The 144,179-nt window shown below is 39.8% G+C and overlaps 1 protein-coding gene, 1 non-coding gene and 1 pseudogene across 2 annotated transcripts; 1 reads left to right on the top strand and 2 right to left on the bottom strand.

Moving 5' to 3' along the window:
- Positions 1-5,483: 5,483 nt before the first annotated feature.
- On the top strand, positions 5,484-95,522 carry PRRX1 (paired related homeobox 1). Its single transcript, XM_043999814.1, has 4 exons — positions 5,484-5,762; positions 81,292-81,467; positions 90,420-90,601; positions 95,440-95,522. The coding sequence occupies exons 1-4, from the start codon at positions 5,522-5,524 to the stop codon at positions 95,492-95,494; spliced, it is 654 nt and encodes a 217-aa protein (XP_043855749.1). The 5' UTR covers positions 5,484-5,521; the 3' UTR covers positions 95,495-95,522.
- LOC122727180 lies at positions 69,332-69,428 on the bottom strand (annotated as a pseudogene).
- A 36,962-nt stretch (positions 95,523-132,484) lies between the features above and the next one.
- Positions 132,485-132,588, bottom strand: LOC122727037. The gene has a single exon (XR_006353013.1). It is a non-coding gene; the product is annotated as a U6 spliceosomal RNA (small nuclear RNA).
- Positions 132,589-144,179: the final 11,591 nt, after the last annotated feature.

The raw sequence follows: 144,179 nt of genomic DNA on the forward strand, positions 1-144,179 counted from the left end.
TTTCTCCACCTCTCTTCTTTAACCTGGGCAGAGCAAAGTTGGTTCTCCAGTCCCTCCCTCTTCTACCCCCATTCCCTCGCGGCAGCCGGTCCTGGCGCCTGGATGGCGAAGCTGTTCAGGAGGACCGCCGAGAACAGCTCTTCCCAGGCCCGCCCGATTGGGTTTCCCAGGGAAGCTTTCCTGCGCGCCCAGAGCTGGCCGGGGTTGGCGCGCCTCTGGCCAGCGGCCCAGGCGGGGCTGTGCTGCACTGCGCTGGGCCGAGCTGAGCTGAGCAACAGCTGGACATGCCTTGCACCCTTATAGAGTCACCGTCTTTTTGTTAATAAAACCATATCATAAGGTGCTGGTTTTGGTTTTTTAAGGAAATCACCATTCTTTTATCAATGAAACCGTACCATGAGATTTTTCTTTAAAAAGGAAACTATCCTCGTCGTCCTAATTTCAAGGACCTCCCAGCCAAATTATACATCTGTGGTGTGTGGGTATATGTGTTTGTGTGTGTGTGTGCATCTGTGTATATGTGTATGTATACACATATGCGTACATATGTGTATACATACATAAATACATATACATTGTAATCTTTAAGACAAAGTATTTATGAAGAGCAAGGGAATGAGAAAAAGAAGAAAGGCAGCTAGCTGCAAAGTACCAAGCTGAGGCCGTCCTTGAGGTATCTTGCAGAATAAAAGGGGGAGAGGTTTCGTTCATTGTTCCCCTTCCTAGTCCCCTAGTGTGCTCTATCTTCCTCTTAACTCTCCAAAATACAGGCACCAGAGAGGGTCCGAGAGTTTAGGGCCCCAGAACGAGGTTTAGTTCAGAACCTGTAGGGTGGAGCCCACTGGAGGTAGAGGAAGGAGACAGCACCGTAGGCAGGTCCCAGATTCTTAGATCCTTCTCCCACCCACCCACTATAGTGGAATCTAACTAAGCCCCCAACCCTCTCACCCCCAACCCCTTGGAAGAGACCTCTCCAAAGAAGCACAGGAAAGTGTGGTTCTCCCGGATTGTTGACGCCAACCCTTCCCTCCCTTCCGCTTCGGGGTGGGTACTCAGGGTCTTTTCTTGAAGAAAGGGACTGCACAGGTCATGAAGGTCAACCCGTATGTGAACAAGAATCCTCTTTACATAGCAGACGAGGAGTCGCCCAGCTTCTGCTTGAAGATCTCCCTAGAGGGCTTTTGGAGTTCACAGGGCTTCTAGCAGCCAGCTTCTAGTTCACAGGACTACAGAGTGGGGTCGATCTACCAACACCCCGTTTGCTTCTGTAGAAGGAAAAGCAGGGGGAGACTGCATCCACGTGTTTCTCTTGTCTGATGGTTAGGGAGGAATAGGGCGTGACCTCTCTGCAGGGAGCAGAGAAGGGAGAGGAAGGACAGGACAGGGACCAAGCTCACTTCCCCTTCTCTTCTGCTTGCTTCAGAATGAAGCCTTAGGGAAGAGACTTATTTGGGTTCTTGATGCCAAGTGCCAAATCAGTAAAGTGAGATTCCTCTTGATTTAATTTAGGGACTTTTCCTACAGGAGGGGACATATTTTTAAGAGGACCTTTCCCACACCTCAAGGGGGAGGCCACACATCCAGGTATCTTAACTGTCCTCATTCCTGTTTTCTTCTGCTTTTCCACCAGCAGAATTATTTTTTGTTGTTCCCTTTCTCCTCCCTCATACCTCCTACATTTCTTTTTTTCTTAATGGGTTATCTTTTCTGCAAAAGCTGACTTTTTTGTAAACTTTACAGCACCAGCTAAAGCTTTTTTGTTGTTGTTGTTCCCCAAAATAAGAGTGGAGTGCTGGAACACATTTTCACCTCCTTTCAGCCAAATATCATCTGACCTAGAAAAGCCTCTCATCAAAGTTGGTTATCCAGGCCTAGAGGCAGACATGGCTTCTGGGCCCAAGCCACATCTTCATGTAAAGTGGGACTATAGAGGTTAGAACATGAGCCACTCTCCTAGGACATTGTGGTCTCATTCATTTCCATTCCTCAAGACTTTCTAGGCATTATTAAACCAAATTGTTCTTTAGAGTGGCTCTTAGAATTTTGCCTTTCACTGCCCTCCTATGCTTTCTCTTCCTCACAGTCATCACTCTATATTTATTGAGATTCACGAGATACTTTAAACTTGTGTTTACCGCCCCCCCCCCTCCTTCTATGATCCTCAGATCTTCAGTAGGCAAATATCATGTCAAAGAAATGTTTTAGCTAGGATAAAGGAGTTCCTCCTTTCTCTCCTACTCCTCTCTCCCTGTGCCAAATCCCCCCCCCACCCATTTTACTAATCCACCAAACATTTAGCCAGACCTCTTAGATCAACCACAGAAAAGTAAAGCAAAAATGTTTAAAAGAGGTTAGGTAGAGTGGGAGCGAGGAAGAGAGACAATAAAAGTTGTTATAACTGTGAAGATCTAGATTTGGATCTTGGGGGCTCAAACCGATTCTCCAATGCCTTGTGAAAGAAACTATGGTCTTTTGCAAAAAGGACATTAAAAAAAAAGCACATCCAAAGAGACTGATCAATGGAAATCGACCATTTTCAAACACATATAGACACTGATGTGTCCAGGCAGACCATAGGGCAGATAGAGTTACACATTTGCAAAGTGGTTATCTGTGAATCTTCAAAGTGATATAAACTAAGCAGTGTCACATAAAAATTCCTACCTACCCTCATCCCAATTTGCATCTGACTGGGTATATGCGCAGCCAGCCAGAGTCAAACAACTGGAGTCTGCACACACATGTGGACAGATGTTTGACTTGTCAAAGACCCTCAGATGAAAAGGACAGAGGGAGCCTCGCACTGGCACCGATCTGGGCTCAGTCTGCCGTGGAGGGGAAAAGAAAGAGGAGGAGGGGGTTGGTGGACTAATGATGAAAAAGTCTCCTCCAACCCAGCTCCTTAATTAAATGCATGGAAAGAACCGAAGCAAGAACATCTGGTTTCAATCTGAAGCCCTTTGATGGCATCAAATGTTCTTTTCCCAGATCAGGGGGCTGGAAGTTCTGGGCTGACTATGGCAGTTTGGAGCCCAGACTCCTGCCATTTACACACACGAACCCTTCTCTCCTGTTGAGCCTCTTACTTAAAAAAAAAAAAAATCTAGCAAGCCAAAGGGGTGGGGGGTAGGGTGGGGGAGGTGGCATGTGTTTTTTTAGACTGTTATACAAAACACCACAAATAAATACGTAATATTTTACCTGCCCGTCATATAGTAATTCATTTCTAATGAGACTATTAAAGCTCTTACTGAATTCCAACAGGTCATGAAAAATTTGTTCAGCACTTCTTCCTCCTCCTTATTTAGGCTTTGCTGCTCTGAGGACAAAAGTGTATATGTATATTTAGACAGAAATTCTGTGTGTGGGGTGGGGTGGGGGGTTCTCTCTCTGTCTTCCTCTCTATGTGTCTCTGTCTCTGTCTCTCTGTTTCTCTCTGTCTCTGTCTCTGTCTCTCTGTCTCTGTCTCTCTGTGTCTCTGTGTCTCTGTGTCTCTGTGTCTCTGTCTGTCTGTCTCTCTCCCCTCATTCCTCCTAAGCCGAAGGAAAGAAGGAGCAGGACTCTGAATGCACCAACCCATCTTATCCCAGTTCCAAGCTCTTCGAAATAACTTTTATATCCATTATTATCCCAGCTACCCCCGGTACCCCACTAGATTGGTATTTCTATTTACTTGACTTGGGAGGCATTGTAGCTGAATGAAATGAAGTAACAAAATTGGATGGGATGGTGAACATTTTATTTTAATTGGTTCCCCCGGGAATATGAATAACATAGTTATCAGGCCAGAGAGGTACAGATATCTAAAGCTTTAGATACAAAGTATAGTTCTCCAGAGAAGGCGTGGGAGATTCTTACATTATTTATTATTGTTATTTTATTACATTATTTAATAGGCTGTCAATACACAACCACATCCAGTTTCCACACACACACCACCACCACTCTATATCTTTCTCCACTCACGCACTCCCCCCGCCTAAAGCAAAACTGTTGGAACAGCAGGAAACGTTAAAAAGAGAGAGAAGAAGAAAATTTGATTGCAGTGGATGTGGACTTTTTCCAAAAAGTTTCCCCGCAGCTGTTATCAAAACATGCAAATGAGATTTTCCAACAGGATCTTAAACAAATCAGGAGGAGTTAATGCCGAAGCAAAATAATCAGCCCGTTTGAAGTGACTGTGGGTTTCAGTTTGTCTTCTCTCCTTGTGATACTATTGCAGGGGAATGATAATTAGACCTTTACTTACGAAATCCGAAGGGGCTCGCTCGCGCCCCCTCCCTCCCTCCACTGCTCCCTCCCTCCACTGCTCCCTCCCTTCCCCCCCCCCTCTCAGATGTTGGCAAAGAGGGTTTTCTTAATCAGAATGTTTTTTTGGTCCCGGGGAAGGAGGAAGAGGGAGATTGTGATGGAGAAAGGGGTCTGTAAAACGTCAGGAACAGCACAAAGACTTTGCCACGTAATTACAGGCTCCTATTAAGCCGAGATCTGCCCTCCCAGGGGTCTCCAATTTTCATGTATTCCCTACAAAGCCTCCTCTGCATGCCAGTTTGTGCCTTTTGAAGTGCCAGAGAGCTTCTTGATCCAACTGAGAAGGAAAAAGGAGCTCAAAAAGAAGAGGGGGAGAGAGAGAGAAGGGAAAGGGAAAAAATCACCACCCTCCCTTGGACTCTTGAAACCCTCGTGTTTTTTTTTTTTTTAATTCCTTTACGAAGAGTAAAGTGAGCGTCCTGCTCTCCAATACATCTGCAAGACATCACCCTCTCCTCCTGAAACCTTAGTCACTCCTGAGAATCAACAGGAGTGCAGAGAGGGGGGAACACGTTTTCTTGAAGATGTTTTAAAGCTGGAACAAGCCTTCTTCTGTTGGTGCTTGAACTCTTGCCTGGGAATAACTTCTTAATGTAAAAAAAAAAATCAAAACCACTTTGATTTTTCTCTTCCCCCCCCCCCAACTTTTCGCTCTTCTTCTGTTTGGGGAACTCCCTCCCCATCCCTGCTGACTTTCCTTTCCCTCGCTTCCCCTTATTAATAATAATAACAACATTATTATTATTATTATTTTAGTGCTTGTGGAAACTTTGGGGGAAGTGGAAGCGATTTTTTTCTCCCCGAATGTAGGGTGATTTAATTAAAAAAAAATTTTTTTTTAATTGTGTGGAATATCTTTTTGGAATCTTCCGGGTTTCTTGGCTGCAGAAAACCAGCGAAGGCTGCAGGAGGTAGCAACTGGAGAAGGTTCTGCTCTTCAGAAAGGGGTCCCGGACTTCTTTACTCTCTCTCTCTCTCTCTCTCTCTCTCTCTCTCTCTCTCTCTCTCTCTCTCTCTCTCTCTCTCTCTCTCTCTCTCTCTCTCTCTCTCTCTCTCTCTCTCTCTCTCTCTCTCCCCTCTCTCTCCCCCTTTCCCTCTCTCCTCCCCCCATCTCTTTTTCCCATTCTGTCTCTCTCCCCCTTGCGCCCACAACGTTTGGTGCTGATCCGAGCGGGAAGAGGGGGGTGGGTGGGATTGGAGGGGGAAGACCATGACCTCCAGCTATGGGCACGTTCTGGAGCGGCAGCCGGCCCTGGGTGGCCGCTTGGACAGTCCGGGGAACCTCGACAACCTTCAAGCGAAAAAGAACTTCTCGGTGAGTCACCTGCTCGATCTGGAGGAAGCCGGTGACATGGTGGCCGCCCAGGCGGATGAAAGCGTCGGTGAGGCGGGACGGAGTCTGCTGGAGTCCCCCGGGCTGACCAGCGGCAGCGACACTCCGCAGCAAGACAGTAAGTGCGGGTTCCCCCGCCTCCGGGGGAGGTTAGAACGTGAATGGGCTTTGGTGAGCTCTGGGGGGCCGTGGACGGAGATAGACAACAGGCAGGCAGGGGAAGGAAAGAGGAGAGCGGCAGGGGAGACCTGTACATTGGGGACGATCAAGAAAGCTGGCCGGTGGGTCAGCAGTCAGGCAGGGCCAGGAGCGAAGAGGCGAGAAGGGGATTTTGTGCCAGGGAGCAGTGTTACTATTTCCAGAGCGTCCTTGGCTAACGGGGGATCAGGCTTGGGTTAGAAGCTCTTGTTAGTCTTCCGCCTGGCTAGGGGAGAACTGGGGACCGGCATTTGGGCTCTCTTGCTTTCTCGAGCTAATGGGATTTAATAGGTTGTCTCCTCCTACTTTTCTTATCAGGACATAGAACCCCATAAACGGGAGGGAGGAGGGAGTTGGGTGATAGTGTAGGCGTCTGGGCTGCTTCGATAGGAGTGGGTTGGAATCTCTAGGAGACTGGGGGTGGTGGTGGTAGGAAAACCAAGTCCGAGAGGGAAGCCGGCAGGCGGAGGAGTGAGGGGCTAAGAGAAGAGCAAGGTCCCCCGAGGTAGTGTCTCATTTGCCCTCCTACAGTCGCTGGAAGAGAGACAGCAAGAGGCCCGGGAGATCCTGTGAGCGCAGCGCAGCTCAGGGAACGCAGAGTGGAGGACGCTTGGGGCAGGGATTGGTCAGTGGCTCGCGGGTCCCGGCGCAGCCTCGGAGTTCCGAGACCGCCTGATTCCGCCGTTCTGAGATACTGAGGTTCGGAGGGAGCATCTTCCCATCCCCAAACCTTGCCTAATGACTTCCGCTGGCCTACCGCTACAGAACCAAGCCCGACCCAACCAAAGTCTGAGCTCTCTAGAGAACATTTAGAGCTGCGAAAGTAGCTCTTGTACAGAAGGGAAAACTGAGGGCTTCCACACAGTTTCCTTCCCAGCACGGTCACAGTCACTCAGGGTGTATTCACACTCTTGTTTATCGTGTCCGGGAGTGGGAGGTTCAAGGCAGTATCCCGAAAACATTCTGTGAAAACTTCGGGTTTCTCTCCTTGCCAGCCAGCCACGCAAGGCACTTTCCTCTTCTTTACAGCCACAGATTTCTTTACCCATATCTCTTGCTCTCGATCAATCAAAAAAAAAATTGTAAGCACCACTCAAGCCCAAATGTCCAGTATAACGTTGTCTAATCAATCACATCCTGACACGCGTTTGTTTGCCTATTGGGCCTTGAGTTATCTTAACAAATCTACCCCAGACAGGTATGGTCATACTACAGCTTCACACTGGGAGAGAACTGAGGGGATTTCTGCATCGTCTCTTTAGTTGGAGGAAATGGCTGGCCTCTAGGAAATTGTATGTTTTTGAACTTGGTTGGTAGTCCCTTTTCGCGGGGAGGGAGAGAAGACTTTCTTAAGAGAGATTTTATTGTTTTCTTCCGTAACTAGATAGATTTTTGCTGTGGAATTAGAAAATGTTACTTTAAAGTGTGTGTGTGTGTGTGTGTGTGTGTGTGTAGGGAAACATCTCCCTCACGCTTCTCCAAAAGAAATTACTGCAAATGGATGTGCTTTGAAACAAGAAATGAGACAAGATGAGAAATCGAGACGTTTACCTATATTATTTATTGCTCTGGAAGATACGTTCCTAAGACAGCCTGAACACGTTTCCTTTGGTATGCAGAGCAGCTTTCTCATCCTACTCCCACCCCCCACTCCCGGTAGCCCAAAGATAGTGCTGGGGGCCCATCCAACTCTGGATTCTCTTGCCTTTCTGAGCACTTGATCGGGTGCGGTGGGAGAATTTCGCAACTAAAGACGATCCCTCCCTTGCTCAGTAAAACTGCCTGGTAACTAAGAACGCTAATTATTCACGGCCCAATTGTCAAGTTATGAGATGGTACCTGGGGAGTGAGGTGTTGGGTGGAGGAAGTGGAACTCTTCAGTGCCTCGCGATTCCTCTTTAGAAAACTCTTGACTTTCTTATGCAGAAAGGAGTCTTATCATAAATCACCTATAATTTATTATTTGCGCAAACATTTGGTATTTCTTCGGGAGGATTCGGGGTTCCTGCCCATAATATAAAATCACGCCCCAAGGAAGTTACTGCATAGGACATTCACACAGCTGGAACGGACTGAATCCCAGGGTCTCTTTCCTCTCCCAAGAACAAGATAACCAGAAAGGAGAAACAGGCCGAAAGCTTTATGACCCCTATCAGGCCAATTAATTTTCTGCAGTGCCTAAAAATCTTCCTAAGCACGGAATACAAGGTTATAGGACCCCGGCAGTCCTGGCCATTTGTTTATAAAAGCACTTTATATGCTCTGAAAGGAAAGCCGGAAAATACATGATTTCCTCGTGCTGTATAGGTAGGAAGTGGAAAGGTGTTTCCCTGGGGGAGGAAAAAACCAGCACCTCTGCTAGGTCGGGAGATAGTCGGTCGGGCCTGGAAAATGACTGGATTGGAAAAGGGCTGTTCAGAGGCAGGGGGCGGGAAGGAGATGAAGCAAGAGGAAAGGACCATCGGATTTAAGATCTGACAATCATTTAAAAACAGAACAGAACAGAATGGCCTCTAGGTTCGTCTGTAAATTCGTTTTTTGGTGTGTGCTAGGTTGTGCATCTAACTGCACCGACAGCGGATAAAGGGCAAGGTATATAAACAATCCAAATGCTAAGTGCACAAGCCATGTCCCAAGGGAAAGAGGTATTAGGGTTCGGATTCTCCAGTTGCCTGTCTCAGGAGGTAATAAGTGATCCCAGAAAGCAGCAAGATCCAGGAGGGCAGGAGAGGGAGATTCCCTGCACTAGAGGTGAGGTGACAAGTCCAGCATACTGAAAGCCTTCAAGCTGATCATGGAGAGAGAAGAGATTGATGAAGGATGCTTGACAGCTCCCCTTCTCCAGACAGAAGAATAATTTTTAGTATTGCTAGAATCATTTAGTTGTAACTATGAAACGCAGAACAGAATGAAGGGAGTTGGGGTAGGGAGCGAGAAGGGGGTTGGTTGTTGGGGGACGTCAACAAGACAGACACATCTTGTTGAGAAATCTTAAGGGCAGGAGCAGGAGCGTGCTTGCAAGCACACACAAATTAGATGCTAACGAGAGATATGGATGGGATATTTTGACAAGTAGAATTGTTGCTTTTAGAATTCGTCTGTTTTCTCAACCCCGCTTCCCTCCCAGCGTCTCCAGTGATCAAAACATTCCTATTAGCGTATCAGATAGCTTTCAAGGTACCAAAAGCAGAAGGGTAAGGGCTCATTCAAGCTCTCTCCACCCTCAGATCAGAAGCTACTAATGAAGATTTCCAAGGCGAACTGTTGTGATTTTCTTATGGAGCCAGGACTCCTGGTGCGGTGACAGGCTTCAAGAGTCGGGGCGAGGTGATAAATTACCCTAAATGAGGGGGGAAGAAAGACAAAGAGTGAATACCCACAGGGCTCCCGCCCATTGGGATTTAGTGAAGCTAATTCTAACTTCTTCCCTTCGAGGAAGTCTATTACAATTCGGAAGAAGGATCCTTGCCTGTTAAAGACGTCCAAAAAAATGTTTAGAGGTCCAGCTGTTTCTATAGGTTTCCTCATTATCTTCACCCTAATTTCTTGTTGGCGTGAAATTTGTAAAACATTGTTCCTTTATGCGGATGGTCAAATCATGATCATCAGGCAACATGAACACACACACACACACACACACACACACACACACACACACACTTTCTCTATTTCAGTCCCCAAGTCCTCAGCCTTCATTGCATAGGTCTTTAAACGACTGCTTCTGAAGACCTAAGCCTTGTGGGAGCTTCTAAACTCTTTATATAAATTCGAAGGCCACTAAAAAGGAGGGTAATTCCCCCCCACACCCCCGCTTGTCCTTGGAGAAATTCGATTTTCCTTGTTTAGTCGTAGTTAGTATTTCTTCCCTGAAGAGTTTTCTCCTTTCCTGACTTGGTCGCCGTTCTGTCCGGCTCTTGCCTCCCCATAAAGTATTCAAGATTATGCTTCTTAGAGAGTCTTGGGTGCCCCACAAGACTCCCAGTTAGAAACAGGAGGGGTGACCTAATAGGGGACTGCGTGTGTGTTTAGGTGCAGAGAAGATTTTTTTTTTTTTTGGAGGGGAGATGGGACTCATAAAAATGTGAAGACCCACTTCTGGGAGGTGGTGCATCCTGCTGTCATTTCTTAATCTGAACTTCTGCAAACTCTAAAAGAAAAAAAAAGCGCCTGCCTGCCTTCCACGTTTCCGACCTCTAAATTAGTGAAACCAGATTGTCCTAATAAGACCTTTTGTTGGAAACACATGTAGCTATAAAAAGGTAGACGGAAAGTCAATTAGACACACGCGAGCGCCTGTACGCACGAGCGCAAAACGATGCAAAGCGTAGACCGAACCCGAATGGGCGAAGCACGAATTCAGCGAAGCATTGGGAGTAATCCATTAGTCACAAAGAACCGGGGAGCTCGGTATGAAGCGAGGTGTTGGGAGTGGGAGCCAGTACCCTAATACACTATTCCAGCCGGGACAGCTAAGGCCGCAGCATCCTGAATGAAAGGAAATCTCTCCTGTAACCAGCGCCTGGAGAGTTTGTACCAAACAGCGCTGGGGCAGATATTCTTTATGCTGGGCTTCTTTTTAAAAAATCTAATCAGATTGAGCACTTCTTAACTAAAGCCAATCTCACTCCGCAGCGGGCTGGGAACGGGAACTTTATTCCCCGATTTATTGGGAGCATGTATTGGCATGAGAGACAGTGTTGTTAAAGAATCAAAATCTGGGATCCAGCTGTCAGGATTCAAATTGTGGGGAAGGGGAGCCAAATGATCACTGAAACATTGTTTAAGAATTTTAAAAAGAAAGGATGTACTTAGAAAGAGGAAAGCACTAAAGAAATTGCAAATAGCAAAATAAACTGATAGTGGATAATCAGAATCATCATTACCAACATTATTCCAATTATCTTTCCCCTAAATTGAGTTACCAAGGATTCCAATTACTGACTGGGAAGGTGGATGACAGGCTTAGCGAAATAGTGCCCACCACTCTCTCCAAAAGCACCCAGTCCTATTCTTTGAATGCATCGTAGGATGCTCTGTCATTCTTATTTCTCCTCCTTTTTTTGAGAGTGGGGGATAGTTTGATTTGTCAGTTATCTTAACTCACTTTCTTGCAAGTATGAACCAATTCTTTCTTTACTAGCCACCTAAGGAAACCTGGAAATGCCGGTTAGTGGCTCACTCTTCCTCTAAGAAATATGAAGGAGAGATTTCTTCACACCTTAGTATATACCAGAACTTTAAGATGCCTTAGAAATCATCTAGGCCCACCTCTTCATTTCACACACACACACACACACACACACACACACACAGAGAGAGAGAGAGAGAGAGAGAGAGAGAGAGAGAGAGAGAGAGAGAGAGAGAGAGAGAGAGAAACAACCCCATAACACTTCACACAAGCCTGTCCCTCTCCCAAAGGCCCTGTCTAACCTGTGCTAATTGTGGCCCTCTTAGAATGACAATATTCGGTCCAGAAAAGTGAGAAAAAACATCACAATGGTCATCAATTCATGATTAGTGCCAGGTGTGGGCACAAGGTTAGACTTTAAAGGCAGGTTTTCACTAGGAGTGCCTATAGTCACTGGTCTTTCCAGGGGTGCTATTCATATTTTATTTTATGAGTAAATGAACAGGAAAGAAACACATTTCTCAAAAACACAGAACAACCCAGCTGCATCAGAACCGTCTCTCCAGACAGGATCCAGGGTTTTCCAGAGCCAGTCTAGCCCACACAAGGAAGTCTGAAAATACATTTCACCAGCATCCTCCGTTTCTGCAAGTAAAGATCCTGAACTTCCCTTTCAGAGGGCGAGGAGCACAACGGGGAACTGACAGGAGAAGGGAAGTGATTGAGGGGTTTTAGTTAGTTTGTTTGTTTTTTTCCCAGTTGAGGATTAGCACTAACAATAATCTGTGAGATTATTTCAATGTTTAAAGGTGCGTTTCCTTTGTAATTCCTCTCCCTCCCCTTCCATGACTGGGGACACCAGCAAGGCACCGGGTTTAGCGCCTAGAAAATTGTACACCTTCGACGGAGGGCTAAGAGAACTTTCCACCAATCTAGAAAGATGGATATATTGATATTTGGATAATGTGGTGGCTTTTGCAGCAGGGACTCCACCTTCCCACGCAAACTAGAAACTAATCGAAAGGTTATTTATTGAGGGATGGAGAAAATAAAATGATAGCTAATGGCTAACATTTATTTAGTGTTTTAGGACTTGCAAAGCAAATTAACTATCTTTGTGAACTAGAGCTTTTATAAATTGGGAGTTCGTGGCTGAGTGTACCTTTGAAGGGTGTGGGTATGTTTTCACTCACCTCAGGTCTTCTGCTGCCTTTGCAGTTATGTGTAGAGGGTTGGGTTTGGGAACCGTTGTTTTTGATAAATCTTATGAATAAGCACTCCCAGCCCAAAGGATGGATATTATCAGGTCCGCAGTATGCTTTCCACTTTAATGCCGCCCCCCCATGTCGTAATTAGGGAGTTTATGTCTGCTTCTCGGCATCCAAACATTTATAAAACAACATAGGTGCTGATAAGTCGATTGGGAAATCATTGTCAGGGCCCAAGTGTTTTACTTTTGCTCTCCATTATTAGAAAACTGAGACCCCTGAGAGAAGGACTGTCTTCTGCCTTTCTTTGGATTCCTAGTGATTAACAGAGTTTCTGACATAGCAGGCGCTAAATAAATGCTGATTGATTCCTGTAGCCACTCTATTGCTCTTACCTTTCTTGCCCTCCAACACCTTTGCAATGATATAAAGAGATAAATACGTTTTTTCAATTATGTATCCACATATATGTGACTGTATATCCTTGTAAAATAAAATTATGTTATTATATTCTGGGTGATAAGAAGCCTACAGTAATGTTAACATCAACAAAACCAGGAGTAGCAGTGTAGTAAATGATTCCTGTCCACAGCAGGACAATAAAGACAACAGCTAGCTGCCGGAATTAGTTTTAAACTGACTGGTATAGGGTCCTTTTTTAAATTGCTAGATCAACAGGTGGGAGACTGAGGAAGGATAGGTTTAAAAATTTAAGCTTGTTGTGGGAAGTATTTTCCATAATATCCACCGTAGGAGAAGAGTTTTGCCTTAAAAACAAAACGAAAATGCCTTCCTGCTAAATTCTACACTGTATTATATTATATTAAGGAAAAGAAAAATAATATACATTTCTATATTTCTATATTCTGATCCTTCCCCAGGACGTTTTTTGATGATATTGTTACCTGGGAAAGCTGGTGATGCTCATTTTGGGGGTTGGGGGAGTGTGTGTGTGTGAGTGTGTAACATTGTATTTATAGTCTCAGGACCTGGTTTGAATCCCAGGTCCTGAGACAAAGTCACTTAAACTTTGGTCTCAGTTTTCTCATCTGTAAAATCAAAGAGTTAGACTAGATGTCTTCTTGGCTCCCTTCCAGCTCCAGCTCTGTGATCCTATAAAAACAGAGACAGAGACATATATGAAGAGATTAAAAACAAAACTTAACCAACCATTAATCTATAAATTAGTTTACCCCAAGTAGCAGGAATAAATTGAATTACCTGGGATTAGCTTTTCCTCTTTTCCTAGAATTGAGGAATATGTATTTGAGGCATGCACTGGAACAGAGTATTTTTTAAAGCTTCTTGGCTTCAGAGATCTAGTTACAACCCAGATGTATGAGTTAGATATGTATGGAATATGAACTATATAATGGATATACAGTAGCCTAGTATGGTCTATTCAATACAGTAGGTATTTAATAAAAGTTAGTGGAATGGCACGGGATATCGCCAGTCCTTCAAAAAGAAAGACTTCAGAGTTTATTTTATGTATTGTCTACCACCCCCATTTATGCCACAAACAACGAATGAATGTTTTTAAAAGGCAAATGAAACAATTTTAAAAGCAAGTTCCTTAGACAAAAGTTTAGAAAAAATATCTATTCCAACTCTCTTCTATTTTGTGGGCTTATTTGCCACAAGTTGAACGTTTGGGGCAGCTAGGTAGTACAGTGGATAAAGCACCAGCCCTGGATTCAGGAGGACCTGAGTTCAAATTTGACCTTAGACACTTGACACTTATTAGCTGTGTGACCCTGGGCAAGTCACTTAACCCTCATTGCCCCACAAAAAACAAAAAACAAACAAAAGTTGACCATTGTATTCACTTTTAACAAGTAGGCAGACACTAGAGTTGAATTTCCCCTTAAGAGTGACTATGTAGAAATATTCTCTCACACCAGGGCTTAGGTTGACCAGAACTATTCAGATCAGATTTTGTGTTCCCTTTGATATTACTACTGAAGAGGGGCTTTAAAAACTATGAGTATACCTTCAAGAAATTTACACTTCCTTTATTTGCCCTAACCCCTTCTAGAGTGTGACTTATAACCAAACAATCCTTCTATACACTTGCTGGAATTGGATCTGGTTTACCCTGAACACATTCCTAGTCTTGAAACTCTGAACTTTCTTTCTCTTTTTTTTTTTTTCTGGGCAATGGGGGTTAAGTGACTTGCCCAGGGTCAAACAGGTAGTAAGTCAAGTGTCTGAGGCCGGATTTGAACTCAGGTACTCCTGAATCCAGGGCCGGTGCTTTATCCACTGCGCCACCTAGCCGCCCCCTGAACTTTCTTTCTCAACCCAAAAGGGGGGGGGGAATCCCACTTCCCTCCTTTCTCAGGTTAGGATCCATTGTCCATAAATCACAGCACTGCTCACCACTTGGAGGGTGGGGTTGGCCATGGAGCCTCAGTAGTAGAAGCTTAAAAATATAAAGAGTAGGGAAACACTGTAGAGAAAATATATATGTCACATAGGGGAGAAGGAGGTAGGGAGGGAAGAGGGGGAGAGAGACAGAGACAGAGACAGAGACAGAGACAGAGACAGAGAGAGGATTATTAAAGTAGGCTAATTGGATCTCCGTGGTCCCAAACAGACCCAAAGATGTTTAAAGAGTGAGAAAAGGAATGGAGACCAGAGGAAGAGTAATAGGAAAGAATGTATTCTAGGTGGAATTTAGGGCTGCTGACTTGTGACCTTTCTGTGTCTGTGCTCTAGTTATAGGAACTCTGTCACTGTGGAAATCTCAATGCCCCATGTCCCCTGGTCTTTGTGTTTAAGGACAGGTGTGACTCATTTGGGGAAATATTCTTCAGTTTTTGCTAGGTATCGCATTCAAAACAAACAATATGAGGTGAGTACTTCGTGTAAAATACTGCTGGGAGCCGGTGTCAGTGAAACTCTCCCAAACCATCAAATTTAGAGAAGAAACCATTCTTAAAAACTTTTAGAAGTGGAGGATGACTCTAGATTATAAAAAAAGCAAACAGGCTTTCTTCTGCTTACTTTGAGGGGTGGTGCTAGTGGTAGAATATAAGACATAAACTGACCTAATCAGGCCAGCCTCTGCATGTACACCTGGTGAGTAAATTCCTTCCACCATACAAAATGCAACCCATCTAGGACTAAGATATGCCCTAGTAGCGCTCTCTCTCTTTCTCTCTCTCTTTCTCTCTCTCTCTCTCTCTCTCTCTCTCTCTCTCTCTCTCTCTTTCTCTCTCTCTCCTTCTGCAGGGCAATGAGGATTAAGTGACTTGCCCAGGGTCACACAGCTAGTGTCAAGTGTCTGAGGCCATATTTGAACTCAGGTCCTCCTGAATCCAGGGCTGGTGCTTTATCCACTGAGCCACCTAGCTGCCCCTAGTAGGTTTCTCAAGGCCCAGACTTACCTAAGGTCTGGGGAATTATGAAGTTTGTATGTATAAAAGATAAGGTTTTAACTTAGGTCTTTCTGTCTTCCAGCAGAGTACTCTATTCACTTGGCCATGTTGCCTCCATCAAGGCATTATTACCTCATTTTACATAAGGGGAAATTCAAGCTTAGGAATATGAAGGACCTACTCTGTCATTCAGCTGCCAAGACTATATCAGGAGGAAGGGGGAAAGCAGTTATTAAGCACCAACTGAATGCAGGTTCTGTGCTAAGTTATTTACATATATCTCAGTTAATCCTCACAACAAACACGTGAGGTGGATACTATTATTATCCTTATTTTACAGATAAGGAAACTGAGACAGATGGAAGTTAAGTGACTTGCCCAGGATCATACAGCTAGGAAATATCTGAGGCTGTATTTGAACTCAGGTCTTTCTGACTCCAGGAAGACTTTTTGACTCCTTTCTGAATTCTCTTTGTCCCATAACTATACTACATTCTTAAAGAACTCTGCATTTGGATTTCCTAATTTTTTCTTATGATGAAGTTAGTTGAGATGAACCCCACTTCTGCTTTTGTGAAAGTTTCTTCAGAATTTCTACGGTGTCCCTGATGTGAGAAACTTTACTTACCCAGCTGATGTCTCCCCTATCTTTAGTAAGTGTAAGGTGGCTTCATGAGTTGTGATAACCAAAGAATTTGTCAAATTGTAGCCTCCGGCAATAAGCCTTGCTGAACCTAACTACACTAGTCCTTAGAGGGCAGAAAAAAAAAGTCTCTTGCTGGACCCTTATCTGGAGCTCTTCCAACATGGAAGGATATTCCTGTTCAAGTTTGCTGGGTCTAGCTTCAGGAACACAGAATCACTTATACATACATAATAGTGAGTTGTGAACTGTAGCTAAAAATCAAATAAATAAATAAATAAATAGACAACAAATTAACTAACTGAATGAATGAATACATGAATAAATGAATGGATAGGTAGATGATAGATAGATAAATGAAAGAAGAGTGTTTAAAGTATTGGACTTTGAGCACAGAAGACAGACCTAGGTTTGAACTCTCAGACTCTTAGCCCAGTGACACTGGGCATGTCAACCACTACCACCTTCTCTCTATAAAATCAGGATGATGATAGCATCTAACTCCCAGGATTGTGTTTTAAGGATCAAATTAGATCATGAATGTTAAATATTTGCAAACATGAATGTACTATGTAAATGACAGTCATTATTATTACTATGCAACACCAGGGAAATTAACAAAAAGGACTGGAATTCAGAGTAAAACGGTAATCTGTCTCCTAAGCAGAAAATAGGGAATTATGGGGAGAGTTAGAGAGGGTGGTAACTCATTTAGATGATCTACTTATAAACAGATACATTGTTAATTACTTTATACTGGGTGTTTTTAACCTTGTTAGTGTAAGGAAATTATTTTTCTTTGTTAAAGGAATATAGAAAATTTCATCCTTTAAATCAGTATATTTAGTAGCTTTTCTCAGGCATTTGACCCATCAAGAAATTGATTAGTTTGGGTTTTAAGGTGGCAAATCAGGAAAGGGATTTTAATAAGAATAAAAAGCTAAGTAAGGTGAAAAAGTATCAAGTAGCTATAATTTTGATTGCTCTATCACTTCTTTTTTTCCAGTTAAAAAAATTAAAATAAAAAAGGTGATGGGCATATTTTTATCTTAACAACAACAAAAAACTCACTAGAGAAAAAAAAAGTTGCAAAGTTCTCCATATTGCTTGTTTCTAAGGAGGGGGAAATAGAACCACCCAGTGAGATCTTTGTCTATAACCAGATATGTTGTGCAGTGATTCTAATCCTCAAGATGGGGGGACAACCATGGCATGAATCCTCAACCCATTTAAGAAATAAATTGTCATTTACTTCATTAATTAATTAAAACTGAAACCTGCAGTTTTGCTGGGCATATTTCAGGGACTGAATCCCTTCTGACAAGAGAATCAAAAAGCCATGCCCATTCCTGTTCTTTCCTTCTTCTGCGTGAGTGTGTAATATGTATTCCTAAGGACTTAACAGGTCATTGTTTAAATTCTGTACCTCTTGTGAAAGGCAGTATGACACAAAGGAAAGAACTTTGGATTTAGAGTCAGAGAATGTGGGTCCAAATTCTAGTTCTGCTACTTGGTGCCTGTGAACCCCTCCAGGCCTTTGTTTTCTAATCTGTAAAATGAGAGCATTGGGCTAGAAGCTCTGTAATATCCCCTTTCAAGCCATGCTTTCTCCTTTCTCCTTTCTCCTTCACATTATCCTATGCTTAGGGTGCTATCAATGTCTATTGAGTTTCTGGCACTTTTTCTCTTCTAGAAAATTCAGATAGCAGAGTGAATCTCAAGCAAACTCAGGCTATGACCTAAAGAGGCTACCCAGTGTTCATTAGTTGATTAATGCAAATGAATGATTTGACTTTTTTTTTCAGGTCAATCATCTCCTACCCCAGTCATCTGATTGAATTGATAGATTATTTTCTCACCACTCAAAGCCTAAGAATGAGAACTTATTATAGGAAATTTTAAATTTAAATTTAATTTTTATCATAAACATAAAACTACCACCAAAACAATATTTAAATAAAAATATAATCTTACACAAACCCTTAGTATTTAACAAAGTAGAACCAAACAAATGAATAAATGAGAAAAAATTCAATATGTCCATTTCTAAGTCTCTGAAATAGGATTGTAGGCAAATGGATTTAGAATTAGAAGAGACCATAGTGATCACTGAGTCTAACTCTCTTGTTTTACACGTGAGACAATCAAGGTACTGAGAAATTAGTTGGCAGAGGGTCACACAGCTGCTATTAAGTATTTGTTTCAGGTAGGTTTCAAACTCAGATCTTCCTGACTTCAAGCCCAGTATTCTATTCTAGGTGCTACTATAGCACTACCATTGAAATGTTTGCATGTCTGCTATAGACATGTATACACATACACACATATACATATGTATGTATATCTCTATCTCTATCTCTATCTCTATCTCTATCTCTATCTCTATCTCTATCTCTATCTCTATCTCCATCTCCATCTCCATCTCCATCTCCATCTCCATCTCCATCTCCATTTCCATCTCCATCTATATCTGAGAGAGAGAACCAAAGGGGGGTGTGTCTGATAGCTTGCTTTAAAGCCAGAAAGATGGGGATCAAGTCCCTCTTCTGCCACAGGGCCTGGATAGTGCCCTAGAAAACAATGTCTATAAGTTGCCAAGAAAGTGTTGATAATATCGGTAAAGGAAATCCTTCCACAGTCATTTCCTTTACTGATGAAATGACAGTCTGGGTAATTAAAGGAAAGATATACATAATGTGAATGGTGTGTGTGTGTGTGTGTGTGTGTGTGTGTGTGTGTGCGCGCGCGCGCGCCCCGTTTTGGCCAATGTGTTGTTATATAGATCTCACTTCATGTCTTTGATATTTCCTCGTACTTTTCATATTTACCTTTTTATAGTACCATAACATTTCATTACATTAATATGCTATAATTTATTTGCATTCATTTATTGAATTTAATTTATGGTTAAATTTCAGACATACACATTATTTTTATTTTTGGCAATTACATTTCAGGCAGTTAGGAATTTATTTTTATTGTCCTGATAGGTCCTTATTTTCCTATTTGATATGTTTCCAGGATAATGTCCTAGAAAAGTTTTCATTAGTTTTGTGACCAGAGTGTCTCCTTTAAAAGCATAATGGTTTAATAGAGAATATGTGGAAGTAAGCACGAGGAGGCTCACTTGCACTTTGCATGGTGTGATCCTCATGCAATTCAATTCAAATAAGTACTTCTCTGTACCTATGAACTGCTGTAAGTACCTACTAATTAAGTATCTACTATGTGCAAGGCACAATGCTGGGTACGGGGGATGAAAAGGTTAAAAAAAAGGACCACTCCTTTCACTAAGGTGTTTCTGTTCTATTGGGATGGCATAGGAGGTATGCATAGATAAGTATAATACAAGGTAGTGTGTGATGGGGGCAAAGGAGAGGACTAAAGTATTTTAGAAAAAATTGAGAAGGGTAAGAAACTCCCTTTTGCTTGATAACCATGAAATACTGTAAGAAAAAAATGATAATGTTAGAGAAATAAAAGTATTCTATAAATGTAGCATAAGGCATATGTTTGCTGTATATACAGTGTCTCAAAAAGAGTCTTAGACTTTTTTGGGTATATATATATACATACATACATATATGTATTTATTTATGTATGTGCATGTGTATGCATTTATGTAAATATACAATCAAATATATGTGTGTATACACATGCACGAACACACACGTTGGTGTGTATGCATGTATACACACATGATTGTATATTTACATAAATGCACACATGTGCATACATAAATACATGTTATATAATATATTCACATACATATGTGGGATGATCTATCTATATTTTAAGGGGAAGGTAGGTAGTTTCTGAACCGATTGGTTTTCTCCATGTGTGAAAACTTTCCCCACTAATGTAGACTAGCAACTCCTCTGTTATTTATAATCTTAGAGAGTTGCCTGGAAAACTGAAAGGTTAAATTATTTGCCAATGGTCAACATAGCTTGTATATGTCAGAGACAGGCAGGTCTTCTTGAATCCAAGGCTATCCTAACATAGGTGGCCTCTAAAATCACTTCCAGCTCTAAATATGTGATCTTCACTACAATCCGCTATTTCTCATTTTCATTATTATTATCCTCTTGTTCAATGAAGATCAGATAGAAAGTGTTGTTAGGTTTTTTTCCCCCCAGCAGATACAAAGGCAAGGGTTCCTTACTTCAGTCCAAAATAGCAGTGTGCTGCTTTAACATTGTAAATGGTACCATAATATTTTCATTTTTTCATTGGACTGTGAACTCCTCTATCATGCTTAAGCCTTTTTGAGAGTAGACGCCATCTTTAATTTTTTTTTGGCCTTTATTTCTCCAATACTTAGCACAGTGCTCCGCACATAATAGGTACTTAATTGCCTGATCAATTAACTGATTTTTCCTTGTGCCAGTTTTAAGCATACACAGTGCTCTGGTAGAGATGGAAGAAATCTTATGCTGATGAGTGCAAATCTCCATATTGCTTCTTTGTTGTCTACTTCCATCTCCAAAAATGAGCTCAGGTTGTGCTGCCTTAATTTAGAGGGTATTGTGGAAACAGCAATCTGCTGCAAATTACGGCATAATTCCATTTAGGAGCCTTGATGGCTATTTTTGGTTTCTGTATATATGTTTTATTTTACTCAGGACTCAGTGAGCAAAGTTATGGCCTAACATATAGGGAAAAATTTGACACTATCTATGTGTGTGCATGTGTTTGTGTATTTGTTCAACTCCAATAGACTTAAATATTTGGATGTCAAAAAGTGACCTTCCATGATTGGGGTGGCTAGGTTGCACAGTGGATAGACCCCTGGAGTCAGGAGTACCTGAGTTCAAATCCGGCCTCAGACACTTAACACTTACTAGCTTTGTGACCCTGGGCAAGTCACTTAACCCCAATTGCCTCAATTTAAAAAAAATGAACTTACATGAGAGACAGCATGAAGTATTGGAGAGAGAGAGCTGGCCCCTAAGTCAGGAAGATTCAGGTTAAATTCATGCTTTTTGCATATACTGGCTGTGTAACCCTAGTCATATCACTTAAAATTTTAGTGCCACTGGTAATTCTCTTGTACAAGGATTCTGAACTGAACACACACACTCTCTCTCTCTCTCTCTCTCTCTCTCTCTCTCTCTCTCTCCCTCCCTCCCTCTGTTGTGGGTCACTTTCATAAATACATAAAATTTAAAAATGGTTAATTATGAAGGAAACCAATTATATTGAAATACAATTATCAAAACATTTAAAAACTCAAGTTAATGAATCCTAGGTTAAGCACATCTGATCTGACATCATGACCCATAGAACTTTGCTGATCTGTATGAGTAGAGGGAATTTTTTTAAAAGTGTAGAAATGTAGTATAGAAATTTAGAAATTTCCATCCATCCATCCATCCATCCATCCATCCATCCATCCATCCATCCATCCATCCATCCATCCATCCATCCATCCATCCATACATCCATCCATCCTTCCTTCCTTCTGTCTGTCCGTCCATCCATCCATCTATTTGTTTATATATTCATTCATTTATTCATCTATCTATCTATTTATTTATTTTGGTGTTGAAGTTCATTACACAGAAGAAATCACAGATACAGATGAAAAAAAAACATTTTAGGTGACTATGTTAGCCTTTCTATCTCATAGACATGAACTTTAGACTCAGCAAACTGATTTTCATTTATGGTCTTAAAGTGACTGTGGGAAGCAGGTCCATACAAATTTAGTGGTTGTAATTTGGTGAGAAAAGATGCCTACCGACCTGAAAACAAGCATTAGGATTACTTGTTCCAATTTCTGGCTGAGGTAATAATTTTCCAAATAAGATTACACTCAGCCATGTTCAATTGTTTCCAGAATTCAATGCCAGTAATGTAGTGATATTTTACTACTCCATTTTTTAATTGGTGAATAGTGCTTATCACATTGACTGCTATTGTGTTTAAAAGCTGTCAGTCCTCTTACAATCCTTTTGTCCCTAATCAGTTTAATATGACAAGTTTTCATCCCCCAGTTTGATATGTGATTTGTTTGTAGGCATTTTCATCAGGGTGCGTTAAGTCTAGAAAATATACAAATTATATTATTATCATTTCATGCAGTATTCCCAAGATTCTTTCTCCCCTTTTCCTTTCCCTCCTTCTCTCTCTCTCTCTCTCTCTCTCTCTCTCTCTCTCTCTCTCTCTCTCTCTCTCTCTCTCTCTCTCTCTCTCTCTCTCATATTAACCAAGCGAACCTCAATGGATAATTCATAAACTGTCTCTAATTTCCTATGTGGTTGATAAGCAGAACTAATGGCTTTGTGACATTTGGAGGAGCTGGACCATCAAGAGATGAAAAGCTTTGTCCAAGCTATACTGCCTGGTCAGGGGAGTGACAGAGCCTGGGGCTACAGAACTTTAGTACTTAATCCAGATTTCCCTTCCTTATGATAAATGGGAATTTACTCTAAGTAAGAAGCAAGGATCGGGCAGCTAGGTGGCGCAGTGGATAGAGCACGGCCCTGGAGTCAGGAGTACCTGAGTTCAAATCCAGCCTCAGACACTTAACACTTACTAGCTGTGTGACCCTGGGGAAGTCACTTAACCCCCATTGCTTCACTTAAAAAAAAAAAAAGAAAAAAAAAAGAAGCAAGGATCTGCCAGGAGCTCCATTTTTCACCTGTGGAAAGACTTACTCATTTATGTCTGTAATCTTCTGTGGAAGAGTCATTAAAGCAATTGGCTGTCCTTAATTGGTGCTGCCAGTGTCACTCCACAAATTGACTAATTCCAAGGTGTAGCTTGGTTGCCATTATTGGTCTGGGAAAGTTTCCCATGATTCTTGCTTTCCCATGTAGCCTTCTGTCTGTGTCTTTCCCTCCACATTGTTCATTTCTAGTGCCCTGGTATAAAGGAATACAGAAAAATCAAATGATAAAGACTGTGAGAGTAGCAAGAATAGCATTTAAAAAGAAAACTGGCCTAAGAATAGATGCTGTTATGTGTGGATCCTTTGGGGAGGAAAAATCCACACAACTCTTCCAATTTCATTAACTAACTAATCAATTAATTCCATGTGCTCTGCCTTGGGTGGGGGAATAAAATCAATATAAAACATGGTCCTCACCCTCAAAGAGCTTATTATCTTCTTTCCTCAAGCTCTCAATGTTCTTTCCCAGACCTTGGAACTTTATCCTATCACTTTTAAACAATGTAATTTTTCATTTTTAAAAATTATGGAGCAGCTAGGTGGCATAGTGCATAAAGCACCGGCCCTGGATTCAGGAGGACATGAGTTCAAATCCTGCCTCAGACACTTGACCCTTATTGCCCTGCAAAACCAAAAATACACGCACACACACATATGAACTCTCTGAGCACTTTTTATATATCCCCTTCATTCTTTGGTTCTTATCAATGAAATGTCTTATGTATGTGTAGTAGGTATGTTATGATATTTCATGGGAACACAGAAGTAGAGTTGAAAGGAGCCTTAAAATTACAAGGACCTAGATCATCCCTTTTTCATTTTTACAAATGAAGAAACTGAGGCCCAGAGAGGCCGAGTGACTTGGCAAAGGTCACCGCCTAAAAATAAAAATTGCTGATGTTTATTTAGTTCTTTCAGCTTTGCAAAGTGCTTTTTCAATTCATCAATGAATCAATAAGCATTACATACCACAACCTCTTCTCAGCATGGGAGTGATTTGAAGTCTAGTTTATCCCTGGATCAAAGGAGGGACTGATGGATCCTGAGAGGGGGAAACTGGAGAACTTTTAAGCCCCATGGAGTGAAACGTGGTGAAGCTATCCCCAAAATAAATATCATCACATGCAGTCAGAGGCTTGTCTGGTTAGCTGACTCACTTATGAAGTGATATGGCTGGATGGAATTTTGTAGTTTCTCTGACTGTTGCCACTGCTGGGAAACTGGTGACTTTATCCTGGCTCTACTTTTTGCCCTTCTCATGCCCCATTGATGACTGGAAAACTGCCATCTTAACCTCAGGCGTTTCCTGCTCTCTTTAGATTTCATTTATTTGCTATACAAATTTTTATAATGGGGTTTTATCTCCATTTAAAAATAAGCTGAATTTCATTGTACTCTGAATATTTGGTATAAATAAGCAGAATGTACAATGGGGAAGGATGAAAGGGACCATGGACCAATAGGCCTAGACTTAACCAGAGCCTATATTGAAGTCTTCTCACTCCCTCTTCAGAGACACAGAGAGGGGCTTCAACAAAGCATTTTATTTTGGGGCATGTAGGTGGTGCATTGGATAGACTACTGGCCCTGGAGTCAAGAAGATGAGTTCAAATCTTGCCTTAGACATTTACTAGCTGTGTGACCCTGGGCAAATCATTAAACTCCAATTGACTCTTTTTTTTAACAGTGCAGTGAGGGTTAAGTGACTTGGCCAGGGTCACACAGCTAGTAAGTGTCAAGTGTCTGAGACCAGACTTGAACTCAGGTCCTCCTGAATTCAGGGCTGGTGCTTTATCCACTGAGCCACCTAGCTGCCCCTAGTGTAGTATTTTTTTAAAGAGTCAATGGGGGGAGCAGCTAGGTGGCTCAGTGGATAAAGCACCAGCCCTGAATTCAGGAGGACCTGAGTTCAAGTCTGGTCTCAGACACTTGACACTTACTAGCTGTGTGACCCTGGCCAAGTCACTTAACCCTCACTGCACTGTTAAAAAAAAACCCACAAAAAACAAAACAAAAACACCCCAAACCCTGCACTACTTCATGTGTGTGTAGTACAATATAGCATAATATAATTCCTCAAAATTCAAAGAGATAAGAGCTATTTTACAAAGATACTGAGGCTGAAAAAGATTAAGTGACTTGCCCAGGGTCACATGTCTAGAAAGTATCTGAATCAGGATTTGAATCCAGGTCTTCCTGACTCCAATCCGGCATCTACTCTGTGACACTAGAGAGCTAAAATTTGAACTCAGTAAAGCTTAATTAATAGAAGTGAAGCTTCATTCCCAACAGTTGGTTTCTTTTTAAAAGCTTAATCATTTGCAGAACACATGGCAAGAAACATTTAACAATAGCTAACCTTATATATAGTTTTAAAGTTTGCAAAGAAATGTGCAAATATTCTTTTATTTTATCTATGCAACAACCCTGGGAGGTAGGTGATATGATAATCTCTCCTTTATAGATGAGGAACTTGAGGCAGAGGTTAACTTGCCCAGGATGACACAGGAGCAGCTATGTGGGGCAATGGATCGAACTCTAGGCCTGGAGCTTTAGGCCTCAGACATTTGCTAACTATTTGACCCTGGGCGAGTCATTTAAGCCTATTTGCCTCAGTTTTTTCAACTGTAAAATGATCTGGAGCAGAAAATGGCAAACTAGTCCAGTATCTTTGCCAAGAAAACCCCAAATAGGTTCATAAAGAGTTCAACATGACTGACAACGACAACAACCAAGATCACACAGCTAGTAAATACCTGAGGCTTGATTTGAACTCCAGGTTCAACATTCTATCTACTGTGCCATCTATGATTGAGTGAACTGGTGATATGACTAGATATGTGCGTTAAATTATGAGAGGACAATTCAAAGCAATGATGATGAATATGGAACGGGGAAAATCTAAATGGGAGATGAGGAGGGAAGATTTTTTTTTAAATGTTATTTAATTGGGGAATGGCATCTTGCCTTGTGATATGGGGGACTATTCACATAGTTTGGAAAGTACCCGAAGATGTGACTTTCTAACATCCTTGTAGTTTCATTTTCTTTTTACACTAGACACAGGCTAGACCAACAATTTCACTTTACCCATTTTCAGTCACTAACCCTAAGGGGATATTGCTTTTATGGTTCCAAACCAGGCCTTTTTTATAAAGTTTACCAAGTTTCAAGAGAATGAAAATTGTTGCATTAGTGCTTGGAGCTGGTCTTGGCAACCCCCCTCCCCCCCCCAAAGCTTAGCTTTCAATATCCCATTTAAGGTCAGCACCACCCTCTTATCCTAAATGGATTTTCCATTAGCAGCTGGCTTTGTTTCTTTCTAATGAAGTACATGCAATTCATGCCATAGGGGGAAAAATAACCTTCTAATTGACCATTTATTTACCTCTCCATGAAGCCACATGCCTTTAGAGAAGTGTGGCTAGGGTGGTTTTGGAAGGCTTGGAGGGAAAGAAAAGAGAATTATAGAGGAAGATTCTCTTCCTTTATAGGAAGGGATAAATTCTTTTCTTTTTTTTTTTTTTTTCCAGAGAACTAAATTTTACAGGGACAACTGGTGAGTTACAGGCCTCTAATCCCATCTGGGATTTTTCTGCGACTTGAGCTTTGCTCTCATGGTTTATGACATCACCACGGTCCCCTTGATGGAATTATAGCTTCATAATTCACAGTTGACTGTTGTTTATTTTATGTTTAATCATTTGTGGAACGCAGAACAAGCGCATTCAAGGGGGTGATGTGGTTATGCTCCAGCAAAGCTTTCCATCCCATAATTAAGCACATCACAAGTAATTCAATGAATGTCACAATATTCCATGTTTTAGTCCTTGCAGAAGCAGCCCTCAATTGTGATTGGCCCTGGAAACAAGCAATGCTGACTCGCATTTGCACTGAGTTTTCCTATCAAGCCTGCCTAGTGTGGCTCAGTGGAAACCAAACACTGGTTCTGGAATCAGGACATTTGGGTTTGAGGCTAGTTCTGACATATTCTAGCTGTGGGACTCCAGGCAAGTTATTTTATCTCCTTTGGCTTCAATTTCCTCATCTGTAGAATGGGCATAATAATACCTGCATCCCCTACCTCATAAGATTGCTGAGAGGAACACAATTTTAGTAAATCTTCAAGTGGTCTATAACTGAGTTATTATTCCTCCAACTGAGTCTCAGTTTTCTCAGCTGTCAAATGTATTTAATAAAAGATATACCACCTACCTCATAGAGGTATAGAGAAGATCAAATGAGTGAATGAATATAGCATACAGCGTAACTGCGCAATGCTTTTTAAATTTTGTATATGAGATAACATGTGAAGTACTTCGTACCACATACATGCTAATTATTATCATTAGTATAATTAGTATGGAAAGAAACTCAATCATTTATATAACATCACTTACCGTAATACTGTATAAATCACTAAATCATAGTCTAGATGCTTCTACTTGACAAATCAGTATATACTGCGTACAGACCATGCACAGGGCATTGATGGGAATAAGGAAAACTAAGTTTCCTTCAAGAACTTACAAATTCTTTGGGTTGATAAAACACGTGATCTCCATGAATGAACACGGAAAGTTTTTCATAAAGTGAGGAGCATTTTGCTAGGCCCTCAGAGATATTTCTTTACTTACACTAGGGCAGTTAGGTGGCGCAGTGGATAGAGCACCAGCCCTGGATTCAGGAGGACCTGAGTTCAAATCTGGCCTCAGACATTTGACACTTACTAGCTGTGTGACCCTGGGCAAGTCACTTAATCCTTATTGCCCTTCCAAAAAAAAGAAAGAAAGAAAAGGAAAAAAAAGAATTGGTTGAGATGTCCCAGTTACTTCTGGTTAGGGTTAATATACCACTGATCTTTCTGTACACCATCCATCCCTGAAAGTTACTAGAATCTCTGTAGGTCTCAAATATATTGCCTTTTTTGCTGCTGAAAATAAAGTGTTATATCATATAAGAAATTTTTATCATTTCCATAAAAATCAAAATATTATATTCCTTTTGTAGATTTTAAACAGCAAAAACAGAACAAAATGAAAGAGAAAAGCTATGCTAAAATGTGTCTAGCTAGAGCTTTAGCATTTGTAACAGTTTTTAGAATGAAAACAAAATAAATCTTGTCAAGTTCACTTGCTAAATTATACCTTTGCATAAAAAATGTGCCTGCTTGTATTGAATATCAAGTTGAAGGCTATGGGTAAGGAGATTTGGGAATCTCTAAAAGAAATGGGGAGTGAGCTGATGAGTTTTGATGAGACCGAAGGTTTAATTTTTCTCTTTGCCTCTGAATATGAATGTCTTTCTTCCTCCAGTAGGGATATTCCAGAATTGTCTTGTCTGAGGTCCATGACAACTTCTCTCTTGGCATGTCTTTTTTGTAACAGATCCTAGGCTTCTTGTCATCTAATTTTCCATCTTTTCTGGGTCAGTCAATAAACATTTATTAAATGCCTAGTACGTGCCAACCACTATATTAAGCCCTTAGATCTAAGTAGCTATATGTCAGAGGGAGGAAAAAAGGGGTATGCCTCAAAGATGTATTTTAGAAGGAGTACATTACTCCTGAAGCACATCTGACCCAACATCTGTATTGTAAAACCTTCATAGAAAAGGCTTTGGACAGCAGTCGAATCAAACTTTCTGCTTCTGTTCTTATCATCTCTCTGAGTGTGGGATGGATTAATAATTAAAATTGTCTGTCATTTGGATAAATTTGGAGCTGAGACGAGAGGATTTTAATTAGAGGATAGCAGCCAGCGCTCTCCTCGCAAATATTTTGCAAATCGGTTGTTTGGAACTCAGAATTCATTTTATTTCCATTAACAAAAAATGTTTAGAACCACATATTTCAAGTTGGAAGGAATCTGAGTGACCAGTTAGTCTAGTCCATTCCTTTTTCACATGAGGAAACTGAGGGTTAAAGAAATGAGGTGACCTGCAAGGTCACATACTAGTGAGGGGCAGAGCCAGAAACCAAACCCAGATCCCCTGACTTCAGATCCATTGCTCTCCTCCCTGTCAGGTCTCTATAAGCCTAGTTAATGGAAATGGATTAGAGTGCTATCTGTACCAGTCTGAATTCTGGGTGCTGGGAATAAAGTACCATATATTACAGGAGGGAGAAGGAAAATAAGAACTTCCTACCCCTTTCCTGGTATAGGTCCAATCCAGAGCAAAATTTCAAAATAGACAAACTTCATCTTTGGAACCCACTCATTCCTTTTGAGCCCCTTACTCCCTCCTCCTGGTAACCCCACCCCCACCCCACCAGCCACCCCAAACTCCCTACTACAGCTCTTATACTTTGGGGAATGGGCAGATATCTTCTGCTCTACTACTACTACTACTACAACACTAGTAGTTAATATTTATAAAGCACCTACTATGTGCTAGGCACTGTGCTAAACACTACTAATAGTACTACTAGTAGTAGTGCTAGGCACTGTGCTAAACACCACTACTACTAGTAGTAGTTAACTAGTAGTTAATTAACTAGCAGTTAATATTTATAAAGCACCTACTATGTGCTAGGCACTGTTCTAAACACTTTATAAATATTATCTATTTGATCTTCACAATAACTTTGGGAGGTAGGTGCTACTATTATCCCCATTTTATAATTGAAGAAACTCAGGTAAATAGAGGTTAAATGATTTACCTAGGGTTAGAGAGCTAATCAGTATCTGAAGCTGGATTTGAACTCAGGACGTCCTGACCCCAGCTCCAGTTCCCTAGAACATAGAGATACCCTTGTTTAAAAACAAAGATGTAGGGGGGAAGCTAGGTGGCGCAGTGGATAAAGCACTGGCCCTGGATTCAGGAGTACCTGAGTTCAAATCCAGCCTCAGACACTTAACACTTATTAGCTGTGTGACCTTGGGCAAGTCACTTAACCACCATTGCCCAACAAAACAAACAAGTAAACAAAAAACAAAGATGTATATTAATCCCAAAACAGATGAAGTTAAGGCATTTTAATAAACTAAAGAGACAGATAAATCATAGTGGATAGAGAACCAGCCTTAGATTCAGCCAGACTTTGGTTCAAGCCAGGCTCAGATGGATTCTGGCTGTGCCATCTTGGACAAGTCACTTAACCTCATAGTGATCTGGGCCAGGCTTCTTAAACTTTTTCCATTCATGACCCCTTTTTTCTGGAGAAATTTTTATGTCACCCCAGTTATATAGGTGTATAAGGTAGGTATACATAACCTTTTACTGTTGCCAAATTTTTCATGAAACCCACATTCAGTTATGCATTGTGGGTCATGACCCACATTTTAAGAAGCTAGGATCTGGGCAACTCTTTAAGACAATCAGTTGCTAAGCAGTTGACTGTTTGGATCAGTGGAGGGAATTTCCTCACCAGGAGTTCCCTATGTGGGTGAAATAACAGATCTGTAATTTTAGGCAGTGAGGGATGTATATTTTGGGTGTACATATCAATCTAAATTGAAAATGAATTCCCAAGGTCAGCCCTCCTAAACTGTCCTTGCTTTTTACACATTCTTCCTTCCACCGAAGAAATCACAATTTTGTAAATGTTCTATGTTTTTCTCACAATGACTTTCCTAGCAGCAGCTTTAACAGTCAAAAAGGAACACTAGTGACTGTTTTTAAGTCAGATATTTTAAAATCACAGACTGCTTCTAAGTTCTTTGAGAAGAATGGTTTTGTTCTAAGGATAGGAAAAACAGACTCCAAGTAATTCAGCCAAACAACAGACCTAAACTCCTCTGGAGATGGCTATTGAAATGTTTGGCATCTTGTTAGTTGCTCTTTTGCCTCTATTCTAGTACACAATTAGAGAGGGAAATCCAGAATCTAGGACATGCAGATTTATGCAAATCTCTTTCTCTAAATACTCAAATGTTAATCATGTTAAGTAAAGTTGAAATTGGAGGAAGACCAATTATGAAAACAATATTTGCTGAGCATGTGCTGAATCAGTCATTTAATAAGCATTTATTAAACACTAAGTGGTGTCAGACACTAAGCTGAATGCTGAGGATGCAAAAAAAAAAAAGGTAATTAACCAGTCAACATGTATTTATTCAGCACCTATTATATTCCACTGACTTGGGCACTGAAGAAGAAAATACAAAGAATGAACTGTGCTTGACACTTCCAGTAATACTATGATTACTTACTATACTATGATGCCTTTAAAGAGTTTATAATATAATAGGGGACACAAAAAACTCATCATAAAGTAGCACATAGAATAGTCTATAACCCAGTGCTAAACTGCATGGAAAAGAATAAGAATTCAAAGAAGGGTTAATGAAATCAGGGACAATTGGGAAAAGTTTCATGGAGGATGTGGGGCTTAGCTTGGTTCTTAAAGGATACTGGTTGAAGAAGAGGGGCAAGCATTCCAAGGTAGAGAATGATGAGTAAAGGCTATCAGTTGCTAGCCCATGGGTTGATATTTTGGAGAGTTTGTGGAACTCTTTCTACTGACTAAATTGTATAGTGAATAGTGGTTGTTGTTGCTGAGTCGTTTTCAGTCATATCTTACTCTTCATGACCCCATTTTGGGTTCTTAACAAAGATAGTGGTATGGTGCTTTGCCATTTCCTTCTCCATCTCATTTTTATAGAGGGGGAAACTGAGGCAAGCAGGGTTAAGTGATTTGCCCAGGGTAACTCAGTTAATAAGTGTCTGGGGCTGATTTGAACTCAGGAAGTGTGTCTTCGTACCTCCAGGACCAGCACTCTTTCCAACCATGAGGCTTAGCTGCCCCTGAGGGAAAGATATCTTTCTTTTAAATGTCAAAGTTACATTTTATCCTTAGAAGACAGAAGAGATCATCCCCTGAGATTTCTTCCATTTTTCCAGAAAAATGGATAAAACTGGTCTGTGAATTTCATATCCTCCACAGGCTATATCACTGGCACTTGGAGCACTTTTAGACAAAAGAGACCTGGATTTGAATTCCAGTTCTGGTAACTGTAGTGTGGCCTGATGAGTCACTTATCCTCTCTGGGTCTTGTTTATATCTCTTCTGTAAAATGAGAAGATTGAATTAGATAACCTCTAAGGTCCCTCCCAGCTCTAAATCTATGATCACATGTAGCATCATGGAAATTAGGTGGCAGCTAGTCAAATGTATTGTGGGGATCTGTCTTCATGCCAGTTGTTCTCTTCTTTCTCACTGCTTTAAGCATTTCACCCCCACCCTACCCCCAAACCTCCTCTTAATTAGCTTCCCAAACACTAACTGTGACAAATTTTACACACGAATTATTCAAAATGAAAACATCCGATGGAGAACAATTGGCCCCAGTTAGCATTAAGTGCTAGGTATGCTAGTGGCTTCAAAAAATTGATGTGAAGAATATGATGTTTTAGAAGGAAAACTGAATTTAGTTTAAATGTAACTTTGACATGTACTATGTACTTTTCTTCTGATACAGACCAGATTATCAATGTCCTTTACTGAGTCTGGGAAGCTGGATGTAGGCCAGGACTTTTCATCAAGTCTCATTGTACCCTTTGATGAGACTTCTTTAACATTTTCATTAGAAAATTTTTCAGAGAGAGTTTGGTTGGAAAGTGCTAGTTAACTCAGTGATCGTCTTTATTTGTGTCTGGAACACCAAGCGAATGTATTAGCCGTGGACTTGGGAGAAAACAGTTAGAAAGTGGGGAAAACCCTCTGTGTTTGTGTGTCTGTGTGTTTGTGTGTCTGTGTGTGTGGAGAGAGAGAGAGAGAGAGAGAGAGAGAGAGAGAGAGAGAGAGAGAGAGAGAGAGAGAGAGAGAGAATCTCTAAATATACATATATACTTTTGTCCTCAGAGTAGCAAAGCATAAATGAGGAGGAAGAAGTGCTGAGCAAATTTTTCATAACCTGTTGGAATTCAGTAATTTCAAAATATAATAATGACAACAATATTTTAAGATATTTACAAGAAGTCTAATGTGACATGAAACTAGATAAATTTGTGGAGTTTGTTTTTGTTGTTTGTGATAATAATATAGACTAGAGAGTGATGATGAGGAAAATGATGGATCTTAATTAGAACTAAAAACAGACTACTTAGTCTCTTTGTACTCATGATCATTTTGTTTTTGTGCTGATTACTACTGGCATTTCCAACCCAAAAAAAATTTGCAGTTGATCAGCAGTGTTACCTTTAATATTACAGATGGATTTGTAACATTCAGAATGGGGATTAGAACTGATTGTTCTGAGATTTTCATTTTCTCTTCCAATACTGAATAGTGAGATCTCTCTGGGTGTAAATCAGTTGATCAGCAGCTTAAGGAGGAGGGAACCTTTCCAAGCTGAAGAGGGAGGGGACAGTGGTACTCGAATTGCCTTTGGCAGCAGGATTTAGCCTGGATTGGTTCAAGCAGACCTTCAGTCTCCAGGGCTGTCGATCTGGGACCTTCCACCAACATTAGACTCATTTGAAAAGTAATGAAAATATTAAAAAAAAAAGTTCCCCAAACAAATCCAGATTTATTTTTAGTTGAGTGTAAAAAGACAAGTTGCTGTTTGTGTGCCAGATTGTTCTCCTCTCCTTTCCTCTCCTCTCCATTCTCTCCCTTCTTCATTTCCTTCCCCATCTCTTTCCTTCCTCTCCCCACCTCACATATACTTGGGTGACTGAAAAATGACTATCCAAGAAACAGTAAACAGTGTGAGCACCAACGGAAAACCTGACCTGTGCCATCAGCTCCTGTCCTACTGTTCCCTTAGAGGAGCCAAGGTGGTATTAATGGGATGGGACAAATAAAATGGAAGCTAGAGCCTGGGAATTTCATAGTTTTCAGCAAAGTGAAAAGTCTGTGAGCTCAGGGATGCCAAACAGAGTGGGGTTGAGGAAAATGTGACTTGCCAAGGCCAGCTGCTTCACACCTTGCTTCACACCTTGCTTCACACTCTAGCCTTGGAGGCACTCGCCCATGTGGTGAGAACGGAGGGAGAAGTAACAGTTCTGTAGAACACTCTAACAAGCCTAGAAGAGGGCAGGGAAGTGGGCAGTGCTAGCAGCCAGTTCAGTTCCTACTGGAATATAAAATCTCAGTCATTTAATGACCATATTTTAATTTAGTGTATGAGATTTCTCACTTCACATATGTCCTTTTTAAAGGTATAGGTTGCTTTCCCTCCATTACCCAGCATGCTCATGAACAGCTTCATCTCACTTCTGGATAGCATATGCTTTGAGATTGAATGGAACTCTAAGGGAACCCAGCTGAGGAGGTACACCTGTGGGGAAGACCATATCACATGATAGGTCACAAAGAGTTTCTGGATCATTTGTTCTTATGCATTTTCCATTTCTCCATTCTCCCCTGCCCCTACTAGGATGGAGAATCCACAGTTGACAAGACTTCTTTGCTAAAGTATCTTAGTTACATCTGCTTTTTTCTATAATTTTACCTAATTTTCATAATGTCCCATAGTTGTTGTTTCTAATCAAACATGCAATTTCATCAAAATATGGTGCCCCTGGTCAGGAGTTCATTGTACTAATGCAGTTAAGTATCTTCTCTGTATCTTATAGACTCAGACAGTGGATTTAAGTACTGAGCAAATTACTTGGCCAGGGTAACACACCCATTATGTGCCAGAGGGTAAGACTTGAACTCAGGTCACCCTTTCTCTGTTGCCAGCTCTCTATGATGCATGGCCTTTCTTGCATAGTTTTTGAAATATGATTTCCAGAGTGGTATGAAAATAACTTATTTAATTTTTAGTGTTTTATTCATGTTGAACTTAACTGCAAAAAGACCAAAAAAATTCTCATGTACACAGTACAAGATAAAGACAAGATTCAATATAAAACTATGAATTTCCATTTGTTTGCTTTAAAAAACCACATAATAAATACTACACACTGATATCAGAATTACCCTGCTTTTCTGTGCTTCCTTCTAAATTTTATTCTTTTCTCTCCTTCATTTAAATCCAATTGACTGCACATCATGACATCACCCTAATGTCATGATCCTCTTTAAGAATGAAAGACAAACACCAATAATAATAATAAGTCTTTTCTCTGCTGTGTATTTTCTTAAAAAAATTTTGCCCTCTCTCCCCACCTTGCCCTAGAGAAGGTTACACACACACACACACACATGTCACATGCACATATATGTCACCTATGACATATACATATATGTCGAACCATACTATACATCTATTTCTCAGTTCTTTCTCTGGAGGTAGATAGCATCTTCCTTCCCTTGTAATTGATTTGAGTATTTATAATACTCACCATGAATTAGCCGTTCAGAGTTGTTCTTAGGACAATATTTCTGTTACTATGTACAGCATTCTCTTGGGACTGCTCATTTCACTTTTCATGATCTCATGAAAAAACAACCACCTTATTTTTAAAGGTTATCTTGAGCAAAAGGTCAGCATATTGAGGTTTAGGACAATATAAATTTTTTAAAAGCAGATTCACAAACTTCCTATTATATATAGGAATGTTTTTAAAGCAGTGAGGAAAGAACATTTGGCAATGCATATTGTCGGTGTGTGGAAAAGCCAGTCTGAGAGCTGGTGAATTTGTAAGATTCCGGGCTTATCTGCTCTGTCCTCTAGCTTCAGAAGAGAAATCTTAACTGCTGTCCAGAGACTACTTTCAGAAGGCCTATAAATACCGTGGGCCCTGTCTGGATTTGAACACCTCCTGCTGTGTTTTCAGGCATGCAGTTTTCATCAAAAGGAGTGGGAGATTTGCCCTGAAGGAACGAATATTACACACTTCAGCAAATACTAAGTTCTTTCTCCATCATATCACCACTCAGTGGGTGAATTTTCTCTTGACATTTTGGCAAGCATCTGGAAGCTATTTGGTTTGGTGGTTCTTTAGGTAACTTTATAGAATCACCCCTAAAATGAATGTCTAGCCTTTGGAGATTTGTAGGGTCAGAGAGCAAAATGACCATGTTGTTCAAATAAGGGTAGACTGGAAAGCATTATGGGAAGACGGGAGACGAACAGTGGGTATGTTGCTTAGAAAGACATTGAGTATATTTTTATTGAGAAGAAGCATGAGAACCAATGGCTTAAGAAACAAGAGAATTGTTCCATTCTGCCACTTGTGGTGTGACTTCCAAGGAGACAGCATCAGCTCTCTGGCATCATATTCTTTTTTTTTTTTTTTTTTTTGAGGTAATTGGGGTTAAGTGACATGCCCAGGGTCACACAGCTAGTAAGTGTCAATGGTCTGAGGCCGGATTTGAACTCAGGTACTCCTGACTCCAGGGCCGGTGCTCTATCCACTGCGCCACCTAGCTGCCGCACTGGCATAATATTCTTTATCTGTTTCACTTACCCCCAGGGGATTTTGAGATGAGTAAGACAATGAGATAATGGAAGGCTAGGCATCAGATTTGGTGTGTTGATCTTGTGACTATTCCAGGTCAGAAAGACTTAAGATTTAGAGCTGGTAGGGAATTTAGAGGCCAGCTATTCCAATTCCCTCATTTTTCAGATGAGGAAACTAAGTTTCAATGAGATGGGATGACTTGCACAATATAGCACAGGTTAAGTAGCAGAGCTGGGGGCCACCCCCAAGACTTCTGATTCTAAGTCCAGTACTCTTTCTACTGCTCTGGCCAATTGTTTTCTTAATGTAAAATTTTATATGTGCATTATCACAATAAATATCATCCCTTTTCCAATGCAATGATTTTCCTAAAATAAGAAAGTTTATAATTTTGACCTCAAGTTGTTGATTTTTGTCCTTGGTTCTCAAAGATGACCATGACATCAGGAGATGTGTCATTTGAAATTATATGGGGGTGCCTATCTCTGTCCCAAGTTTTAGGGAACTTATCTGGGGTTTCTAATATATTGCTACTTATAAATTAGAGGCTTTAGCATCTGTTTGGGGGCATTTAGCATTTATTAAATCATATTAAATGTTAGTAAAGAGAGAGCACATGGCTCTAAAAGTTCAGAAGCCCCTACATACCTAGGATAGAGGGGAGAGAAATTAGGCCACATGGCTGCCTCCTTCAGCATCCCAGGCCAAAAGAGCATGACAGAGGGTAAGCTCCCTGCGGTCCAGAGGAGAGTCAGCCCTTACACACTGCTCCAAGCCAATTGGCTAACATCATTCAAATCTATTGGTTTACCGGACTTGAGGATGGTCCATGAGCAGAAGTGCTGTGGTCAGAGTCCAGAAGACAGACCCTCTGAAGGGAAATGCTTTCAGGTAGGTGTGGTTTTAATCTCTATTGTCTCTATTCACAGCCCAAGGTCCAACTTGACTGACTCTGGGCCAGCCTTAAAAGAGGTTAGGCAGACAGGCCCTCAAGTGGGGGGGGGGCTTTGGGACCCTCAAAACCCATTATTTTCTCACAGGAGGTGACGTCATGATTTACAGTGAATTAGATTTAAGTGAGAGAGGGCCGTGCAAGGTCACTAACCTCACTCTCTTCTCCAGAGCCATCTGGGTTCAGTGGCAGGATATATATCAGGACGACTGGAGATGGCCTCAGATGTTTAAGGCAATTGGGGTTAAGTGACTTGCCCAGGGTCACACAGCTAATAAGTGTCCGAGGTGAGATTTAAAGTCAGGTCCTTCCATGTTCAGGGCCAGTGCTCTATGCACTATGCCACCTGGTCTCAAGTACATAGCTGATGGCCATGTTGAGTCAACAAAAAAAGGCACCTATGATATTTAGGGGGCAGCTGGGTGGCACTGCAGTGGATAGAGTGCTGGGCTGGAGTCAGGAAGACTCATCTTCCTGACTTAAAATCCAACCTCAGATACTTACTAGCTGCCTGACCCCCCAGACAAGTCACTTAACCCTGTTTGCCTTGGTTTCTTCATCTGTAAAAATGAGCTGGAGAAGGAAATGGCAAACCACTCCAGTATCTTTGCAAAGAAAACCCCAAATGGAGTTATGAAGAATCGTAACTCAAGAACAACAACAACAAATGATATTTTATCTTTAAAAAAAGTATATGCCTAAAAATGGCACTAGGGCTTTTTATGCTATATCCTCTCATTGGCTTCAAACCTCACTCTCTGATTTATTCTTCACACAACTTTCACATTAATCACCTGAACACATAGGTTGGATCATTTCCTTCTCAAGCTCAAAACCCTTCAATAGCTCTCCATTACCTAATAAATAAGGTCCAAATTGCTTAGTTTGGCATTCAAGGCCCTCATTAGTCTGGCTACAACCTTCTAGTCAGTCTTCTGTCAAGATGTTTCTTATGTCTTCTTCTCCAACCAAAATGTTTTCCTGCATTTACTCAATCTGTTTTCTAAGACTGGTATGGTCATTTCTGTCACCTCCACCCTAGCACATTTCTACTATTTAAAAACTTGCCCATTTTTGGGGGGCAGTTAGGTGGGACAGTGGATAAATCACCAGCCCTGAATTCAGGAGGACCTGAGTTCAAATCTAGACTCAGACACTTGACACTTACTAGTTTTGTGACCCTGGACAAGTCGCTTAACCCTCATTGCCCCATTAAAAAAAAGAAAGGGGGAAAAGAAAATCTTACCCATTTTTTAAAACCTAGCTCAAATGATACCTACTTTGTTTGTCCTCACCAGGCAGATATATGTAAATTAATTCTATATATACAGTTCTATTTAATCAGTTCTTCCTCTGGATACAGATAGCATCTTCTTACATAGATCTTTTGTAGTTAATTTTTCACTGATAGCATATAATGCCACCTATAGACTCCAAACAACTTAAGAAAACCCCCCTTTTCTTGCTGGCCATCTTGCATTGAGAGCAACTGGTGCACAAGGACATGGGCAAGAGACTGCAGAAGGTGTATCTATTGCCTGAGTCACTGACGATTTCAATAACTCTTTCTTTAGGCCTGTGTTACTTGGACAGGGTTATTCATGAATCTGCCTTTTTAGCCACACACATACATATTGGCAGTACCTGTTATTAGAGACAAAATGGAAGAATTGAATATAAGTGTATCTGTCTCTATCTGTCATCTATCCATCCATCTATCTTTCTATCCACATACATACATGTGTATATACATATGCATGTATAAAAAGACAGAGTTTAACAAGCATGAGAAACTGGACATAAAATAATTGTATGATTTGATGCATGCGATAAGACTGCAGGGGTGACCAAAAAAGAAATTTATTACCCAGAAGTAAATCCTCTAGAAAGAGCTTGAATATCTACTTAATCCAAGTACAGTTGATGCTCCAAACAATATCCTTTTATGAAATAAAATGTGATTCTGTATTCTCATCCACTCTGTATGTGAGGAGGGCTACTAGGAAAAGGGAAGAACCACATTCCCAAAGGAATAGAACAAAGGAGAAACCCCCTTCTTGTACTTTTGGATGATGGTGGCAAGATATTACTATTGTTTCGAGAGTTTTCCTTATTCAGTTTGGTCACAACAACATGCCTTATGTTTGTATAGGGCTTTATAATTCACAAGCACTTTTGGCATGATAGAGTAGAAAGGGTATGGAATTTGAAGTTACAAGGTCTGATTTTAAATCCTGGCTCCATTACATATTATATGAGTAACCTTGAGGGAATTGCTTGACTTGATCTCTCTGGGTATCAATTTTTCTCATCTCTAAAAATCAGGGAATTCCATCAAATGGCTTCTAAGTTTTCTTCCATCTCTATATCTATGATCCAAGATTTCATTTGATTATTAAAACAGCTGGATGAATAAGATGGTGTGTGTGTGTGTGTGTGTGTGTGTGTGTGTGTGTGTGTGTGGTGTTACTGAACCCATTTTAAAGATAAGAAAAATGAATCTTAGAGAGGTTAATTACTCAAAATCACACAGTTCTACAACTGACTAGTAGCAGAATCAGGACAAGAATCCAGGGCTACTGATTTAGATCAATACTCTTTATCTCTCTCTCTCTCTCTCTCTCTCTCTCTCTCTCTCTCTCTCTCTCTCTCTCTCTCTCCATACAAACATATATACACACACCCCTAAATAATCAATAATCATACACACACAATCCTAAATATGTGTAACATTTATCCTGATCTTTAGATCTTCAGGAAACTACCTTCTAAAACCTCTTGTTAATTAATTTCACTATTAAAAAATGTCCAGCATCAGAAAGATCTTCTTGACCTAAAGCCCTCTATTATAAGGTAAGAATACAGCTTTGTGTTGATATATATGTAAACATATAAGTATATGATATACATATGTTTGTGTATATGTGTGTGTCTATACACATGCATATACATAGACATAGACACACACACACACCCTTAAAAAACTAGAGGTATAGTTTCAACAATTTGGACTGAATTCCCATTTTGAAATGGCCAGTCTTCAAAGAGACCCCAAGAAACACCAGGGAAAGGGTTGGTGAGTCAGTTTTGGGCACCTTTCCTGGAGTCACTGTTGAATTAGCCTTCCAGCACACTTTTATGGGATTCCCTTCCATTAGAATTGAACTGTTGAATCCATTTGGAGGAAAATCAAGTTCATTCCTCATTTATGGTCACTGAAGATTCCTTATGGGACAAAAATTTGGTCCATTATAAGGATTTTCCAGTTATAGAATCCTTTGCCTAATAATAGAAGCATAAATTTAGCTACCTAGGTTTGGAATGGGGGGGGGCAGACAGAAAGACAGAGACAAAGAGACAGACGGAGAGACAGAAACACAGAGAAAGACAGACAGAGACAGAGAGGAAAACACACACACACACACACAGAGAGAGAGAGAGAGAGAGAGAGAGAGAGAGAGAGAGAGAGAGAGAGAGAGAGAGAGAATTGTGAAAAGAAATAAAGCAAGGGAAACCTTCCCTCTCTCTCTGCACAACACAAACACATACCCTTTTCTGGAAATGGGATGCCTGAAACTTAATACAGTCAAAGGACTTTCTATACTTAATATGTAAAGTTTACCTGGGAAAGGGACTTAAGAACATTTCTCTACAACTTTCCTTACATAGATATTTCATTCGAATCTGACAGACCTTTTTTTTTTCTGATAGACTTTCTTAGTTTTAATCTATCCTAAAATTATTAAACTGACCTTCAAGCTAGTTCCCTTTGGCTTGTCAAGGCATTCTTTGGAACTGTTCTGTGGATCACTAGTGTTTGCTGCCTGCCCTCCTGAGTCCTCATGGGACAGAAACTCCAAGAAGGCCAAATACCATAGAGTTGTTATTATTACTAATCACAGGGACCTACCTTGAAGGAATAGGGTGTGAAGCGATGAAAAAGCAATAATAACTGGTATGGAAAATATAAAACATTGCAGAGAAGGCTAATTACTGTGGCTAAAAGTGGCAACAGCCCAACAATGTGATTAGGGAGCTGAGGGTCAGAGGACAAATACTAGAAGATGGGTGCATTTGGGGTCACTGTGACCTGAAATTGCTATGATGCAATTTCCTGCATATGCCAGTCTCAGGGGTCCTGCTTTCAGGAAACAGGATATTGAAGATGGCAGCACTGCCTTGCCCTTAAAGGGAGACCAGGAAAGAACAACAGTTTGCTTACTCATTGGGCTGAGGTCCCCTTTTTCATTTTCCCCATTGCCCTCACCAGTCAACATCATGAGTAATTTGGAAATGTTTGTTTAAGACAGAACCTGGTCAGCCTGTCTCTTAAATTGGTAACTAAGGCATAAGATGGCTTCCTGCTAAAAGACCAATGGTGCACATACCTAGAGGGGGAAGGTGATGACTGAGTAATAATAACTTAGGCTTACAGAGTGCTTGAGTGTTTACAAATCACTTTCCTCACAAAAAACCTTGTGAGGTAGGTAATAGAAACATTACTCCCTCCCTGTAACCGATGAGAAGCTTGGGACATAAAAAGTTAATTGCCTTGCTGAAGCTTACACAGCTAGCAATATAAGTCAGAATCAAACCTAGCTCTTTCTGACACCAAGGGCGGTTTGCTATATACTCCCTTCCCCATGCTGCTTGTCTAATGGAAAGGGAGTGGGGAAAGAGTGTAAGAGGGAGAAAGGGAGAGAAAGGAGAAAAGGGAGAGAGGGAGAATAGGATGGAAAATAGGAAGGAGAGAGGAGTAAAGAAAAGGGGAAAAATAGAGAGAAAGAAAGGAGGAGGAGAGAGGGAGAGATCTTTAGCCATAAACCACTTTTTAGCCTTTTGGAAGAAAGGTACAAAGATGTTAGCATCAGGATTCCTTTGTTTTTGTGTCTTAGAATCTTTTGTTTCCTTTAAAACTGATAAAGTGACACCTTCTAAATGAGGCATACATGGTTCTTTCCTCCCTCCTCCTGAATAGCTAGTATTAACTCCCTCTCTCCCATTTACCTTGTATTTATTTTGTATCTTTTTGTAGACATTGTTTTGTCACATCGAATATAAGCTTCTTGAGGGCATGGACTATTTAATTTTCCACTTTTATCCTTGATGCCTAACATGGTTCCTAGAACATAGTAACTACTTAGTAAATGCTTGTTGATTGATTAGTCAAGGCTTTGTTACTATGTAGTTTGGTTTCTCAGTGCATTAAAATAGATGAATGCATTGAAAATTCATTGCTATAAGGTTTCAGCTTCTGACTCGTGTTTGCCTCCTTATCCCATGAACTCCGCCCCAACCCCAAAAGAGGCATTCAGGATGAGCTAGATCAAGGTCAAGTTTAAAGATAAAGGATTATTTTTTTCTTTTTGACATAAATTTTTAATTGATTTTTTGAGGGGAAGGTATGTTGCCTGGATTTTCTTCCTTATCCCTCTTAGAGACACATTACTTTTTTTTTTTGTCAAGGCAGTGGGGGTTAAGTGACTTGCCCAGGGTCACACAGCTAGTGTCAAGTGTCTGAGGTTGGATTTGAACTCAGGTCCTCCTGAATCCAGGACCTTTCCACTGTGCCACCTAGCTGCCCCTAGACACATTACTTTTAAAAGAAAGAAAATATCAGCAAAACTAATCAATACACTGAAAAAACCCTGATAATTTATGAAATGTTTCACATTAATAGCACCCCACCACCACCACCTTTGCAGACAAACAAGATTAAGTGTCTTCTCATATTTCTTCTTTGGGGCCAAGAACAGTTCTTTACAGTTTCTCAATGTTCAGCACCAATTGTTTTATGGTTGTTCTTTCCATTTACGTTGTTGTAGTCATTGTGTATATCATTTTCCTGGATTTGTTTCTTTACTTTGCATCAGTTACTGTAAGCCTATATTCTGCTTTTTTATATTCTTCATTTCTTACAGCACAGTAATATTCCATTACATACATGCATTACAATTTGTTTGACCATTCCCCAACTGATGGGCATAGGCTTTGTTTCTAGCTCTTCAGAACCACAAAAAAAAAGGACTACTTTAAATATTTTGATGTCTTGTCTCTTTGGGAATTCTACTTCCTAGCAATGGAATATCTGAGTCAAAGGGTATGGATATTTCAGCTACTTTATTTGCATAATTTCAAATTGCTTTCCAGAATGGTTATATTCATTCAAAGCTGCTCCACCAACAACACATTGTGCTTGTCTTTATCCAACCTTTCCAACATTGACTAAAAGGAAAATGGTAAATATTAAGAGCATCTAGGAATAGTGAATTTCACAGTTGGGAGGGACTTGAGAGGTTATCTAATTTTAACTTCCCACATAGTGTAGACATCCCTTCTTTAGCACCTCTGACATATGCCTAATCTGGCTTCTATTTTAAGTCTTCCAGTGCTAGTAAGCTCACTACCATTAGAGGCAGCCAGTTTCATTAATGAACCGTTCTAATTATCTGAAAAGTATTTTTTCTCACATGACTAAGCAGCTATGTACAAATTACTACTGCATATACCCGTGTTTTAGTATTATAACAAATTCCTTTATATTAACAGAGTGTAAAATTTGTTCATAGAGTCATATTATTTTAGAGTTGTTGAGGGATCCAACTCCTCACCTTGTTCTCTTTGTTCCAAGCTAAATATTTCTCAATTTCTTCCTTTTCCTTTTTTATTCTCTCTTCATAGCTAGACACAACTTGATATTCTCATCCTTGCTCCACCATTTACTGCCATATTTCACTTAGGAGGTTCTGTGTTTAGGGACTCCTGCTATTTCACAATTACAGCAGACTGTAAATTAAACCTCATTGACCACCCCCAGCCCCCCACCCCCCCACACACACTTCCTGTAATAACTAAGGCAAATGCACTGAGGCACTTGAATCTAAAGACCAGCAGCTGTGTGTGAAGTAACATTTTCTTATAGATAAAAATACAACTACTGTAATATGTGAGGGACATTTTTCCAACAGTATTTCAATAAACAATTAATAAAAAGAATTCCTGTATGTAATCATTATATAGCTATATGATAATATATTTACCCATATGTATAACCTTTCACAAAGCACCTTCCTCACAACATCCACATGCATTATATAAGTGCATTATCATCCTGATTTTGCAGATAGGGAAACAGGCTTAGAGAAGGTGTGACTTTTCCCATGGTCACACAGTTAGTAAATATCAGCCTTGAAATTAGAACCTTGGGAACCAAAGTAAAAGATTTTAACTATCTGGGACAGATTGGAACTCCCCATCTATATCCTTTTCTTCTTCATCTTATATAAAGTGATGTTTTGAATGTTGGCCTCCTGATTTTGGAGAAAGGGACTAATGACAGAGAATGCTAAATGAGTCCCTCAACAATGTGACATCCCTCTTCCTCTTGCTGTGGCTCTGCCCAAACTGTCCTTCAGCACAGAAAACTTTGGGAAACCTCCACATTCAGACAAGGTCTCCAGACTTTCTGGGATCACAGGGTTGTCATCTATCAGAGCTCTTCAGTTAACTTTGTGTATTTTCCACATCTCTAAGCTCTTCTGCCCTGGAAATGGATCTTACGTAGAACAAAGCTATCCACTGGGAAACTGCACAAACCCCTTGGGTCAGGAGCTGGCAGGGTTATTTATTTCATTTCAGGGAGTTTATTCATTCTTTATTTTTCCCCTTCTACTACCCAAAACCAAATACACACACACACACACACATATATATATAATATGTGTGTATGTATATGTAATTATGTATGTATATGCATATGCATATACACATATACCCACATATATTTACACATGCATAGAGATAGATATAGATAGATATAGATAGGTAGGCCAGTAGGTAGTTAGGTAAGTAGGAAGTAGACAGAGCTTTTATTCAGCTTTTTTATACCAAGTACTGTACTAAACACAGGGGATACACACATGGCAAGCAAGATAGTTCTTGCCCTCAAGGAGCTTACATTCTAATGGTAGAAGACAACCCATAAAGAGGAGCTGGTAAGCTTATGGGGATGGATGTTCCTGTCTATGTGCTGCCTTAACCAAAAGCAGGTGAGGAAGTAGCATGGAGATCTGGGTTCTGGCAAAATTAGGCAAAAACTATCAGAAGTTAGGTCGGGGGGGGGGGAAGCTAGATGGCACAGTGGTTAAAGCACCGGCCCTGGATTCAGGAGTACCTGAGTTCAAATCCGGCCTCAGACACTTGACACTTACTAGCTGTGTGACCATGGGCAAGTCACTTAACCCCCATTGCCTTAAAAAAAAAAAGAAGTTAGGTACCTAGAAGTAGAGGCATCCTTTTGCATTTTCATGGTGCTTTTATGCTTTTCAAAGCATGGTTGAGTGGAAAGGGTGCTGGGCTTGAAGTGATCTTGGATCAATTTCTTCACCTCTGTAGGTCTTCTTTTTTAATCTATAATGGGGGGGTTCTTGAAGGCCCCTAAACTGTTGGGAATCCTCATTTTCCAGGAAGTATGACTATAAAATTATGAGATTGATTCCATCTACCAATATCAACTCATTACTTTAGTCACACCTTGCTCATAACCTCATTTTATTTTCAGAAAAACCCTGAAAGGTTAGGAGGGCAGGAATTCTATTCATTGCATGAGCAAAGTGAGTCAGAGAGGTTTATTGATTTGCTTGTGATCACACAGCAAGTTGGAGGAAGGATCCTGTTCTTGCTAGGGTTCCCATGCCTTGTTTTCACTGGACCCCAATCCTTCCTTGTACATAATCCTCTATCCACCTTACTTTTTTCTATAGGCATAGAAGATTTGGATTTTTTCCCCCTCAAGTTTCTGTGTTTGGTTAATGTTCCATTTTTGAAATCTTGGTGTTACCTATGACTTCCCTGTTCACCTCACACATCAAATTGCCACAAATTTCTGTTAATTCTATCTCTGCAACATTTTCCACATCTGTTTGCCCCTTTCTAATCCAATCACTATGACTCAGGTATAGGTTCTCACAATCAGAAACCTGGATTATTATTAATACCTTAGAGGATTTTCTTGCCTCTGTTTCTGACTCTTCTCACCCTCTTACAGCCAACCCATCTTTCATCCTGCTGCTAAACTTGTTTTTAATATATAAAGCTCATCATGCTACTCCTCTGCTCAAATATCTTTAGTGGATTTAGTGTTTGGCATGATGGATGGAACTCTGGTTTAAGAGCCATGAACAAGTTACTTAAACTCTCAATGTCCCCAGGCAGTTCTCTAAGACTATAAGTTGCAGAGAAGATACTGAACTGCATTGGCGGAGGGGGTTTTCTTACTTGGAGTTACCTATACCAGTGGTTTTGACACCTCTTTGTGTCAAAACCCTTTTACACTCTTAAAAGTTATTGAGGATTCCCCTAGGTTTTGTTTATGTGGGTTATAGCTATCAAAATTTACTACATTAGAAATGAAAACATCTTAATGTTATTATAAAATAGTTTCGACCCTGCAGACACCCTGAAAGGGCCTCAGGGACCCTAAACTTTGAGAACCACTGTCCTGTCTTAATGAAATCCCAAGTTTGGTCCTCCACATAGTTAGCTTTTTGTTGTTGTTGTCTTATCATTCTACTTATCTTATTTACAATTAGTGCTTTTCTCCCCCACCCCATCCCACCCCCACCACCATAGTGCACAGGGTAGTTGCTTTATACATGTTCACTAAAGGAATGAATGACTCTATAGAGAGCTTCTCTCTCTCCCCCATGTATTCCATCTTGTTTACTCTGTCTTCTGCTTTTCTGTTTTGGTTTTATTTCTCACTATCTTTCTTTTTGACATTCAGCTTTCCCTTAGGTCTTTTCTGCATTCTCCATAGTAGTAACACAGATCATCAGAGTAGCTTAGGTCTTTTTCATGTTCATTGCCACCCTGACTTTTCAGCCCAGGCCCAGTCCTGCCTCCCCTGCCTAGGCCTAATCCAAATAGATAAATTGCATTGGACATGCTCCAGTGTGGAAAAGTATGGAAAATCATAGCTGTAAATATTTCTTGGTCCAGGCCTTAGCATTAAAACAAAGTGGACAAATATCAGCACTCAATATTCCTTGGTCTTACCTTGAACATTGTCAAAAATCCAGTGAAGAAAGACTTAGGAGAAACACGTGGGTCTTATTGCACTGGTCACTCAAAGTATAAGGTAGAATAGGGGACAAGGGAGTGAGTTACACATGAAAGGTCTTGGACCACGTGGCAGAGGGAAAAACCATACATGGGACTCCATGGCTATTTGAAGAAAGACTGAGCTTTTTATTCAGCGGGAGTTATTTCCACTACACAGTAAATAGCAGGGAACAGGCACATTATGGGTATTGGGTATGGGTTTAACATTTTTTTAAAGGAAAATAAACTAGGAATTCCTAGCTATACTAGGACATCCTTTTATGCTAAACTTTAAGGCATTTGTAATTCTCATGCTAACTTCATTGATTTTCATTTCTTTGGACAAGCTGACATTTATGAAAATAAGGGTATTACTATGGATTCATATGTTGGTTTGCATATACTAGTGGGAGAATAGATAGCATGATAACTGAAATCAGAAATGATACAAAAATCTTACTTTAATTTTTGACACACATACACCCCTTCCCAATTTAGTTAAACCTTTATAAGTTTTTTCTACCAAGAAGCAACGTTATTTGCATTGAAATTTGACATCCAGAGATCATCATAACAGTGATATAGTCATACAGCTTCTCTTGTAACCAGGATGCCACAGATACATTGTGATCCCCACAATGAACCCATCAGGTAGGTGGTACAATTATTATCATGCCCATGTTATAGAAGGTAAATAAAGGTTTAGCAGAATTCCATCAATAGTTCATGGCTACACATTTAGTAAATGATAGACTTGGTACTTGAAGCCTGTTCCAATCTGGTCCTTTTCTATTATACCAAGTTATGTGCGTTGGTGTGAAGCCAATTAGAGTCAAGTAGAATTAGGTCAAGTCAGCAAGCATTTATTAAGTACCTACTATGTGTTTGATACTGTGCTAGGTGCTAGAGATATAAAAAGTCAAAAATAGGAGTGCACTAGCTAATGAGGGGAAACAGCATGCAAACAAGTATGTGCAAACAAAATATATACAGAAACTAATTACAGATAAATGATGCTAGCTTCAAAGGAGATCAGGAAAACTGGATCGTGGAGGTGAGGAGAGAGAAAATTACAGGAACAGGGGATTTTTAAGCCTTTATAAAGAATCCTCTGAACCGGGATGCTTTTCAAACTAATAGTGCTTTTAGAACCTTTTCTTTTAAAGTTTTAGCTCTCCAAGTTCCCCCAGAATTCTAAGTCTGTGGTTTTATTTCCCCAACATTCCCACAAGCATAGTAATCATAACCTGTAGTTCTTAAAATCAGATTTAGAGCAGGAAGACTCCATACAGGGCACTGAAACCAAACCTTTCATTTGAAGAAAACAAAATGACACAAAGAGAGGTTATAAGGGTCAAATAGCTTGTAGGAGTCTGAGGTAAAATTTGAATCCAGATCTTCCTAAGATCTCTAGCTCTACTACTTTATCAGGGACAAGCAATCCCTGAAGTCTCAGTATGACCTTCTATGTTTAATTATTACTTGCTCTACATAGTGTGCCACTTGCTATGGAAGAAAAAGTAACATACTGCCCTGAGGTGGGATGCCAGATGGGATACGGTAAACTTTTTGAAATCATTTCTGTGGCAGGATACCTCAACCACCAAAAGTTACCAATTCTGTTTTCTGATTTAAAATATAAGGCAAGAAAACATTTTGCAATTTGTTGTGGGTGATAAGGGGTGTCTTTATTTGTATGCAAATTATTTTAAGAGCTGGAGGGGAAGCCATTTTGAAAATTTATAAAATTTTAACCACCGCACTACAGCAGGTTAAAATAAGAGACTTAGTCAAATAAAATGAATCCTCCTAGATGTGTTCTGAGCCTGTTTCTCTGAATATAAGCATGGACTCTAAGAGGAAGGAAACAGTAAAGTTCTCACACACAGAGGGAGAACATTTACCACTCAGTAAACGGGTCTGAAGCTTGCAGCATGAAGGTCTTAATTTAGCTCAGTGAGTTCATGTCGAGGATCAATAAAATGTGGTTATTTTCAGACTGAGAATCTTCCTGGCACACTTTCCCAACTTAATACAGTTAAATAAGTCTATTCTTGGGAAAAGGTTATCCTTAACTGGTAACTCTTCATTGACCCCACTGGATAATTGTGGAGAGAACAAAAGTATGTACTTACTGACTTCTCCAATCCTGATAATACATACTTTATATAGAACCTTAATGGGTAATAATATACTGTTATACACCCTTATCCACCAATCTATGCATATTCATATGAGGTCCAGAGCTGTGATTTCATAGGAGTCAAGAGCTACTGGTGTGAAAACTCCCTCCATGGATGTAGATTGATAACTGACCTGTAACTAAGATGAGTCAGGGTGACTTGCCCATGATCACACAGCTAGAATGTATCAGACAGGATTGGAACTCAGGTCTTCCTGACTCTGAGGCTAGCCCTCTATCCACTGCTGCTTATACACATATGAAATATTAAAAGTCATAAAGGAATAAAAATACTTCATCTTCCAATCTTATGCCATCCAAGCCTCTAGTCATACCATAATGTTTTGTTATTTGCATAATATGGTTTATGATAACAAGTAATGATTAAAATAATACCAATGGCTTAATTTATACTGATCTTTACAGTTTCAAAGTGTTATCATGTGAATTAACCCATTTGATGTTCACAACAGTCCTTTGAGGAAGATAGAACAGGTATCATTATTTCTTGATAGTGGAGGAAAAAGAGGCTGACAGAAGTTAAAGAAATTGAACTTACATGAGGAGTGTGTGTGTGTGTGTGTGTGTGTGTATGTGTCAGTGTGTATGTAATTGGCAAAGCTGAAACTAGAACCCATGTATTTTGACTCTTTTTCCCATGAGTTTTCCACTCTATCACACTGCAATTCAACTAACTTGAGTGATAAGAGTAAATATAATTTCTTCATTATAAAATAGTAATAACATCATATTTTATAGCATTCCATGCTTTGCAAAACCTTTCATCACAAACCTGAGAAAGGCGGAACAAGTATCATCTCCAATGTACAGGAAACAGTTTCTGAGAAGTTGCGACTTGCTTGTGATCACACACCCAGTAAATATCTGAGTAAGGGTTTGAACAAAGGTCTCCTGACCCTAAATCTAGTACCCGATCCTCAAACATCTTGGGAAAACCAATGCAATGTACCGATGTCATTTGAGAGCGATACTCTACTTGAAAAATAGTCATTGAAGATTCAAAAGAATGGAACACATTGACTTTGAAGAGACCATCGGAATGTCTCTCTATGTTCTGGGTCCTAAAACAGGGATTCTTATTTTTTTAAATTAATAAACATTTTTATTTAAAGATTTATGTTCCAAATTCTATGCCTTCTTCCCTCCCTCCTACCTCCCTGAGCCAGTTAGCAATCAGATATAGGTTATATTTAATGCAATTATGTAAAACATTCCTACATTAGTCATTTTGCATAAGAAGACTGAATAAAAGGAAAAAAAAATGAAAGAAAGAAAGTTACAAATAGCATGCTTTGGTATGTGTTCAATCAAAATCAGTTCTTTCTTCAGAGGTAGATAGTATGCTTCATCATTAATCCTTTGGGATTGCCATAGATCATTGTATTGCTGAGAATAGTTAAGTTATTCATAGTTCTTCATCCAAAAATATTTTTGTCACTGTGAACAATGTTCTCCTGATCCCACTCACTTCACTATATGTTAGTTCATATAAGTCTTTCCAGGCTTTTCTGAAATCATCCTGCTTGCCATTTCTTATAACACAATAATATTCCATTACAATCACATACCACAGTTTAGCCATTCCCCAATTGATGGGTATCCCTTTGATTTCTAATTCTTATCCACTATAAAAAGAGCTGCTATAAATATTTTTTTGTACAAATAAGTCTTTTTTTTCTTTTTTGTATGACTCTGGGATATAAACACAGCAGCAGTATTGCTGGATCAAAGGGTATACACAGTTTTATAGCCCTTTGGGCATAGTTCTAAATTGCTCTCAGAATGGTTGGATCAGTTCACAACTCCACCAACAGTGGATTAGCATCTCAGTTCTTAACTTATTTTTAATTCCATAGATCTTTTTGGTGTCCATGTCTGGTGTAATGTATAGACCCCTTCTCAGACTATTTTTTTGAAGTTGAAGGAAATGCTACATTTTAGTTAGAAGTTGGTGAAAATAATGATGGAATCCCCACTCTTTTCCAACTTCACAGGCTGTCTTAAATATCTCCATTGCTCATAGACTTAGAGGGTTTGTGGGCCCCAGGTTAAGATCCCCTGCCCTAAAGGCAGAGCTAGAGGGAAATAGCTATTGTACATTTGGAATTAGAGGACCTGAGTTTGATGCCTAGATTTACTATTTTCTGCTTGTTGGCTGAGTTGGACTTGCTGTCTCCCAAGGTCCCTTCCAGCTCTATGTCTATGCTCTTTATTTAGATAGCCTTCAGTGAGTCATTTTGTCCTCCTGTCCTCAGCATCTAGCACATTGTCTTGCACATAGTAGGTGCTTAATAAATGCATATTGGATTGGATGAAAGGCTTGAATGCTCATTCTGTTCTTTTAAGTTTCTCTTAAAGGGAGAACAAAGATTTTTCACTTATTAAAATCCTGCAAACTCTTTCTCATCCCCACCTCAAACCATCTTCAGACCTTCCAGCTTAGACCGAATGATGTCAACTAGGGCAGCAGAGAGGGAGCAAAGCATGGTCTTGTCTATTTAACTTTTCAAAGCCAAGCCCATAATTTCAAGTTTATCACCAGTGGGTGTTTATAGCACGGCTGGAGCCAATGGGAGCCATTCGCTTACCTGTCACTGATTTGTTTTGACTGGTTATTCTTGAATAATGGCCATTTCTTAAAGACCCCAGGCCCATGCTGAAAGCTTGGGAATTCACCAGCCTCTGTGAGAAGAGATGGAGGGCTGGGGTAGGGGGGGGGGAGGGAGCCAAAGGCACTCCAGTGAAGAAAAGGGTACGGGTGTGAGGAAGGGTTGAGGTGTCTCTTAAGAAGGGTCCTTGGGCCTTTAATTTCATAATCCTCCCTTCAGCAACTCCTGCCGGCTGCCAAGAGGCACTATTATCCTTTTGCCGTGTTGATGGCCCCCTAATCCAGTGTCAGTGTAATTGAGGGTGAAGTCTGTGCTTTTGCAGCTAATGATAAATAGGGCTTTTAAAGGTTGTAATTTCTTGTTTAACTGATGCCAGTTGCAAATACTTTGTGCTGAGGATTAATCCCCCATCCCCTGCTGCCAAATAAAATACAGTGGAAGTCTGGGGCCCATTTTTCAGCTTATTGTTAGTCACAGCTTGCCTGACAGAGTGCATTTTGTGCAAGAGATAAATGCTTAAGCAGTTGGCTGCCAATCTCAATAGAGGAAGGGCTTCCCCTCCCCTCTCTCCTCATACTCTGGTCTATGTGTTAAACACATTTATATTTCTTCAGCAAACATCTAACAAACTGTATTAGCAAAAAGTACACACATAACCAACACCAATTACAGGCTAGTAATTGCTGATTCTTGGAGTTAAAGGGATTTTCTTCAGGTTCTCAAATACATATCCTTGGCTACCCGTCCAAAGCACTCCAGGATCCCATTTCCCAGGCAGCTACTCTGGAGAAGCAGAGAGAAACTGCTCTTCCCGTTAACTTAGGTAAAACCAAGACCTTGGGAGCGGGGCACTGACTTAGAAGATGGTATATCTCACTCATGATTCTGGGAAGGGAATTCAGAAAAAGAGCAGGAGAATGGCAGAGACTTAAGGAGAATGGGTAATGGTCCCAGTGGAAGTAACTGGAAATCACTTCCCCTACCCCAAGAACCTCTCCGGGATTACTGTTCAGTCTTCTAATTGTGTCCGATTCTTCCGAGTTATTTAAGCGTATGAGGCCAAATTTGAACTGACTCCCCAGTGCTCGGTCCACTGAGCCACATAGCTGCTTCTGGGGGTTACTACACAATTTACCCAACCCCAACACACCCATTCTTTCTCTCCATCCTCATAGAGAGATTCCTTGTTTGATTTAAAGGGACATTGTTTTGCATTTACTTTGTCTAGATCATGTATTTACTTATTTGTGTTGGATTTTTCCCTCCTAGTAGAGTATAAACTCCTTGAGGAAAGGGGCTATTTTCATTCCCCACCCCCCTCATTGCATCCCTAGCACTTAACCGAGAATCTAGCATGTACTAGTTGTTTAAAAGGTTTTTTTTGTTGCTAAACTGAATTTGTAATGTACTGGAAAGTTAAATATCAATCTAATCATATTTTAAGTTTGCTAGTTAAGCTAGTTGCTTAAAACAATCATTTGCTCAAACTTTTGTGAAACAAAGAATCTTTTTTACTTTTCCTTCCTTTTTTCCTTTTCCCCTTCCTTCCTTCCTTCCTTCCTTCCTTCCTTCCTTCCTTCCTTCCTTCCTTCCTTCCTTCCTTCCTTCCTTCCTTCCTTCCTCCCTTCCTTCCTCCTTTCTTTCCTTCTTTCTAGAATATTGCATCCTTTTCTTCTTCCTTCTATATTTCCAGAGTTGGGTATAAACAAGATTTGCTTAAAATGAAGGGCAACTATAGTTCACTTCTTATTTTTGAAAGTCCCTTGTAGAGTTCTGGGAGCAAGACATTCTCAGCACATGTGTTCACCAAGGATTTTTACTGTGACCACTTCTCAGGGATGTTGAGGACAGGATTCTTTGTCAGGTACACCTTGATCTAGGTGGCTTCTGAAGTGCCTTCCCTCTCGGAGAGTGTGATCTTGTGAGTAGTAAAACATACTCGGTATGATTTGGCAAAACCATTTCCCCAAACCTATTCATTGAACTTGAGTCATGAATTACTCATGGTTGGTACTCTATTTCACCTTTTGCTGCTTCAATAACTTGGGCTCATGCACACAGAAGAATTTTTTGTAACCACTAGAGAGGGACTTATAATGCTAACGGCTGCCCTCAGAAAAAGTGGAAAGTTATTATAGCCTTTATAGACTATGGGGTTCCTTATCTCAACTCTCATTCAAAGAGTTGAGTCACATCCCCAGAGTGTGAGGCTGCATAACTACCTTTTCCCTCATAAGATTCTAGGGGTACCCCTGAGGGGTTGGGAGCATCTTTCTGATGCTGTTAACTCAAGCTACCATTCTGGTGTGTCTCTCCTAATATCAGTGGTCAGTTCTCTCTTCAACATCCTTTCATTAGTGACAGTTAATATAGCTTTAATATCATCAATACATTTGTTTAGTTCTCTGTTGAAGTAGTCCATTCTACCCTTGAATGAGTCTAACCATTTAATTGTAGGCTTCTAGATTATGGACAAAGCTCCCTTTCTTCTTAGTTCTCAGAAGAAGCAATATGGAATAATGTAAAGTACACTTGACTAGGAATAAGGAGACATTAGTCCTGTACTCATTTTGCCAGATGTGCAACATTAGGCAATTAATTTAATCTCCCTGGACCTCACTTTCTTCATCTGTAAAAAATGGGACAATGGGACTAGATTTTTTTGAAGCCCCTTCTTGCTCTAACATCCATGAATACAATAAATGTAATTCTTAGCTCCCTTCTCAGGATAAAGTCTTGTTTCTCTCAAGGATCTCCTAGTCATCAATGTCCTGCCTCTCTGTAGAGTCTGTATTGTGAAGTTCTGCATAGTTCTATGGACAGGAAGATCAGATCAGCTTTTTTGATAGCAAATGGGCTAGGTAAGGAAATATCTAAGTTGGTCTGTTTTTCTTAGTCAGCTAGGAGGCACACTGTAATGAGCACTAGGTCTGGTCTCAGGATGTCCTAGATTCGAATCTAGCCTCAGACACTTTGTGTATTCACAATAATTTTAGAAGAGTTTGGAGCATCTAATCCCTTGTTTCTTTTTTGGCAAGGAAAAGGATTGAATATACATGAAACATCTAGTTCAAGAAGTACTTTTTAAAAAAAATTATTATTATTATTTTTTTTTTAGTGAGGCAATTGGGGTTAAGTGACTTGCCCAGGGTCACACAGCTAGTAAGTGTTAAGTGTCTGAGGCTGGATTTGAACTCAGGTACTCCTGACTCCAGGGCCAGTGCTCTATCCACTGCGCCACCTAGCTGCCCCAAGAAGTACTTTTAAATTAATTAGTCTCAGAGGACAAATAATGCCTCTGATCACTGAAAAATCCTTTCTCTGTTCTTTTCATCCACAGAATACAATTTTATTGAAATGAAACTTACAATATTAATAAATATTTCATTTCTTCTACTAACTTTTATTTTGGAAAAGTTTCTCTTGGGGATGAAATTTTTGAACATGAAAACTCTGATGGCTCGGAAGTGGCCATGATCAATTTACATTCCCTTTCTAGGCCTCAGTTTCCTTAATTGTAGAATGAAAGGGTTGGACTTTGGTTCCTTCCAGTTCTAAACCCTATTATATCTACAGTACCATCTAGCTCTGGCATTACTTGACTCCATGATTTTTGCTCAAGGTCAAACAGTTAGTCAATAAGTGAGCCAGGAGTAGAAATCAGGTGTCCTGCCTTTGAATTGAGAGGTTACTGTCTTAAAGTGTGTCAGACTCAAGAATCAGCAGAGACCTAGGTTAGAATCCCAGTTCTAACATTTGTTGTGATTTTAGTTCTTCACTGGTAAAAGAGGGATGATGATCCTTGTAATACTGACCTTGTGGGATTATTTTGAATATCAAATATATATATATATATATATATGTCTGTATCTATATATGTGTATGTGTATATGTGCATACATATGCATTTCTTTGCAAATTTTAAAGAGCTACATAAATTTCTATCATCATTATTCCAGAATCGCAACATCTCAGTGTTAGAAAGAACCTCTGAGCTCTGAGGTTATCTAATTCAAACCATATTTGAACAAGCAGCCCCTCTCCAACACATCCTATGAGTGGTCACTGTGTTTTTGCTTGAAGACATTCATTGGGAAGCAACTCATTATCTACTTAAGCATCCTATTCCACCTTTGAATAGTTCTAATTAGTAGGAACTCTTTGTGACCCCATTTGGAGTTTTCTTAGCAAAGATACTGGAGTGGTTTGCCATTTCTGAGGCTCCAGTTCATTTTATAGATGAGGAAACTGAGGCAAACAGGATGAAGTGACTTACCCAGAGTCACACAGCTAGTCCAGATTTGAACTCAGGAGGATGATTTTTCCTGATTCCAGGCCCAACTAGTTGACTTAAAATGACTTCTTTTCAACCTATTACTCCTAGTTCTGTCCTCTTGGGGAAAACGTCAGTGTGACAGCTCTTCAAATACTTGAAAGACAGCCACTACCTTTCATTCTGCAGGCTAAACATCCTCCAGTTCCTTCAATAGATCCATATCTTGAGACTCTCCCCCATTCAAATTGCCCTCCTCCCAATCTTCTCCAACTTCTCAGTGTCCTGTCTAATGTATTAATCCCAGAACCGACCATTATGTGGTTAGCTGTGGTTTGACTAAGACAGAATAGAGTGAAACAAACCATCACCTCTCTCATTCTGAGCACTATATGTCTCTTATCATCTAAAGTCACTAAAATCACATCATCTTTTTTTTTTTTTTTTGGCCGCTATATCCTAATGTTGACTCATAATGTTCTTACAGTCCATTAAAATCCCCATATATTTTTCAGATAAAGTGCTGTCTAATTATGCCTCCCTCCATTGTACTTAGGAAGTCGATATTTTAAAACCTAAGTGAAAGATTTCACATTTACCTCTCTTCTCATCATTCTATCCTGTCAAGCCCTTTTTTGTGTCATGCTTCCATCCTCTGCTATGTTAGCATTTCCTCCCAGTTTGTATTAACTGCAAATTTGATAAAAATGTCATCTATACCTTTATTTAAGTCACTGATTATTTTTAAAGCCAAGCCTATATTCCTGGGGGTATTCTGTTGGAGACCTCCTTCCAAGCTGATATCAATCAATCCATTAGTGACCACTCTTTGGATTTGTCCATCCAACCAATTTCTAATCCATCTGACTATATGACTTTCTAGATCACATTTCAATTTGTGGTCAGTCAGTCAACCAACATTTCCTAAGTACCTACTATGTGCTAGATCCTGTGCTAAGTGCTGAGGACACAAAGAAAGGGGAGAAACCAATCCTTTTCTCAAGAAGCTTATGGTGTAATGGGGGAGACAACTTACAAATGATTATGTACAGAAAAGATATATACAGGATAACTTGGGGGGTAGTCTTAAAGGGGAAGTGCTAAGATGAAAGAGGACTGGGGATGGCTTCCTGAAGAAGATGGGATCTTACCTGGGGTGTGAGGGAAACCAGGAGGCAGAGAAGAGGAGGGAGGACTTTCCAGGCATGAGGGACAACCAATGAAAATTTCTGGAATGTGGAGATGGAGTGTCTTATGGGAGGAACAACATGAGGACAGTTTCACTGGGTCACAGAGGAAGTAGAGGTGTAAGGTTTAAAGAGAGTAGAAAGGTAGGAAGGGTCAGATTACAAAGTGCTTTAGAAGGGGGCAGCTGGATAAAGCACCGGTCCTGGATTCAGGAGGACATGAGTTCAAATCTATCCTCAGACACTTGATACTAGCTGTGTGACCCTGGGCAAGTCACTTAACCTTCATTGCCCTGCAAAAAAACCAAAACAAACAAACAAACAGAAAAACCAAAGTGCTTTAGAAAGCCAGAGTATTTTACATTTGATCCTGGAGGTGACAAGGAACCCATAGAGTTTACTGAATGAGCAGGAGGGTGACATGAATAGATCTGTGCTTTAGAAAGAGGCATTTAACAGCTGTGTGGAGGATGGATTGTGATGGGGAGAGATGTGATGGAGGGACTCCTTCCCAAGCCAAAGACTTACCTTAGTCCAGATGTGAGCTGAGGTGGCAGTGTCACAGGAGAGAAAGGGGATTTTCTAAAATCTCAGTAAACTATATTTAAAGCATGTCCCTGGATCTATTGGGGGAAAAGGAAATGAAATGAGTCTTCCATGACCCTTGGATGATGCCATTTTTACTCTTTTTGATCACTTTTCTTTCCAGCTAGGTGACACAATGGATAGGGCACTGGATGCAGAGTCAGGAAGACCTGAGTTCAAATCTGTCTTCCGACACTTAATAGCTGTGGGACTCTGGGAAAGTCTGCCTCAGTTTTGTCAATTGTAAAAGGGAGACCATAATAGCACTTACTTGCAAGGTTTTTGGGAGGATCAAATGAGAAAATATTTATAAACACTTAGGACAGTGCCTGGCACGTAGTCGATCCTCCATACATGAGTGTTCCCCTTCCCCTTCCATTATTAACACTACTTGAATAACTTGGTCCAGAATTTTGCAAGTAATCAAAGTCAAACTCAAAGCCTTAGAGTTTACAGACTCCATTTTCTCGCCTTTCTTGAAAGCTGGAACATGTCTTGATTTTTAAGAAAGGGAAGCGAATCGAGTATGCAAACTATGGCCTGGTTCATTTCACTACTCAGTATTCTAATCAAGTGCTCTTTCCACAACACTGCACTGCCCTGCTCTGGTTAGGGAGACAAGATGTGCCGACATGAAAGAATTAAAGATTATGGGATGATAGATACCAAAGCACTGAACTGTGCAGTGCCAAAGTGCTGTTGGATTTTGGAAAAGAGAGAGTTCAATGTGGGCTAATGTAGAAATAAATGTTAGATGGATCGAAACGCCTTGGTTTCAGAAAGAGAGCCCGATAAATGCTAAGACTGAAGGGTTTTAATGAAAACTTCCCACCCCCATTTTGCATAGAAACAATAGTTCTTTTTCCTATAACATAGCTACCTTTTCTATAAGATAGGGATACTAGTAACGGACTTCTTTTTTTTGTTTGTTTGGGTTTTTTTTTTGTTTTAAGGCACATTTTGAGTATAAATGAGATAACATATGTGAGGTGCTTCCTGATCCTTGGAAGAAAGGAGCCATATAAATTCAAAGTATTACTGGAATTATTCAGATATACCAACTCCTCCCAATCCTTAGAGGCTCAGACCACAATCACATGCCTTTCTTAAATGGAATTCTGCTTTCTCAAGCTGTCTGGTGAATGCAGTGGGAAATATAGGCTTCCAACCCTTATCCTTGGGGCTAAAAAATCTCTGGGCTGTGGTTAAGTTTTGGCCTGCTACCACAAAAAACACATTTCCAATATCCATCATATCCAAAACTTAAGGAAGGTACACAAGACATAATAGATTTATCGGCCTTTGGTCACTGTATTTGTTCTATAGAACAGGATGCAAAATTGTCTTTAGCTGCCCTATGGGCTAAGTAGACCTTAGAACATCAAGGGAATCAAGTGTTTTCCTTTTTCTTTCCTGATATCTCTGATATCAGATGACCGGGACGGCACCCACTTGCATAATTTCTTTTTATTTTAATCTCAATTATATGTAAAAACAATTTTAACATTCTTTTTTTTAAAAAAAATTTGAGTTCCAAATTCTCTCCCTCCCTCTCTCCTCTCCTCATTGAAAAGGCAAGTAATTTGACACAGGTCATCCATGTGTAGTTATATCATCTCTTTTTCAAGAGACAAAGGATCAAGTGATTTTTCCCTAAGAGACTTGTCCCCTAACGTCCTTGAGCCCATAGAAAGCACAACGATTCACTCCCAGGTCTAAGGAGAGCCTGCGCTCTGTCTGGGGAACACATTGTTTCTCTGAATTTTCTGCCCTTGGACGGAGCGTTGGCCTGGAATTTACCTAACAGGCCCAGATTCTGTTGTTACTGGATCATCTGTGCCATCATTTTTCCAGCTCTGACAAGATGTTCTTTTTTTTTTTTTTTTCTGGAGGGACTCATAAAACTTACCTAGTGGCCTAGGTCTGCAGCTGGTTCCAAGAAGGCCCACATAGTATTTGGGTCTGAGCGGGATAGTCTTCATATAATACCTCTTGGAAAGTAATGAAAAGAAGATTCTTGCCACCAGTGATTCACCTTTAATGCCCCAACTCATTTTTCAGCCCCCTTTCCATCCTCCCAGCTGTGTGCAACAGACAACAATTTATGGCCCTATTGATCTAGTCCTCGGTAATCGAAACCAGCAGAACTTGGCAAAAGCCCCCGGCTTTTTTTTTTTTTTTAGGCTCCAGCCTAACATCCTCTGGCTTCTTGATGTCTGTTTGTTTAAATGTTAAACACATGAAATATCTATTGAGAATAAATTTCTTGTTTACAGCTGACTCCAGTTGGCAGTGGCATCACATGAACCATTGTTTGGGAGTTCATATGTACAAAATTATATGTCAAAGTGAGTTACCAGATACAGTCAGCGCCATCCTAGGTAATCGTGGCGATTCTCAGCTGCCCAGCTCAGTGAGGCTCTCCTGAGACAGCATATAAGCAATGAAAAAAGTTCCATAAAAATCCAAAATTCTAGAAAAAAATCTTACATTTCAGAAAGGAGCTTGGGAATTAAAAATTGAGGCATTTGCTTGTGTTTGTGGGTCCCATGATGCCATGGACATCTTGGCCAGCAGCAATTGTGGTGGCCCATTCCAGGAAGGAGTTTGAACCTGTTGCCTGGAATGGACCACCATGATTGCTGTTGGATGAGATATCCATAGCATCATTGGGCCCCTGCTTCTTAATGATTTCTCCGAAGCGAATGACACAAACACAGGCAATGCCTCAGTTTTTAATCCCCAAGCTCCTCTCTGAAATGTAAGATTTTTTTTCTAGAATTTTGGAATGTTTTATAAAATTTCTTTCATTTCCCCTTCTCTCCAAAATTGTGGAGTTTCTAAGTCTTGAGGTTTTCTAAAGGATTAATTTAAAAGAAAATAAGTACTTGTGTATTATTAGGAATGAATCTCTTTCAGGGCATGGTAATAGTAAAAGAGTGCAAGGTAGATGGTACATTGTAGTCATCTTCTATGGAGGCCTACATGGCCACTAGAACATAAGAATTCTGACTTTGTATTAGCTGTTGGGATATAACAAATAGAAGGTGAGTTTTGGTGATTTCTGCTTCATCACCTCTTTTCCCTTTGGTATTAAAGTTTCTCAGGTAGTGACAATCACTCAAAGCCCCAACTAGGGTGAGGTGATCAGTGCTTAATCCCAGAGCACTGACATTACTTGCATTCTAGAGGGAAAAAAATGATAGAGCTTTTCACCTGACTATCAAGAACACTTGGTTAAAATAGGAAGTTAACAGATAGAGAGCTAGAATAAGCTTCCCCCCCCCCTACTGTACCCATCTCCCTTCATTTATGCATGAGAAAGTCTCATGCTGAAAATTTTCAGTCTCTCTCCACTCCAGATTTTCACCTTACTGAGGGCAGACATTAGTCTGCTTGTATTGAGCTCAGTTATTCATACTTGTCCTGGTTGCGAACAATCCTATTTCCAATTCTGCTACCATTTGAAATGGTTACCTACAGAAATACAACCTAATAATATAGTTATTATAATAATTATTTATAGCAAAACTCATTAAGTTAACACAGGTGGCTATGGCATAAAACCTTTATTTTTCCTTTTTTGGTCCTGACCTATGGTGACATCATTGTGGAGAAACTCCTTCCACAGATGCAGATATATAATAATCTGCAAAATCTTAAGGAATTTATAACAGTGTCTCAGAGTCTCTGAGAGTCAGTGAGGGGCTAAGTGACTTTCCCACAGTCACACATTCAGTATATGTAAAGAGTAGGATTTGAATTTAGGGGCTCTTAGCTTCAAAGTCATTTCTCACTGTCCACTATGCTTGCTTTGCTCTGGATCTTAGATCTTAAGAGAGGATAGTACCCCTAAATTGGAAAATGAAGGTGTCTGCTACAGTTATGGTGGGAAAGAATATTGGATTCAGAGGCACAAGATTAAAAGGATGCAGATCTCTTTGTCTCCCATCGTAAAAAAAAAAAAAATCCCACAGCCCCATCAACATTGCTGAGCTATCCAGAACTCCAGTTTTGTTATCAATATTTATTATACTAACTACACTATTAGGCAGTGTCCCTGTAGATGATCATCTCAACTGGCAACAGAATTGGAAATAGGATTGGGCACACCCATGATGAGTATGAATAACTGAACTAGTGGGCTAATGTCAAGTGGATTAATGTCTGCCCTTAGTACAGGAAAACTGTGGCCCTATGGTGGGGTGGAGAGAGACTGAGGATTGTCAGAATGAGGCCATTTCATGCATAAATTAAGGAAGAGCTGGAACATAATCTGGTTTCCTGAGATTCTCACTTGAGGTTTTGCTTCCCTACACCAGGCCAGAAGCAAGCACCCAGGCATGATGGTTGAGGTGCAGTGGATATACTTCAGCTTTCTTGGACCATTGTATACATCAACAAACTATGAGTTCAATTTTCAGTGAGCTTTTGTTTCTGTTTCTGGAATTTCTTGAGCCTTGATGGCACATTGCTATATGAAACCTCAACCAGGATTCTCATTGAAGCAGTGTGCAATTGGACATTACAGAAGATTCGATTGGCTGCCCAGTCAAAAGTGGGCTCCTGCTATGACCAATATAATGTAGACTTCACTACTAATAGTGTGCTTCTCTCCAGCCAATAGGCCCAATCGTTTAGACATCAGTAACATAGAGAAGGCACTGACTCTGTTCATGAAAGCTAAAAGCTTTTCAAGGGCCTGTGGTCTTGAGATAAAGTAATGACTAAAAGTGGAATTGAACTTTAAGGAGAAGAAATCAATCCATGTTCAAAGAGTATAAGAGTTCACAATAGGAACAGAGATAAACATACATATCTTGAGGATGAGAACAGGCCTCGTACTGGCAACAAAGATGGTATAGGATTACAATCCAATGAACACCTGAAAATTGGCTTAACCAAGTAAACTGAGATAAGGAAGTGGATTGAGGTAGCAAAAAGAGTGTACATTTATTTGCAACCTTCCCATCTCCTATTTTTGTGATGAAGAAAATTTGAACAGATTTTTTTCTTTTGCTCAAACCAGTTAAAATGCATCCCCAGTATATGTTTGTGGGGTTGTTTTGTTTTGTTTTGTTTTTGCAGGGCAATGAGGGTTAAGTGACTTGCCCAGGGTCACATAGCTAGTAAATGTCAAGTGTCTGAGTCCGGATTTGAACTCAGGTCCTCCTGAATCCAGGGCTGGTGCTTTATCTACTACACCACCTAGCTGCCCCACATCCCCAATGTATGGATATAATCAACAAGGTGACATAATATTTAGAGTGCTGTGATTGAGGTCAGGAAGATTCGTTTTCCTGAGTTCAAATCTAGCCTCAGACACTAACTAGTTGTATGATTCTGGACAAGTCACTTAACCCTATTCGCATCAGTTTCCTCATCTGTAAAATGAACTGAAGAAGGTAACGGCAAACCACTCCAGTATCTTTGCCAAGAAAGTCCCTAAAGAGCCAGACATGACTGAACAACAACATATATTTACATATAAATATATTGTGAGGCACCTAGGTGGTACAGTGAATAGAATACTGAACCAGGAGTCAGGGAGACTGGAGTTCAAATCCAGCCACAGAATTTACAAGTTGTTTGACCCTGGATAAGTCATTCAGGCTCTCTCCCTCAGTTTTCTAATATATAAAATGGGGATATAATAATACCTACCTCATAGGGTTGCAAGGATCAAATGAGACAACATATATAAAGTACTTTGCAAATCTTAAAGTACTATATAAATCTTAGCTATTCATATGTAGTAATAATCTCTTAAAGCACAGTCTATGAACTAGTCATCTAATGGTGAAACTATCTTTTTTTCTTATAAAGAGATGTCCTAGTTCATAACATTGGCAAATTTCTCCCTGAAAAGTTTTATAAAATATGCAGGGTTAAAAGGGAATTCACTGGGGGCAGCTAGGTGGCACAGTGGATAAAGCACTGGCCCTGGATTCAGAAGGACCTGAGTTCAAATGTGGCCTCAGACACTTGACACATACTAGCTGTGTGACCCTAGGCAAGTCACTTAACCCCCATTGCCTCACAAAAAACCAAAAAACAACAAAAAAAGGGAATTCACTGCATTGCTATAAACTTGTGGATTGTACCTGAAACAGATGAGGAGAAAAGAAGAGAGGGCATAAAAAATTAAACTGTCTGGGGTTTTGGTAAATAAAAGTTCAGTTAGTGTTAGAGCCAGGGGGTTAAAGTGGCCCGAGTCTGAATTTTCCCTGGTGCCACAATATCTCTAGCTGGCTGGTCTTTCTTAAAAGAAATGGTAGCAAGGTGTGTGTGTGTGTGTGTGTGTGTGTGTGTGTGTGTGTGTTGGGGGAAGGAAGGAGAAACTTGGGAAACGATGGGAAATCTGGAAGAAAACCAAATAGGTCTCAAAGGAAACATGTCTGGATGTATAAGAAAGTATTGCTGACAGCAAGGCACTGGCTTGTGGGATTGACTGAAATGATGGAGGTGGTTGGTCTGAATTATAGCTCTACCAAGCCACTCTCCTTATCCTAGAATAAACTCCATTCCTCATTATCTTCCTCTTATCTTGGGTAACTAATAAGCATTTTATTAGTCCTTTCCTGTGTCCTAGCTACTTCCTGTTGTGAGTTGAGCAATATGAATAACTCTTGCAACTTTCAGGCTATGGGAATATGGAGGCAAGAGTCATGACATGAGCAGCCATGACATTATGATTACTCATACATTTCCATTCCAGGCAGACAGAGTTTATTAACAAGGAGTCCTTTCGGGCTGTTCCACAGAAGTGACATGAGTCAGTGGAATAACATTATTCCACAAAGATATTTTGGGGGTTTTGCCTGAAACGAACACTTGCTTCTATGACCTTTGTCCATTGGTTTCTTCCTTTATTAAAAACCGTTGCATATCCCTAGAGAGGAAGTGGCTGTCCAATTAAGACTGAGTGAGGTGTGGCTGACAGAGACTAATGTTCCCATAGGTTGGAGAATGAATTAGCCAGGCTTTGGCCCAAGATGCTTTGCCAGTCAAAGTGAACAGAAACCACTGTGACTCGAACTGACTCACTGGAAGAGGAGACAGGCTAAAGATGAAAGTTATATTTTCCCAAACACAGAAGAATTTTTGTTGTTGTTTTTTTTTTTGTCCCAGACTCAGTCTTTGAGGGTTCGTGTCATCTTATGTGTCAAGTGTCAAAAATAAGTTCTCTGAATGTCTCATTCACATCATCAACATCTTTTTATTACATGGAGTACTTTGCTAGAGGTTGGGAACACGAAGAATCAGAAGTCATAGCCCCTGTCCTTGAAGGGATTATAGTTTTGTTGGAGGGATAGGGCATCTACTAAGAAAGAATAAATATCAATACAAAGTATAGTATACCAAGAGACAAATTAAAGGCATAGATAGGTAATAAGTGTCTTAGGAATACTAAGGAGGGAGTAGGTCTTGAAGGCTGCCATGGCCAGGTTAAATTTCCCAGATGATATAGGCTCCATAGGAATGATTGGCCAGACTTTGGGAGGAAACAGTGTGGTAGAAGCAGTTGGATGAGTGAGGCACTGGATAGAGTCAGAAAGACCTGAGTTCAAATGCAGCCTCGGGCATTTCCTAGCTATATGACGTTGGATATGTGACCAAACTTCTCTTTGTCTTAGTTTTGTCATTTATAAAATAGGGGTAATAATGGTACCTACCTCTCAGGTTTGTTTGTTTTTTTAATTTTTTTTATTCATTTATTTTTTTTAAATGGGGCAATGGGGGTTAAGTGACTTGCCCAGGGTCACACAGCTAGTAAGTGTCAAGTGTCTGAGGTCACATTTGAACTCAGGTCCTCCTGAATCCAGGGCCAGGGCTTTATTCAGGTTTGTTTTAAGAATCAAATGAGATAATGTTTCATTAGAATGTGTGCTCCTTTAAAGCAGGTACCTTTCTTTTGCATTTCTTTGTAATCCCAGAATTTAGCACAGGGCTTGCTACATAGTATGGTACTTAATAAATACTAGTTAGCTGCTTGATTCACACAGTGGAAAGGGCACCTGAATTTAGGCTCAAGGAGAGACCTAGGGCTCAATTTCCCTAATATCTGTGTCACTGTGGGCAAATCATTTCATTTCTTTTATTCTAAAGTGGAACGGAAGTTGATAGTGGGTCTTCCCACAATGGAGGGTCTTTAAGTAAAAGGTATATCTCTTAGGCATGATATAAGAGTAGATTCTTTTTCAGGAATGAGTTGGATAAGATCACCACCAAGGCCTGTTCCAACTCAGAAATCTTATGACTTTGTGAGGTGATGGCAAGAATGGTCCAGGCCAGGGTTAAATCTAATGTGACTGGTGGGAGTTAGTGGAATTTGCTCCCCTGGGTTGATAAAATAACCTTTTGCTGCAAAACTAAAGGAAAGTGAAACAAGAGGTGGGTGCAAAATGACAAACAAGTTGGGTAAGTGGAGTCATCTCCTAGAAACTCTTCTGGTAGCATTTCTTCAGATTATGGCTATAGGCAAACTTGTTTTTCCAAAATAATTCAATGATGATATGAAATTTCGCATTATTCCATCTAGTTGGTTGTATAAGGTCAGCCACAGTTGTAACCTAAACTTTTAGGAAGCCTCTCAGATGAAAAGCCTGCAGTAGTATAGAGGGGTTGGGAGTACATTGCTTAGATTAGAATATGGTGCCTCTTTGTCAGAGAGAAGAGGTTTGACCAAGTCATTCATTGGTGAGGGTGGAAATTCTAGTATAGGTACTTCATGGCTGCTTACTAGTTAGTCATTCCTGAGGACCAGGAAATTAAGCAAAGGCACAAGCTCTCTCAGGTGGGCTTATAGCCTAACAGTCTCATAGTCACATAGAAAATGCCAACATAGGGAATAAGATAGGACTAATACATAGATTATAGGATCATAGACTTTGCATTATCATCTTGCACCCTCATCTTACAGATAAACTGAGGCCCTGTGGAGTCAAATAACTTGTTGAAAGTCACATATGTAGTGTCAGAGATAGGATTTGAACCCTGACTTCTGACTCCTAAGCCTGTGAGATTTCATTGGAGGGAAAAAGGCTGAGGATCAAATCTATAAATCTTGAGCCATTTTGCATCCAATCTGGTTATCAACAAGCTCTTGTTTGATGTTGTTGTTTTCTCTCTAAAAGAAGTGAATCTGGAGTCTCGCCTTTGCCTTTGTATTCTCAACACTTTCTATAGTGCTTAACATACAGTAGATACTTAATAAATGCTTAATAATTGGTTAGAAGGTTTAAAAGAAAAATCAGAAGAGAATAATTCATACAGCAATTTGTATTGCTTTGGAAGAATGCATGATCCAGGAGTGGCTAAAGGGAGTAGGTGAAAGTAAGGAGAGAAAATGGGAAAAATAGGTCATGTAACAATATTATTCAAAACCATCAAGTTATTTTATGCTTAAGGTAAGCTCATTGCTGGGAAAGTAAAATTCGGTCAACTTTGTCTTTCATATAAAACCACTGGAATGCTCTTAGGTTTGCTTATCCAATCTTTTTTATTTAGCTATTGAGTTAAATGTGTCAACAGACATTTTTAAATGAAGAGGAATCATTATGCTTATATTTTTCTTTCTCAGCCCTCAACTATGATTTAGAAAGGTTTCGTAGCTACTTAGAAGCTTATATAGTATCAGTTTTAAGACCATCATTTGATAGATAGGGAAACTGAGACCCAAAGAGTTTAACTGATTGGACCATGGTCACCTTGCTAGTATGTGATAGAGTAAGGACCAGAACCCATGTCCTTAACTAATGGATCAATGCCCTTCCCACCATACCACGTTGGCCCCAGTATGTGTTTGAGTTAAAAAAAAAAACACTTTTATACTCTACAGACTTTTCTGTCCCAAAGGAGCAGGCAAGCTCTATGTTCGAATATAGTCTTTTTTCCCCTCTAAGTAATAATTTCAGTCCAATTTTCAAAGATTCAGGCAGGCAGATTCCTTTGGTTAGAAAAATGGTGTATATATTTCATGGAAAAACAATAAAAGAAGAAAAAACTGTACACATCAAGGACCATTGAGCCTAATTCCTTGTTTGGTAAACTATCAAAGGGCTCAAAAGCGTCTCAAAGTGAACAAGGGCTGCACAGTCGGAAACATATACTTGCAGAGACCTGGTCATGCTTATAAACCACTGTGATTTGATGGTGGAGACGGCCAGGTGTGCTATATAAATGGCTCTGGGTGTGCTGCTAATCCTGTGTTTGAGGTCACTTAAATGCACTAAAACCAAATCTGTGCCCATGCAGCCGCCCCAATTAAAGGAGCAACGTGCCATTTATCAGGGGACCCATTAAAAGGACGCTGCCTTAATTGCGACCGGAGCTGAGTTGTGCACGGAGAGATGCAGATGAATGCCATCGCCTCATTTTGCTCCTTTTCATTGGACTTCCAGTAAAAGCTATACACTTTTTAGTGGCTTTTGCAATTATGCTTCCCTTCAATTTTCCAAAGGTTATGGGGACGGAACCACACAAATCCCATTAAAGTAAGTAGCTGTTGTGCAATATAAGTCCCTTTGAAAACCTTTGCCAGGGCCTATAAAATGATCAGCTGGCTGGACATAGATGCCCCTTGTCTGCCATGTTTGCAACCAGGATTCCAATGACAAGCTTTGATGTGGGGATAGATTTCTGCTACCCAGGCCAAGGTTTTGGGTCTTATTGCATCAGATTTCTCTGAAAACTGATGTGATTAAGACTTATCAAGCACATTTATCTTTAGGCTTTATTCTGAAAATATGTCTCGATATACTCCGAAATTAGGTTTGCCTGACCAAAAATCTGGGATTATTCCAGCATTTGCCTACGGGAGGTAGAAGAGCTTGGAGGTGATGATGGACAGATGCCATTTCCATGACCCAGTGAATGAAAAGAAGTGATGGAGTGTACTTGACAATGACCTAGGACCCACCCTTGAGGATCTTACTCGCTCCCTTTCTACTTCACCTTTTATCCCTACTCCTCATTTAGTTTTTTCTTCTTCCCACTGTCTCCCACTCTTCTCTTTTCCTTTTTCCCCAGTCTCTTTTATTCTATTCTCTCATTCTCCATTACTGCCTCTCATTTCACTCTCATCTTGGATGCATCTCTCTCACTCCCTCTCACTTACAGCTTAATCAATCAATCCACAAACTTTAATTGTGTCTATTATGTGTTAGGCTTTAGGATAGGCACTAGTGATGTAAAGATAAAATAAGTCTCTTCTTAAACAATTTACATTCTGTAAAAGAAAAAAAAAACATGGTTAAATGACCCAGAGTAGACAGCAATGTCTTAACCACATGCATGATGTAAAGGCTACTAGATCCACTTCCATCCTTGTTAAGAGATAGTTATGGGGTAGCTAGGTGACTAGTGGATAAAGCACCGGCTCTGGATTCAGGAAGACCTGAGTTCAAATCTGGACTCAGACTCTTGATATTTACTAGCTGTGTGACCCTGAGCAAATCACTTAGCCCTCATTGCCCTGCCAGAGAGAGAGAGAGAGAGAGAGAGAGAGAGAGAGAGAGAGAGAGAGAGAGAGAGAGAGAGAGAGTGTGTGTGTTACCCTTCTGTCCGTTCATATAATACAATTTGAAGGCTGGCTAAAACGAGAGTAAGACTATTGATTATTTGCTCTGTTATTTCTACCAGTCTTGAATCAGAATAAGTCATAAAACTTAGTTTCCCTGAATTTTTTTCCTTTCAAGATCTCTGTTCATAGTTAGAATTATCACCAACTAATGGAAATACTATTCTGTTAGGTGCTGCATATCCCCCACCAATGGCATTTCTTGGTTATTATTTTGAAGTGTCATTTTGGGGGGAGCATACATCATTTGTAAGAGGTAGGAAATGGAATAATATGTCCAGGGAGCAGAACATTAGAGTGTACAAAATTAGATCCATCTCTAAAATCTAAGAGAAAAGACCTCAGCCCTCTCTGCCACATGCAGGAGAGCTGATTACCTGGTTTAGCAGTGAATCAGTTAAGGAGAAAAAAAAAAGATTCTTTTTTCTAACTTCCATGATGATCAGGTCATCAATCCCAGCACAAAATATGTTCAATCTATTATTTGACATTTACTCATCACGGCTTTTGATTAGCATTCAGACATTGCTTAATTACTTTGACATTTCTATCTCTCTCTAAATTACTTTTTTTTTGTGGCAATGAGTGTTAAGTGACTTGCCCAGGGTCACACAGCTAGTAAGTGTCAAGTGTTTGAGGCTGGATTTGAATTCGAGTCCTCCTGAATCCAGGGCCAGTGCTTTATCCACTGTGCCACCTAGCTGCCCCCTCTAAATTACTTTTTATACGTTTTGAGTTTTTCTAAGTACAATGTGGGCCAAAAGTCATGATGTTTTAATAACTTTTCAAAAAAAAATTCTTTATTTTTCACCATTTATGAGATTTAATTTTTCACACATAACATAAATGCATCTTACATATATGTGTATATATATACATATACACACACACACACACACACATATATATATATATATATGGATGCTATGTGATTGTAAATTAAAAACAAAAAAATAAAGGAGTTATCAAATATTGAAACCCCTTTGTGACTTTTGACCCACCCTGTACGTATTGTATTCTCCTCAGCCCCAGTAGAATATATGTTCCCTGAGTCAAGGGACAATTTCATTAAAGTAATATTTGTATCCCCTGCATCTAGCAAAGGACCTTGCACATAGTAGATATTTAATAAATATTTGTTGAATTGGTTTAAATTGAAGATTCTTAACTTCCATAAGTTAATTCTGCCCTCCAGGATTAAGGTATTTTCCCTACTGGTTTAAAGGTTACTTCCAGTTATTATTATTATCATTTTATCAAGGGACCATCATGTTCATGATTTGGCATATTTAACCCTTTATCATTGTTCTTGGCTAAGTACTTCTAGTTTTGGACTTGCCTATAATTCCTATTTGCAAGCTATCTTGCTTGCCTTTTCAAGATGCCTGATTCTCAAATTGATATGAAGTATACAAAAATAAAATCACAACCAGTTGAAGCAGGGTCAAGCTATTTACTATAGTAATTTTTAAAAAAAAACCTTTCTCTAAGAAAGAGAACATTTTTCATGGGAAAATATTGCAAGTATGTGCAAAAAGTTTGTATTCAAAAGTCTGCTAGGATATTGCATTTTAAAGAAATCTCTGAGTACTTCTTTTAAAAATATTTTTATTAATAATCTTTTGTTTTTATATTTTCTAGATTTCTCTCTATAGCTTTTCTATTTCCCTCCTACAGAACTAAAAACAAAAAAAAAGAAAAGAAAGAAGATCAAGATGAAAAAAAAATTTGCCCAAACTGATAAATACATTGAAAAAAAATCTGATATATGCAATGTTTCTCACTTATGAAACTGGTTTCTTCCCCCACCCCAATCTGTCTACAAAAAGTAGGGGCCAGTACCTTCTTGTATTTATGCTTTGTTACCAACCTGGCTCTTTATAATTTCAACATTTAGTTTCTATTGCTTTGTGATCATTCTTTCCATTTCCACTATTGTAGCCACTGTTAACAGTTTTCCTTACTCTTCTACTTACTTCCCTTTGCATCAGTTCAAATCAGTCTTTCAAAGTTTTTCCATATGCATGATGTTTCTATTGCCTATGACACTATAATATTCCACTACCTTCATGTAACACATTTTTTTTTAGCCACTCCCCAGCATCTATATGTTTCTAGTTCTTTGCTACCACAACAAATGCTGCTATCAACATTTTGGTGTATATTGAGCCTCTTATTTTATACACACACACACACACACACACACACACACACACACACATATATATATATATATATATATACAGTGTTTGTAGAGTCAATCGTCCATGAAGCAAGATGCCAACCTCTGCTCCGTTCTGAGCATTTCCTTGGTTGGAAGGATGAGTTGAAAAGATGCCCCAGAAGGAGGGACTGTGCCTGGGAGAATTCTGTTACCTATAAGACTTACATACAAACTTTGTTTTTTTATGACTCCAAAAAAGCATAGGTTGTTCCTTTATTGACAAAACGAAGCATGTCTGCAGAAACTCAAGAAAAATATAGAGTTATTTTGGTAAATAGAAGCCAGCTTAGAGTAGAGTGGTAAGAGCTCTGGGTTACAAGTCAGGAGTGTATCCAGGCTTTGCCACTGACTTGTGGTGTGACCTTGGGGAAATTACTTCCTCTCTCTGGGCTGGATCTGTTTTCTCTGCAATGTAGGTACAATGAACTTTTCCCTACTCAATTCAGAGGGTCAGTGCAAGGATCAAATGATCTGATATATATTGGAAGAGCTGTACAAATACAAAGTAGTCAATATTTCAGGGACCTGTGACTTCAATAGTTTGGCATTTTCCTATATTGAGAGATTGATAAGATGTGTCTATGACATATATACACATATGCATACACATATATGACATATATACACACATATGCACACATTGTATGTATACACAGTACACATACATATAGATACACACATGCATATACATACATAAACATAATATATGTCTTAATCTTTGAGAGTTACCTGAGGCTTGGAGAGATTACATGATTTACCAGTGATTGCACAGCTATCAAGTATCAGAAGAGAACCTAGAAAAATCTTCTTCACTCTAAGTCCAGCACTGTGGATAATGCCCCTCATGAGTTTTTATGAAATAAAAATAAGGTAGCAATATTTTTCAGAATTCTACCATGCCTAGATTGGAAACACTGTTCATTAAATTTCTATAAATACAATTCCTTACATTTTGCATAAAAACTTGACTTAAGATTCATACGAAATGGCAGTTTTTATTTTAGAAAGGAAAACCTCTCTCTTGGTTTTAGTCAGTTTTCATGAATCTGTTGGTGAAAGTCTCTATTCTTATGTGTAAGCGCCTATGTGACACAATTTTAGTTGAGATGATGGCTCCTCTTAGGAGTTTTCTTAACACATTCTTGGTGCCAGTAATCATATTGTAACCTTTCTGGCTAAACAATACAACCTCGAAAGCTGCAGTTTGTTACAAGATTTGTTTCTGATGTGCATTATAAAATAGGGCAAGGAACTTTATATCCTTCTACTTAGAATACCACTTTCTGTGAGCAAGGAAAAAAGATGTGTCCTCATAAGAGAAATGAGTCTTTCACTGTCCTGTTACCCTTAATCAAGTAAGGATGCCACAGGAGATGTGGTTATATTTTCACTCACTACCCGATCCCCCCCACCCCAAACTCTATACAGTGGTCCAGATATCACAAGTAGATGAAGTTTTATTTTAGTTGAACATAACTTTCTGGTTTAGAAGAGAAGTCAAGTATGAACAGGTCTAATAGGAATGCCCTTGAGTATGGCCAAGATCATTCATATATAGATGGATTGATCGATAGAGACATATATATATATATATGTATATGTATATGTATATATATAAACATATACATACAAGTCTATGTGTGTCTATAGAGATATCTGAAAGACACTTTTAAGGACATCTAGTACAATCTTTTTATTTCATTAGGAAATGAAATGACTTATCCAAAGTCACACAGGTTAAAATTTAAACCCAAGTCCTCTTACATTGCAAATCTAGGACTGTTTCCACAGTACCAGGCTGCCTTCAGAACTGCTGCTATCATAACCAGAGATAGTCAGGAAGAATTCCGCACTAGGGAAAGGGAGGAAGAGGATGCAGCTAAATAGGAAGATAGAATAGAAAAGAAAAAGAAGTTCATAGAGCAATCTGCTAAAGGGAAGGAAGAACAGCAGAGATAGCAAATCCATAAGATTCTAAAATCATCCTTGAAAGCAGGATTTGTGCTGCCTCTCTCTCTGCATTTCCAGCAGCTGACACAGTGCTTTGCATATAGTAGGTGCTTGATATATATTTTCTAGCTAAAGTGGAGTCACTGGGGACATTCATTTTAATGAAGAAATGTTTGTTGTTTGCAAAAAGTATATTAACGGAGCATTTGGCCCTGTGCAAATTGATCTGGAGGATACAAAAGAAGTGTATGATAGAATCCCTCAAGGATTAGGGAACATTATTACAATACCCCCAAGGAATGTATATTCTCAATCAGGTAATGCCATATTTTCATGAAAGAATTGTTTGTCCTTCATTCTTTTCTTTTTTCTTTTTGTGGGGCAATGAGACTTAAGTGACTTGTCCAGGGTCACACAGCTAGTAAGTGTCAAGTATCTGAGGCCAGATTTGAACTCAAGTCCTCCTGAATCCAGGGCTGGTGTTTATCCACTGAGTCACCTAGCTGCCCCTTGTCCTTCATTTTTGAAGAGGACCAGTGACATCAGGAAGGTGATGTCTTGATTTGCTAGTGGATTGGATTTAAGTGAAGCAGGACTGTGCAAAGTCACCAGCCTCACTCTCTTCTCTGGAGCCATCTGAGTGCAGTACCAAGATACACATCAGGATGACTGGAGATGGCCCTGGATACAGTGGGAGACCTTGGCCTTTCTAAGCTAATAGATACAGGTCTCAGTCAATAAAATCAATTTGGGAAGGGAAGACCCTAAGGGTTTCTGGCTAAAATAGAAACAATCAAATAATATAAGAAAGTCTATTATGAAGTATCCAGAGAAATTCTGCTAAATTTCAGAGAAGGAAGAAAGGGCTGGAGTAACCAAAAAAGGCCCACAGAAGAGGGAGTGGGAATTTATAAAGGACCTGAGTTCAAATCTGGCCTCAGACTCTTGAGGCAAGTCACTTAACCCTCATCGCCTCACTGCCCCCCAAAAAGTTCCCAGCTTATTGGGGGAGGAACAGATAAACAAAAGGTACACAGAAAGCTACAAGATGAAATGAAATGCATTAAATCCATGGGAAAGGAACAAACTGCTAGGAGAAGTTTGAGAAGGGAGAATCATCTCTAGCTGAGAGGAACCAACAAAGACTAACTTCTCTTTATTTTGGGTTTCTTGACTTGCCCTATGGTTATTCTGAGGTTGGATAAATACTGCTCAGCTCAATGTCCCAAAGAATGAGATGTCCTGTGACATATTATAGGAAGTGAGCATCTTTGGACAGGATGTTCTGAAGACCAATATGAATTAAAGCTGTTTTCTCTGGAACACTTCTCAGAACATCAGACTGCAGTCAGAAAATGAACAGTTTAGCCCCATCTCTTTTCCTACCCTTCATTCAACCTGAGTGTGAGGTCTGATTAAGCTGTTTATTACAGAGAAGGGTCCCTCCAGTGCCCAACATTTGCAAACCTCTGTAATGTTTACATTTCCTCTGGTGCTTCTAAAGATACCGTGCTGGATTGTGGTCTCCAGTGTCAGAGAAGAAAAACAAGGAGCTCACAGTTTGGAAGCAGTGAGCAAAGACAGACATGCTATGTAGCTGAAGGGCTGTCCCTGCTGCCTGCTGGTCTTCTCTTTCCATTACACCTTGCCCCGTGAAGGATGTTTGCCAGAAAGAGAATTGCTGGGCTCTCTTTATTTACATTTTCCCCCTCATACCCAAACTCATCTGGAGGGGTGTTATGATTTGTTAAAACAACAACTGTAACAGCAAACACACAACAAGGATTTCACTCAGAGCTACTGCCAGAATCTTTCAAGGCAACCTACTTGTTTGCTCTCTGTCATAGATTATAATTCTCCATTTCCCTCCCTCCCATCTCAGGGGACCTGTTGGTTTATGGTGTTCAACCAATGGAATTTAGGTTAACGACAGGTTTGCTTCAAAGTAAAACTGAGGGAGTACACTTGTAGTTCTGGGAACAGGACCTAAAAAGTCTCATTAAGTGCTAATTGCATGACTGAAGTTCAAAAGAACAAGAGAGAATAGGCTTAAATGGAGGCACAGAAGTGTTAGAATTTCACCTGAGAAAGAAATTCCTGACGGAGGATTGCAAATTGCTGGAGCTGCTTCCTTAGGGAGGCTGTGGAATCTCCCTTTTGGAAGAGTCTAAAAGAGATTTATCTTGGCTGGGGGTAAGGGAAGATGAACTGAAAAGCAGGCCTCTGAAACTCTTTTCTAGACCTTTGCTTTTCTAACTGGATCTTCAAATTTGGTTTGTGACACCTGTCACCAGGGCTCAGACCACCTGGAGAGAGCTGATCTGCCTTGTTATCACAGTCAGGGAGACAGGATTGCAGATGCCAGAAAACCTAAGGACAGTATCAGCCTCTCTCCTTCTCTGAGGCGATTTCTAGAGAGCTTGTGAAAGTTGAGAGAGCCACACATTAGGGGCTGGGGTTAAACATGCCTTAATAATGACCACAGAGCTGTGTTTTAGAAGGAGGGAAAGTAAGAGACCCAGGCTAGACTTTGTTGTGGCACAACAACATAGCTTTGAAGAGACAGCTGGATGATTTTCTTGATGTGCTCATTCCCTTGCATGTTGTATGCCTCTGGACAAAATCTTGTGTATTAGGCTGTGCTACAAATAGCCTGAGGGCTTAACCATACTATGTAGACTCCTTAGTGGTGATACTGGGCCACAGGGTCAGAGACAGCTGAATCCCTAATGACACCTTCTGAGTCCCTTAGCCATGCCTGTGTGTCAGAGGTCATGTGACCCTTGCACTTAGAGGTCACAGTGTCCTGACAAGCATGACAAATAGAACCTTTGACTGAATATAGACCTGAGGATTGAGAAGAATGTGTGTGGTACATTATAAATGGAAAAACATTGCACTAGCTTTATAGTCACCAGAAGGTGACAGTTCTCCAAAAGATATAGGGTTGCCACTTTTATATTACTTCTCTTTATCCTTCTAAACAGCAGAGTAGATGATGATTCTTTGTGTAATATTTGAGGATTTATTAGAGTTGGTAAACTGATATTGAACTCATAGTGGAGAAAGCACTAAACTAGGCAGCTAGGTGGATAGAATGCTGGGCCTGGAGTGAAGAAGACCTGAGTCTCAGATACTCTCTAACTATGTGACCTTGGGCAAGTCAGTCTGAGCCTCAGACACTATGTGACCTTGGACAAGTCACTTAACCCCTGTTTGCCTCAATCAACTAGAATAGGAAATGGCAAACCATTCCAGTATTTTTGCCAAGAAAATTCCACACAGGGTCACAAAGAATCAGACATGTCTGAAAAAACAACAAGGAATCAGGAGACTGAATTCTCTTTTGTATCACCTACTTATTAGTGGTTTGAATTTGGCCAAGTCACGTAGTATCTCTAAGCTTTAGTTTCCTTGTTAGTACAATGGAGATAATAATTCCTACTTTGCTTACTTCATAAGGTGGTTGTGAAGAACAAATGAAATAATAGAAAATTCGTAAACTATAAAGCTTAGGATAACTCTAAGACATTAAGTGGTTTTTGTTTTTTGTTTCTTGTTTTTTAAAAAGCTCTCACTTATAGAAAGGTTAAGAAAACCATCACTACTCAGGCTAGTGAAATAGGTTCCAGTATTTATAATAGATTTGCATAGGCAATTTTGACTCAATAAATGTTTGTTGAATGAATGAATTAGTGAGGTAACAATTAATTGAGAGTCCTATTCAAATTTAATTGGAGCCATTTATAGCTGCACTTACTGTCACAACACTGCCAAGTCCTCCTTACTTATATATTGAACAAATGCTTAGCTACTTCCCTGGACTTTTTTCTTGGTGGTTTGCTATTCAGGGAAAGGTAGACCTTTGGGAATGGAATCCAAAGTCTGGTTCAGCGGGCTAAGTGTATGATTTGGGTTGTGATAGCTTTAGTGAATTGTAAATCTCCAAGAGCTGCTCTGTGGGCTAAGTGTCCAGGCTTTGTGGCTAGTCCTGTGCAGTAGGTTTGTCAGTGGTGTTAGCACAGCTGGTATTCTGCTCAGCTTGATACATCCATCACTCCTGAGTTGAGATGGGTGGGGGATGTGGGGTTGGGTATACACTAATCATTGCCTGCAGTCTTGGAAGATGGAAGGCTGGATAATTGGCTTGCCAGGTTTCCAAAAGAGGATTATGGAAAGAGGTTGAGACTAAAGGCAATTGTGGACATAGTTAGTACTTGGGAAAGTCTCAGACTTCACACCCTTAGAGTTCTATTTTGAGGAGACCTGTTACAGGAGGTCTGTCAGTTCTATGTTCTCATTCTTAGAGTCTCCTAGATGCAAATTAGCTTAGCTTGATGTTGTTGGAGTATCTCTGATAACTCCAATCGGTTTTTTAAAAGTTCTGTTGTTGCCTTTTGTTTTTAAGCCATGCCGTTGTTCCTTAAACAAATCCCTTTGTTGAATCTTTTCTTGTAACAAAGAAAAAAATCATCTAGCAAATCTGATACTGTGACCATTGATATCATATACGAATCCCACATTCATGGTTCCTCACCTCTCTACTGAGAGACAGGAGGAATGTTTCATCATCAGATTTTTAGGATCAATATTGTTCATTGTAATTCCCCCAAATTAGTCTGTCTTGTTTATTGTTTATATTGCCACAATGCCAAGAAAACCCCAAAATGGAGTCACGAAGAATTGGACATGACTGAAAAAAATGACTGAACAACAAACACTGTCAGAGAAAATCAGGGGAGCCTCTGATCTGTTCCCATTGAAGGGGAATGTCAAGCTTTGACTCTGTGGGTGGTGTCCCAATCCAGTAGATCAGGGTTACCTCTGATCATTGTTAAACATTGTTGTGGTTCTGTTAAACATTGTAGTATTCTCTTGGTTTTCATTTCTTTACTTTACACCATTGTATTTGTGTTCCCATGTTTTTCAATTCCTCATACTCATTGTTTCTTTTATTATTGTAAGGGGTGTAAAGTGGGGCAGGAGCATGATTTCTTTGCTTTCTTCAAAGTGGGTAAGTCCTAGCATGGGTTCCCCACCTCCCTTTACCTTCATGTACCAATGAAGATTGGAATCTCATCTTTTAACTAAAAGTCTTAGAGAGTTACTTAGAGGACCAAGAGTGACTTTCCCAGGGTTACCTAACTCGTGTGCTTTTGTGCAGAAAAACCTCGTCCATCAAATTAACTTCATGGAAGCCTGCAAGACATCACCAGGGCTTGAATAGAGGTCTTTGTGATTCAAAATTGACTTTTTATCAATTGCATCATGCTGCCTCTCTCATCATTTCTTATGTTGCAGTGATATTCCATGATTTTCATATGCTACAATTTATTCAACTATTTCCTAGTCAATGAGTACCTGTTTCTTATCTGTTTTAAGGAACTTCAGTTACCGCTTCAGTAGCATGGACCCTGGTTGGGGGCGTTGGTGATTGAGAAGTTAGGCTTCCATGCTGTTTCCAAGGGTCCACAGGGTGCAAACTAAACAAAAGAAAATTTCCAGTAGGAACAAATTCTTGCCCTATCCTCCTTCTCTACCTGATGGGGTCTGGTTGAATCTGCTAGGATTCTGAATCACTTAGATGAAAACATGTATATTCCAGGTCTATCTGATTTGGGGATAGGCTCCACCCCAGCTGTACAAGGGTAATGCCAAGGAATATTCAAATTACTGAACAATTGGCTCATTTTACATGGCAGCAAAGTTATGCTTAAGATTCTGCAAGCTAGGCTTCAGCCATATGAAAATCAAGAATTGGCATAGAAGCAGGCTGATTTTCAAAGAGGTGGAAGAACTAGAGACCAAATTGTCAACATTCACTGGATTATGGAGAAAACAAGGGAGTTCCAGAAAATATCTACTTCTACTTCATTGACTACACTAAAGCCTTTGATTGTGCAGATCACAACAAAAATGTGGCAAGTCCTCAAAAAGATGGGAGTATCAGAACATCTTTCTTATCTTCTGAGGACTAAGAAGCAAAAGTTAGAACTGAACATAGAATAACTGATTGGCTTAAGATTGGAAAAGCAGTACAACCAGGCTCTGTATTATCACTTTATTCATTTAACTTATGTGCAGAGTACATCATGCAAAATGCCATGCTGGATGAATCAAAAACTGGAATTAAGGTCACCAGGGGAAATGTCAGCAGTCTCAGATATGCAGATGATGCCACTTTGATAGCAGAAAATGAAGAAGAATTAAGAAACATCTTGATGAGGGTGAAAGAGGACAGTGTAAAAGCCGGCTTGAAGCTTAACATTAAAAGAAACTAAGATCTTGCCAACTGGTCCCATCACTTCCTGGCAAACAGAGGGAAAAGAAATGGGAGCAGTGTCAGATTTTATATTCTTGGACTCAAAGATACTACAGACAGCCACTGAAGTCATGAAATTAAAACATGCTTGCTCCTTAGAAGGAGAGCTGTAGCAAATCCGGACGGCATACTAAAATAGATACGTCACCTTGCCAACAGAAGTCCATATAGTCAAAGCTATGGTTTATCCAGTAGCAATAAATGACTGTGAGAGCAGGACTGTAGGGGAAGCTAAGCATCACAGAATTGACACTTTCCAATGGTGATGCTGGAGAAGATATCGGAGAGTCCCTTGGACAGCAAGGAGATCAAATCAGTCAATACTTAAAGAAATTAATTCAGGCTATTCACCAGAAGTGAACCTGAAGTATAAATGCTTTGGCCACATAATGAGAAGATAGGACTCACTGGAAAGGACCTTGATGTTGGGAAAGATTAAAGGAAAAAGGAAAAGGAGACAGCAGAGGATGAGATGGATAGATAGTGTCATGGAAACAATGAACACAAACTTGGACAGACTTCAAGAGATAGTGGCAGATAGAAAAGGTCCTGGTGTGCTGTGGTCTATGGGGTTATGAAGAGTCAGGCACAACTGAATGACTCAACAACAACAACCCCAGCTTTGCTCCCTTCTCTGTTCCTGGGAAGTTAAGATGTCATATTCTTTTTCCCCCAAAGAGGACTTCTACATCATTAACTCAGGTCCTTCTGACCACATATAGTCCCAAGCTTTTATATATAATAAACCAGTGACAGGGAATCCTTGGTGTTCACATTTAGTTATGGAAAACGAGAAAGTAGATAAGGGCTGCATCTCAGTATGCCAAGTCACTTAAACTTTCTTGGCTTCAGTTTCTTCAGATGTGGAATGGGGAGAAAAATAGCTACTTCATAGGGTTATTGTGTGGTTCAAATGAGCTACCAGTGCAGAAAAATGGAGTAGGAGAATGGTGATAGAATGTCATTGCCTTGAGGACAATCACATTTTTGATTTACTTTGTCTTTTTGTGCCCCATGCCTAGCAGAGTGCCTTGTATATAGTAGGCACTTAATGTGTTTTCTGGATTTGAAGCATAAAGAGGAACCATCAGAGCCCTTACCATCCTTCATTCTTTTCTCTTCCAGATGATCAGCTGAACTCAGAGGAGAAAAAGAAGAGAAAGCAGAGGAGAAATAGGACCACCTTCAACAGCAGTCAGTTGCAGGCATTAGAAAGAGTCTTTGAGAGGACACACTACCCAGATGCTTTTGTACGGGAAGACCTTGCCCGCAGAGTTAACCTTACTGAAGCCAGAGTTCAGGTAACCACATACTTGCAGCAATCCAGACATAAGCCTTTGGGGAAGCACATCCCTGAGCCAGAAACACATCTTGAGATTTCAGAAGGGTTGGAATGTTGCCATACAAATAGAATCCCCCTCCCCCCAAAAAAGATTGAGATCTCTTTATCCTGCCTCTCAATAAGAACACAGGCAAACAGTTTAAACTTTTAGAAAACAAAATGGAGGTAGAAGTTACCAGGTTGGTTGGGATGAGGAAATAAGAGGAGACTTGGGAATTAGGAAGCTATGTCATAACAACAAATAGGTCAATGGATCAAGGGTCCAAGCTTTCTTTGGAATAGTAATTCTCTCCCAATCTATCTATAACTTAATAGATACCTTAGAAAGTTATCAGATTGGAAACAGAATAGGTCCAAGCTCTCATGCCAGTCAGGGTGGGATAGGGCCCCTGAGTAGCCCTTGCACTTCCATCCTGGGCAAGATTGAAAGATTGGTCTTAAAAATGAGACATTTTTTTTTAAAAAAAGAAAGTTATCTGTGGTTGAGAGAGGTTGTTCATAGTCTCCTATCTATCAAATGTCAGAGTTAGTATTTGAACCCAGGTATTCCCATATCCAAATCCAGCGTTCAATCCAATTCAACAATCATTTCTAAATTACCTGCAATGTTCTAGGTCCTTGAGAAAAAAAAAGACAAAAATGAAAATAGTCCCAATGCTCAAGAAGCTTACATCTTATTGGAGGGGAAACAACATGTACACAATAAGTAAATCCAGAATATACATTTAAAAATTAAAATAATTTTGGGATAGGGAATACTAGCAATGAAAATAATCAGGGAATGCCTCTTATAGTAGGTGGCATTTGGGTTGAACCCTGAAGTGAGTTAGGGGTTCCAAGAGGTGTTGGTGAAGGCAGAGAATATTCTAGGCAAGGGAGACAACCTCTACAAAGGCATAAAAACAGGAGATTAAAAGTCCTGCATAAGGAACAACAGGTAGGCTATTCTGTGAGAAACCTAGGCTCACATTTAGACAGCACTCTAACGACTTCGGCATAGACAGTATTATTTATCTGTATTCCATTCTTATGAGGTAATTAGGACAAGAGCAAATGGAAAAAAAAATCTTGTACCAGTAAATCCTTCAAATGTGAATGCAACAAATCTTACTGCAGAGAACCTCTCTGACAGAGTCGGAAGCAGCTTACTGAGACTTAAGAAAATGGGCAATGTTGTTTAATGCAATCTGTGATTCAAATAAGATTCTCCAGGACAAATGCCTCTTTCAAGGGAGTGATTTGTGCTCTGTTCTGTAAGCCAAAATATACAAGGAGGTTTTATGTCTCCCCATGTCTGGCTATGATATGTACATACATACATACACAATTATTCTGATGAGGTGGATAGGGGCAACCTCTTGAGAAGTAGAGGCTGAACTTTGAGAGGCATAAAGGGTGATGACATAGCCAAAATTGCTTTTTTGCCTTTGAAAAAACTGAAACTGGTTTTTCTTATTGGTTCTATGGGCCTAAGAGGTCTGTAAATGATATTTCTGGAGTGACATGAGTGAGGTCCCATCAAGCTAGAGATGGACAGAGGGATCTTAGAGGAGATCCAGTCTAACCCTCAACTTTAATAGATGATGAAATTGAGGCCCAGGGAGGATAAATGACCCAAGGTCACAGTTATATAAAAAAGACCAGAGGTCAGATTCAAACCCAGATCTTCCAGCTTTCAAACCAGTATGTTTTACATTATACCAGACAAGACTATAAACTCCTCAAGGGCAGGGGCTGTAGTTTATAATTCTCTTATATTCCCAATATTAGCAATATCACAGTGATACCTCACCTTTATAGAATACTTTAAGGTTCACAAGGTACTTTATAGTGTCATAGTATATAATGCAACAAACATTAGGCACCATCTAAGTGCAAAACACTGTTCCAGGAACTGGAAAAGATATCAAGGTTAGATAAGACATGGTTCCTGCCCAAAAGGGATTTAAAATCTAGTAAGGTGAAAAAAATATGTATTATATATATATATGTTTATATATCTGTGTATGTATGTGTGTGTATATACCTACTATTCCATGATACATGCACCAGAAAGTTGTAGAATGAAGTGCTATGTGGGCCATGAGAGGAAAGTAAACTACAATCCAGGGGTTCAGGAAAGGCTTCTTAGAGAAGGAAGAATTTGAATTGGGTTTTAAAGGGAGGAACATCATGAAGATGTTCCAAAGATGAAGGTAGCCAGGGAAGGTATTCCAAGTATTAGGGAAAGTCAGTGAAAAAGTGGGCACTATGGGAGGAGATGATTAATGAATATTGATTGAATTGAAAATAGTCCTGAGGTGGTTGTTTTCCCTCAGGATAAATATGCAAATATTTTTGGGGAGAACTGGAAGACAAGGTAGCTGGACCATATGAATCATGATCTTGTGCCTTCATTGTTTCTATATACAACTCAGTAAGCAACAAGGAAGGTCCTAATTAAAAGGAAGAAACTGTAAAGGCAAAAAAGCTGCTTAGTTCCTGTGGTGTCACCAGAGGATAAAATCAATAAGCATTTATTAAATCTCAACTATATGTTAAGCACTGTGCAGGACAAAACCAAATTGACTTCATGACGGTGTAGAACTTAGATTCAACTTAGGGATGGGGAAGAGGGAGGGATACCACTTACATAAAGATATGTAAGTGCCAAGTATACAAAAATACAAAATAACAAAAGGATGGGTTTGGGATTTTGTTTTGAGTGTCTTAGATGACACTCATGACAGTCATGACACTATGGGTAGCTAGGTGGCACCATAGTGGATAGAGCACTGGGCTTGGAATTAGGAAGATTCATATTCCTGAGTTCAAATCTAGCCTGAGACACATACTAGCTCTGTGACCCTGGGAAAGTCACTTAACCTTGTTTGCCCCAGTTTCCTCATCTGAAAAATAAGCTGTATAAGGAAATGGCAAACCACTCCAGTATCTTTGCCAAGAAAAACTCAAAGTCACAGAGAATAGGACACACATGAAATGACTAGACAATGACATGAAGTCTTACATGAATATCATTATACCTGGTTGTCTTCCCCTAAGGGCTCTACCCCAACAAATAATGAAAGAATCATATTCACTTATTTATTCAGCTACCATTTATTATGCACTGTGTGCAGATCAGTATACCAAATTGTGGAGGGGAAAGTAAAAAGATTAGCTAAGACAAGGTCTTAAACTTTATCACAGATTCACCCACCACTCAGCAAAAGTTATTAAGTAATAATAACTTCTATTTGCACTTTAAAAGTTTGCAAACATTTTGCTGACATTATTTCCATTTGAAACACACCATAATCCTGTTAGGTAGGTACTCTACTCCTGATTTTATAACTGGAGAAACTGAAGGACAAAGGAGTTAAATGATTTGCTCCTGGTCAAATTTGTCCCAGTTACTAAATTTCAGAAGCAGGTGTCTTCCCCCTCCCCAAAGTCTAACAATTTATCTCCTATGCCACCTTGTTACTCTCTGGAATGTTCCCCTTTCCATGAGATGCACACTTCCTTTCCTTTTCTGTTCCTCAATGTCAGTAAATTGTCTATGACATGACTGTGTCGGAGCCTGCGCTGCCTCAGTCATGTATGCCTATGCTCTCTCTTTTTTGTTGTTGTTGTTGTTGCTTGTTTTTTTTTTAGTGAGGCAATTGGGGTTAAGTGACTTGCCCAGGGTCACACAGCTAGTAAGTGTTAAGTGTCTGAGGCAGGGCCGGTGCTCTATCCACTGCGCCACCTAGCTGCCCCATGCCTATGCTCTCTTAACCTTTACCCCCCCCCCCATCCCTGCAAAACTCCCATTCTTCCAGGACCCTGTTATCATCTAAACTGCCATCTAAACTGGGATGTGAGTCAAGGGGATATAACCCTAATTCATAGTAAAGTAGAAATGATGGATAACAGCTAAATGCTATTATTCTTTCCCTGGTTTAGTTTGAAAGGAGTTGATAACAGTATTTCTGAAATAGTGGAAAGCGACAAAGCAAGATATTTCGGGGCAGAGGGACTTCCAGGGGCTCCTCCAATCACATCACAAAGGCAAAAAAACCATTCTGCATGAGACTCCCCCCCCCCAGCCCTCCCCCTTACCTAAGTTTGAGTCACTACTGAAAGAGCAGAACACATACTCCATTATTAATCACTGCTAAATGAGCAGGACGGAACCTTAAACCAAGCTGTTCTGTGTGCGGAAGCCAGAACATCTCTGCTTGTAAAGATGCTTGGTACTTAGCCCTAAGATACGCATCGAGACATGAAAGGAGGGAAGATTGTTTGGTTTGGCATCGCCTTCCATAATTTAGAGATGTTTCTTTAATCACTTAAAGGGGCATACAGGAAGTGTTGTGAAACGGATATTGTATTTCAGAGACACAGAGGGGTTATGGGGAAGAAAAACAAGAGTTCTGTGTATGGAAAAATTCCCGAGATAACCCTGATTGAGATTCTACCATTGGTTGGCATCCGACAGCGATGAGGTGTGTGCTGGCTATTTGTAGGAGGGGGAGAAAGACAGGATGAATAATTCCATGGTTCAAAAGCCAGTGCCAATAAATTGATTGACAAGCATTTATTAATCCCTTACGACATGCTAGACACCACATTAGGTGCTGGAAATAAACAAAACAAAACAAAACCTGAAACAGTATCTGCCCTCACAGAGGTCACATTCTACTGGGGGAGACAAAATGTACATGAAAGAGGATTACAGAATAAGGAAATACAAAGTAAATCTGCCTCCACTCTGGTAGGGAAGAACACTAGTTGCTGGGGAGGGGAGGAGGATCAGGAGAGACTTCCTGTAGATGATGCTTCTTGACCTGAGGGGTTGGGGTTTTTTGTTTTTTGTTTTGTTTTGGGTTTTTTTGGTTTGGTTTGGTTTTGGTGAGGCAATTGGGGTTAAGTGACTTGCCCAGAGTCACACAGCTAGTAAGTGTTAAGTGTCTGAGGTCAGATTTTAACTCAGGTCCTCCTGAATCCAGGGCTGATGCTCTCTATCCACTGCGCCACCTAGCTACCTCTTGACCTGAGTTTTGAAGAAAACCAGGGATTTCTGGAGGTGAAGAGGTAGTGTATCCCAAGAATGGGGGTAAGTCAGTGTGAGGGCACAAAGAGAGATGAGCGATAGAATATCCCATGTAAGGAATACCAGGAAAGCCAGGTTGGCTGGACAACAGAGTGTGGGAAGGGGAGTAATGTGTAATAAAAAGAGGAGATTATGAGGGGCTTTAAATATCAAACAGAAGAGTTCATATTTGAGCTTAGACAATGTTTTGTCTAAGGAGACATTGGAGTTTATGGAGTAGGTAGGAGACATGGGCAGACCTATATTTTAGGAAAATCATTTTGGTAGCTTTGTGAAGGATGGATTGGGAAATGAGGAGGCTATTTCAATAGTCCAGGCAAGAAGTGATGAAAAGTCAAACAAGGCTTGTAGTTATAAGGGTGTGTATGGGTTAAGTTCAAATCCAGAGATGTTGGGGATATGGAAATAACAAGATTTGGTAATTGAATGCCTCTATGTGTATGTATATAGGAAGAGTGAGAGTGAGGAGTTAAGAATAACAAGGGGGCTGAGAATCTGAGAGATTAGGAAGATATTGATACCCTTTAAAAACTGAAAGAAGTTTAGAGGAGGGATGAGTTTGGGAAGAAAAATAATCTCTGTTCTGGACATGTTGAGTTTGAGATGTCTATAGGAGATTTCAAATGGCTCACCAGGAAATTTGTGATATGGGATGGGAATGTATGAGAGATACTGAGGTTGGCAATGTAGAGACAGGATTTTTTTTTTTTTTTGCATAGAATTGATTATTCCCCCAGTAGGAATTGATCGAGTCAGTGGGTAAGAAAGTGTAGAGGGAGAAGATGAGAAGACCTAGGAAGTTATGGAAGAGAAGATGGAGATGAAGATGGAAAGGTCAGGGGCAGCTAGGTGGCGCAGTGGATAGAGCACCAGCCCTGGATTCAGGAGTACCCGAGTTCAAATCCAGCCTCAGACACTTTACACACTTACTAGCTGTGTGACCCTGTGCAAGTCACTTAACCCCAATTGCCTCACCAAAAACAGAAACAAAAAGATGGAAAGGTCAGACAAGAAGGGGGGAGAATTAAAAGAGGTTTCACAAAAACTCAGAAAAGTGACACTATCCTGGAGGAGGTCATGAACAGGGTCATATGGTGCAGGGACATTGAGAAGAATGAGGACTGGGGAAAGGTCATCAGATTTGGTAATTAAGAGCTCATTAGTAATTTGAGCTGAAACCTAACAACAGTTTCAGTTAAACAAGAAAGCCAGAAACCATATTGCAAAGGATTAAGAATCTAGTGAGGGGGCAGCTAGGTGGCACAGTGGATAGAGCACCGGCCCTGGAGTCAGGAGTACCTGAGTTCAAATCCAGCCTCAGACACTTAACACTTACTAGTTGAGTGACCCTGGGCAAGTCACTTAACCCCAATTGCCTCACTAAAAAAAAAAAAAAAGAATCTAGTGAGAAGGGAAGTGCAAGTAATAAGGGAAGACAATAAGGGAAGTAAGGTGGGGACCCATAGTGGCATTGCACCCTATGCTGTGCTACCGCTCAGCCTTCCAAAACAGATAGCAAAGAATTAGATTAAATAAGCAAGCTTTAAAGATCCAAAGTTCTTTCCAACTCTTCAAATGCTATAATTTTGTATTTTATGGTATCATATAAAACTCTATGTTGTACTCAGGTTTTCACATGTTAGAAAGACACTGTCTTTGAGAGAAAAAACAAAAAAAAACCCGTTACTTTTCTCCCCTTTTAGAAATGATAAATAATAACTAGTATTTATATAGCACTTTAAGGCTTGCCAAGTAATCACAAGGGTTATCTTACTTGGTCCTCCCAACAACCCTGTGAGAGGGATGCTAAAATTACAACCATTTTACAGATGAGGAAACTGAGGCTGAGAAACATGCTCACACAGCAACTATGTATCTGAGGCAGGATTCCAAGTCAGGTCTTCCTCCTAGTCCAACACTCTTTCCACTTCACCACCTAACCCTTCACATAAATAGGAATGGACAAGGCCTGTAATAACATTTGAAAAAAAATTATTAGTCAGTATCTTTTTTTTCTTATTTTTTCTTTTTCTTTTTTTTTTTTTAGTGAGGCAACTGGGGTTAAGTGACTTGCCCAGGGCCACACAGCTAGTAAGTGTTAAGTGTCTGAGGCTGGATTTGAACTCAGGTACTCCTGACTCCAGGGCCAGTGCTCTATCCACTGTGCCACCTAGCTGCCCCATTAGTCAGTATCTATATTTTCAGTGGTGTGTGAAACTAAGGAAGATAACTTACTCTGTGATTGAATATCTGCACTTATTCTGCAATTCATGATATTAGAACATTCCCTGAGGCAATGGGAGATTAAGTGACCATGTCCATGATCACATAACCTCTATGTGTTAGTGGCAGGGTTTTAACCCATTACCCTTATTCTAAGGCCATCTTGCCATTCATTATGTCACATTGTTTCTCTGAATTATGGGGCATAAGTCAAAAATTGATTAGATAATATAGCCCACCTTCTAAGTTATAGTATAATAGGATTTAGAGTTGAAAGGGCCCTTGAAGATTATTATTCCATTAGAATACAAACTCTTTGTGAGTAGGGATGGTTTCATTCTTTATATTTGTATTCCAAACATCTAGCATAGTATCGGTCACATTGGTATTTCATAAATACTTGTTGATTTATTAATGCTTGTGGATCTAGCCTTCGTTTCATAAATGAAGAAACCAAGGCTTGCAAAAGTGAAATGACTTTCCCAAAGACATTCACTAAATAGCAGGACCAGTGTTTGAACCCAGGTGAAATTGACTACTAATTAATAAAATTCCAAATCCAGTGGTCCTTTCACGATATCAGCTTCAGGATGGTACAGTGGGCAGAGATCTGGCCTTGGACTGCTATTTAAATGCCATCTGTGACACCTCCTGGCTCTGTGACCCTGGGCCAGTCATTTAATTTCTCAGGGCAACCTGTTCCTCCTTAAATCATACCACTTGGGACTTCTGAAACTTGGGATAGTGCAGCCTGGAAACAGTGCCCCCACTTTAAGGAGCTAAAAGTCAAGTAAAAGAAAGGCAAGATGAGCAGACAGAGAAAGGTGAGGACCATAGAAAGTTTCTTTAGTGACAAGGAAGATCGAGGTGCACCCTCAGAGGAAGATGTCAATGTCAGAACCCCTATATCTAAAGCTCCCAAGAAAAATATGAATTGGTCTCAGGCCATAGAAACACTCAAAAAAGACTTTGAAGATAAAGTTAGAGAGGTAGAGGAAAAAATGGAAAGAGAAATGAGGGCTATGCAGGAAAGACATGAGAAAAAAGTCAATTGCTTGAAAAGCCAAATTGGCCAAATGGAAAAGGAAGTACAAAAGCTCTCTGATGAAAATAATTGCCTAAGAATTAGGATTGAACAAATGGAAGCTAGTGACTTTATGAGAAACCAAGACCTATACCACCAACATCAAGGTCCAGTCCTTGTCCCTGAGACTCAAGGAGCCTACATTTTATTGGGGAATGAAGTAGATTGTATTGATAACCATAAAAGCATATCCAAGCCAAGCAAATACAAGATAGCTGTGGTGGGGACCCTAAATAGTTGATAACAATAATACAGTAGGAAATATGAGTCCAAGGGGAAATGGAAGGCAGTGAAGATTGTAATAAGATTATAATTCTTAAGGGACTTCTTAATATAACATCTCATTGATCACACAATCAGTCCTTCACCATAGCTCCACGGGGATCCAGGGATCAGGCCTCTAGGGATAGTAGGAGAAAAGTTGCAAGCTCTCAGTGTTTAGAAGAGGAGACCAGGGAGAGCTTAATTTGTGTAACTCTTTGTCCCCCTCTCTCTCTGTCTTTCCCTCTCTGTCACTTTCCTTCCAGGTGTGGTTTCAAAACCGAAGAGCCAAGTTTCGTAGGAACGAGAGAGCCATGCTGGCTAATAAAAATGCTTCCCTCCTTAAATCCTACTCAGGGGATGTGACTGCTGTGGAGCAGCCCATTGTACCTCGTCCTGCTCCAAGACCCACCGACTATCTTTCCTGGGGGACAGCCTCTCCGTACAGGTGAATGAATGAATGAATGAATGGCACACTCTCCCTTGCTCCACTACCACATGCTTTACTGCAGTTGTATTCATGCTGCCTGTGTGGCTGACCGAAATTTCTTTCTGGGTTAGCCTCTCCAGAGACACTCATCTTGTTGGCACCCCCAGCTTTCTGAAGGAGAATACTAGTTGCCCCAGGAGCAGGGTTTGGGGCAGAAGAGAGAGGGTCAGGCCATCAGCAGTCTCTTCTTGGACTCATGAACAATGAAAAGGGAGAGAAATGGGGAAAGGATTCCACAGGAAAAAAAAAAAAAAAGATGATTGAGACTTGCCCAGTTTCCCTCCTGCAACTATCCTGGAGCAAACTTCCCCTGCCCCCCCCCATTACAAATCCAAGAGATTCTTGTATTATTGTGGTCAAATAGAAACTTGCATAATGTCAAGGTAGTTGAGGCTCTGAGTGTTGTATGGAAGGCAACTATCGTGTTAAAAACGAATGTTTTAGAATAAAAAGAAAAAAAAAGAAAAAGAAAAACAAGCTAATTCTGACTGGTTTCATAGACCCTTTCGTAGTACATGGGGATGGCTGTGTATCTGAAGTTATTCTCCTCTCCTATTCCTAGTTCTCTTTTAGTTCCCATGAAGTTCTCACCATGGGGCATAGTTATTATGTGGGGTGTTTTGTGCATAAAAATGGGAGGATTTCCTCTCCACATTTTCATCATACAACCCTAATATTCCAGAAGTACAATTTCTCTCTCTCTCTCTCTCTCTCTCTCTCTCTCTCTCTCTCTCTCTCTCTCTCTCTCTCTCACACACACACACACACACACACACAATCCACTGTCTTGTAGAGGGAACACCAGCCTTTTACACATTTTACTTGGCAGCCAATGTTAATTAATGCTGGGAGGAGGGGGAAGGATAGGAGTGCAGACAAGAATCACTCTTGTTATGAGCCAAAACTATTCCACGTGGGATTGTGCCGGTGTGTCACCCATAGCTAAAAGTAATTAATTAGGGACAAAGTAGAGACCAGGTCAGAGACAATAGGCCTCTATTCTCTTAAGTAACCTCTTGAACTAATTGGTCCTATTTCTAGGCTATCAATGTAAATATGTAATGACTAATGCCTAGCCCAAGTGTGTTTCCAATGAAGGAAGAACAATTAGCACATTGATTTATTATGCTTCTATTTTTCCTATTTTTAAGGCTGATGTTTGAATTAAACAATGATTTCTACTTAATTTAAGTTCTAAAGAGCTTTCCAGTTCTAAATCCCATGATCCTATATTTCTCTTTTTGCAATGAGGAAACTCAAGGATCACAGGGTTAATTGACTTAGCCAAAGTCACACAGGTGGTAAAAGACAGAGTCAGAATTCAAAAACATCTTTTGATAGATGGCTATGTATAATCAAGGTTTTTTTTTTCATAAGTTTAGAGAAGCAAAGTGTATTGGCTGAACTTAGCAATGTCAGAATTGATTTGATAATAGGTTGTCATGTGCTAGTAATCACAGGATAAGCCCACATCTAAACCAATAAGCAACAACCCCTGGGAAGCTAAACAGACATATATGTTAAATGAAATTTCTAATTTTTCTTCCTTTGTCCTGTACATTAACCAGTGTTTTGACCTTCAGTCTTCGGTGTAGAAAAAGCACCCATAGGGAAAATTCCATTACTTGACCACCTCTGCTCCCAAAGGTGGCATAAGTGAGGAAAATCATGCCCAATAATTAAGATGAGAATCGCTATTTACAGCACAGGCTTTTCCATAAGCTTGACCATAAAAGTTTTTTTGGATCCTTTTTGGAAATCACACATATACTCAATATTTTTGAAAACATCTGGCTTCTCTGTTTCTTAAAAATGATAAGTGGACTCTAGGGTCACTGAACAACTGGGGAACTCGATATGTTACAAGGCCTTAATGATTGATAGGATGTTTTGAAGTTGGCCCAAATAATAATAATAACAACAACAATAACATAGCATTTCTATAATATGATAAAAAATCCCTTGATGCAGATTATATTATATCACCAGATCCTCACAGTCATCCTTTGATGTAGGTAGGTGTAATAACATCATCTAGGAAAGAAGTGGGTTGGACCAAGGTCCCATTCTCACTCTAAATCCCACCATCCTCATTTTGTGAATAAGGGAAAAAGATCGATGGAGTTTAAATGATTTGCTGAGGCCACACAGTTGGTAGGGGATAGAGCCAGGACTCAAAGTCAAGTCCTCTGACTATAAGCCCTGTGCCCTTTCTGTTACATCATACTACCTCTCTGGAGTTACTGAGTTACTGGGGTCTTAAACATGTTTTATGATGTGTGCAGTGTATATTTCTGTTTATCTATATGCATATCTATAGATAGTTATATAGATGGATGTTTTCTATATATACATATATAGATATATATGTATATGTACTACATATGTACATATATATACACACACACACAGATATATCTGTATATGTATATCTCTTCCAAAACAATCACAAATGACAAGAGTTCAAGGCCAGGTGAAAAGCTGAGGACCAAAGAATGGGTGAGCATCAGGGAATTATAACAAAAACTCACATCCCTGGTACCTGCATCCTCCTTATTCTAAGTATATCCTCAGCATGAATATAAGATTTAAATTGATAACAGTATAGGCTGAGTGGACAAAAGTCTCAGTGCCCTTTTAAGCCATTATTGGATCAAAGATTCCAACTACTCTTTTGGTACACCCTGTATAATATAAGGGGAAGGGCATTTTAAGACCTTCTGCTAGTACGTTGATTTGCACTCCTTCACTTGCCTGGCTTGCCTTCTGAGATACTCAGTGCCTGGAAGGAGGGCACATGGAGGTTGGTAACATCAGATGTAGGTCTGACTTGAACTTTTCAAAGTTCAGAGTGGAGAGGGACAAATGTTGCTATGTCTGGACATCACCATGATGCTAATGAAGCTAAAATGCCACTCCCAACTCCATTACATTAACAATAGTATTTTTTGCTAATGATATCATAGCATCCTCTTGGGGAGTTCCTCTTTTGGTACACAATGAGTGACAGTATAGAATGGGCCAGATCGTGCACAGTAAGTGACTCTCAGAATAGAAGGATGAAGTAAATCTTTCAAGCAATCATTTCATCAACAGCATCCTAATAGAACAAAGTACAAACACATTTTCCTGAATGGCTGAATTACACCTGGCATATTCTCACCTGACATTACATATGGTGTTTCCTTTGTCATTTTAGTATTTTAACACTACTGTTTTCCAACGTTACCAATGCACTGGTGTAATGAAGCCAGATAGGGAAGGAATATAACCCCAGATTGACCTCCCAGGTCAGATATAAAGAAAGTACAAAGGAAGGAAGAATGGTGGAAAGACAATGAAGCATTAGGATCTTTGTGGACTGGAGACATGCTTACTACTGGTACTACAATGCCTAGTTACTTATCTAATGCTTCACAATAATCAGGAGATGTCTTCCTTAGGTAAAGCTCATGACACTTTTGTGGGGTCATAGTTCATTATAATTTCTCTCATTTATTGGAGTTGGGAGCTGAAGACTTGCCCAAAGTTACATCACAAGTCCTCAGCAATATCAGAACTAAAACTCATTAACCCTAACTCCTGTCCCTACTGCTTAACCTCCTGGCTCACAATGCATCATTTGCAGATAAGATATAACCTCACCACTTGGACCAGAAAGGGGACGAGGTGGAATATAAATATGGGGAAAAACCTCTGAAGTTTCCCTTGTCCCTTTCTCTTTCCTGTAAATTAATGGTCCATTTTTTTCTGACCAGAAGAAATGTTCCAATAGCTGGGGGACAACAGGCTTACAACCTAGGGTATGTTAGAAAAGAGATAGAGATGCTGAGGTAGCCAGCCCAGGGCCAACAAGCCTTATATGGACCTCCAGAGACTTTCTAAATCTCCCAGCCTTTCTTTAGGAGAAGCCTAAAGCCACAACCCCAAAGCCTCTAGCTAGAGGTCGTAGGTAACTAGAGAATAACCAATATACTGTGTTTCTACTTAACCTTTCTAGCTCACTATGTTCCATCTTGATCCAATTCACTACCTGGAGCATTACAGAGTCACAAAGGGGAGAAAAAAAGCCTTGTTATCAATCACTAAACAATCATTTACTAATTTACTAGTACCAGGCCCTCAACTAAGCAATAGGAATACAAAGACAAAAATGGAACTGCCTTTGCCCTCCAGAAATATATTCCAATGGTCCCAATAAAATTTCTTTCCTCTAGTTTTAACAAGATTTTGAAGACATCTGTACTCTGGTAGAAGACTTTAGGATTATAAGATTTTTTTTTAGATTTGGAAGGGACTTTAGAGTTCAGCTAGTCCAACACTCTTATTTTACCTTATAACCTAGCCTAGAATTATTTGCTTAGGTAGACTGTAGACTTGGCAAAAGGGGATTCTGTCACTATTGTGGAAATCATTCTCTAACACCCTTGATGTCTTGTACCCCAGGGTGGTAGATACTGGTAAGCCCTGGGCTCTTGACTTTCATTTGAGGAGGAGTAGATGAGGGATGCCTGTCCACAGTCAGTCTCTCCCGCGGGTGAATTCTTGTCTTCCATGTCCCTGGCTCTGGCAGTATTTGCTCCTAGCATCATTCAAAGGGGGAAGGCTTAGTATCCCAAAGCTTCCCAGGATGACAAGTAAAAGCGAGGGGTTGACACCTTTAAATTGTCCACCTCATCCTTTCCCAGATTTTATCATCCTGCTCCCTTTCCCCTTATTTCATCATGGTCACAGTGCTGCCTGACATCTGCTGAACTCGTTTGGCTCATTTCTCCCTTTCACACTTTCAAAAATAGATCTTCGTCCCTCCCAAGATGTTGTTTACACGAGGGGCTTCATAACGGATTCTAACGGAAGACACTGAAAAGGTAACTTGTCAGTGGGGGAAGGGGGTGGTATCTTGGGTAGGGTTTGAATGGGGTCTAGTGTGCTCAGGAAGAGACACATATTTTTATTCCCAGAAGCTTAAGCAGTGAGGTGCTTGGGTGGGGAATGTTATTAACAAACAAAACAGAATATGTCCTTCTCTTGGCTGTTAAAGTAGTCAAAGGAGGGTCGATTCTTGGAGAGCAATTGTAGGTGAGATGACTCTCCCACAACAGGCTGAACTTGTAATCCTTACTCCTTGCTTGACCTTAGCCAAGTCAGACCATCAATCCATTCTTTGGTCATGGAATCATAGATTTAGAGCTAGAAGGAAATTTAGAAGTCAGTTGAATCCAACTTTCCTCATTTTACAGACAATGCAACTGAGACCCTGAGATGATAAGTGATTTGCCCAAGATCACACATCTAGTTGGTAAATGATAGTGCTAGAACTTGAACCCAGAAACTCTGAGTCCAAATCCAGCAGTCTTTCCATTAAATCATGTTGTTTCACAATTTTCATGACCTATTTTACAGGTGTGTTTGAAGAATTAGAGAGGTTTTGTTCTAAACACCTTGAGAAACAAAGGAAGATGCTAGGCAGCTACAAGTTATTTTTCTTTTCTAGATCAAGGATCTAGATGAGTCAAATTATTAAAGTTTCCAGATATCCTTTCTAAGTGGAAAAATTAAACAAAGGAATAGTGACCGTTAACAAAGCATGGTACAAGTGTAGCTTGTATCTCAACAAAACCCCTAAAAGTTTCTTCAAACTCTTTGTCTGCAAAACTGGACTTAGGCAGGGATCATAATGTGACTTTATTTTTAAGTGTCTTTATTTGAGGAACCCTACATGGAAGACTAGATCTCAGTAGCCGTATTGTATTTTCCAGTTAAAATTCCTAATGAAGTCCAAAAGAACAATAGGAATCACTTCAATCTGAGCTTGAAGAATAAGATAATATAAAGAGGATTATGACCCATCCCAACTTTTTCATTACTTTATTATTTTAACACTATATAGACTGGAGTCAGAAAAACTTAGTTCTGTTTCTGGCTTCCTCTTTAATCTCACACAAGTCAACTCATTAGTCCAGTCTTTATCTTAAAATAGATTTGAGACTATGAAGTAGAGGCTTATTTCCATAAGTTAAATGCAAATAAATTTAAAGACTTGATAGCCATTCTAGGTATTTTTTTTCCTGTTCATATATTAGTGATCATTTGTATTGATGGTTCCTTCTCACAACTACCTGACAAGTTAATATGATTCCACTAAACAGAGATCCAGATGTGGTAATGCTCTTTATCCCTTGCAAATATATGAATGTGAGGAAGATGTGACTTTCCCGGTGTAAGTAACTCTTCATGAGGGAATTTTCTTCACCAACAAAGTTGACAATTCTATTTATGCTTTAATAGCTGGCTTAGTGAGATCCTGGAGACACATAAAGGTTGCTCAAGTAGATATGGGCCAGATACAGTATTTAAACCGTGGCTTTCCACATTCCAAATCATCTACTGGACTATTTCAAATAAATGACCAAAATACAAAATGAGGACCCCAAGTTCCAAATAGGCCATTTATTAATAAATAAATTAATAAAAAATTAGGTGTCTAATCCGCTCAGCTGTATCGCCTCTATACCATTGGCTTCCACATAAGAACTTCAAGCTTGCTGATCTTTAGTTTAACCTTCAGATTTCCTTTTTCCCAGGGTGAATTTGTTGACTCAGTAGATACAACCTACATAATTAATTTTCACCTCCATTTCCCTAATGTACTCTTCAAGTTAACAACAAAAAAAGAAATTTCTGAGGATAGTTCAAAAGAAATTATAGGCTCAGAAAAAATTCAATTGATTCTGTGGCCAAAGCCCTTATAAACAGTCTTTCCCACAGAATTCAGTCATGTGTTAATTCTACAGGACAGAAGAGAAAAAGGAAATTCACTAATGCCTCAAATCAAGAGAAATGCATGGTTCTTATTAATAAGGCATGACTAAGACAAGCTCAGCTCCACAGTTAATAATAACCAAGATTTCAGCTGTTTTCATGAGGTCTTTTAAAGTCTGTATTGAAACAAAAAACAAAACCAGAAGAACTCTCAAATTTGCATTCTTTTCCCAGGAACTTTATATGTAGAAAACGGTAGTGTTTGGCTGGGTTTGGATAGTTCCACAGGGTGGGAAGACAAGATGAGAACAGAAATAGTAATATCTGTAAGCTTTCTGTCTTGAAAAAAAAGTGAAATAAAGTTAATCACTGACGCACTTTTTTTTCTTTCTTGAGAAAAAGCCATAGAAGAGGTGATGGCTTGGAAATCCAGTGGTCCTACATAGACCCTCTTGGATTGGTGAGCATTCCATGCCTTCTCACCTCTAGCATTTTAAGAAGCAAGTTGTCTCCTTTCTACCCTTAACTCCTTTGTTGAAATGTCATTCAATCAGAAGCCATAAAGCCACCTGGAAATACAAGCCACACACGCCCCTCTTGTAGTCTATGAGCATGTCAAGAGACTAAAAGAGACATGGCTATTAACTCATAACATTTATGCAAAATGTCACTGGAGGGAATAACTGTGTTCTAGTGGCTTCAGTAGAAGCTTGGTATTTCAGACTCTCTGCTCTTGACTGGGTTGATACTGTGAGATGTCCAGAGAAATTTTTACTCTAGTTCATGAATTTATGAGCCTATTTTGGTTGGTATCTGTGATTTCATTGATGTGGAGAACTTCCAGTGTGGAAATTTCCCCCATGGATGTAGATCAGCAACCCATCTGACCTTAGAGTCTTATAGAGTTGCCTGGAGACATGGAGAGGTTAATAACTTGTTCAAGGTCACATAGTTTGTGTCAGAGGCAGGAATTGAACCCAGGTCTTTCTGACTTTATTCACCATGTCCTGGCTAGCTTTCTAAACAATAGGAACAGAAGGGAAATTATACCATCTATACTTAGTGTGGAATTGCAAAATTCAGTTCACTAACAAGTAAAAAATCGCTTTGTGAACACAAACCATACAATATCCCAGAATGCTGTAGTCCTTGCAAGTCACCTATGGTTGTCATTCTAGCAGCAGCAGCAGCTCCAAGCAGCCACCACAATATTTTGAAATATTATGGGACCTACTACAAGAAACTTTAGGATACTCTTTAGATGAAAGTGAACTTATGAGGCCACATTCTCTTGCTCAAAAGATCCACCTCATTTCCATGTATTTGCCTCTAAAGTAAAGAAATGCTAATCATTGAAGAAAATTTTAGTTTGAAATCTTAGTTAGAGAGAGCCTTATTTCCATCGGAAAATTTAGTATGATGGTTTCTAGGTACTTAGACAAAAATATCCAATGACAAACACAGCCAGTCATAAATAAAACAACTTTGCTGGGTAGATTTCTATCCCGAGATCAAATTCTTCAACAAAATCTTAAAGCTAGTTTTACTGTTTTTCCTTTCTTTTCTTTCCTTTTCCTTTATTAGTAGTATTTTATTTTTTCCAATCACATGTAAAGACAATTTTTAACATTTTTAAAGTAAAATTTTGAGTTTCAAATTTTCTCTCTTCTTCTCTCTCCTCCCCTCTACCTGAGACAATAAGCATTTTGATATAGGTTATGTATGTGCTAGCATCATTTTTCAACCAAACTGTTTCCCTGGGGTCATTGATAGCCTCTTCTTCCACTATTGAAGGCTTATCTCCTGACCTCTCCCCTACCCCAAATCACTCCACACAATGAGTATAAATTGAGCAGAACTGATAGAATGAAGGCAAAAACAACAACAAACCAAGAAAACTAAACAAACCAAGAAAAAAGAAGAACTTTGGCCTGTTTAATTTCTTCCTAACTCTCAGGAAAGTAGACTGGTATTCACCAATGCCATGTAATATAAAAGTTCAAAAGTCTATTAGAAAGTCTCCTTTTGGGGGCAGCTAGGTGGCGCAGTAGATTAAGCACCAGACCTGGATTCAGGAGGACCTGAGTTCAAATCTGACCTCAGACACTTGACACTTACTAGCTGTGTGACCCTGGGCAAGTCACTTAACCCTCATTTGCCCTGCAAAAAAAAAATAATAATAATAAATAAAGTTTCCTTTTATGTGCTCTGTATGAGCTATCAGCCCCATGTTTTCAAACTCTTTTAACTTTATCCTGAATAGATTAAAAAGAGGCTAGATTATTCAAAATTTAAACCAATATTAGGCTGACTATACCACCTACAAAGAGCGTGGCTCTCAAATCCTGGTGTTTTCTTGTCTTAGTCCCCAGAGGAAGGCCATGGTTACTTGAGTGTGTGCTTGATGAGGAGGCTAGCAGGTCCAGTAGCATCTGCTACTGAGATGTACTGGTTCACACAGGAATTCAAGACTATATGTTTGCGGAATTTGAAATTGGATGGGATTCCTTGGCATGCTTGGAAAGACATAGCTTGAATTGTGGGCTGAGACCTACAATTTTTTGGAGTGCAGGGCAATGAGGGTTAAGTGACTTGCCCAGGGTCACACAGCTAGTAAGTGTCAAGTGTCTGAGGTTGGACTTGAACTCAGGTCTTCTTGACTCCAGGGCTGGTGCTTTATCCACTGCACCACCTAGCTGCCCCCTACAATTGTCTTTTAATAGTCAGTTCTTTCTGAACAGTTACAGCTGCCCTTATCGTTTTCCTGATGATACTCAGCATTAATGGGTGAAAGGGAAGGAAGGAGCCTCACTTTCCACTTACTAGCATCTACTACTTGTAAGATAATTGTCTTTCTGTCTCTATGTATATTTGTATGTGTGTATATACAGATCTACATATGTAGGTATCTATAAAATATGTGTATACACACACGCACAAAATAGTTGAGAGCTTCTCATCCTTAAGAATGTCCATCAGTCAACCAGCAATTATATTTTTTGTTTTTTTGTTTTGTTTTTTTTTGCGGGGCAATGGGGGTTAAGTGACTTGCCCAGCCAGGGTCACACAGCTAGTAAGTATCAAGTGTCTGAGGCCGGATTTGAACTCAGGTCTTCCTGACTCCAGGGCCGGTGCTTTATCCACTGCGCCACCTAGCTGCCCCCCTCAACCAGCAATTATTAAGCACTTACAGGCACTGCGTTAAGTACCAGCAATACAAAGGAAGGTAAATGTATCATCTCTTCCTTCAAGGATCTCACATAGCAGAGACCATATGTAAATAAATAGGTACAAAGAAGATACGTACAGAATAGATAAAAGCTAACCTCAAAGGAAATGGCTCCAACAGTTGGGGGCAGGGAAAGGAACCAAGAAATGGCTCATAGAAGAGAGGATTTGAGTCGAGTTTAGCAGAAAGCCAGGGATTCCAAGCATTAGAGAAGGGGAGGGAGAACACGCCAGGCATGGGGGAACATCCTATACAAAAGGCCTTGACTTGAGAGATGAGGAGTCGTACAGGCGGAACTGCAGGTCAACCTGTGTAGCTGGATGGCAGAGTTCATGGAGGGATGTGCTAGGTAAGAAAAGGAAGGAGGAAGGGGCCAAGTTGTAAAGAGTTTTACATAAAGGATGTTATACTTGATTCTGGAGGTAAGAGGGAGAGCTCCTTCCTGCATTGTGAGCCATCTCCCCCTCTCCTCTGCCATGTTATGAATGAGTGTTAATGTTATATTCTTTCTGTCTTGGGGAAGCAATCTCTGTGTTCTCTCTTTTTTTTGGTCTTACCACTCAAGCCTTAGAACAATAAACTCCCTGGTGACTGACGGAATCCTATCAGAATGTAGGAGACAAAAAAAAAAGCACATGTCATTCCATAGATGAACACCCTTTCCAGTTGAAAAGGATTTTGTTGACTTTTTAAAAATAAGAGCATTTTCATCTAATTTAAATATCACTTTTATAAAGAGGTTCAAAGTGATGAATATTCTTAGCAAATTTACAGTCATTTACATAGTGTTTTTGTTTATGTGTTTTCTTTTTGTTGTTTTTTGGGGGGGGGCAATGAGGGTTAAGTGACTTGCCCAGAGTCACACAGCTAGTGTCAAGTGTCTGAGACCAGATTTGAACTCAGGTCCTTCTGAATCCAGGGCTGGTATCCACTGCGCCACCTAGCTTCCCCCTGTATATGTGTTTTCTCCTTAAAGACACGTACATGCATACATGTGCATTTGCTAAAGTTAACCCCAAACCACTCATTACAAATTTCAGCACACAGGCTTTTGAGAACAAGTTTTAGATCTTAATGACAAGTTTTGACAATGAAATACAACTTCATATTCTCAGTGATGGCTGGAACTAGAAGGAAAAAAACAAAACACCTTAAGACTTTGGTACCTGAATTCAGAACTGTTAATGCCATAGGATACCTCTGAAGGATCTATTCCAAGGGAAGAGATCTATTAGTTTCATTAGTAGTTAGGAAGGACACTTTGTAGACCTAAAATCCCTGAAATGGTGAACATCTTAGGCACTGGTCTTGTGTACAATGAGCTATATGGACTCATCTTCTAAGGTCTGCAGATCTACTGACAGGATAGTTCTGGACTGTTGGGTTTCATGGCCCATTCATTGTCCAGAGCTTATTTTTAAGTGTTTTGCTTCCCCCATTGCTGCTTCCTAAGGTCAGGCACATATGCAGGAAGGGAGACCGAGAAGTGTTTTGCACAGTTAACTGATGAAACATATTTGCCATTCAACAGCAAGTTTTCCCTCTTGGAAATGAATCACTGCTCACTGGAGCCAACACAGCAAATGCCTTTGCTTCTTCTCACCCCACCCCCACCACATCTGTTCTCTCCACTGCCCCGCCCCCAACCACTGAAATTGGTTTCCAAGTGTCATATGACAAAGACTTTGAGCTTCCTGAGACTAATGCCTCTTCTTCTCCCCTGTTCTCTCCTTTGTCCCTACAGTGCATGGCTACTTATCTGCTACATGTGCCAACACTAGCCCTGCGCACAGGGCATGAACATGGCCAACAGCATTGCCAACCTGAGACTGAAGGCAAAGGAATATAGTTTACAGAGGAACCAGGTGCCAACAGTCAACTGAGAAAAAACAAACAAAAACACTCAAAAACAAACCTAAGAAGAAATCAGAAACAAAGCAAAACAGAAAACCACCATAAGACACCTATCTTGCTCTGTCCACTGCTTCGTCTGCTGGGGAAAAGACACAAACACAAACAGACAGACAAAGAATACAGAACTAAATATTGGGACCATAGCAGAGAAAAAGCAGGAGAGGAGCAAACTGAAAAAAAAATAGTTAACAAATCTTTCCCCTCCCTTTGGGATCTCACTACCATTTGTTCCCGTATACGATTATTTTTGTTTCCATTCATCTATGCTTTGCTCAGTATAATGCAAGCTTCTTTAGCTATGTCCACCCCATCCCTCATTATTCTAAGTTTTTTTAAGATTCATAACAGCAGAACTATATAGACATGCAGAAATGAGTGCCTATTGTCATACCGCTGACCCATCTTGAGCCTTAGTGCCTTCCCTGTCTTCCTGCCCAGCTCAGTGTCTAAAAAGCTCAGAGGGCTCTCAAGATTGCCAAAGTTTCTCTAAAGTGCCTATCTGCCTCCCCAGAAACCTGTCTCACTCCCTCATTCTTTCTCTGTAATGTATGAGCAGGTTTTGCTGGATAGCTTCTGGAAAACAGCAACAGTGTCCAAAGCAGGTCATTAGCCTGTCCTGATCTCTCCTTACCAGAATACTAAGCCTTATTTAAAACAATAATGACATAAAACATGACTCATCCACTCCTCAAAGTATCAGTCATTCTGGGTTTAAATGAACCATACCTTCACCATTAGCCATTTTGAAGGGGGGACATGTTCTACATTCAAGAGAAATGGAAAACTAGCCCTATGCAGAATCAAAGACTGAGATCTGTAACTGGTGTTGCCTACTGCTTCCTTGGTGCCACGGGTAAAAGGATAGTCAGATGCACATTTATATATATATACTGTATATATTTATATATATTATATATACATATATAATATTCTTATAAGCTCGGTTTTGTGGTTTCTCAAACGTAAGGCAATGAAGATGGAAACATCAGGATTGTCAGTGGGGCTACTACCACTTTCTGTATCTCTAATGAAAGGAAAATTTACCAGCAATTAGGCTCCTGGTTTGTTTTCTTTGCAGATACATAATTCTAGGTAAGGCCATATAGGGCAGCCCTTTCAAAATTGATTCCATTGATTCAGTGTGACTTTAAATGGATCACAGCTTGACCTGAGGGTATGGAAATAACACCTTTTTATGAAGAGGTTGGTTTTATATGGGATGATGAGAAGACCTGCTCTACAGTGGGAATTATTGTAAAAAGAGGAAGAAAAGCCATTTTAATCATCTTTTCTTCAACTAACAGTAATCTGGATAACATTTTTTGGAGGGCAGCTCCGGAAAAAATAGTTAGAACAAAAGACTTTAAAAAGTGATTTTGAACCAATAGTACCTACAATTGGGAGCACAAATACTTTTATGGTTTTGTTAACTGATGTTGATTTTCCCAACTTGGTTTTAATCTTACCAGGAAATAATCAAGTTCTATCACCATGCTGTGCCTTAGTTTACCTGTTTGCAAAATGGGTTTCATAATACTAACCTACCTCACAAGGGTGTTGTGAGGCTCTAATCATTTGTTCAGCCATTCCTTCCTTCACTTTGTAGCAGCTGGGAGGAAAGATGGTGACCTTATTTTCTAGCATGGAAATGCTGCCTTGATATGAACAATTGTAATTGTGTATTGGGAAATGGGGAGACTGATATAAACCCAGAGATTTCTCAACCACCATGTCTTTTGACCAAAAGCATAATTTGTGTTGACTTCATGAGAATCAACATGGCCTTCTTTTTGACAACCCTTGTTTTTAATCCATACTTCTCCTGTGCCGCTTGGCTCTAGCATCCTATATCACAAATCAATAAAACACTTGCTATCGATCTGCAAAGAGTCCCAGGTAGAAGGCCAAATTGGTGAAGATGATACAGAGGATGCAACATTTTGAACATGCCCCATGCAGATGGGTCACATCCCTTACACTGCAGATTGAGTTCATCATGACAATCATTCATTCTTTCACATGGACTGCCCTTCAGCCAAATATGTATTCCCTCATGCTGTCACTAAATCTCTGTTGTGATTCTGTGTGTATTTTGGTGGTTGGAAAAAAAAGGTTCCTATTGCACCATCTTGTTTACAAGTGAGTACTTTCTCCTCTCCCAACCCACCAGAAAGAATTCTTACTACCTGCTGGGGGATGTCAAATGTAAGGCTCTTCATACTTATTTCCTACTTGGCTCCTTGGCAGGTTTTGTTCTTGTAGCTCATGAAAAATATGCCAAGGTCCATACAAGTCCCAGTACCTGATTGAGAAGGTCATGGTTTGACCTATGAAAAGAGTATGGTCTTGGACATTTTGAAATCTCCAAGGAGGGTGGGAGACTAAAAGTGTAATGGGGCAGGATACATAGCAAAGGTGTTGGAAGTGCCATTATTTCTAACAAGGGGTAGGGAGAGAGGAGAGGATCATCCCAAAATGAGATTTTTCTAAATCAACTCCATGCCAGTAAAGAACAGAAAGTCCTGAACACATAACCATAGTGCTAGTTGGATAAATCTTAAGACTGGGCCTACAACTCCCAGATACTTCAAAATACCACCAATGATGATCAACCATGAGGACTTTTTCCTGCTGGAGAAACCAAAGCAAAGGCATCCATTTTCTTTTCTTTTTTTTTTTTCAGTTCACCAAGAATTATAACAGTACAAACACTATGGTTTTGTGCATTTATTTTCTTTTATTTTTTAAATGCAAATATTATATGGAATTGAGAGGAGTAGCCCTCTGGCTCCTGGGTCAGGTGCCAACTGGGAACTTGGGCACCACAAAGCTTGAGGCATCTCCCTGTTTCTCACTCTTACCATACCCAAATAATGATCATAATATATATAGACTATCTATCTGCCAGCCTCACCCCTCCACATAACAAGATGCTGGTTCATAGAGCATTTAATAGGTGAAATAAAACCAGGAGAGGTGACGAAATGAAAAGGGAACAACACTGAGGGGTAGAAAGACCTCATAAGATATGTATTATGTAAATTATATCTTGCTTTATGTTGTAAAATATACAGTGTTTGCGCTAGAATAGAAATGATTCCTTTTCAATAAAAAGAAAGAACACTCAAGTCTCTTTTATGCATGTGTGTCTTTTGCCTCTTTGATGTGCAGATTACCCTTTTCTACAAAGCCTGAGATGGGCTGAATATAAGAAGGGTCAGTGAATAAGAGAATTGTAGATGTATGGATCCAGATCTAACATCTGGAAGGCACTTCAGAGGCCATTCTTATTTTACAGGCCAAAGAAACAGTAATTTCTAGTGGTTATTTGTCAATGGTCATACAGGTACTAAATGTTAGTGGCAGGTCCTCTGACTATAGGGGGCAGCTAGGCGGCACAGTGGATAGAACACTGGGCACGGAATCAAGAATACTCATCTTCCTGAGTCCAAATCTGGCTTCAGACACTTACTAGTTGTATGACCCTGCGTAAGTGTCACTTAACCCTGTTTGCTTCAGTTTTCTCATCTGTAAAATGAGCTGGAGAAGGAGATGGCAAACCACTCTCAGATCTTTGCCAAGAAAACCCCAAACAGGGTTACAAAGAGTCAGACACAACCGAAACAGCTGAACAACAGCCTCTTACAGGAGCCAAGGCTTTTTTCCACTGAACTATTCTTTCCTCTGAAAAAGGACTGGGAAGAATGACTGATCTTCCCGAGTGGTGTGGGGAGAGAGTAGAAACACTACTTCTTAGAGGAATAAGAAGCCATGAAAAGAAACTCAACCCCTGTTTTCTTTAGTGAGCCCACCATTGTCAGTAAGATTCCAACATAGAGTACCAGGTACCATGTAGCAAAACAAAACCAAGACTTCTGTCCCAAAATTTTAGTTTTTCCTAATTCAGTTCTGACTTGATTTAAACATGAGAGTTTTGGGGGCAGCCAGGTGGCACAGTGGATAAAGCACCGGGCCTGGATTCAGGAGGACCTGAGTTCAAATCCAGACTCAGACACTTGACACTTACTAGCTGTATGACCCTGGGCAAGTCATTTAACCCTCATTGCTCCACAAACAAACAAAACATAAGAGTTTGATTATAAAGTAAAATAATGGAAAATGCAATCCCTTAGAAATTATGTATTGAGTACCTAATTATGTATTATATTAACCATGTTGGGGCAACTAGGTGAAATGGGGGCAGCTAGCTAGGTAGCACAGTGGATAAAACATTGGCCCTGGATTCAGGAGGACCTGAGTTTAAATCTGGCCTCAGACATTTGACATTTACTAGCTGTGTGACCCCTGGGCAAAGTCACTTAACCCTCATTGCCCCTGCAAAATGATGATGATGATGTGATGTTTAAAATCTAAATTGTGGTCACCTTACATTAGAAGCTTCAGCACCAGTCTTTGGGCATTAAAATATTTATTAAAGCATAGAGGTATTCACAAGGAGTTCAGAAAGTTAAGAAAAAGAAGTCCTACCTAGCCTAGAGTTCCAGCCTGATTGGGTTCTTCCTGAAGTCCTCCTCCAGGAGCCTGCTTTAATCAGGAACTCTCTCCAGCAAACTGATTGTGGAAGCTTTTTATAGGTCTAGAACAGAGGCGGTCCTTACACATTGCTTCAAGCTGATTGGTTGGCAACATCCAAATCCATTGGTTCTGAAGGTATTCTCAAGGTGTGATTACAATCCAGTTACCTTGAAGTAGGCTAATCAGCAGTTAATCACTCTCACTGATTCAATCAGTCTAGATTAATCTCCAGGTGGGTCTTTGAGTATCTGCTAAATCTCATTATTTCATCACAATAATGCTGTGGGAGTCACAACAATGTTTCAGTAGCCTTGACTTCCTGGAACTTTCTGCTAATCTTCAGTGTTGACAACCATTTACCATGTCATTCCTCCATTGCTAATTCTGGCTTGCTGAACATTCAATGGGGAAAAAAGCACAGTCTCTAGCTGATTCCATCTGCTCTAAATTTATGATGTGTGCATGCATGTAAGCATACACACACATACACACAGAGAGATAGATCCTCAGTGCTACTCAGTTATCCTTTCATTGTATGAACTCCCTCTCCTCTGACACTGCCTACACACCGAGACACTCCCCCTCTATACACTCAGATGTGGTACATTGGCCTCCATGCTGTCTTCACAAGAGATATTCCATCTCGAATCCAGGATTTTTCACTGGCTATCCCCCATGCCTGAAGCACTCGTCTCTTTATCTCTGCTCCTGGTTTCTGTAACTTCCTTCAAGGGTCCCAGCTAAAATTCTACCATGTTCAAGAAGCCTTTTGCAATTCCCTTTAAATGCTAATCCCTTCCCTCTGTAGGATTATCTCCAGTTATGTCTACATCTTATTTGTACATAGTTGTTTGGGCATGTTGTTTTTGTCTTCTCCCATTAGACTGTGATGCTCTCAAGGTAAGGACTATTTTTGCTTTATTTTGTATTCCTGGTGGCTTAGCCCCATTATCTGGCTATGTAGCAAGCAATGTAATGGATGCTTCTTAACTTATTGACATCTCATTTCCGCGAACTACTGCTTTTCTAAGCCTTTTTCTTTATCTTCAAAACCCTTATACTACCGCCTGACCTCCCACATAAGAGGAGGAATGGCTTGGCCATACTATTTCAGTGGAGAATATTGGAGTCATCAGATAGACATACTCTTCATTCCTCTTCTTCATTTGTAAAATCTCAGCACCATCATCTACTCGTTTTTTTACTTTTTACTTCCCTTCTCTTTTGTCTTGTTTTGTTTTTTGGTGGGGCAATGAGGGTTTAGTGACTTGCCCAGGGTCACACAGCCAGTAAGTGTCAAGTGTCTGAGGCTGGATTTGAACTCAGATCTTCCTGAATCCAGAGTCTGTGCTTTATCCACTGCACCACCTAGCTGCCCCAATCCCTTCTCTTTTGGAAGAAGAGCTATTTCTATTCTTTGTTAAGATAAGCTCTTCTGTCTTTAATTTCATCGTTTTTTTCCTTTTTTTGGTGTCTTGGGGAAGCAGCATTTTCTCTCTCATGCATCTTTAATTTTTCCTTCCTATCTACAGACAAACTTGCTCAGGTTTCCATAATCTTTAAAAAAAAGTCCTTCCTTAATCTGCTGTCCCTTCCATCTCTCTTTTCTCCTGCTCTTCATTGCCAGTATTTTTGAGAACTTTGTCACATTAGATAATTCCACTTCTCAGTGCCTTGCAACCTGGTTTTGCTGCCATAATCTTTTTAAAAATACTTTCTCTGGGGTCACCAGTATTTAACAATGGCAAAATGCCCAGTGGTCTTTTTTTTTCAGTCTTTATTTTTTTACATTACTGGAGTATTTAACAACATTGACCATCTTTTTCTTTCTGGAGGCTTGTCCCTCCAACAATTTATCACCAGATGGCAAGTAGGTAGTAGTCAAAAGGCAGGATTCCAAGTGCCAATCACAGACACATGTCATTAGTGAAAGAGGGTCAGAAACCAAAGAACAAAGGTGGGCAGATATGGGTCTGGTTAGTAAAGTAGAAGCATTGGAATCCAAATATCAATATGAACAAATGTGTTCTTGGGTAAAGAAAGAATCCAAGAACCTGCCATATAAATCCATGGAGGTTGACAAAGGGCAGAGGTTAGATGGATAGTACTTCAGCATATGAAGATTTGGCCAAAATTGATTTATTAGTTCCATGAAGGTTAAGGAGTACCGAGACGTGCGACAAGGAATTGTCTAAACAAAAAACCAACCAAACAAACAAACAAATGAAACCAACCAACAAAAAAACCAAATGAAGGAATGTCTAAAACAAAAACACACAAAAGGCTACCAAAGGAATTGTCCTAATCAGTGGTGGTTTTAGTGAGTCTAGAAGGTCAGATGGTATGCAGCTGAGCTCCAAATTTGCCTGTAAATGTTTGTAGACCATGTCCTGTCTGTTTTCCCCAGACTATGTAGCTTTAATTCAGTTAAAAAAGAACATTAATATTTTTTTGTTGTTTTTTTTGTTTTATGGGGTTTTTGCCAGGCAATGGGGGTTAAGTGACTTGCTAGGGTCACACAGCTAAAAAGTGTCAAGTGTCTGAGGCCCGGATTTGAACTCAGGGTACTCCTGAATTCAGGGCCGGTGCTTTAACACTGCGCCATCTAGCTGCCCCCCCAAAAAGAACATTTATTAAGGCACTACGCTACTATGTGCCAGGCACTATGCTGAACACTGGGGATGTAAATTTTTAAAAAAGGGAAAAAAAGTGCCTGCCTGCAAAGTCGCTTACGAATCTAAGGGGATGAGAAGACAACACATAAAAAGAAACTGGCAAAGCAGAATTGCCTTGAGGAAATCTTGTTCCCTGCAACAAACTAAGCACAGCTGCAGATTGGAAAGTAGAGTAGATCAGATCAGCTCTCCACTCAGAGGAGAGCGGAGACGAGGGAGGTAGGAAGGTATTGGCTATCCCAGATGGAGTTAGCTGCATGGTAATGAGATCTGAAGTGATCAGCTAATCCTAGGAGGGTCATGGAAAGTAGAAAACTTGATTCCTTTCTCAACCCAACCATCCTCCCAGAATTTGTGAATTTCCTGCTTTTGACCCTGATACTGGACACCATTTTATGCCTCTGACCCTTTCCAGATTACCCAATCCTGTTTGAACAAACTCCGTCTCTCCAACCAGCCAATAAGAAATTGACAAGCATTTTTTAAGTGCCTACTATGTATTTAGAACTGTGCTAGACAGGGCAGCTAGATGGAGCAGTGGATAGAGCACCAGCCCTGGATTCAGGAGTACCTGAGTTGAAATCTGGCCTCAGACACTTGACACTAGCTGTGGGACCTTGGGCAAGTCACTTAACCCCAATTGCCTCACAAAAACAACAACAACACCAAAAAAGAACTGTGCTAGACACTGGGGATGCAAATAAAAGGAATGAAACAATCTCTGCTTGCAGGAAGCTTATGTTTTAATGGTGAAGGCAACAAGTACATACACGTGCACAGAATAAATATAAAGAGAATAATTATAAAAGTATTATATATAGTATTTTATATAAAATATAAACACAGAGACAATATCTCAATACAAAGTAATTTGGAAGGCAGGACACTGGTATTTGGAGGATCGAGACAGAATTGATGCAGAAGGTAGTGTTTGAACTGTAGATAGGAATTCTCCAGGTCAGAGCTGAGGAGGGATTGAATTCTAGGAATAGGACGTGGCCAGTACCATGGCATGGAGATAGGAACTGGAATGCTGGGTGTGAGGAAACAGTAAGCCCACCATGGCCGGATCACCAATGGAGGAGGAACGATACCCAGGGATTCTGGACAGAATCTTTAAAAGAGCTTTAAAAGCTGAATAGAAGAGTTCCTATTGTATCCCAGAGTCAAAAATGGGCACTAGAGTTGAGTAGGGAGTGATGTAGTCAGATCTATGCTTGAAGAAAATCACTTTCTTTTTTTGTTTGTTTGTTTTTTTTTTAGTGAGGCAATTGGGGTTAAGTGACTTGCCCAGGGTCACACAGCTAGTAAGTGTCAAGTGTCTGAGGCCGAATTTGAACTCAGGTCCTCCTGAATCCAGGGCTGGTGCTCTATCTACTGTGCCACCTAGCTGTTCCTAGGTATACTTTTAACGTCACAAGGTTGCTATGAGTAAAACATTTTGTGAGCTCCAAGGCATCTTTCTTGCAAACTCTAGCCTCCTCATACAGGTTAGGATTTTCCCTCTTCAGATCCCTTTTCTTCTTTGTTTATCGCTGAAAAACATATCATACTTCCAAGTAATATTTCATTCTCTTCAATAGGTTGATAATCCAGAGGAATTAATGCTCCTTGAGGACAGAGACCATTTCACTTTGATAATTATGTTCTTTGTACTTGGTATGAATTTAATGAATGCCAGAGCCCTGGCAATGGGCTACAACCAGTGGGTGGAGCACCATGCGGTTTGCGGAGCCCCAGGCCAGTGCGCACCAGGCATAAAAACCTCAAATAACAATTTATTCTTTACAATGCATAATGTACATGAAGGCAAGGGGTGGTTGATAAGGTTGGAAAGCTGGCTGGGGTTAGATTGTGGTGAGCCTTATATATCCTGTTGTGAGAAATAATTATTATTAATCAATATCTTGAGGGACCCAGTGATCTCCCTTTCTTTTTCAAGCCCTTTCTCTCCCCTCTTCCCCCCACTCAAAGGGAAGGTCTCCTTGAGAGATTTCATCAAATCTCATCTAGGTCAAACCCAACCCAAACAGGCTAACAAAAGGAGCCTTAGGTTGAGACAGATTCTTTTGTGTAGATAAGGACATTACTGAAGAGATTTGGCCTTCATAAACCAGTTCTAGGTATGAACCGTTAAGCCCATCAGCTTGGGGGGTGGGGGTCTCTACATTTCTCCCTGATGTCATCTTCACTTGAGTCAAGTATCCCCGACTTCATTTTAATATAACCCATCTCTAAATGATGCTAACCCATTATATATGATGTGAAATGGACCTCCTACAGTGGGAAAGGTATATGAAGCAGACCTGACTGTGAGAAAGGGGTCTTTAGTCTGAGAGAGGAAGTGATAGACCTCATTTTATTAGTAATCCACTGGCCATATTAATAATTAAATTACCCAGATATCATGTCTCTCATATTTTTAATCATCACAATATAAAGAAGTTTGGACTTTATTCTGTAGGGAGAGGAGCCATCAAAGTTGTGTCATGGGGCAGCTAGGTGGCGCAGTGGATAAAGCACTGGCCATGGATTCAGGAGGACCTGAGTTCAAATCTGGCCTCAGACGCTTGACACTTACTAGCTGTGTGACCCTGGGCAAGTCACTTACCCTCACTGGGCCCTGCCCTTGCCCCCCCCCCCCAAAAGTTGTGTCATGATTAGGGTAGCATATTTAGGAAAATGACTGCTTCAGCATCATGGAGGGGGTACTCACTAAATGCTTATTGGGATGGAGTTGGGTTATAGGGGGAAGTTGCCTTTCACTGGTGGTAGGATTCAGAGAAAACAAAATGATGAAATGACTCATCCTTGAAGTACTGAATCCACCTGCTTATCTTACAAGGTTTGTGACAGCAGGACAACTTTAACCTTAACGAACAATAACAATGTGGGTTACTGTCATCTTTCAAAATACAAGTAATCTTCAATCCTGTGGAAATCTGGCCAACTAAGAGTTCATCTAGATAGAAGTACTAACAATCACCTACCAAATTCACTACCTTTCTCAGTGATTTTGAGCCAGTATTGTGCATTAGATAGAGAGATAGCATAGAAACCAGGAAGAGCTTGGTTCCAGTCTAGATTCTAATACATGCTGGCCGTGTTAACTTGGGCAAATCCATTAACCTCTCAGTACTCTGGGCATCTCTCTAAGATTATACATTGGTAAGAAAGTGGCAACATGTAATCATAGAGGAAACTTCTTCATCTGGGAGTTCCCCATATCAATGAAATCACAGATCCTCTCCTTAGCTCTTTTTTTTTTTTAGTGAGGCAATTGGGGTTAAGTGACTTGTCCAGGGTCACACAGCTAGTAAGTGTTATGTGTCTGAGGCCGGATTTGAACTCAGGTACTCTTGACTCCAGAGCCGGTGCTCTATCCACCTAGCTGCCCCCCTAGCCATTTTCAATGAAAAATACGGGTCTATATTGAGTTTAGAGATCTACTAAGTACTAGGGGACTTAATTTCTATTTCTCACCATCTTTTTCTTTCTAGGTATAGGCTGACCAACCTGAATTGCTTAAAAACAATAGCTATATTTCAAGTAAATCTTGAATGAAACTCATGCCAATTGTTTTGGGTGTGATTAACTTTTAAGAGTCATCTGTAGTGTCTTTACCTCACTCTAAAAACCTTGGTTTAGGAAATGCCTTGATGATGGGAATTGTCAGTTTTGATTTTGCAAGAAAAGCATAATTCTTTTGGAGTACAATTGAATGGGATGGCTTTTCAGGCTTCATTCTGGATTTCTTTAAATCCAACGTGGTGAAGCCAAAGACCCAAACTAAAGGTTCACATTTCACTCGGCTTGGCTCTTGGGCATCTGAGTTCTTATCCCAGAATTCAAAATAGGACTTTCAATGTCTGTGGGGCTGTTAATGTTCAAAGTTCTGAAGAATCTAAAGTTCAATTGGAAGGTCATCAGTGGATTTTTCTGCTCAACTTAAGCTCCAAATTTGTGCAATGACTAGATGGAATACCTCCTGGCCTGGCAGGAGAATGTTGTATAATTTCTATTTTAACGTTTACTGGTCTTTTTAAGGAAACACACTATAGAATTCCTTTACAAGACCACTAATTCCTAAGGAAAAAGTAAAGGACTTTTGCCAGGACAACTTTTCTTCTTCCTGGTAATTTAAGGCAATGGGAAATTTGTGAGTGCTTTCATACGAACAGTTGATTTGGTGGAGGAATTTGGCTTAACAAACAGGAAGAGGGAATTGTCTGCTGTATGAAGCAGAGTGGGAATGGATTTTGAGACAACTTTATTTGAGGAGTGCTGGTAGGCTCTAGAGATAGCTTGATCTCTGTGGTGCTTATAAATAAAGGCAAGCTTTGCAGGATTCACACATTACTTCCTTTTCCAGGAACAAAGCTGGTCTAACACAGAATGGACTTTCCTTTGACAGTTTTCTTTCTTTTCAAGTGAAAGGAAACCAACTTGGGAAAGACCAATTCAACACTTTTAAGAAATCTTTAGTACAAAGACATATTTCATCCATTAGGGTAATGTTTTCCTCAGGCTTGTCCAGGAATAAATCCCAACCTTCTCCCCTTAAGATCCCAAAGATGCAACTGATTTGTTTTTAGTTGGAGCAATGAAATGTCTAAATGGGAAACACATGTCCGTATGGTCCAGAGAGGACATGTTAGAAGGCTTCTTGTTTATGAGGCCCCCACTCAGCAATAATCTGTCAGCCATGGAAAGACTAAACAAAAAGCTGACAATTAACTCCTAAATAATAGAGTTCTTTCTGGGGAGATGGGGTTTTCACTACAAGTGAAACACCACCTAAAGTTATGTTTAAAGGTCCCCTTCCCTAGAAGAGAGGAAATGCTGGGAAAGAACTTTGACTGAGACTCTTCTCTCCAGAGAACCCATCACTTCTCATCTATGTGAGCTTGATGTGTTGTCAGTCTAGAGTAAGGTAGATGTCTCTATTTCAGGATGGAGTGTAAACTGCCTAAGTTCTTTGACAGATGCCAATGACCAAATTCCCTCAATTAAGCTCAGAATCTTATATCTTAAAATAGAAGTAGTTGTCATAATAACAAGCACCTGGAGAGAAATGATAGCTTTCAAAGCTTGCAGCCACAGCATCCCCTTTCTGGCCAGCAAAAGGGAACAACATAGGATTGCTATCTCTTCCTGAGAAGATAAGGATTCCCCTAAAGAAGAGGTTCTTAAACTTTTTGATTGCAGGACTCCTTTATATTCTCAAAAATTTTCAAGGATCCCCCAAAGAGCTTTTATTTATGAGTTTTATGTATCTATATTTACCGGATTAGAAATTAAAGCATAGTTGTTGTTCAATCTTTTCATTCATGTATGATTCTCTATGAGCCCAATTGGGGTTTTCTTGGCAAAGATACCAAAGTGGTTTACCATTTCCTTCTCCAGCTCATTTTACAGATGAGGAAACTGAGGCAAACAGGGTGAAGTGATTTGCCCAGGGTCACACAGCAAGTATGTGTCTGAATCCAGATTTGAACTCAGGTCTTCCTGACTCTAGGTCCAATATGCTAGCCACTGAGCCACCTAGCTGCCTCAAAAGCATCTTAGTATTATCATGAAAATATTTCTGGGCTAGTAGAGCCTCTTAAAAGGGTCTCTGGTATTTTCATCAGTCCCTGAATCACATTTTGAGACCTGGTACCCTAAAGCCTAAAATGCCCTAAAATAGCCACGGAGTTCCTTCTGAGGATTCAGTAGCTGAAGACATAAAGTACCAAAGGACCCCATGCAGTAGGGATCGTTGTATTTTGCTTCCTTTCAGCTGAATAATTTTCACCCCATCCACAAGGATCAGTTGAGGACCTACCATCCTGGCATGGTGCCTGGCACGATGAAGAGACCAAGGAAATGTAAAACACAGTCCTTGCCCTCAAGGTGTTTCAAATAAGGTTGGCGTATGGGTGAATGGAAGGAGGAGGCAAGGCTGATAGACTTCAAGCAATTAGGAAGCCCTATAAATTGGAAATTGCATTTAATGAAATACTTAATTACATGCATATTATGTGCTACAGGGGATTTGAGAAAGGAGATGTCAGGGAAGGCTGGAGTGGTCAGGGAAGACTGCATGAAAGCAGAGGGCCTTGATTTAGGCCTCATAGGACAGGTGGGATTTGAATAGGCAAATGGGGAATGAAAAATTCATTCCAAGTGGGAGGAACAGCATAAGCAAAGTCTCAGGGGGTAGAAATGAACATGGGTGAGGATAAGAAGGAGGCAAGCACAGAACTTAGTGGAGCCTTTTAGCAACAAAGAGGTTTCACCCTAATTAGAGTCATCCCCAGTGAATTAGGGTGATTACCCCAGCACTATACTTTGGGGGTTTTGCTCTTGTGGGATGGGCAGCAACTGTGGGGAGAGACAGCCAGAGAAAAGAATAGGGTTGTAAAAGATCCAAAGCTAAAATACAATTAGCTTGGGATCCTTCATCATTTCGCAAGCCAAAGAGTGGAATTACCCAGTCTCCCCCTCACCTCCCTCCTTATCCCTACTTCTATCCTTTCCCAACTGAGCCCACAGCAGTGTCGGCATAGATGAGAAAGGAAAGGAGGGTGGAGGCTGCTGACATCAAAGGCTGACTCAGCGAGAGACGGTGTGAAACATAGTCTTTCACCAATGCTTTGAGTAGCTCCCACCCTTTGAACTCAGGTACTCCTAACTCTAGGGCCGGTGCTCTATCCACTGCGCCACCTAGCTGCCCCCAGTTTGTTTACTTTGTCAGAAGCCTGGCATGGCATCTTAGTCAGCCTTTTGGACTATTACTTGAACCTTTTTGCCCAAGGCAGGTTCTCTCCATCCAGACCTGTGGCATTATCCCTAATCATTGGCATAAATTGGTTCCATCCCTCTTCCATCTCCCTAGCCAGTGGGGGTCCAACCCTTTTCCTTCTTCAATACTCAGTCCTCAGGATGAGATCCTTCAGTGACTGATTTTCTGAAGCCTAATTGTTTGCTTTAACCTAATTTTACCCATGTATAAATAAATTATGGGGTCAGAAGGCCCCCAGTGTCATTTGCCTCAGCCCCACACTCGTTATAGGAACAGCTCTGCTTTTTTACCTTGGGTAATGAAAGCAGAAGCTGGCAGAACTGATTTAAGCCATAGGGAAGAAAATGTCAGAGGTGTCTATAATGATCCTAAAGGAAAACCCAGGTCTAATAAGAAGTGGTGAGAATGATTAGAAGTAACCTTCAGGGACAGCTGGGTTGCACCATGGATAAAGCACCAGCCCTGGATTCAAGAGGACCTGAGTTCAAATCTGAGCTCAGACACTTGACACTTAGTAGCTGTGTGCCCCTGGACAAGTCACTTAACCCTCATTGCCCTCCAAAAAAACCCCAAAACAAATAAATCCCCCCCAAAACCCAACCAACCAACTAAACAAACAAAAAAACAAACAAAAAAGAAGTAACCTTCTGAGTAGCTCAGAGAATGAAGATCATAGACCCCAGAGGAATTCTCAGGTCACATCTAGCTTATCCTTCATACTTCTCAGAAGGATTACACCTAGATTCCTGAGGCTCTGGGGGTTATAGAATCTAGACTCAAGCAAGAGATTCTTTTTGGTAATCATAAAAGTATTTTATTATTTTCCAGTTACATGTAGTTTTCAACATCTGTTCCCACAAGATTTCCAGTTTCAAACTTTTCTTCCTCCCTCCCCTCCCTCCCCCCCCCAAGGCAGCAAGCAATCTGATATAGGCTATATATGTACAATCACATTAAACATATCTCTGCATTAGTCATGCTGTGAAAGAAGAATTAGAGCAAAAGGGAAAAAACCTCAAAAAAGAAAAACAAAAAAATAGAAATAGTATGGTTCAATCTGCATCTAGATGCCACAGTTCTCTTTTTTTCTGGATTTGGAGAGCATTTTCCATTATAAGTCCTTTGGAACTATCTTGGACCATTGTATTTCTGAGAAGAATGAAGTCTATCACAGTTGATCAATACACAATGTTGCTGATACTTTGTACAATGTTCTCCTGGTTCTGCTTATCTCAGTCAGCATCAGTTAAGGTAAGTCCTTCCAGATTTCTCTAAAATCCACCTGCTCATCATTTCTTATAGCACAATAGTATTCCATTACATTCATGTACCACAACTTGTTTAGCTATTCCCTAATTGATGGGCATCCCCTCAATTTCCAATTCCTTGTCACCACAAAAAGAACAGCTATAAATATTTTTGTACATGTGGGTCCTTTTCCCTTTTTTATGATCTCTTTGGGGGAGAAGACCTAATAGTGGTATTGCTGGGTCAAAGGGTATGCACAGCTTTATAGCCCTTTGGGCATAGTTCCAATTGGCTCTCCAGAATGGTTGGATCAGTTCACAGTCAAGCAAGAAATTCTAACCAACTTCCTCATTTTTCAAATGTGGAAACTGAGGTGCATGGAGTGGAGTGGCTTTCTAAAAGTCACACACCACAAGAAAATAAGCAACAAAACTTGGATTCAAACCAAGGTCTTTTAGCTCCAAATTGGGTGTTTTCTCCCTTGGGATCACATTGTCTCCTTCAGAGGAGGAGATTTCACCACTTTAACCAAATCCTTAGTCCAATGTCTCACCAGTTTTCGAAAGAACCCAATGGTGAGGCTGAAGGCAAATCATGTCATTCGAATTAAAATCTAGACATTTGGGAGGAATTTTCACTTCACAAGAAGGCAGAGTAGAATCATGGATAGTGAGCTGGCCTCAGAACCAGGAAGAGATGGGTTCAAGTTTTATCTTTCATGCATAGGCTAAGTCACTTAGCCACTCAATACTCTAGGTCAGAGGTGACAAAATCAAGTAGAAACAGATCCCTGTGGAACTTGTATTGGGGACCCTATTGATTCAGAAAACCACATATTAATGTTATCTACATTCTATTGTATTTTTACTTATTTTGTTAAATATTTCCCAATTGCATGTTAATCTGGTTCTGGCCCAATTGGGGAGTTTTAGGAGAGGCATGAGCTGTGCATTTCATACTTCTGCTCTGTGTAGCTCTCTGAAATTAAAAGTTGCAAGGGAGGCACTAGTGTTCACTCTAAGAAGGAATTTCCTCATCTAGAAGTCCCCTTTACCAATGAAATCACAGGTTCAATCTTTATCCCTCATCCCATGAATTAAAAAAATTAAATTCAAGATGCATTTATTAAGTACATACTATATGCAGTGCATTGTGTTAGATGTTTAAGAGAATACAAAGGAGAAAAACAGAATTCCTGCCATCAAAAAGTTTACATTTTAATTGGGAAAATGAGTCATGGACACCAGTGGTGTCAAACTCCCTGCCCAAGAGCCAACCTTATGACCACAAACCTCCAGAGTGTGACCCAACTAAATTAAAATATAATTGGGAAATATTTAACAAAATAAATACAAATATAACACAAGATAATTAATATTAATTTGTGGTTTTCCAAGTCAATATGCTGCTGGTAGAAAAAAATTTCTATTTGAGTATGATACACTATATGTTATAGTTTTTAGAAACAAGTCAAGGAAAGAAGCTTCAGAAATTTGGAAAGGAAAAGGGAAGAGAATCAGGGAAGTTAGGATGTGCCAAGCACTAACATAAGAAACCTCTACCCACAGTGGGTAGAGCACTGGGCCTGGAGTCAGGAAGGTGAACTCAAATCTGGCCTCAGATATTAGATGTGTGACTCTGAGTAAGTCATGTAATGTTTGCCTCAGTTTCCTCAAATATTCAATGGAGACCATAATAACACCTACCTTGAAGAATTGTTGGGAGGTGCCTGGCATGTAGTAGGTGCTCTATAACTGATAGCTGTTGTTATTATTAAATTTTAGAGCTAGCATTCAAACTTGGCTCCTGCCCTTCGTCCCTCCACTGGGTTGGGCAGTTGAAAAGAGATTTATCATAGTCACTGAAGATGTAGGATGGAGTCTATTCCTAGCATGGAGCAGGGGGTAGAAGAGTTGGCAGGTCTAAATCCAAAGAGATGGCAGAGGGAAGGATAAGAAATGGGAACATGCAGTAATTGTTTGACTGGTATGCAAAAGGAGTTAGCATGATCAGGAGATTATATTTTATCTCGTAGTACCAGTAGTAAAATACTGGGTCTGGAGTCTGGAAGATATGGCTTCAAATCTTTCTTTGGACACTTACTGGCTCTGTCATCCTGAGCAAATCACTTAACCTTTTTCTGCCTCACTTTCCTTATCTGTAAAATGGGAATTAAAGAGTAGCATCTAACTCACAGGGCAGTAGAATCAAATGAGATGTTTGTGAAACGTTTTGAAAATGTTAGAGTGCTAAATAAATATTGGTTGTTATTATTGCTATTATTAACAATAATCAGTACAATTCTTAACATCAATAATGTTATACTGACAATGTTAATAATAATTGTCATTATGTAATTATATATGTAAAACATAATAATTATCATTATTATTCCATAAGGAAGATACATGGGAAATTATTGACATTGATAAATATATTGATAATGATAATAACAATTATCATTCATACAATTATGTATATAAGGCATAATAATTGCCATTATTCCATAAGGAAGATACATGGGAAATTGTTAACATAGATAAATATATTGATAATGTTAATAACAATTATTCATATAACTATATACGTAAAACATAATAATTATTATTACAGTGGGAAGAAACATGGGAGATATTAGTAAAATGTTTTGAAAAATCTTAAAGTGCTAAATAAATAGTCATTATTATTGCTATTATTAATAATAATTAGTACATTATTCATATCGACAGACATTATATTGATAATAATGTTGTTAATTATCATGAACATAATCATGTATAACATGATAACGATAATTTTCATTATTATTGCATGAGGGAACACTGAAATTGTTTTTAGTAGGGAGTAGCATTATAAGACCTGTGTCTGTTGAATGAGTGCAAGAGAGATGTTCATTTGGTTTCTGTCTTGGATTCCTCAAGCTTAACACAATGCCTTACGTGTAGTAGTGGTAAGTAAATGTTTGTTGAGTTGTTGAGTAGATTAAGGCATCTACACGGCACCAAACATCCTGATGAAAACTGGAAACATTCCACCCTCCAGATGTTTGGGGTCACGTAGACAGACTCTCTCGATGATTGACTGAATATTTCATTCTTTATCTGGATGAGTGACATTGCGGAGGTACAGCCTTGTAGCGTCAGCTCTTAGACCCCTTCCACATTGCTGTTGAAAGAATTGTTATTATGGTTCTAAATACTCGGCCTGCTGTTAATTGGACACAGCATCCTTCACCTCCTTCTCTAGCACACGATGCTCATGGGAAAACTGACAGGTTCTGTGCCAAAGGTGATTTCCATTCACGGGGTCCTCATGGTCATTATCCGCAAGCATTTAGCAAGCCCTCACTCACACGTGCGCGGCACATTTTCAAATGGGAGACATCATGCAAACATTAGCTGTCGATGCTGTTATTATTGGAATTGCTAAATCAACTCTTCCCTCACCATGAAATTACTTAATAACAATCCTTTACCCAACACCTGCTGAAAAGGAGTTCAAAGCAATCCTCCACGTGGTGCCTTAAATTCTCCCCTATTTATAGCAGTCTTCCTTTTTGCCCCCTCTGATTTTAGTTGTGACTTGCCCTGCTCCCCAAACTGCACTTACCCACCATGCATTTGGTGTTAAGATTCAACTGTCTGGTTTACTCACTGCAATTGATCAAAGACTGTCTCACACACGCATTCTACCTACTTGTTTGGAACAGTGTTGTCCACTTTGTGAGCTGGGAGGACAGGTCTTTGCAATACTCAGGGCCAACACCTTAGACAGAACTCTGAAAATCATTGAAAAGCAGAGTTGGAAAAGACCTCAGAGGCCATCTGGACCAATCTGCACCTGAATGAAAAGCCCCTCTAACACATAGATGTCAATCGGTCATCCAGTCTTTACTCAAAGACCTAGAGTGAGGGGGAAACCAAAACTTCATTCCATTTTTGGTTAGTCTAGAGACTGCTAGCTAGGTGACACAGTGGAAAGAGATTTGGACCTAGAGTCAGTAATTTCAGTTGTTGTTCAGTCATTTTTCAATTTTGCCTGAATGGTATGGTGGAAAATGTGGTGGATTTGGAATTAGAGGGATTGAGTTTGAATCACAGATGTGCCACTTACTAGCCATATGACCTTGGGCAAGTCTTTTCCCTGGGTCTCAGTTTCTTCATCTGTAAAGTGAAGGCATTGGAAAAGTTAGAAGAGAAGTATATTATATACTTCCCACAGCTATCTGTAAGGGGTGAATTCTTAACCAAACAAGGGATAGTGAAAACTACAAAAGATCCAACAGATTCATTCAATTACGTGAACTTGAAAAGCTTTGGCACCGAAAAATGAACACATCTGGGATGAGAAGAAAAGCAGTGGACTGGGATTTTTATTCACACACAAACACATATATGAAAAATATATGTGTGTGTATGTGTATGTGTATGTGAATGTATTTATGTATATATGTAAATATGTGTATCTATTTTTGTTTGTTTGTTTTTTGCAGGCATTGGGGGTTAAATGACTTGCCCAGGGTCACACAGCTAGTAAGTGTCAAGTGTCTGAGACCGGATTTGAACTCAGGTACTCCTGAATCCAGGGCCGGTGCTTTAACCACTGCGCCATCTAGCTGCCCCTATGTGTGTATCTATAAATATGTCAGATATAGGGTTTGATATTGAAGACATTTAGAAAACTAAGAGAAATGTTCCCAACCAAAACGAGGGGGTTGGACTAGATGCTTCTAAAGTTTCCTCCAGCTCAGCTCTAAGTGGATAATCCCATGATCCTTTTGTATACTATTGTGTTTCTTCCCCCTGACTAGGACCTGAGACAGTATGGGATTGGTGGTTTCCTGTGAAGTCTTTGTTGAAATGAATATAGACATGTTTCTCTTTCAAGAGGCAATAAAATCAGCAAATCTTCCCTATTTTTTCCTACAAATGTATAAATATATTTGATCAGTAGTCACCTAAATATGCAATTGAATGTGCTCTTCCCTCAGCCTCTTGGGAAGTCTCAGGACATAGATATTTTTCAAAAGCTTGTTGTTGTTATTTTTGTTGTTGCTGTTATCTTTTTGTTGTTGTTGTTGTTGTTAAACTCTTACTAAAGGTTTGCACCAGATTAGGTTTTGGAAGAGAACCAGACTTGATCTTAGACTTAACTAGACTGATCAGAGTGCTTTGGGAAAGCTGCAGTTTGGGAAATGCCATGGACTGTGCAACAATACCACATGGTGGTTTAGGCAAGAACTGCACCAAGGTTTTAAGCATCTTTTAAACACAGCATTATTTATTTCTCCCAAGGATCTCTGAGCATTTTACAAAGACAGCACACTTTCAAATATTTTTTTCAATTATTTCCTGCTTTGAGAATAATATTTTTACTATAAAAGAAATATTTCAAACCACTTTATTGTCACCTCAAAATATCCAACTTTCTGTATCTCCTCCTTTCTGAAATTAACCTCTCCACTTCCTGATTCAGTTTTTTTTTTGTTGTTCTTTTGTTTGGTTTTGGTTTTGCAGGGCAATGAAGGTTAAATGACTTGCGCAGGGTCACACAGCTAGTGTCAAGTGTCTGAGGTCAAATTTGAACTCAGGTCTTCCGGAATCCAGGGCCAGTGCTTTATCCTCTACCCCACCTAGCTGCCCTCATCTCTCCACTTCCTGAATGGTAGAGAAGCCACTGGATTTGGAGTCAGCAAATTGGGTTTCTACTCCTGGTTCTGCCACTAATTACTGTCTGAATGACCTTGGGTGAACCATTTAACTTCTCTGATCCTCAGTTCTCTTTCTGTAAAATGAAGGGATTAGATGGAGGGGTCTCTGAGGTTTCTTCTAGCTCTAAGATTCTATGATTCTGTGCTTTCAAACAAATTCTTTCCTCTAGAATAGAAGTTCTTAACCATATGCATATACACACATATGTATACATGTATATGTATATTCACATATGTATGTATACATATGTATGTATACATATGTGTATATATATATATTTATATATGCCATTGACCCCTTTGGCAACCTCGTGAACCCTATGAATCTCTTTGCAGAATAATGTATTATAAATGCATTAAATAAAATCCATAGGATTACAAAGGCAGTCAACTTTACTGAATGCAGTTATCAAAATATTTTAGAAAACAACTAAGTACACGAACAAAGTACATGTTACAAAGCCCTGCCTTGAACCTTGCTCCCTTAGTTATTTTCCATTTTCCTAATACTCAACACCTCCCTTCTCTACCTGCAGATCTTACCGTATTTTAAGAAAATGAACAAAACCACTTTTCTCAACCTCAATATCTCTCTTACCTTCCTTTTAGATTCTCAAACACTGCTTCCATTTCTTCAACAGGAAATAACTCCTTAACTCTGATTATCTAGATTATGCTCAGATCAGGCCACTGATACTGCATTCTTGAAAGTTACTAGCAACCTCCTAATTGCCAGATTTGATCCTATGACTTTCTCAGTCTTCATTCTTCATTTCTCAAGAAAGTTATGGGAAAAGTCTTCAATTAAGAAGATCTGAAATCCTAGACCTTTTGATATCACCATTTACCTAGGTGACTTTGGACAATTCAATCACTTCCTCTCTTGAAGTCCCAGTTTCACTATCTGTAAAATGGAGAAAATACCTGCCTGTCAAACTAACAGGGTTGGTTTAAAGACCAAATGGATGATTAATTGAAAAAAACTCTGAAAATTGTCAGGAATTATAATGATGATTTAGCAAACATTTATTAAGCAGTGACTGTGTACAGGGTCCTGTTCATCATGGTGGTGATAATAATGATTATGAGCTTCTCTTGTAATCTTCCCCTCTTTTTCCTTCCATGACATTACCTTATCCTGGTTATTTCTACATCGTTCCTTTCTTGGCTCCTCTTCCCTCTCCCATCTTCTATATTTATTAGGACCAGTCTTTTCTCTACTCTTCCTTCTTCATAGATATTCCATTCGTGTGGCATGAGTCATAATCTCTTTAGGGATTTAAGTACAATCAGTTTCACAAGCATTAATTAAATACCTGTTTTGTATAAGGCACTGTGCTATGGGGTATGCAAACATGAAAAATGATAGCTACAGTCCATGCCCTCAGTTTATGGGAGAAGATATTTGTAACCACTAGGTGTCACTGTAGAGAACAAAGAGGGTTGCCTGGTGGCTGAGCTCATCATTCCTCTTCTTCCCAGACCATGCCTATTTTCACCCAGAGGCTCCACTTCCAGCAGGACTTTCTCTTTAGCCCAGGAGTAATTCACCTGGAATCTCTGAAATTAAAAAAAAATACTACTTATATTTCAACATAATTGATTTCCTTTGTAATTTTATTTGTTTTATGTATTCTGAGAAGTCCATAGGCTTTACCAGACTGCCAAAGAGTTCTATTGACACACAAAGTTAAAGACCCTTTGCTCTTACCCCTGCATTCTTCTGTCCTTTCTCTCCTCTTCCATTCCTCTACCCTTCTCTGAATGGAGATCTGGGAGGGCCTGAACTTGGCCAGTTGCAGCAGGAGTGAAAAAGGGAAAATAGGTATGAGTGATATTATGGGAGTAGAACCAGAATCTAATTGGAGAGGAAGGAAACAGAGGAGTGAGAGGATTTCAAGCCTTAATGACTGAGAAGATGGCAGCAGGATCAAAAGGAATGGGAAGTTAGAAGAAGGTGTTTATATGGGGATGGGATGAGGGGGTATATTTTGAGTTTAATTGTAGTAGCCCCTCTGAGAACTAACCCTTCACCCTAAACCTGCAGGTTGAGTCAAGGGTGGGGAGGGATGACTTCAAGTTCAACTTACTGTGTGGATACTTCCTGTCTCAACTCTTTTTCTTAGTGAGGTGTCTTCTATTGGGTGCAGGGCTCCATTGAATAGATCATGGATGATATTTCTTCATATTTCTTCACCACTCTCCCATTCCCAAACTACAGAGTAGAACAGAAAAAGAGAATTGTATATGAACTGTGGGCTTCTATTATATATGGCTTGTTTTTCTTTTAAAATATAAAATACATTCAATATGTGTAACCTTCAAAGCTGTAAATCAATCAATTAACAAGTATGAATTAAGCACCTATGTGCCAGGCATTGTTCTACTTGTTTGTTATTCTTTCTGGCCACTCTTTTGTTCCTTTCTGAGCATTATTTAAAAAAAATGTTTCAATGACCTTTTCTTCCTACCTTTTCTTTCTTTCTGTATTTCCTCCCTTCTTTCTTTCTTTCTTTCTTTCTTTCTTTCTTTCTTTCTTTCTTTCTTTCTTTCTTTCTTTCTTTCTTTCTTTCTTTCTTTCTTTCTTTCTTTCTTTCTTTCTTTCTTTCTTTCTTTCTTTCTTTCTTCCTTCCTTCCTTCCTTCCTTCCTTCCTTCCTTCCTCCCTTCCTCCCTCCCTCCCTCTCTCTCTCTCTTTCTTCCATTCATCTTTCCTATCCCATGCACTATAAATGGAGTAGAATCACAGTCCCTCAAAAGAAATATGAGATGTGCAAATTTAGAGACATATACACTCCAAATGTTCACATGGATTATTAGTGCCAGACCTGTGGTAGAGCCTTCTGAACTCATATTGGTCTGATTAGCTATAGTCACAAACATTGTACCTTGACTCCGACATTATTTGAGAAGGAAAGACAACAACCATTCCTATTCATATCTTCTGAACCCTTCCACTTCCCCTTCCAATTCATTTCTCTGTCAGGGGGTGTGTAGCAAGCATCATCATCAGTCATCTGATCAAGTGCTTAAGTCTTTCAAAGTTGTTTATTTTTTTCTTATACTGTTGTTATTACATAGATTTTTCTCCTGGTTCTGCTCAGTTATTTCTACTTTAGTTCATATATGTATTTCTAGATTTTTCTGATGTCCTCACTTCAATATTTTTTAGGGCACAATAATATTCTACTACATTTATATACCATATTTTTCTTAGACACTCCAGAATTGATGGCCATCCCCTATTTTCCAGAAAAAGAACTATTGTAAATATTTTGTACTTATAGGTCCTTTTCTTCTTTCCTTGATCTCTTTGGTAGTGTAGGTTTAGTAATGTTATCATTAAATCAAAGGAAAAACACAGTCTAGTAACGTTGGGGTCGTAATTCTAAATTGCTTTCCCAATAATTAGATAAATTCATACTTTCGCTAAAAGTCCATCAGTATGTTTATTTTCACAAAATCCCTAAAATTTGTATTTCCCATTTTTTGTCATCTTTCCCAATATGATGGATTGGAATCTCAGAATTGCTTTAATTTACATTTCTCTAATAGATTCAGGACATTTGTATGTGGTTGTTAAAGCTTGGATTTCTTCCTTTGAAAACTGCCTGTTCATATTTTTTGACCATTTATTTATTGGAGAATGGTTCTTGTTCTTAGGAATTTGAATCAATTCCTTAAGTATCTTCAATATGAGATCCCTACCCAAGAAACTCACAGCAAATATCTTTCCCAGTTGCTTTTTTCACATCTAATTTGAACTAAATGATTTTGTTTGTGCAAAAAGGTTTTTAATTTTATGTAACCAAAATTGTAAATTATATCTTCTGTAATTTCTATTCCTTGTTTGGTCATGGATTCTGCCTCTATCCATAGATCTGAAAAATAATTTCTTCCTTTTTCCTCTATTTCTTTATCATGTCACTATGTAAGTCATCTATTCATTGGAACTTTGCTTGATATATGTTGTCAAATGTTGGTCTTTACCAAATTTCTGCTAGACTGCTTCTTAGTTTTCCAGTAAGTTTTTGTCAGATAAAGAGTATTCTGGGAGCAGGTAGGTGGTGCAGTGGATAAAGCACTGGCTCTGGATTCAGAAGGACTTGAGTTCTAATCTGGCCTCAGACCCTTGACACTTACTAGCTGGGTGACCTTGGGCAAGTCACTTAACCCTCATTGTCCCACTACTATGATGACTACTACAACTATTATTATTATTACAAAGTAAAATTTGTCATCTTTGGTAACAGCAGGTTCCATATCACTTAAAGTTTTCAAACAAAGACTGGCTAACCACTTGTCAAGAACATTGGAGGGGAGCCTTGTCCCACTATATTTGGGACTCAGTGGTCTCTGAGATCCCTTTAAACTCATAGATACTATGATGCTATAATAATAATTATATATATATAAAATTATTAATATTTAGATAAAATCATTAGGTTTTTTAAAAAGTATTTTCCTTACAACAGTCCAATGAGACAGTTACTGAAAGTATTATTATCTTCTTTTTGAAGATAGAGAAACTGAAGCACAGAGAGATTCACTTGCTTATGGTCACATACCAGAGTCCAGAAAGTAATGGCCCTGGCATTAGAACCCAGCTTTATTGAAAGCAAAATCCACTGCTTTTCCTACTATAATATGTATATGTATATGTATATGTATGTGTATGTGTATGTGTATATGTATGTAGCATATACAATGCTGCCCTATATGAGAATGTACAATCATGTACCTGTAGAAAAATACAAATGTACATTATAAATTCCTTATTGACATTTATCATGCATATGGACACACACACACACATACAAGGACCCAAATGCTTTTCCACTTGAAGTAAAATAAATATGCATAAAATTTTTGGCTTTACCAACTTATGCATTTCCTTTAGGAATGAACAAAACTTATCTTTACCAGCAATGTTTTTCTGCTCTTTAATTGGAAGTCCATTCCTTCCCATACCCCAGTTCCAACAGTGAAAAATGAAAAGAGAAATTGAGTCTATTATCATGATTACCATTTCACCTCTTCCAAGTGGGAGACCATGAAGGGTCTAGAGTTTTTTCTGGGAAAAGTTCCTCTCCCCAGGATGGTTTGAATACTTACTTCCCTGAACTCGAGCTGACTTTTGCAATTCCATGACATGTGAATAAGTTTGTGTGATTTCCCATAACTTTGGTTATGGACCTTGGAGAAAGGGTCACAAAAACATCTTATTTCAGAATGTGAGGGCAGTGCCAATACATTTGGAAACTAGCAAAAATAAGGTAACCCTGGAAATTGATGATCAAAGTTCAATTTCAAATTCAAATTTGAGAAAAAGATAAGTATTTGGATCATATTCATATTATACAGTTAGGTTCAGTCTTTTGCTACATTTTGATTGTTGGATGATGGTGGTAGTAGGGACACAAAGTGTGCCCATGAGTCATTGGTATAGAACCAATGAAAATTGGTTCTCCTAATATTGGAGACAAGTATATTGGAACTCCCAGGTGAGGAAGCTTCCTCTACCTATGCGTGTTGGTACCTTCTGCAATTTATAGTCTTAGAGTTACCTGGGAGCAATGAGAATAATACTACTTAAGCTCTCTTTTGTGAGGGGTCTTCATGAGGAAAGTGCTTTGCTGACTATAAAGTGTTATACCAATCACTATTTCCTAGAGACAGCATGACTCAATGTATATAGAGCCTGCCTAGAAGCCAGAAATATGGGATCAAGTCCCATTTCTGACACCTAGTGTTTATATGCCTCTGGGAAAATTATTTAACCTTTCATTGCTCTAAGGAGAGAAGTGATGGCCGGAAATGTGGTTTGAAGGAGTAGATCTTTCAAGGTGTCTGTGGATCCCGGGGTTAGGTGAGGGAATATAGGAGGACAGAGTAAGGACCTTCTCTTAGCTCCAGGCTTTGAGTCAATCAACCAGCCAATAAGCATTTACTAACTTACTGGGAGTCAGGCACTGAGGATACAAATACAAAGAATGAAGCAATCCCTACCAGGAAGATGTTTATATTCTAACAAGGGAGACAAAAGTATATATGTGAATGTGTATGTGTATATGTACACATGGGTGTAGATATACATATAAGCACATACATATATGTGCATATACATGTATAGATGCATGATATACACATATGAGAGACAAAAGCATATACATTTTAACATACAAACGTGTGTATGTGTACAGGAGAGTTTGGTGGCACAGTGGAGAAAGCATCAGAAGACTCATCTTCCAGAGTTCAAGTTTGGCCTCAGGTGCTTACTAGCTGTGTGACCCTGGGAAAGTCACTTAACCCTGTTTGCCTCAGTTTCCTCAACTGTAAAATGAGCTGGAGAAGGAAATGGCAAATCAATCTGGTATCTTTGCTAAGAAAACCCCAAATGGGGTTACAAAGAATCAGAAACAACTGAAAACAACTATATATGCACATATACATATACATATATGCATATGTATGTACAGAAGTATTCAAAGGAAAATCAATGCAAATAAATACACAATGGTTAAATAAAAAAGTAGTTTCAGAGGGAGGGCACTAGCAGTTGATGTGAATCAGGAAAGGCTTCTCATAAAAGATGATGCTGAAACAAAGTCTTGAAGGAGAAAAGGGCTTCTCTGAGGGGAAGGTACAGAGGAACTACATCATACACATGGGGTTCAGCCAATATAAAGGTCTAGGACATCAAGTGTCATGTGTGAGGAACAGAGAGAAGGTCAAGTTGTGCCGGATCAAAGATTCTAGGAGAGGAAGTAAGTCCACAATTAGTCTGGAAAGATAGGATGGGTCCAGGTTTACATTTTATTCTAGAGAAAATAGGGAGCCACTAGTGTTTACTGAGTAGGGAAGTTGGGTCAAACTCAAATAGAAATGGACCCCTGTGGGCCACATATTAACTTAAAAACACACAAATGATCTATGTTGTATTTTTTGATTTATTTTGTTAAAAATTTCTCAGTTACATTATAATATGGGTCTGATAGCACTCTGGGGTCAGGGAGTAGGGGACCTGCATGGGCAGATCCATGCTTAAAGAAAATCACACCAATATCCCTATGGAGGAAGGGATGGAGTGGAGAGAGACTTGAAGATTATAAAGAAGAAACCACACAGTATTCATCTGGCATAGACCCTGCACCAATGCGAACCCCTAGGAAGATGCCAAAAATGCCTCTCTTTTACATTCATCCAGGTATTTTGTGTACCTTTACTTTTTGAGGGAGAACATTAGATTTTCCTCTATTACTTCCCTTTGTCCAACAAGAAAGTTTTAACTTCAGTAAGTGCTTTTCTGGGGTGAAAGACAGTGTATGAAAAAATAAAAACAAGTCTGTTCTTTATGTTCTCTGTTCTTGCCCCTAACTTTGCTTTCCCCCACTTTCCTATCTCCCACCCCTCCTCAATTCCATTCTTATGGGACTGTGTCCAAAGCTGGCTCCAGGAGCAGGGCTTTCCTTGGTGTTGGGGAAAAGCAGGGCATGCAGCGCCGGTCTGTTTTGCCCAGAAGGGTACTGCTCCAGACCTCACCCAAAAGCTGTGAAAGGAAATGTTTCCTCCAAGTATGTTCCACACTTGCTGTGGAGGGGGCCAGCAAGCTGAATTCTGGTTTTAAGCCCTGTCATCACTCTGGGCACAGAGTAGTCCAGGAACCTCTGAGCAGTGACTTTTAGGAAGCCATGGAAAGGTTGATAGGATGCTAACTCTGTAAGCTCCTGGAAAGACCCTGAAAAGCCATACAACATGGTGGAAAGAGCACTGGACCTGATTTCTGAAGATCTGGGCTGGACTCCTGTCTCTGCTGGCTGTAAGATCCTGGGTAAGTTGCTTCATCAAAATAAGTGGTTGGTCTACATCAAGGGTCTTAGCCTTTTGGGAGCAGTGTGATGAAGCCAATAAATAGACTCCTTCTTAGAATAATTTTTTAAAATTCATAATTGAAAGACATGCTAAATTTCAGTTAGTATGTGTGTGTATGTTCAGTTGTTTTAGTCATGTCCAACTCTTCATAGGATTTTCTTGGCACAGATACTGGAGTGGTTTGCCATTTCCTTCTCCAGCTCATTTTACAGATGAGGAAACTGAGGCAAATGGGGCAAAGTGATTTGCCCAGGGTCACACAGCTAGTAAGTGTCTGAGGCCAGATTTGAACTCAGGAAGATGAGTCTTTCTGACTCCAGTCTGTACACTGCACCACCTAGCTGCCCCAAATTTTAGTTAAAGGTTTATAAAAATATATAGATTTTTTTCATCACTTGTGTGTGACCATACAGAACACTTCAAAAAGAATTCCCTATGATATTTCTACCAAGCACTTACAGACCTTGATAGTCCACAATAATATGAGATATAAATGGAGGTAGGAGGTTCTTTCTTGTAAGTAGAACAGCAAGAGCATCAAGAAGGACTACTCCCCCTCCCTTTTCACCAATATCTTCCTCACCTGCTCTGCTGATGCCTACTGACATTCCTCTGAAGGACCAATGCCTTCCTGCCACCATTAGAGATAAAGCTTAAAATGTCAATACCCTGCAGAGAGGTAAAGCATTGACAACATAAAGTAGCGTTTAATTAGAATCTTCTGTATATAGTACACATGACTACATGACGCTGGAGATAATACAAAGATAGGAAGACAAGCTCCCTACCTTCATAATCTAATTGAAAGCCCTTTAGCCTAATGGGTCGATAGACCCAGAGTCAAGAAGACCTGAGTTCAAATTCCACCTCAGACACTTAACTATCTGTGTGACACTAGTCAAGTTACTCCAGCTCTCTCAATCTGGGTTTCCTAATCTGTAATGAGGGATAACAATAGCACCTCTCAGGGTTGGGATAAAATAAAGTAAAATAGGTGAGGGACTTTGCAAACCTTAAAAAGCTAAGCGTTAAATATTATTAACCACGTGATATTAAAATCATGTGATTTAGAGCTGGAAAGGACTTCATTATTTTTTGTTGCTTTATTTTTAAAATAGGGAATGTGTCATGAATATTCATGCCATTCTTGTGAAGGGGCAATGCTAATTCCTGTGTTGTTCCAATTTTAGTACATGAGTTGCTGAAACAAGCACTGGAAAGCACTTTTGAGGTCCAACCCCTCTAGGAGGAAATTTGAATTGTTTTTGTTTGGTTTTTTGGCGGGGCAATGAAGGTTAAGTGACTTACCCAAGGTCACACTGCTAGTAAGTGTCAAAGCATCTAAGACCAGATTTGAACTCAGGTCCTCTTGCATCCAAGGCTGGTGCTTTATCCACTGCACCACCTAGCTGCCCCCAAATTTGAGTTTCTAAATAGGGGTAAAGTAGCTCATTTCAGGTCACACACCCAGTAAAATAGCAAGATGGAATTTGAACCTGGTTTGTTTGGGCACCCAGTCTACTTACGCTAAACCACTCTGTCTCACAGATAGATGAATGTGAACAGTAAAAATCTCTTCCAGAGTGTTGGTTTTGATTGGGGAAGAGGGAGCAGTGGGAAAGTAGAAGGGAATATTGCAAAATATACTGGAGGACGTATGGAAGGAATACCAGGAGAGGCTAGAAAGACTAAAGACATTCATAATTGATATGATTTTTTCTAGCTCTGATCCTAATATGGGATGCTATACACCAATGACCATGAGGAAGGGGGGAAAAGGGAGACTCTGGGAATGACTTCAGTTTTTTTTTTTCAGTGAAGTATGAGACAAGGTCCTCACCTCAGAGAGTCAGAGAGTGTGGGAGGCTTAAGGAGGAACAAAAAGATTTGGAAAAGCACTGGGGTAAGTGGGACAGCAAATCAATTAGGAAGATTTAAAAGGATTGCCTAGCTGCTACAAGTTGAGATACCATAAGAGAAACTTGTAAATCAGAATGATTTAGTGATTTTTATCTAGCTCCATTCAGTATCACATGAATAGAAGAAAAAGGAGGGAGATGATGGGAATTATCTGGGTTTGGGGCTCAGCAAGGAGTGATCAATGATAGGACAAAAGGCAAGGATTTGAAAGTAAAGGATAGAGTTGTTTTGTCCTTCATTTTCAGAGGACCAGTGACATAACAGAGGATGTCTTTTCTTGTTTGTGAATTGAATTTAAGTGAGGCAGAGTTGCACAAAGTCATGAGCCTCACTCTCTCTTCCAGAGTCATCAAAATCCAATGGCAGGGGGCAGCTAGGTGGCACAGTGGATAAAGCACTGGCCCTGGAATCAGGAGGACCTGAGTTCAAATTTGGCCTCAGACACTTGACACTTACTAGCTGTGTGACCCTGGGCAAGTCACTTAACCTTCATTGCCCTGCAAAACCCCAAAAAACATCCAGTGGAAAAGCAAAAGTCAGGATGAATAGCAATGGCCATTGCTCTGGATGACTTTGGTGTCCTTGATGTCTGACCAAGCTCTAAGCCTCCTTAGCACCTGCTTCTGCTGCCTTCCTGGGCATTGGGACAAATTGGTCTCATCTTCCCATTCCACCAGGAGAAAGTCTTCACATGTTTGGGGTAGATACCTCCCTAACTCACTGAAAGCTTTGAGCTTGTCAGTTAACCCTCAACTTGCTGAGATGGTTTACAGATTGTGGCTGCTGCACATGCTTCAGATTCTTGGAACCACAAGTAAGAGTTGGGTGGCAGGTAGACACCAAAAGTGAATGAGCAGCCCTCAAAAAAGCTTGACAAACTCTCAGACCAGAGGTGCTGATCCTCTTTAAAGACCCCATACACTGGTTCACAAAAGTATCAAGCTAGGATAGGGAAGAAAGTACAGGGAGCATTGAATGAAATTCCTTAACTTTTTTTGTGTGTTTGTGAGGCAATTGGGGTTAAGTGACTTGCCCAGGGTCACACAGCTAGTAAGTGTCAAATGTCTGAGGCCAAATTTGAACTCAGGTCCTCCTGACTCCATAGCCGGTGCTTTATCCACTGCGCCTCCTAGCTGCCCCCTTAACTTTCATAAAAATGAATTTTTTTAAAAGTTTCTTTTTTCCATTCTCTTCTTCACTTTTACTTTCCTCTGTATCTCCTGGATACCTTCTTTATGCTGTTTGTCCAATGACAGAGGAAGACAGAGTAGCATGATTTCTTTTGAAGGAATCACTGTATATTTCTATTTAGTATCTCTAAAGAGGCCTGGGCCTAGAATTAAGAAGACCTAATTTCAAATCTGACCTCAGACACTTAGTTGTATGGCCCTAGGCAAGTCAAGTAATCTCCGCTTGCCTCAGTTTCCTCAGTAAGAAGTCAGATTCTGAAGCTTTTGGAAGCCTTGAGGAAGGGAGCTTATCATCTTTGATATATGGTGCAAATGAACTTTTACATCAACCCTGACTTCACAGAAAATGAAGTAGGAGAAGAGGTTCGGATGGAAAGAAAATATCTTGGTTGGAAAAAAATGTTGTTGCAGGGACACTATGTGAGACAACACCATTAATAGCAATAAAACATTTGCAAAGTATTTTCTAGAGCAGTAACATAGATGTGATGAGTAGTGGGGAGGCTTTGGAGTAGAAAGACTTGATTCAAAGTCCTGAGTTTTGTGACCCTAAGGAATTGATTTTTCCACAGCATCCCAGACAGCTCTTCAAGACCATAAATTATGGAGGAATTGCAAAGCAGAGTCTGTGAAGAATGTTCCCACTCTAGAAACAATCTATAGCTTTCTCTACCCCTCCAAAAAGAAAAAAAGGATTCCATATTCTTCTTGTTGTTCATTCATTTCAGGTTTTTCTTACTCTTTGCGACCCTATTTGAGGTTTTCTTGGCAAAGATACTGGAGTGGTTTGCCATTTCCTTCTCTAGCTCATTTTATAGATGAGGAACCTGAGGCACACAGTGTTAAATGACTTGCCCAGGGTCACACAGCTAGTAAGTATCTGAGACCAGATTTGAACTCAGTTCTTCTTAACTCCAGACCTGGCTCTCAATCCACTGAGCCACCTAGCTTCCATTTCCATGTTTTAGGAGGGGTTTAATTATTAGATATTCCTTAAAATAAGCAAGTTCCAGAGCAGCTAGGAAGTTCAGTGGATAGAGTACCAGCTCTGAAGTGAGGAGGACCTGAGTTCAAATATGACTTCAGACACTTACTAGCATTTATTGTATACTCCTATACATTATAGGGCAGCTTTGTAGCACAGTGAATAGAGTACCAGGCCTGGAGTCAGGAAGACTCCTCTTCCTGACTTCAAATCTGCCCTCAGGCACTTATTAGCTGTGTGACCCTGGGCAATTAAGTTACTTCACCCTGACTGTTTCTTAAAAAAACAAACAAATAAATAAGCAAGTTCCATTAGATAGTTGTCCTCATCATTAGTTTATAGATCAAGATATTTAATCATTTAAAAGACCAATGAAGGGGCAGCTAGGTGGTGCAGTAGATAAAGCACTGGCCTTGGATTCAGGAGGACCTGAGTTCAAATCCAGCCTCAGACACGTGACACTTACTTGCTGTGTGACCCTGGGTAAGTCACTTAACCCTCATTGCCCAACCATAAATAAATCAATAAATAAATAAAAGGCCAATGAAGTGACTTGTTTACTCATACAATAATTTAATAAAATTCTTAGGGCCTCTGAGTCTCACTTTCCTTCTTAGTTTGGAGACATCATAGTTGTAGAATCAAAAAAGAAAAGAAAAAATGAAAAAAAAAAGAAAACCAAGCCAATAATTGTATTACAATTTCACTATTTCAATTGAAGGAGGCAGAAGGAAATGAACAGATGGTAACGTTGAAAGATATGTTTCTTTTGTCTTTAACAGGGGAAAGAAATGTTTAATGAAATAAATGTGCATTTCTTTGCCTCTCTGTCCAGGATGCAGTGGTTTGCAGCCCGTCCTGCAAAGATGATTGGAAAGGCTGGACCTCAGCAGGACAGTCAGCACCTGCTCCATGACTGGCCTGGCCTGGCCTGGCTCTTGGAAGGTAGTAAGTGCATCCATGCTTTGCAGGAGCTGCTGGCCTTCCTCGCTTTGTTTTCAGAGTCAGCACGAAGATTTGGCAAGGGCTGAGTCACTCCATCCTTAGGGATTGCTTCATTTTGGCATCTGTCCTCTGCAGCTGCTCTGGTCAGGCTGAAGAAGATGGAGTTTGAGGCAGATGGCTTGAATTTTAATCCTCACTCATCTCTGGAATTGTGTTTGATCTTCTAAGTATCTTTCTTTTGCTCTCTTTTATTTTCTCCATCCATTTTAATAATAACTCAAATCGAGCAATTTGGAACTATGCCCAAAAGGCTATAAAACTGTGCATACCCTTTGGCCCAGCAATACCACTACTAGTTTTGTATCCCAAAGAGATCATAAAAAAGGGAAAAGGACCCACAGCTGCTCTTTTTGTGGTGACAAAGAAATAGAAATTGAAGGGATGCCCATCAATTGGGGAATGGCTAAACAAGCTGTGGTATATGATTGTGATGGAGTATTATTGTGCTGTAAGAAATGATGAGCAAGCAGATTTTAGGAAAACCTGGAAAGACTTACATGATCTGATGCTGAGTGAAGTGAGCATTATACACAGTAACAGCAACATTGTATGATGATCAACTGTGATAGACTTAGCTCTTGTCAGCAATACAATGAACCAATTCCAAAAGACTCATGATGGAAGATGTTTTCCATAGGCAGAGAAAGAACTATGGAATCTGAATGCAGACCGAAGCCGACTATTTTCACTTTTTCTTTGTTTTGTTTCTTCTTCTTTTGTGTGGTTTTCCCTTTTTGTTATGATTCTTCTTTCACAACATGACTAATGTGGAAATATGTTCAATGTGATTGTACTGTGAAACCTATATCAGATTGCTTTCTGGCTTGGGAAGAGGGAGGAGAAGACTTGAGGGGGCGGTGGGGGGGATGGGAGGGAGGGAGAAAAATTTGGAACTAAAAATCATAAAAATTAATGTTGAAACTATCTTACATGTAATTGAAAAAATAAAATAAAATATTATAAAAATAACTCAAATTTATATGGTACTTTAAGGTTTAGAAAGCACTTTCTCATATGATCCTCATAATAATCTTGGAGAAACTGCATCTCAGAGAGTTGAATTGATTTGCCAAGTCACACAAGGAGTATCTGAGGCAGGATGTGAACCTAGGCCTTCCTGCCTCCAAGTCAGAGCTCTATTCACTATCTAACAGGGCTTCTATACATCATGGTTAACAATATAAGAATAGCGGGGGCAGCTAGGTGGCACAGAGGATAAAGTACCAGCCCTGGACTCAGAAGGACCTGAGTTCAAATCTGGTATCAGATACTTGACACTTACTAGCTGTGTGACCCTGGGCAAGTCACTTAACCCTCATTGCCCCGAAAAAACAAAAACAACAACAAGAAAAATATAAGAATAGCCTAATTAATTGAAGGTATTATTGAGAAAAATGAGGCAATTCAAGTGTTTTGAGCTATTAAGGGAATATATATTACACTATATGAAATAAATATATTACTTTAATGGCATATTCATTACTCTAAATGAAATAAATGTCTTCCTTTAATAGCATATATATATACATATAAATATATATACACACACACATATATATTACTCTATATGAAATTAAATGGCAGCTGGGTGGCTCAGTGGATAAAGTGCTGGGCCTGGAGTCAGGAAAACCTGAGTTCAAATCTGGCCACAGACTCCTATTACCTGTGTGACCCTAGGCAAGTCACTTAACCATGTTTGCCTTAGTTTCCTCATCTGTAAAATGAGCTGGGGAAGGAAATGGCAAAAACCACTCTGGTATCTTTGCCAAGAAAACCCCAAATGGGATCACAAAGACATGACTGGACATGATTGAAATGCCTGAAATGACTAATGTGGAAATAGAAGAAAAAGTACGAAATAAATTCAAGGAATTATTTGCCATCGATTATTGAAGTCACATTGCTTCAAATTGTACTTTAATGTGTCCTCTGGGCATGTTTGCTGCCAATTTTGTATTTAACTGCCTATACAGTTCACATAGTACAGCTCTTGAGTCAGCAACAAGAATAAACTATGTTTATTAATAAATTTTACTAAATTCTTCATGTGTTTATTAAGCACGTACTAGTGGGCTTTATCATGGGCCTAGTGGACTGACATCTGGCCAGAACTGTGGATGGATGTAGTTGAGCTAGGGTTGTGGAAAGCACAATAGAATCAAGAAGACCATAGGGAGAGCATGATGATGGGATCAGTTCACACAAAGGGTCAGCCTCTGGTAGGATGAGACAAAGTCGGCTGGTAGGAAACAATACTGCACCAGATCCTTGGGCTGTGGCTTCTTTTGCCATATAGAACGTTAGCTCCATGGGATGATGCTGTTGCCCAAAGGTCACTAGGGTATCTTTACTTCTAGGGGAATATGGAATGGACTGGGAGTTGTGTTCAATTCTCACTGATCCTTTTGCGCCATGCTGCTTGTGCAAGGATGATAAATTCTTAAAAAATTTTCTCATCCCAGTTATCTGGTCCATCCTATGCTTTGAGGGGTTTTGTGAATTTTCTTTTTCACTTTCAAAATGATCTAACAATTCCCACTAAATACAGTGAGGATGTGAGTTATTCAACAATAATACAAATACAATTGATTAAAAATCATTTGTATCTTTTACTGAGCCATATGAGTGGCACTTTGGACTTGAGTCCTCATTGTGGTGGCTTACTGGACCTGACCTGGGACAAACTCATACATACCGGATGTTAGGCTAGGTGCCTAACTCCAGTTAGAGACAATAATACCCTCAATTAGTTTATGTTCTGCTGGAGGGAGAACACATAAGCAGATGAAAAAATGAAAAACACATAAAAATTGAATTCAAATTCCAAATAATTTGTGTGTATGTATATGGTAATAGGAGGAGGAGGAAGGGAAGGAAGAGAAAGGAGAGAAGGAGAAGAATAGAAAAGAGCTATCAATCTGAGGAGGAGGAGGAGGAGGAGGGTGGGATCAGTAAAGGCCTCATATAGGAGATAACACTTGATCTAAGCCTTTAATGAACTGATGGAGATTAGTAGAGAAAGTATTTGAAGTATGAGTGGGATGATAGCAAGGGCAGTGTGCATGGCGCAAAAGCCTGATATCCTATGTAAAGGTGCAGAGGCTGGAAATGGAATATCTTATACAGAGCACAGCAAGTGGGATAGTTTGGTTTGTGTGGTGAGGGGGAGGAATATAACATAAGCCTGGACAAAGAAATCAGAGGAAAATTGTGCAAAGAAGACTTTGTATCTTATCCTGAAGGTAACAGGGCCATCAAAGGTTCTTGAGGGAAGGAATAGCATTCATCAGAGCTGTGCTTTAGGAATATAAATTTGGCAACTGTTCAGAGAATTCATTATGGAGGAAAGAGACTGAAAATAGGGAGAATAATGAGGCGGCCGTGGCAGTAGTCTGGGATAGAAGTGATGGTGCTTGGAACTAGTGGAGTAGCCACATGAGTGGAGAGATGGAGATAAATGGACTAGAAGAATAATTTATAAAACTCAGCAGCTGATTGGATATGGAGGATGAGGGAGAGTGAAGAGGCTGTCAATCAATCAAAGGTTATCAATCAACCAACTGATAAGCATAAAGAAACAGTGAGTGGATAGAGTTCATATGCTTAACTAGCTGTGTGACTCTGGGCAAGTCAATTAAATCTTTGTCTGCCTCAGTTTCCTCATCTGTAAAATAGGCACAGAATAAGGGCACCTACCTTTCAGAGTTGTTAAGAGGATCAAAATGGTGTAGTATTCATAAAGTACTTATCATAGTGCCTGGCACACAGTAGGTGCTTAATAAATGCTTGCTCCCTTCTCATTCCCACAGGCACTGTGCTAAGTAATGTAGACACAAATACAATGAATGAAACAATCCTCACTTGCAAAGACTTTACATTCTCCTCCTCCTCCTCCTTCTCCTTCTTCTTTCTTCATTGTGAGTCAGTTGGGATTAAGTGACTTACTTAGGGCTTACACAGCTTGTAAATATCTGAGGCTGGATTTGAACTCAGGTTCTCCTGACTCCAGGACCAGTGCTCTATCCACTTTGCCACCTAGCTGCTCCCAAAGATTTTACATTCTAATTAAGGGAGTCACTAAAAATATAAAACACATGCATATTTACATTAGCATATAGGTATATATAATTTGTTGTTGTTGTTGTTGTTGTTGTTGTTCAGTTAGTTTAGTCATGTCTGATTTTTCATGACCTCATTTGGGATTTCTTGATAAAAATACTGGAGTGGTTTCCTTCTACACCTCATTTTACAGATGAGAAAACTAAGGCAAGTAAGGTAAAGTGACTTGCCCAAGGTCACACAGCTAGTAAGTGTGTGAGGCCAGATTTTAGCTCAGGAAAAGGAGTCTTCCTGACTCCAGGCTTGGCACTCTATTCACTGTGCCACAAAACTGCCCTATTAATGTATAGGAGTAAACAATAAATATTTGTTGACCTCCAACAGACCTTATGACAGTTTATTAGTATTTTTCAGCAACCCCTTTAACATTGACTACTCCCTCCCATCTTTTTATCATCTTTGCACTTTAAGTGTGAAATGAAACCTCAAAGTTATTTTGATCTATGTTTCAGTTATTTTTGAGTGATGTGGAGCATTCTGTCTCACAATTCTTTTGAGAACAATTTATTAATTTCCTTTAATCCCTAATGTCTTGGGTCTTACATATTTCAGCTATTTGCTGAGATAGCTTGGATTTCAGATCTTCATCATAAAGACTTTTTTCTCAGTTTCTCATTTACCTTCTTATCCTGGTTCCATTATTTTTGTTTTTGCAAAAGCTTTTCAATTCATGTAATTGAAGTTGTCAATTTTATCATTTGTAATGGCTACTATCCCTTATTTTGTGAAGGATTCTCTCCCAAGCCATTGTTATGAAAGGTTTTCTCCTCTTCTTCTGGATATTTTATGACACAATCTTTAATATTCAGATCTTATATCACTTGGAGTTTATTCTAAACCTAAATTATGTCACTCTAATTTCCAGTTGTCCCAGCAAGTCTTGTCAAATAGGAAGTTTTTTCTAGGTAATTGAGCTTGAGTTATTTTTGTATTTTTTTAACCAAGCCCAAATAATTTTGATGCTTACTGCTTTATAATGTAGAGTGAAGCCTGAAGGTGCTATTCTTTCACTTCTTTTTTCCCTTTGTTGGTATTGCTTCCTTTAACATTCTAGACTTTTTCATTCCTCTAAAAAATTTTTGTTATTATTTTGTCTAGCGCTACAAAATATATCTTTGGTAGTTGGCTACTATAGCTTTAAATCTATAAATTAATTTTGGTAATATCACTGTTTTGATATTGTTATGAGGCCTTGGCTTTTTAAAATAACTCTAAGTTGCTTAGCTCCTATAGAAATGGAAACAACTATTCTCTGAATTCGATGGCCATCTCTTCTAATAGCTCTTTAGAAATTACTTCTTGATTTTAATAAATAATTCACTTAATTGTGATTTGCCAACATTCCTCAGGGCCTTCTCATGATTGCCAAAAATATTTGTGATATTATGAAATATTCCTGTTCTCCTTGGCTCTAGGGCATTACCGCCTAACAAATTACTTTAAGGGTCTAAAAATGATTTGTTGACTGAGCATAGACTGTCCCTGAAGTTCCACAAAACATAAGAGAAAGGATCTCAAGCCTAGTTGAAAGTTTAGGAGGGAAAAATCATTTTCCATGTGTGAGCTTCATTTGGAAAGTGGCTGGATACTCCATCTTCTCCCCTTGAACAAACAAATTCTATTAAAAAATATGGGCTGGCAGGGCCATAACTAGGGTCAGAGTGACTGAGGATTTCCCTAGAGTAGCAAAATTTATTGGGTGCCAAAATTTAAGATACATACCAGTATAATAGAAGCCACTATATTAATTCCTACTCAGTTTCTCAAGTATAAAAATCATAGATAATATCACATTTTAAAACTAAATGCACTTGCATCCCATAAGCATCTTTATGTAAGGATTATTGACCCCCATTTCTATTTGAGTTTGACAGTACTGATGTCCTTCATCCTCTGATCATCTGCCAAAGTGATTTTTCTAAGATGCAGGTCCAATCATGTCACCTACTCTACTCAAGAAATGCCCAACGACTCCCTAGCACCTACAGAATCAAACATAAAATTCTCTGGCTTTTAAAGCCCTTCACAACTTGGCCTCTTCCTACCTATATAAACTTCTAACATTTTATTTCCCCCTCCCCCCATTTACTCTGTCACCCACTGACACTGACACTCTATCCCACAGCTCATTGACTTCTCATGATTTGCCCCCACTCCTGACTCTCTCCCTCTTCATCTCTACCTCCTGCCTTCCCTGGCTTTCTTCAGCACTCAGTCCAAATCTCACCTTCTGTCAAAGACTTTTTGTGGTCATTCCCTCCTCCCTCCCCAACACACCCATTGCCTCTGAGATTACCTCCCATTTAGTGTATATACATACACACACACACACACACACACACTAAATGTATATATATATATATACACATACATATATATGAGAATATATAAATATATATGGAAAGATAGATTTAGTATCTATATATAGACATATAAATAGACATTATACAGGTTATATATTAGGATAGCTAGCTAGCTAGTTATATAGATATAACATATACATAGTTGTTTACATATTTCTTCCTCATTAGGTGAGCTCTTTGATGGCAGTTACCATGTTTTTGTCTTTATGTATCCTCAATCGTAAGCCCAGTTCCCGATACATAGTAAGAATTTAATAAATGCTTGTTGACTGACTGACTGCTTCCTACAGGTGCCAAAACTCCTGTCTATGGCTCTGTGGTCTGGGTTCCTATCTGAGGTTGTTGTTGTTCATCCTTTGCTCTCACAGAGGGCCAATGGCATCACAAGGATAATGTCTTGGCTTGCTCATGAATTGGATTTAAGTGAGGCCGAGCTGAGCAATATCACCAGCCTCACTCTCTCCTTCAGATTATTTGAGGTACAGAGTTTTGGGATAAACCTAAAATGCTTATAAAATGCTATATCTTTCTAACCTATATTTGTATAATGTTTAGCAGGGTGTCAGTCACATAGTAAGCACCATATGAATGCTTACCCCTTCCCTCTCTTTCATACACTGTGATGTTTAAAATCTAAATTGTGGTCACTTTAAATTAGAAGTTTCAGCACCGGTCTTTGGGCATTAAACATTTATTAAAGCATACAGGTATTAGCATGGAGTTCAGAAAGTTAAGAAAATGTCTATCTAGCCTAGAGTTCCAACCTGGTTGGGTTCTTCCTCAAGTCCTCCTCCATGAGCCTGCTTTAATCAGGAACTCTACAGCAAGCTGATTGTGGAAGCTTTTTATAGGTCTGGAACAGAGGCTGTCCTTACACACTGCTTCAAGCTGATTGGTTGGCACCATCCAAATCCATTGGTTTTGAAGGTGTTCTCAAGTTGAGTTCACAGTCTAGCTTCTGAGAACAATACTTTCTTACGGGATAGCCAGGTGTGATTACAATCCAGTTAACTTGAAGTAGGCTAATCAGCAGTCAATCACTCTCACTTGATTCAATCAGTCTAGATTAATCTCCAGGTGGGTCTTTGAGTATCTGTGAAATCCCATTATTTCATCACAACACCATAAGCCAGCCCACCAATATGTCTTGCTGCTCATGTAAGTTGGACTCTGAAGGCTGTACTGGAATTTTCATGGCAGTTTCTCTCTCTGTCTCTGTCTCT

This window comes from Dromiciops gliroides, chromosome 4, assembly GCF_019393635.1.
Source record: "Dromiciops gliroides isolate mDroGli1 chromosome 4, mDroGli1.pri, whole genome shotgun sequence".
Lineage (NCBI taxonomy): Eukaryota > Metazoa > Chordata > Mammalia > Microbiotheria > Microbiotheriidae > Dromiciops > Dromiciops gliroides.

Coding starts and splice junctions, on each gene's coding strand:
- PRRX1 (XM_043999814.1), top strand. CDS start 5,522: ATGACCTCCAGCTATGGGCACGTTCTGGAGCGGCAGCCGGCCCTGGGT. Junction 5,763..81,291: donor CGACACTCCGCAGCAAGACA/GTAAGTGCGGGT, acceptor TTTCTCTTCCAG/ATGATCAGCTGAACTCAGAG. Junction 90,602..95,439: donor GGGACAGCCTCTCCGTACAG/GTGAATGAATGA, acceptor TTTCAAAAATAG/ATCTTCGTCCCTCCCAAGAT.